This window comes from Somniosus microcephalus, chromosome 12 (genome assembly GCF_052327205.1).
Source record: "Somniosus microcephalus isolate GS21.2 chromosome 12, FLI_Smic_1.0, whole genome shotgun sequence".
In the NCBI taxonomy this organism is placed as follows: domain Eukaryota; kingdom Metazoa; phylum Chordata; class Chondrichthyes; order Squaliformes; family Somniosidae; genus Somniosus; species Somniosus microcephalus.
In genome coordinates, this window is record NC_140998.1 from 120,685,184 (window position 1) to 120,829,362 (window position 144,179).

General features: G+C 44.5%; 1 protein-coding gene across 3 annotated transcripts; it reads left to right on the top strand.

Moving 5' to 3' along the window:
• The first annotated feature begins 22,693 nt into the window (after positions 1–22,693).
• On the top strand, positions 22,694–109,302 carry arhgap11a (Rho GTPase activating protein 11A). Of its 3 annotated transcripts, XM_086003479.1 has the most exons (13): positions 22,694–22,856; positions 31,961–32,049; positions 33,756–33,852; positions 37,429–37,682; positions 52,195–52,358; positions 62,012–62,158; positions 65,264–65,338; positions 72,568–72,664; positions 87,032–87,129; positions 90,284–90,446; positions 99,959–100,064; positions 105,695–105,842; positions 106,375–109,302. In XM_086003479.1, exons 1-13 carry the CDS (start codon positions 22,731–22,733, stop codon positions 108,108–108,110), a joined length of 3,300 nt encoding a protein of 1,099 aa, XP_085859605.1. In that variant the 5' UTR covers positions 22,694–22,730; the 3' UTR covers positions 108,111–109,302. The 3 variants fall into 3 exon arrangements, with proteins under 3 accessions (XP_085859605.1, XP_085859607.1, XP_085859608.1); XM_086003482.1 differs by lacking the exon at positions 22,694–22,856 and having other exon boundaries at positions 31,960–32,049; positions 33,737–33,852; XM_086003481.1 differs by lacking the exons at positions 87,032–87,129; positions 90,284–90,446.
• The last annotated feature ends 34,877 nt before the right edge of the window (positions 109,303–144,179 follow it).

A 144,179-nucleotide genomic window follows, 5' to 3' on the forward strand; every position in this document is an offset into this window, starting at 1 on the left:
CTGCACTTTCTGCCGAGAAGAAGCGAGCTGCAAGGCGGATCGGACCCTCCTCCAGGTACGGCGGCAGCGTTGGACGAACCCCTGGGCAGCCGGGACTCCTACCTCCCTCTCCTGTTCAGGGAAGAGTGGCGGCTGGAAGCCATATTGACATTCGAAAGGGGAGAGGCCAGTGGAGGAGCTCTGAAGGGTATTGTGCACATACTCTGCCCAGACCAGACTTGCTCCAGGTGGAAGGATTGGAGGACACAAAGCTTCTTAGCACCCTCTCCAGATCTTGGTTAGTTCTCTCAGTCTAGCCGTTAGACTGTGGGTGGAACCCAGAGGAGAGACTGACGGAAGCGCCCAGGAGGGAACAAAACGCCTTCCAGAACCTGGATGAGAACTGGGGACCACGGTCAGAGATGACATCCAGGGGTAAGCCATGGAGGCGGAAGACATGCTGGACAACCAGCTGGGCAGTCTCTCTGACAGAGGGAAGCTTGACAAGAGGGACGAAGTGAGCAGCCTTGGAAAAGCAATCGACCACAACTAGGATGGTAGTGAATCCCTCAGATGGAGGTAGCCTGGTGATGAAATCCAGAGCAATATGAGACAAGGGACGGCTGGGAATGGGCAAGGGATGTAGGAGACCAAGCGGAGGTTGTTGGGATGTCTTGTTCTGGGCACAGACGGGACAAGCGGAGACAAAGGCCCGGGTGTCGGCTTCAATAGAGGGCCACCAGAACCTCCTCTTAAGGAACTCAAGAGTCCGACGGATCCCAGGATGACCAGTCAATTGAGAAGAGTGCCCCCATTGAAGGACCTGGGCGCGCACCTGACTGGGGACATAAAGGCTATTAGGAGGGCCTCCTCCAGGGTCAGCCTCCTGACGTTGGGCCCCTTGCACCACAGTCTCAATCTCCCATGCGACAGGAGCAACGATGCAGGAACTGGGGATGATAGGTTCCGGGGTCCGGTCCTTTTCCGAGGGGTCAAACTGGCGAGAAAGGGCATCCGGTTTGAGGTTCTTAGACCCTGGGCGGTAAGACAGGAGAAAGTTGAACCGGTTAAAGAAGAGAGCCCACCTGGCCTGCCGAGGGTTGAGGCGCTTGGCGTCCTGGATATATGTCAGATTTTTATGGTCGGTCCAGACGACAAAAGGATGCTCTGCTCCCTCCAACCAGTGTCTCCACTCCTCCAAGGCCAATTTAACTGCCAAGAGCTCCCTGTTGCCGACATTGTAGTTACTCTCTGCTGGCTTCAGGCAACAGGAAAAGAAGGCACAGGAATGTAGCTTTTGGTCCTTAGGGGAGCGCTGGGACAGGACAGCCCCGACTCCAATATCCGAGGCATCCACCTCTACGATAAAGGGCAGGGTGGGGTCCGGGTGTACCAGAATGGGAGCAGAGGTGAAACGTTGTTTGAGCTCCTGGAAGGCCCGTTCCGCTTCAGAAGACCAACTGAACCGTAAAGACGAGCCCTTGGTCAATGCGGAGACGGAGGCGGCAATGGAGCTGAAATTGCGGATGAAGCGTCTGTAAAAGTTGGCGAATCCCAGGAACCGCTGAACCTGCTTAACCGACATGGGACGCGGCCAGTTCAAGACGGCTTGAACCTTGCTAGGATCCATCTGGACGCTTCCACAGGAGATGACGAAGCCCAGGAAGGTGACCTTAGAGACGTGGAATTCACATTTCTCGGATTTGACAAAGAGACGGTTCTCCAAAAGCCTCTGCAGAACCTGTCTGACGTGTTGGACATGCTGCTGGGGGGACTTTGAGAAGATGAGAATGTCATCCAAATAAACAAACACGAACTGGTTCAGCAGGTCCCGGAGCACGTCATTGACCAGAGCTTGGAAGACAGCAGGAGCGTTAGTGAGACCAAAGGGCATGACGAGGTATTCCCAGTGACCGCTAGGGGTGATAAAGGCAGTCTTCCATTCATCCCCCTCCCTAATGCGGACCAGGTTGTACGCATTGTGGAGGTCAAGCTTGGAGAAGATGGTAGCTCCCTGCAGCTGCTCAAACGCTGAAGACATCAAAGGAAGAGGATAGCGGTTCTTAATGGTAATTTTGTTAAGCCCCCAATAGTCTATGCAAGGCCTGAGACCACCATCCTTCCTCTTTACAAAAAAGAAGCCAGCACCCGCTGGGGAGGTGGAAGGGCGAATGAAACCTGTAGTGAGGGCTTCCTTGATGTATTCCTCCATGGAAACATTCTCAGGGCCAGAGAGAGAGTAGAGCCGACCCCGAGGGGGGCTAGTGCCAGGCAGGAGATCAATGGCACAGTTGTAGGACCGGTGTGGGGGGAGTGTAGTGGACCGCCTCTTACTAAACACAGCATGGAGGTCCGAATATTCAGGGGGCACATGAGCAAGGTCCAGCTGATCCGCTGGCTCGGGAGAGGAAGGACGGGGCAGACTAGGGAAGACCTTTAGACAGTTGGCTAGACATGAAGGACCCCACTCCAGCACAGTCCCGGTAGTCCAGTCAATGTGAGGGTTGTGAAGAGAGAGCCACGGATGTCCAAGAACGAGAGGGAGCTCAGGTGAATCGATAAGGTGAAACTGCAGCAACTCTTGATGTCTCTCCCCTACTTGGACATGTAATACTCCGGTAATATGATGAATACGCCCAGAACCAAGGGGCCTGCCATCGAGGGCGGTGACTTGTAAAGACTTGTCAAGGCGGGAGAAAGGAATTTTCAGGCTGTGCACCAGGGTGGCATCGATAAAACAGCCAGCGGCCCCGGAGTCAATAAACGCCTGGAGGTTGTACTGTTGTCCCTCCCAAGAGAGACGAGCGGGAAGCAGGGTTTGGAAGACAGAAGGGGTAGGAGAAGGGATTTGATCTGTCCGTATTTTCCCAATCCTCCTGGCTTTTTCCTGAAGCTCAGGGCATGTGGCTCTGAGATGGCCAGACAGGCCACAGTAAAGACAACTTCCCCTCTCTCAATCTCCGCTGTCTCTCAAACTGGGAGAGCCGAGTTCTGCCGAGTTGCATAGGCTCCTCTTCGGCGCGAACAGGTGGACTCGGGGGTACTTGGAAACTCTTGGTCAGATTCGAAACACCGGAAGATCTCACCTCTGTGGAAGTAATGAATCTCCTCTCTCTACCATGCTCCCGGAGGCAGTTATCCACTCTGATGGCAAGGGAGATGAGCGTGTCAAGGTCCTCCGGAACCTCTCTGGACGCCAGTTCATCTTTGATAGATTCGGAGAGGCCATGAAGAAACATGGAGAGAAGGGCCTCGGTGTTCCAGCGGCTCTCCGCAGCGAGTGTGCGGAGCTCAATGGCGAAGTCGGCTACGCTGCAGTTGCCCTGGCGGAGATTCAAAAGTCTCTTAGCTGCCTCCCGTCCACTCACAGGATGGTCAAAGACTTTGCTCATCTCTTCGACGAAAAGGAGAATGTCCGAGCAGACGAAAGATTGCTGCTCCCAGATAGCGGTAGCCCAGGCGAGAGCTTTTCCCGAGAGTAGTGATATGATAAACGCTACCTTAGAGCGGGGTGATAGGAACATGGAGGGTTGGAGTTCAAAAACTAGGAAGCACTGGGTCAAGAAGCCGCGACACTTGCCCAGATGACCGTCATAGCGCTCTGGTGCGGGTAGGCGAGGCTCTCGGTGAGTCTGGAGATCGGCGACCGGTGGGGTAGCACCCAAAGGAACTGACTGAGGAACATCCTGAGCAGAAGCCACAGCGGCTGGGTGTTGAATCATCTGAGTCCACGTATCTACCTTGTCCGAAATGCTTTGGAGAAGTTGCTCAAGGCGGCCGAGGAAAGCACCTTGATGGGAGAGAATAGAACGAAGTTCCTCCATCACTGCTGGGTCCATACTGGCTCAGTCTTGCTGTCAGGGCGAGGCTGGTTCTGGACCCAAGTGCAGACAGACGAGGCGAGAAGCAGGTATGCAGTCTTAAATAAAAGTACTTTACTAGAATCACACAGGTAAACAGTTAAAAACATAGGCACTCAAGACAAGCTACCACTAGGCAACGGCTTGTCAAGACTGAGCACAGAGGGAAAAAACCACAGAACTTAAATACAAGCAAAAACAGGTGAAACCAATAAACCTGATAAAAGGCAGTTAAGTAAACTAGTAACAATTTAGCAAAGGGAAACAAACAAGTGAAGGTGCCATCTAGGGGTTACTGAGGGAACTAACCGGCACCCTCACAAGTAAAAGCACTAACTAAAATGAACTAAAAGTGTCTGTAATATATATAGTATAAAGAACACAAGGAGACACAACATGGTGGCAGCGGTATAAGCGAGTACAAAATTGTGCTATACGAACTACGAATAAGACGAAAAGTGATTTTATGAGCCGATTGTGAGTGCCGGTGTCTGCGGTGATTGAAAGTGAATCGTACGGGAAACTAAAATGACGGCTGCCGCTGCACTGACTGTGCAAATGCAACCCCTCATGAACTGGGAAGCCGACGATATAGTAGAAGCATTCCGCAAGTTCAAACAGAAATGTGAGCTTACATTCAAAAGCTTCCTGAAGGGTACTACCAACGAGGAAAAGGTTAGTTACATTCTGTTGTGGGCAGGAGAAAAAGGTCTAGATTTGTATAATAGCTGGAGTTTGACTGAAGAGGAAATGGAAAACCCTGCAACAATTTTTGATAAATTCAGCAACCATCTAGAGCCTAAATCCAATCACCTTATACACAGATACAAATTCCAGAGTCTAAGACAGGAACCCGGTGAAACAGCTGACAATTTCCTGACAAGGCTGAGAAATGAAGCCAGCAAGTGTAAATTTAAGGAAATGGAGGAAAGGCTTGTGGACCAGCTAATATGGGGGTCAGCACATGTAGAGGTACAAAAAGCCCTGATAGGAAAAGAAAAGCGCGGAATAACAGAGGCTATAGATACTGCGAGAGCTCATGAAGCCATGAAGCAGCAAATGAAAACGCTGATTTCTCAAACGGCTGACATGCGGACGGCTTCTGAGACGGACAGCAGAGTGGATGCAGTGAGAGAAAAGTACAACACACAAAGACATGCACATGATAACGGGGGAAACATGTGCAGAAATTGTGGAAGACCGCACGATTACACAGACAAGAGGAAATGTCCAGCATATGGAACAAGCTGCAATGCATGTGGCAAACTAAACCACTGGGAAAAGAGGTGTAGAACGAAGAAAGGAGGAGCATACATCAAAAACAAAGGCGGACAGCAGAACCAGAGAAAGAAACACAATATTCATGCCATGGATGAGCAGGATGATGATGATGATCACGACAATGCACTAAACATGGAAACCATAAAGATACAGCTTCACGAGATGTCCAGAGCGGAAAATACTCCGAGGAGAGAATTGCACACCATCATCCAAATCAAAAAAAAGGTCAAAGGTCGGCCCACAACCATCAACTTAAAGTTGAAGCTGGACACAGGGGCTCAGGGCAACATTCTCCCATTGAGACTGTACCAGCAGATCTTTCCCGAAAACCTGAGAGAAGATGGCTACCCGAAAAATGGTTGTTAAAGGCAAGTAATGTCACACTGACAGCATACGGGGGGAGTGAGATTAAACAACTCGGAATAACCTTTATCAAAGGGACACATAAAAGAAAGAACATCAACTGCATGTTCTATGTCACCGACACTGAGGGGCCAGCGATCCTGGGATTAAACAGCTGCGAGAAGTTGAGATTGATGTCAGTGCATCACGAGCTGACGGAAACGCCACTGAAGATAGACAGCAACACCCCACTGGAGAACCGCCCACAAATCAAGAGTAAAAAAGACTTGATAGACATGTAACCGGAATGTTTCGATGATACAGTGGGATGTTTCAGAGATTTCCAATACCACATCACCATCGATCCAGAGGTAAAACCCGTTATCCATGCTCCACGAAAAGTACCCATCGAGCTGAAGACAAAGCTTGAAAGAGAGCTAAAGGAGATGGAAGAAGAGGGAGTGATCGTAAAGGTCACTGAACCCACAGACTGGGTAAACTCAATTGTGGTACGAGAAAAGCCAAACGGGCGTCTCAGAATATGTTTGGACCCCAAAGATCTAAACCAGGCGATAAAGAGGGACCACTATCCCACCCCAACGCTAGAGGAGATTACGCCATCACTGGCAGGAGCCAAGGTTTTCTTAAAGCTAGATGCCAGAAATGGATATTGGAACGTGAAGTTGGATGAGGAATCAACAACACTGACAACATTCAACACACCATTTGGGCGTTACAAATTCCTGCGGCTACCATTCGGGCTAAAGGTCAGTCAAGATATCTTTCAACAGAAAATAGACGAGACATACAGAGGCTGTGAAGGAGCTATAGGAATAGCTGATGATATTCAGATCTATGGAGCAGATGAAAGAGACCATGACATGCACCTACATGAGGCCATGGAGAGTACCAGGAAGGCTGGCATCAAGTTAAATGCAGATAAGTGCATAGTTAAAGTCAAGGAATGCCAATTCTTCGGTATGATTTATACACCAGAGGGAGTCAAGCCAAATCCAGAGAAGATTGCGGCGATTGCTGAAATGAAACCACCCAAAGACAAGAAAGAGCTGAGGAGTTACCTCGGCTTGGTCCAATACATGAGTTCTTTCATCCCACACATGTCGGAACATACAACAAATCTCAGAGAGATATTGAAAGAAGACGCCGAATACCAGTGGTCTGAATCACACGAAAGGAATTTCAAACAACTTAAAGAACTGTTGTGCAAAGAAACAAGCCTGTCATATTATGACAGAAGAAAACCAGCCACTCTGCAAGTAGATGCTTCTACCAGAGGACTAGGGGCAGCTCTGGTGCAGGAAGGAAAGCCGATAGTTTTCGCATCAAAGGCCTTGACGTCAGCCGAGACGAGATACGCCAACATAGAAAGAGAACTATTAGCAGTAGTGTACGGATGCGAGAAATTCCATACATACCTATATGGCAGGCGATTTACAATAGAGAGTGACCATCGTCCACTAGAACAGATCTATAAGAAGAATCTGTGCAAAGCGCCTGCAAGACTACTTCTAAGGATCCAAAGCTATGACTTCATGCTTAAATATAAGCCAGGAAAGGAAATGGTGCTAGCAGATGCGTTGTCTCGATTGTCACCATATGAGAAACACGAGGTGGAGGGTCGAACAGTAAAAATCCACCACCTAGTGAATGTTACCCCTACAAAGCTCAGTCAAATCAGAGATGAGGCTAACAAAGATGAGGAGTTGCAACTACTCACACAACAAGTAATACAGGGGTGGCCGGAGAGAATCCAGCAGGTACAGGCAACGATTCGTCAATACCGGACAATTAAAGACGATATTGCAGAAGACGGTATTCTCCTTGCTGGATCGAGGATCATCGTGCCAAAGAAGATGCAGACACAACTTCTCCATCTCATACATGAAGGCCACATGGGAATGGAGAAATGCAAGCTGAGAGCCAGATCAGCTGTATACTGGATAGGCATGTACAAAAATATCGAACAGATGGTCTCTGCATGTGGTATATGCCAGAAATACAGAAATGCACAACAGAAAGAGATGATACCTAGTGAAATACCGTCAAGACCATGGCACACTGTTGGGGCAGATATCTTCATGTGCAATCAAGAATGGTATCTCATAGTGGCAGATTACTATTCCAAGTTTCCTTTTGTGAGAAGGATGAAAGACTTGAGAGCCACAACCACCACCAGGATTGCAAAGAGCTTGTTTGCTGAACAAGGAATCCCGGAAAAGGTAATCTGTGACAATGGAACCCAGTTCACATCGAGTGAATTCAGAGCTCTGGCAGAAAAGTATGGGTTCAAAATAGTAACCTCATCCCCACATTTCCCAAGGGGACACAGGTTCATCGAAAGACAGATCCAGACTGTCAAGAGAACTCTCATCAAAAGTAGTGAGATGGGGGAAGACCAAGACCTTGCCCTCCTATCACTCAGATCAACACCACTGAAAGCAGACATGAAATCACCTGCGGAATTGCTGAATGGGAGGAAGTTTAAGACTACACTACCAGCAAAAATACATCCTCCCCAGGACCAGGAGGACTTCAGACAAAAGCTGGCAGAAGCACAAATCGTAGGAAACAAACATTACGTCAAACATGCAAAGACGCTACCAGAATTGCTGAATGGACAATCAGTGCATGTGCAAGACCCGGTGTTGAAAACCTGGAATCCAGCCAAGGTCATTGGAAAAGCTGATACTCCAAGATCTTACTTCGTAACGACTGAACCTGGTAACCAATACAGACGGAACAGACTCCACATCAGACCTTCACCTTGTAGTGTCCGTGTGTAGATAAAGACACTGAAGACAGGAGTTGGTTCATAGGTATTTACTAAGCAAGTCTGGGGGGGGGGGGTTTCTAAAGGATATACACAATACACAGGCTTATATAGCCCAAGTGGCAATTACCGGCATTACGCACACCTGGGGCTCTTAAAGGCACATACACCATAATTGCTCTTAAAGGCACATACACCACAATTCCTCCCCTTCTAGCTAACTAGTACATCATATTTTAAGTAATTATTAATTACATGTTATATGCAAAATAATATACATTGCTGTATTAATTAATTATAAGTTAGTCTCTCAGGAGGCTTCCTGACTCGGTCCGGATAACGCCTCGGGGGTGTAGTAGTTTCTGGTGGTGTAGTAGGTTCTTCTGGCAAGGCTGATTCGGCTTGAAGGCCAGTGTCGGGTTCATCGGGCTCCAGTATCACCGGATCGGAGGTAGATATGGGTATCTCCACTTCATCGTTAGATGTATAGAGTGGTGGTGTAGGTTGTCCCTTTTCGGATGACTTGATGATTTGGTCAGCATGGCGCCTTATTATGCTGTCTCCGATGTCCACGGTATACATCAGTGGTCCTAATCGTGTGCAGATAGTTCCAGGCTGCCATTTCTCGGTACAGTAGTCCCGGGCCAAAACCGGTTGGCCTATCTGGAAGGCCCTAGTTGGCCTTTCATTCATGCCCTGAAACTGCCGGTTCTCCACGTCCCTTCGGATGTTGGGCTTGACCAAATCCAGCCGGCATCTTAGGTTTCTATTGTAGAACATCATGGCGGGAGTTTGGTTAGTAACCATATGCGTTGCATTCCTATATGCAAATAAGAAGTTATCCACCTTGTGCTGAGGTTTTATGTCTTCATTACCCATGGCCTTGATGGCCTTCTTGAAGGTCTGGACAAACCTTTCAGCCAATCCATTGGTGGCGGGATGGTATGGGGCGGACGTGTAGTGCTTTACCCCATTGTTCTTTAAGAACTTTCTGAATTCTTCGGACACAAATTGCGGTCCATTATCAGAACATATCTGCTCCGGCAGCCCATTCCTGGCAAATATGGTCCTTAATACTGTGATGGTTTTTTCCGTGGTGGTGGAGGACATCTTTATTACCTCCGGCCACTTGGAGTGTGCATCAACTGCGATTAAGAACATTGAGTCCATAAATGGACCAGCAAAGTCGATGTGCACCCTTTGCCAGGGAGATGAGGGCCACTCCCATGGATGTAGAGGGGCCTGTGGCGGAGCATTTTGGACCTTCTGGCATCCTAGGCAGCTCTTGGTCATGTCTTCGATGTCTCCATCGATACCTGGCCACCATACAAACGCCCTAGCTAGGTTCTTCATTTTCACTCCACCCAGATGCCCCTCGTGAAGCTCCTTTAGCACTTTATCCTGGAGTTTGGGTGGAATCACCACTCTGGATCCACACATCAAGGTTCCTCGGCACACTGACAGCTGTTCTCTTCTTTGCGAGAATGCTGGCAACAGTGGTTCGCCATGTGCTGGCCATCCCTTCACTGTTAAATCGTAGACCCGTGAGAGAGTAGGGTCATTTCTTGTCTCCCTTTCAATGGCAGAATTTGTCACCGGTAGACATTCCACTATGGTAGAGTGGAATATCTCTACTGGGTCTACTGTAGGTGCTTCTTCTATCGTTGGCAACGGTAGGCGTGATAAACCGTCAGCATTCCCATGCTGTTTTGACCCTTTGTATTCAATGTTGTATTGGTGTGCCCCTAGAAAAAGGGACCACCTCTGTAGTCTTTGTGCCGTCATAATGGGGACACCTTTTTTAGGGTTGAATATGGAGATGAGGGGTTGATGGTCAGTCAGCAAGGTAAATTTTTGTCCGTGTAGGTAATGGTTGAATTTCTTCACTCCCCATACCAGGCTGAGTGCTTCCCTGTCTATCTGGGCATAGTTACGCTCAGCTGAGTTCAATGAGCGTGACGCAAAAGCTATCAGCCGTTCCGAGCCATCAGGGAATCTATGGGAGAATACCGCTCCTATGCCGTAAGGGGATGCATCGCACGCCAGTCTGATTGGTAGTGATGGGTTGTAATGAGCTAAAATTTTCTTGGATGTGATTAAGTCTTTACATTTATGGAAGGCACGTTTACAGTCTTCGTTCCATTTCCAAATCACTCCTGTCTATAGAAGATCATTAAGAGGGTGTAGAATAGTTGATAAGTTCGGTAAAAATTTATGATACTAATTTATTAATCCCAGGAATGACCTTAATTGTGAAACATTTTCAGGTGCTGGGGCTTTTATAACTGCTTCAATTTTTTCAGGTGACTTATGCAACCCTTCCTTATTAATTATGTGGCCACAATATGATATCTGATTTTGGAAAAATTTGCACTTGGGGCGATTTGCTCGTAGGCCCCGTTCTTTCAGCCTAGTGAGCACCTGCTCCAAATTGGCAAGGTGCTCGTTGTCGTTTTCTCCTGTTATAAGGATGTCGTCTAGGTAGCATTGAGTCCCCGGAATCCCTTGCAGGACTTGCTCCATAGCTCTTTGCCAGATAGCTGGAGCTGATGCTATTCCAAAAACCAGTCAATTGTACTGGTACAGGCCTTTGTGTGTGTTTATTGTGAGATACTTTTTAGAGGTCTCCTCAACCTCCATCTGTAGATATGCCTGTGCCAAGTCAATTTTTGTGAAACGTTTCCCTCCGGATAGTGAGGCGAAAATATCTTCTATCCTCGGAAGAGGATACTGTACCGTGTGAAGGACCGGGTTTACAGTCACCTTAAAGTCCCCACAGATGCGAATTTTTTTCTGTTCCTCAGAGTTATTTTTCAATGTTTTTTTCATGACTGGAACGATGGGTGTTGCCCATTCGCTCCAATCTATTTTGGATAATACGCCTGCCTTTTCCAAATTCTTCAGCTCTGCCTCGACTGCCGGACGTATTGCGTATGGCACCGGTCTTGCCTTAAAAAATTTTGGAATTGCTGTATCTTCCACTTTTATTGAGGCGGTGATGCATTTCAAGGTTCCTAGTTTCTCTTGAAACACTTCTTTGGCGTTGGCCAAGATGTCTTTTAATCGTTCAGGTATGATGTCATCATTGTTTTTTTCCTTACTGGTCACCGTCAGTGCCTGAATGGAGTGCCAGTCTAAACGTATCTTCCTTATCCATTCACGTCCCAACAACGGTGGACCACCATCTTGTAGAATGTATAAATACAACTTTTGTATTTCTTTGCCGTTGTATACCACAGGCACCCTTATTTTTCCTTTGGGGTAGACTTTCTGCCCCGTATATGTTTTTAAGATAATGGATGTGTCTTTTAGAGGTATATGCGAAAATAGCCTCTCGTAATCTCGTCGATTTATTACGGTTAGAGCTGATCCTGTATCTAGCTCCATTTTAACTGGGGACCCTGCTATTGTGAGGGTAACCCAAATGGTTTGGTAATCCTCTTTGGCAAGTACACTATGTAATTTGAGACAGCTTAGTCTCTTGTTTCCGGAGTCGCTATCGCTATTCTGGTCTTCGGAGCTATTGTCCGTCATCATTTGTACCTTCCTGTACTTTTCTTTATTGAGTTTTTGTTTTCTGTCAGTGGATTTATTTTGTCCAGATTGGCATACCCATGCAATGTGTCCAATCTTATCACATTGCCTGCATGCTTTGCCCTTGAACCAGCAGTCCCTCTGGTTATGGGTGGATCTGCCGCAGCGATAACATCTTCCGAACTCCTGTGTCATTTTATGGGTGCCGAAGTCCTGTGTCTCTTGTTGTATCTCTGCAGCTCCTTTTGCTGCTGCTTCGTATGATACAGCCATACTGAAAGCTTTGTCCAATGTTAAATCTTTTTCAGAAAGCAGTCTTTTTTGTGTTCCTTCACTTAAGAGACCGCAAACAAATTTGTCTCGAAGATAATCCGATAGTCCTGCTCCGAATTGGCAGTACTTTGATAGCTTTCTTAATTCGGTTAGGTAATCAGCGTTACTTTCATTCTTGTGTTGATTTCTCTTGAAGAACTTGAATCGTTCCGCTATCAGCAGCGGTGTTGGGTTTAAATGCTCCTGCAGGGTATCAACAATTTCTTTAAAAGTCTTGTCCTTTGGTTTGGCTGGAGTGATTAAATTTCGTAACAGCCCGTATGTCTTCGCGCCCATTAAGTTCAGAAGTACTGAAGCTTTTTTTTCATCTGTTATTCCATTTGCAGTGCAATAAACCTCTACTCTTTCCACGTATGTGGTCCAATCTTCTATTTCGCCATCAAAAGCCTCAATATTACCAGATTTAGGCATTTCAGAAAAGATATGGCGCTTCCCGCGCTTTTTTTTTTCTTTCTCTCTGTAGCAACGATATGGCGCTTCCCGCGCTTTCCCGCCGCTGCTACCGATAACAACGCTGTTTTACTGTGGTTTCCGTTTATTCACTGTTGGTCTAAACGCTGACCTGCTTGCCGCGCCGGCCGTCTCTCGAGTGCACCCTCCCAGTCCGTTATTGCTTGCCTCCGATTTCGCTGCCTGTCTCAGCTGTAGAGCCCGCCGCTGGAGCTCCAGCCTGACGCCCAGGAAGGATTAGCGCAGTACCTGTCACCAGCTTGGCCAGCTGGTGAAACCACAGTTTCTCTTACTTCCTTGAGTCTTCTGGACGCTGGAGGAATCGATGTCCTTGAGGTGCTGCCGAATTGCAGGTAAGTCCGTTTCCACTTCGTCGCCACTGTAGTGTCCGTGTGTAGATAAAGACACTGAAGACAGGAGTTGGTTCATAGGTATTTACTAAGCAAGTCTGGGGGGGGGTTTCTAAAGGATATACACAATACACAGGCTTATATAGCCCAAGTGGCAATTACCGGCATTACGCACACCTGGGGCTCTTAAAGGCACAGACACCATAATTGCTCTTAAAGGCACATACACCACACACCTGAACTGGATAAGCAGCAGACAACATCAGCAACATTGACAACTCCAGCTACCACAAGCAGTACAACACCAGAAACAAGCGCTACAAATCAAACAACCACGAGCATGCACACTCCAACTCCAAAGGCGACAGCAACAACGAGAGCGGAACACACCAAAACACCGCAGAGAGGAATGGTCACCACCAAATCCACAAGATGGAGGGACAACATCCAACCACCTGAGCGATATCGCGAATAAAAAAAAACTCACGATTCTTTGTAGTTGATAATAATAGTTTAGATATATTTGTTAATTTAAATTGTTAAATTTCATGTTTTAGTTTTTTGAGAAAGAGGGATGTTACATTGTTATAGTATCACATCGTTAAATGGAACTACTTTGGTATGGAACTACTTTGGTATGGTGTAGTTATATTGCTATGTGGCACACTGTGCAGCGTTGGACATCTTGTATCACTCCGCACCATGCGGCAGCACTGTAACAAAGCAAAAATACAGCTAAGTAAAAGCACTAACTAAAATGAACTAAAGGTGTCTGTAATATATATATAAGTATATAAGAACACAAGGAGACACAACAGTGGTCTTGGAAGTTCCGCTACCTATCGTATCTTGGCTGAATGTGGGGGTTTTCCTCCCTGTTCAATTTTAACACCCAAAAAAGTTACAGTTTTTTTACGCAAGTGCAGTTTTATTCAGATTAATTTTAAATCCAGTCTCTTCTAAGAGGCTCAAGACTTCCTCCAAATCATCAAAATACTGAATCACATCGTCAGGTCGTGAACATGACCGTAATGCATCTGCCATACACTGGTGAAACAAAGTAGGCGAGTTGTGGAATCCCTGGGGTAACCCTACCCAAGTGTACTGTTTTCCCCTGAAGGTAAATGCAAATTCATACTGACTGTCTGGATGCACTGGAATGCTGCAGAATCCATTTGAAATGTCCAAGGTTGAATAGACGGTGACAGTGCCCCGTAACCTGGACATCACATCAGGGTGACTGGCTACTAACGGGCCGGCAGGCGGGGCATGCCTATCTAGTCGACAGCAATCGATAGTCACTCTCCACGAGCCAACAGGCTTCGTTACAGGGTGCATTGTTTCAGGAGACATATTCCCGTAGTATCCCCTGGCCTAATAGGGGCTTAATGACGTCCCCACTTGCTTGTTCCGCATCTTTTGCACATGGGTACTGCTTCTGGGGCGGAGGGTCCACACCGTCTACTACTACCACCATATTTGTCACTCTCCCACAATCATGCTTATGCTATGCCCATTTTTCTGCCCTCGCAGCGCATTCTTATGCAGAGCTAGACAGATAGCTAACAACTTGATATCTTCCCATAAAAATCACAAGGCTTGACTTTTCTTGTAAAGCTTTACTGAAAGATTCTTATTGTAAAACTGAAATACAGCACAGAAATGGAAGCACACATTAGTATACAAGCGCATAACTGATATGCATACACAAATTTAGGTACGCCTGAGCAACACAGTACATTTGGCATGTAAATTACCAAACACGTGGAAACACAGCTTACTGTGAATATACATTTAGCAAACTGGAAGGCATTCTCTTTAAATTAGCCCTGTACATAGGGCATCAAAATACAGCTACTAGTTAACCAGCTAGACAGAGAGCGAGCACTTCACGGCTAGCTGTGTAAGTTTGCTTACAGAGAAAAGTTACAAACTAAACATTTTCTGCAACATACAGTGTACACTAATCATCTATAACATTCTCAAGTACTTACAGACAAACAATATCCAAGACTCAGGCATGGGAACAATACAACTTCCCAGAGCATGTGCTGCTGTAGGTCTGTAGTTTACTTTACTGTACTTACTGTGCTTTACAGCACTTTACTGCACTTTTACTGCAGTTGCTAGGTACCAAATAGCCACTAAGTGACAGCACACAATGGGAATCGACCCAACTTACTCAAACCCCTGAATTAACTGGGAAACTAACATAAATTGCTACAGAGAGACAGCACACTCCCCGCTTGGTACAATTCCATTGTACCACTACAGATACAAAATAAACCTAAAGAAAACGTCCTTTGGCTGCAAACATACTCAGAATCCGTTCTCTAGGTTTCTTCAGAAAGGAGGACTACGATCTCTGAGACTGGCCTCAGAAGCACTTTGACAGTCCCCTCCTTGACAATCTTCACCTCCACCTTGCGGACCCTCTTGTCCCTGCTCGGCAGAGTTTTGACAACCAGTCCCACTGGCCATTCATTTCTGTGTGCTTGGCTGTCTTTCAGCAAGACAACATCTCTCACTTTGACATTTGGCTTGTCTTCTGTCCATTTCCTACGGCTCTGTAGGGTGGACAAATACTCTCCTCTCCATCTCTTCCAAAAAGTGTCTGCAAGACACTGGACTTGCTTCCACTGCTTCCTGTGCAGCTCAGCCATGTCAAAGTTTCCAGAGGGGACTGAAATAGCACTCATCTTTTGAGTCAGGAGCATCATTGGGGTGAGGACTGCAGGCATGTCTGGGTCGGTGGACACCGGCACCAGGGGTCTTGCATTCATGATCGCCATGACTTCAGCCATGAGAGTGCTTAAGACGTCGTGTGTGAGACGAGTAGGTCCCGTCCGAAGCAGCATAGCATCCAGAATACGCCTGGCAACACCGATGAGCCTCTCCCATGAACCACCCATGTGGGATGAATGCGGGGGGTTAAACACCCACGTGCATCCTTTCTTTTGGAGGTAGCTTCCTACCGCTGCATCGTCCGTGTGGATGTCCAACTCCTTACAGGCACCCACGAAGTTAGTCCCTCTGTCAGAGCGGAGAAGTTTGGCTGGACCACGAATTGAGAAAAACCTCCTCAGTGCATTGATAAAGCTGTCTGTTGACATGGATTCGATCAGCTCAATGTGCACAGCTCTGGTAGACATGCACGTAAAGAGCACCGCCCAGCGCTTGCTGCCTGCACTACCTCCTCTTGTGCGACGTGTCATGATGGTCCATGGCCCAAAGACGTCAAGGCCCACGCTGGTGAATGGAGGCTCTGGAGTGAGTCTGTCAGCGGGCAAGTCTGCCATCTTTTGGTCCTCTAACCTCCCTCATAGCTTGCGGCAGGTAACACACTTGTGGATAACGGAAGAAGCCAGGCGCTTGCTCCCGATTATCCAGTATCCGGCTGCTCGGATAGCTCCTTCTGTTATGTGTCGTCCTTGGTGAGCCACTTGCTCATGATAGTATCTCACGAGTAGTGTGGCAATGTGATGGGTGCGCGGGATGATCAGAGGGTGCTTTTCTTCTCTTGACAAGTCTGCGGATGATATGCGCCCTCCGACCCGGAGCAAACCATCTTCATCTGTAACTGGGTTGAGCTTTTTAAGTGGGCTTTGCTTGGGGAATGTCTGTCCCTCATCAAGACATTTGAATTCCTCCTTGAAGACATCATGCTGGACAGAGTGAATGATCACACCTTTGGCTTGTGAAAGCTCACTTGTGCTGGATACTTCTTTAGAACATTTCCATCCTTTGCGTTCTATGTTGTCCGAATTCCCCTTGAAGGATGCTGCTACATGAATGAGTCGGGCTGTGGTTCGGCAGAGTGTTCTCCAGCTTGAGAATCGCTCGAAGCGTTGTGAGCCCAACTGAGATTCTGAGGCTTTGGTGCCAAGGGTCGTAACTTCAGGCCGAATCTCAGTATCAGCTTCAGGCTCCACAAGGGTGAAGGGATTGGACTCAGGAGTCTCCTCTGTGTTGACATTAGACAGGAAAGAGGGGCCCGAGAACCAACTGCTTTGCTGTAGGTGTGCTGCTGGTATAGACCTGGTAGCATGGTCTGCAGGGTTCAGGTCTGTGGAGACATAGCACCACTGGTCAGGGTGAGTGGATCGTCTGATACGAGTCACCCGGTTGGAAACATACACATAAAACCTTCTTGTGGAGTTGTGGATGTAACCAAGTACAATCTTGCTGTCCGTGAAGAACTTGACGGCGCCCACATCGATGTCAATCTCGTCTCTGATCAACTCATACAGTTGAACAGCCAACACAGCTGCACAAAGCTCGAGACGTGGAATGGTGTGGGCAGGCCGAGGGGCCAACTTGGACTTCCCCATAACGAATCCCACATGGTATTTCCCATCGGTGTCAGCTGCTCTCAAATAGGCCACAGCTCCTATTGCTACTGTGGAAGCGTCTGAGAAGATGCACAGCTCTCTTCTCTGTGTTGAAGACAGCGAGCCTGGAATGTAGCACCTCTCTATGTGCAGGTCTTCGAGAGCCTTCAAGGACTCCTTCCATAGGTTCCATTTTGCTTCTTTTTCTGGGAGGAGTGGAGCATCCCACTCACTCTGATCCGATGAGAGTTCCCGTACTAATGCTTTTCCTTGCATTGTTATGGGAGCTACGAACCCCAAAGGATCGTACAAACTGTTGACTGTGGACAGGACGCCTCTCCGTGTGAATGGCCTTTCTTCACGGGACACCAGGAATGTGAAGCTGTCTGTTTCCAGGTTCCAGGAGAGCCCCAGGCTCCGTTGAAGGGGGAGAGGATCCACTCCAAGGTGCAAATCCTTCAGATCCTTGGCACGGTCCTCTGCAGGGAAGGCTTCCATCACCTGTCCACTGTTCGATGCTACCTTGTGTAGTCTCAGGTTGGACTCTGCCAACATCGCTCTGGTTCTTGTCAGGAGATCTATTGCTTCTTCAGGTGTGGTAACCGAGGTAAGACCATCGTCAACATAGAACTGTCTCTCAACAGCATCTTCTGCATGAACTCTATGTAATGGCCCTTCATTTCTAGCCTTTTCTCCAGTGTTCTCCTGAGTGAGCAGAGGCGCTTCATAGCTTGTTCCCTGTTACTCGGAAGACGGCGTCTGGGAGAGTGAAATGGTAAGGGTGCCACCCAGCTGTGTCCATCGTCCTGGTAAACCTCCTCATCCATGATGGTTAGGAAAGCTTTGTCGTCCATGGATAGTGCTGGCTTGTCATCATCCTTGGACCTTTCAAACACTGAGCATCCTAGGCTGTCTGTGCTCACAGTGAGGCCTGCTTCTTCCTCACAGGCAGAGGAGGTTGACCTATGATGCTGCGTCATGCCATCGTAGTCTTCCTTTACCTGGATCCTGTTTGGGCATGGGCTGGGAAAGGATGTGCGACCGTTGTGCAACACGTTTGCTTTATAGACGTTGACACCCGCTGGTTTGTGGACTGTTCCCAGGCAAACTCCACCCACGAGGACCCATCCCAGGTCAAGCCGCTGCGCATAAGGAGCATTGTGGGGTGATACACGCACCTTGTGCACCCTTAAGATGTCTCTTCCCAAGAGCAGGAGGATTGGAGCGTCCGGGTCCACAGCTGGAATCTTGTTGGCAACTGGCTGTAGGTGGGGCTGATGGCGTGCGACCTCTGGGGAGGGAATTTCCGTCCTATCGTCTGGCATCATGTCACACTCAATTAAGGTGGGGAGGGGAAGCTGTAGTTTCCCATCCATGGACTCGATCATGAAGTTCCCAACTCTCCTACCCATAGTCTCTGTTGTCCCTGCACAGGTTTTTAGCGTGTACGGAGTTGCGCTGGCCTTGACTTCAAAGAGATTGAAGAATTCTGTCTTCGCTAGAGACTTGTTACTTTGCTCATCAAGCACTGCATACATTTTGATTGCCTTCTCCTTTCTCCCTGCAGGATATGCTTTAACCAAGCAGATTTTGGAGCATGAGCATGGGCTGCTTGCATTTCCACAAACCTCTGTACACTTGGAGGTGACTGAAGAAGATGTGCTTTCGCTTTGCTCCCCGCTATCCTCTTTGTCAACCGCAGCACTCTCGGTGGTTGAAGGAGGAGGACCTGGATGCAGGGCTGCGATGTGTTTTTCACTGTTGCACTCGAAGCACTTGATTGTCGCCTTGCAGTCTTTTGCCATGTGCATAGTCGACCCACAACACCTGAAGCAGATGCGATTCTCTTTCAGGTATGATTTGCGCTCATCAATAGGCTTGTCTCTAAAGCTTCGACACTTTTTGAGTGGGTGGGGCTTCTTGTGTATTGGACACTGACGATCTGGGTCATCCACTTTATTCCCAGCAGAACTGGATTGGTTGACTGAGGGTTCAGCTGGAACATTTGTTTTGTGCACGCTCACAGAGGCTTTATTGCTGTACTTTGTGGGTTTCTCTGTTCTCGAAGGAGCGTAACTGCTGGAGGTGGAGAAAGTGAAACTTGGATCATTCCTCACCTTTGCCTGTTGTTGGACGAACCTGGAGAAGAGAGAGAAGGGGGGAAATGCCACTCCATTGTCCTCCTTGAACTTGGATCCCTTAGCTATCCATTTCTCTTGAAGGTTGTAGGGGAGCTTTTCCACTATTGGGTTTACCCCACGAGCTGTATCCAAATACGAGAGGCCGGTCAGGTAACCTTCTCCCTTGGCACACTCCAGTTCGAGGAGAATGTCGCCCAGTTCTCGGAGCTCGACATTATCTTTGTTGGTTAGCTTCGGAAAGTCCTCAATCTTCTTGAGCAGTGTGTGTTCAATGACTTCTGGTGTCCCATAACAGTCTTCGAGACGTTGCCAAACCAGGTTGAGGCCTGCTGTGGGATTGCGGACGTGCGCTGAGCGAATTCTCTTCGCCTGTTCTGACGACTCAGCTCCGAGCCACTTTGTCATCAAGTCTAGTTCTTCTCTGGCTGACAGATTCAGGTCCTTGGTGGTACTCAGGAAGGACGCTTTCCATGACCAATAATTTTCAGGACGGTCATCAAATTCTAGAAGGCCTGAACTTAACAATTCTCGGCGGATAAGGTACCTAGCGAGGTCTTGTGCACCTTGTGGCTCGGGTGAGGACTGCTTGGCTGGATTGGCCGAGTGCTGTGGAGGTCTCTGCAGGTAAGTCTTACTTGTTTCTTCTCCTTTAAGCTCAGTGTCTCCAAAAGCAGGCTGTTTGCTACTGTGGTGAGTAGCTGGTTCTGCGTCGAGATAGCTGGATGTTTCCTTGGAGAACAATTTGGAGTGTTGTTGGACATACTCACTTGTACGTTGCACTGGACTGAGGGGCTGTTCTAGAACATATGCTTCATGGCTGGGCTCCCCGCCTTCGTTCTCCTCACCTTCTTCATAAGCTGCGGCTTCAGCTTTAGCGGCAGCGGCAGCTCTCTGGCTTTGGAGAATGTGGAGACTGGCGTCGAGGTCAGCTCTCTGCTTCATCAGACTAGCTTCGTTTTCAGCAAAGGACAATTGAGCCTGGGGCAGCTTTTGCCTTGGCACGTGCTTTGGCGGCTGCAGAAGCTGTCGATGACGACGGTCTGCTGGACCGCCGAGATGATCTAGAGGATGCTTTAGAGGACTATGACTTGGCATCATTTGCTCGGAGAGGCTCATGCTTCTCGATTGGCTGGTCGACGTCCTCTATGGTATATTGTCTTCCTGAGCGTAGACTCATGGTAGCTGAGTGGTATCTTCTTGTGCTTGAGCCTGCTGTGCTGTTGTCTTTTTACTTTTCTGCCCTCGCAGCGCATTCCTATGCAGAGCTAGACAGATAGCTAACAACTTGATATCTTCCCATAAAAATCACAAGGCTTGACTTTTCTTGTAAAGCTTTACTGAAAGATTCTTATTGTAAAACTGAAATACAACACAGAAATGGAAGCACACATTAGTATACAAGTGCATAACTGATATGCATACACAAATTTAGGTACGCCTGAGCAACACAGTACATTTGGCATGTAAATTACCAAACACGTGGAAACACAGCTTACTGTGAATATACATTTAGCAAACTGGAAGGCATTCTCTTTAAATTAGCCCTGTACATAGGGCATCAAAATACAGCTACTAGTTAACCAGCTAGACAGAGAGCGAGCACTTCACGGCTAGCTGTGTAAGTTTGCTTACAGAGAAAAGTTACAAACTAAACATTTTCTGCAACATATAGTGTACACTAATCATCTATAACATTCTCAAGTACTTACAGACAAATAATATCCAAGACTCAGGCATGGGAACAATACAACTTCCCAGAGCATGTGCTGCTGTAGGTCTGTAGTTTACTTTACTGTACTTACTGTGCTTTACAGCACTTTACTGCACTTTTACTGCAGTTGCTAGGTACCAAATAGCCACTAGGTGGCAGCACACAATGGGAATCGACCCAACTTACTCAAACCCCTGAATTAACTGGAAAACTAACATAAATTGCTACAGAGAGACAGCACACCCATACTTTATGATGTTACCAAATTATGTCTGCCAAACACTGATCGGACGTCTGCAATAGTAGGTGAACATCATAAACCCCTATCCCTTTTACTGTATATACACTGAGTGTACATCATGTATTACAGTTGGCACATGCGTGTCATGGGGTGGATCGGGTCCCTGCCAAATCATATGGTTTGCAACATCAATAATCAATTTCCCTTTTGCGATCCCGTCTGACCCTAAAATTGACCCTTCATGTGTGGAGGCCATACACAATATTTCAAACTTAATGCTACCAATTTGTAATTGAAGGGAAACGGTCATCTCCGCTGAGAAGCCTCCTCCTCCTACTCCCAATAACCGCAGGCAACGCCCGCTAGAGGGGAAATCTTTATGGCGAGTGATGGAACAGGATGCCCCCATATCCACTAGAAAATTGTCTCGGCGACCTCTTACCAAGACTGAGACACAAGGTCTGCCCTCTTCATCATATTGAAGCTGACTCACGCAGCTACTGAGGCTTGTCCCCGTCAATCCTTTTTAAAAGGATTTGGGTTTGTGTTTTTACTCTGATTCTTCATGGTCTGAGAATTCCCCCAGTACAAACTCATCAGGCAATGTCACTCTTGGAGGTAAGACAGCCTGCAGCAGTCAACAAGCATCCTTGTATGTCAAGGTATAGCAATCGTACTTTAATAACTGAGTTGGGTCTCCTATTCCCTCATATTTAGGCAATTGGCCACTGAGTTGGCATGATTCTAAAAGGATCCTTCCTTCCTTATTGAATTTGGTCTATTTTCAATGTAGTCGTGCCTCCCTCAGAATGATTTGTCACTTCAGTTTTGGTTACCCGTCGCTCATGAAACGGCAACACAGTTCCACTTGTTTCAATAAGTTTACGATTTCTCACTTTTGTTTTTGATCGTGAAAAACTCGCTGCCAGCTGGACAGCGCGTCCCCACGGTCCATGCCGACCGTTGCCCCAAGGAGGAGGAGGAGCGCCAGCTCCCGCTCGAGCTCCTGGTGCGCGCGCAGCAGCTTCACTTCAGGCAGCGCGGTGGCCGCCCCTGCGCCTCAGGACCCCACATTTGAAAAGGCTTTGACCAATGCGAAGTGCGCGTTTGAGAAGCGCCGCCGTTTGAGTGGAGAGCAGGGAGGGTGTGCGAGGAGAGGGGCAGCGGGGTTAGGGGGTCAGGAGAGGGGAGCAACGGGGTTAGGGGGGTCAGGAGAGGGGAGCAACGGGGTTAGGGGGGTCAGGAGAGGGGAGCAACGGGGTTAGGGGGTCAGGAGAGGGGAGCAACGGGGTTAGGGGTCAGGAGAGGGGAGCGTTCGAGGAGAGGGGCCAGGAGAGGGGAGCGGGGGCGGGGGGCGACCTCGATTGATCGCAGCTCCACGCCGACATGAAGGCAGACAGGAACGTGCTGAGGCTGGCTGTGGTGCAGCAGCTCCGAGGTTACGGGATCAAACTGAAACACTGGAACAGAATCAACTGTACCAACCGGGCGCTGGGCCGGGACCACGGCCGGGTAAGAAAGAGCCAGAGTTCATTACAGTACAGTGTTTACATTGGGAGGGAGAGGGGTGAAGGGAAATTCACAGTCACACACAATGTTTACATTTGGCTGGGGGGGGTGAAGGAAAATTCAGTCACGCCATTGTTTACATTGGTCTTAGGGGGTGGATGAGAATTCAGTCACACAATGTTTACATGGGGGGGGGGGGGTGGTCAGTGAAATACAATGTTTAAATTGTCGGAGACAGGAGTTAAGAGTGTAATATAATATTTTATGGGTAGTTAGATTGAGTGAAATACAATATTTAAATTGTTGGGGGTGGCGTCAGAATGAAATTCAATGGACCGGAATTTGCCAGCGCATTTCACACCTAATATAGAGCTGTCTTTTTGTCTCCACTAGTCCTATCACCATCTCGTCTCGTTTTGAATACCTTTTAATGTCTCTTCACTTCTCTTTTGTTCTCTCCCAGCCTGGCCTTTTAATCTATTTCATTTCCTGTGCATTTCCAGTCTTGACAAAGGGTTTGACCCGAAACGCTGACTCTATTTTCTCTCCACGGATGTTGCCTGGCCTGCTGAGTTTTTCCAGCATTTTCTGTTGTTAGACCGGAATTTGCGATAGGTTATAATGGCGAACTAACTGTGTTCGTTGTTATTACCCTTGGAAACTGACCACAATGTCGGGATGAGTGCATGTACATCTAAACGCGGAAATCCTGAAGTTGCGGTCAGTCATTCACTGTTCCAATACTGGCTGCGCTGTGCCGCCCCCCAAACGAATTTTAATTTTGTTGAGTGTGAAATTTCTCCATTATGATAAATTACAATTTGTTCATGTTTATTTCAGGTTTACATTTTCCCCATGTGAGAGCCTCAATCTTTGTTTTGCTCTCTCTTAAAATGTCAGAATAAAAGCAGCAGCTTCACTTCCTGGTTCCCTGCCTGCGAATTCTGCATTGTGAGTGGCTGCTTTGATGGCTTGTTGATGTCACAGCAGAGTGCTCTAGGGCTTCCCTAATATATTGCACTGAAATCACTTGCGTGTTGAAAAAGGCAAACTTCTCGTCACAGAGATCGCGAGATCTTTGTGGGCAGCTTTCTTCAGGGGCAGCGGCGAACGCCTTTGCTTCGCTGCTGGCCGCAAATTCCAGGCCAATGTTTAAATCATACTGGGAGGATCAGTAAAATATAATGTTTAAATTGGCTGGGGGAAGACAAGTCAGTGAAATATTGGTTGTTGGGGCGTGAATTCATTAAATACAGTGTACCTATTGAATTGCGGGGCATCATTGGACTGGAGGTGTGCATTTAATAAATAGAATGTTTATATGGTTTCGAATAAGTTTTTTTTACAATGAGTTATAGTGTTTATATTGGACAGGGGTAAAGCAGAGAATTGTTTACCTTGGTTTGGAGTGAGCTCAGCACATAGGACTAAATGCTGTGTATTTGTAAGCCTTTTTTTCAGATATTTTCCGAATTGACTTAAGCAATTTAACTGGAGCTCCCAGCATTCACTGTTGTACAATGTCATGTACATCTGTTTTCTATACTTGTTCAATGTGTGGTTATTTATATATTCAGTTGGTCACCGGTTTGTCCAAGTAATTCAGATAAGCACCAACTGGATGATGTTCTAGGTTGTTTTACTTGACTTCACAACCTTAATGCCAACTCATATTGCTGGTATTTGGGGCACAGCATGAAGTAAATGAACGAATGAGAGACTGCCAGCCGCCCATGTTCAGTCACAGATTAGAAGTGTTCTTCATGATTCCCCCCCCCCCCCCAAAATTTATAGTGTTGTGATGCATATCTATAATGTGGCAGTATATGAATTCAAAAATGGGTTATAAAAGTCAATGCATACTTATTTCCCAAAATTTACAAGTGTGGCTAATGGGACAGAAAGAACATGAATATGAGTGTAACATATCAAAGTTTGCAGATGATACTAAGATGGGAGGGAAAGTAGTGAGTGAGGAGGACATAAAAAAACCTGCAAGGGGACATACAGGCTAAGTAAGTGGGCAGAGATTTGGCAGATGGAATACAATACTGGAAAGTGTGAGGTTATGCACTTTGGCAGGAAAAATCATAGAGCAAGTTATTATCTTAATGGCAAGAAACTGGAAAGTACTGAAGTACAAAGGGATCTGGGGGTCCTGGTGCACGAAACTCAAAAGGTTAGTATGCAGGTGCAGCAAGTGATTAAGAAGGCCAATGGAATGTTGGCTTTCATTGCTAGGGGGATAGAATATAAAAATAGGGAGGTATTGCTTCAGTTGTACAAGGTATTGGTGAGACCGCACCTGGAATACTGCATACAGTTCTGGTGTCCATACTTAAGAAAAGACATACTTGCTCTCGAGTCAGTACAAAGAAGGTTCACTCGGTTAATCCCGGGGATGAGGGGATGGACACATGAGGAGAGGTTGAGTAGATTGGGACTCTACTCATTGGAGTTCAGAAGAATGAGAGGCGATCTTATTGAAACATATAAGATTGTGAAGGGGTTGGATCGGGTGGATGCGGGGAGGATGTTCCCGATGATGGGTGAAACCAGAACTAGGGGGCATAGTCTTAGAATAGGGGCTGCTCTTTCAAAACTGAGATGAGGAGGAACTACTTCACTCAGAGGGTGGTAGGTCCATGGAATATGCTGCCCCAAAAAGCTGCAGAAGCTATATCATTACATAAATTTAAAACAGAAATAGACAGTTTCCTAGAAGTAAAGGGAATTAAGGGTTACGGGGAGTGGGCAGGAATTTGGACATGAGTCTAGGTTCGGATCGGACATGGCCCTGTGGGTAGCGGAGCGGGCCCAGGGCCCGTGTAGCCTGATCCTGCTCCTATTTTGTGTGTCTAATTCTGTTAGATTCAGGAGATGGTTCTGTGATAGTAGATTGGCGGTTAGGATCAGATCAGCCATGATCTTATTGAATGGCGGAGCAGGCTCGAGGGGCCGATTGGCCTACTCCTGCTCCGATTTCTTATGCATTAAATTATGTTCCAGAATAGCAATTTGGCAGATTGTTTACAATATAATTACAATTCTGCTAACCGTACCAAATTTAAGGAACCCAGTTTCTTCAGGTGGTACTGGTTCAACTTCGTGTGTCCATATTTTGGACAATATAATTCCATGATGTGTTTATGTCATAGCCCAGCATAAGCAAATGAGTTGTAAGACAATTATGTTGTATAAATTAATCCACATTATGATTATTTTTCCCATTTATAAAAAAAAAAAATGGAACTCATTCTTCTGTATCATCATCGAAGGTATATACAAAAATGCTCATTTTGTTGTCATCAGGGACCATTGAGCATCAGCCTTGGCTCAGTGGTAGCACTCTCACCTCTGAGTCAGGTTGTAGCTTCACATCCGACTCCAGGGACTTGAGCACATAATCTAGGCTGAGGGAGTGCTGCACTGTCAGAATTGCAGTCTTTCGGATGAGACGTTAAACCCCGTCTGCCTCTCAAATGGACGTAAAAGATCCCATGACATTATTTAGAAGAGGAGCAGGGGCATTCTCCCCAGTGTCCTGGCCACCATTTATCCTTCAGCCCCACTAAAACATTATCTGGCAGTTTCTCTCATTGCTGTTTTGGGACCTTGCAGCTGCGGTTCCTACATTACAACAGTGACTGTACTTCAAAAGTACTTCAGGCGCGTACTTGTAAAGCGCGTTGGGACGTTCTCAGACTGTGAAAGGTGCTTTCTTTCTTTCATGTTTACTTACTTAATAGTTTGCATTCACAATTTCACCCAAACTCTAAAATATGTTTGGTGTCCTCCTTGCAAAAAGAGGCATTTGTTGATCTGATGGGATAGGGCTTTGCTCGGTCGCATGAACCAAAAGAGTGCACTTTGGTCTATTTAAAATAGTACACCAAGCCAAAATAGTCTTGTGTATTTTTTTTAACATTCAAACTGTTTGATGTACCTTGTATTAATAAAACCTTTTTAGATGGGTTTAATTTCTACCACTCTGATCATAGATTTTATTACTACAGAATCATCAACACAGTGGAAATAGTGATTTATGATCAAGCTTGCATTGAGATTTTACACCGACTCTTGTATAACAAAAAAAAACACCAAAGCATGCACAGTCCATACAGTGATTTACCTTGCTGACTTGGTGGGAATCGGCTGTAGAAATAAGAACATAATAAGAACATAAGAAGTAGGAGCAGGAGTAGGCCATACGGCCCCTCGGGCCTGCTCCGCCATTCAATAGGATCATGGCTGATCCGAATCTAGACTCGCGTCCACGTCCCTGCCCTCTCCCCGTAACCCCTAATTCCCTTATCTGCTAGGAAACTGTCTATCTCCGTTTTAAATTTATTTAATGTTGCAGCTTCCACAGCTCTCTGGGGTAGCAAATTCCATAGATTTACTACCCTCTGAGTGAAGAAGTTTCTCCTCTCAGTTTTGAAAGGGCAGCCCCTTATTCTAAGATTATGCCCCCTAGTTCTAGTCTCACCCATCAGTGGAAACATCCTCACCGCATCCACCCGATCAAGCCCCCTCACAATCTTATATGTTTCGATAAGATCGCCTCCCATTCTTCTGAACTCCAATGAGTAGAGGCCCAACCTACTCAACCTTTCCTCATACGTCAACCCCCTCATCTCTGGAATCAACCGAGTGAACCTTCTCTGAACCGCCTCGAGAGCAAGTATATCTTTTCTTAAATATGGAAACCAAAACTGCACGCAGTATTCCAGGTGTGGCCTCACCAATACCCTGTATAACTGCAGCAAGACTTCCCTGTTTTTATACTCCATCCCCCTTGCAATAAAAGCCAAGATTCCATTGGCCTTCCTGATCACCTGCTGAACCTGCATACTAACTTTTTGTGTTTCATGCACCAGGACCCCCAGATCCCTTTGTACTGTAGCACTTTGCAGTTTCTCTCCATTTAGATAATAACTTGCTCTTTGATTTTTTCTGCCAAAGTGCATAACCTCACACTTTCCAATATTATATTCCATCTGCCAAATCTCTGCCCACTCACTTAGCCTGTCTATGTCCTTTTGCAGGTTTTTTATATCCTCCTCACTCACTGCTTTCCCTCCCATCTTTGTATCGTCGGCAAACTTGGATATGTTGCACTCGGTCCCTTCCTCCAAATCATTAATATAGATTGTAAAGAGTTGGGGTCCCAGCACTGACCCCTGCGGAACACCACTAGTTACTGATTGCCAGCCCGAGAACAAACCATTTATCCCAACTCTTTGTTTTCTGTTAGATAGCCAATCTTCCACCCATGCCAGTATATTACCCCCAATCCCGTGATTTTTTTAATCTTGATCAGTAATCTTTTGTGTGGAACCTTGTCAAATGCCTTTTGGAAGTCCAAATACACTACATCCACTGGTTCCCCTTTATCCACCCTGTATGTTACGTCCTCAAAGCACGGTGGCATAGTGGTTAGCACTGTTGCCTCACAGCGCCAGGGACCCGGGTTCGAATCTGGCCTCAGGTGACTGTCTGTGTGGAGTTTGCACATTCTCCCAGTGACCCTTAGTGTTAGGGGGATTAAATACGTGGGGTTACGGGGATAGGGTGGGATATGTGTTGGTGTAGGGGTTACAGGGATTGGGAGGGATATGTGTCGGTGCAGGCTCGATGGGCCAAAATGGCCTCTATCTGTACTGTGAGGTTTCTGTGATTTCTGTGAATTCAAGCAAATTTGTCAAACATGACTTCCCCTTCATAAAACCATGCTGACTCTGTCCTATTAAATTGTGGAGAACATTTTTTCTTTTTGAAAATATATTTTTACTATATACATGCAATCATGCTAATTTAAATTTTTAATCTTTTACTTTTTACAACAATGGTTGTTGCGGACACCCCAAGGCAGGGAAATAGAAACTGCTGTGTGGGAGTATGATAGCTGAGCATATTTCTGCCTCAGCCCTCTTTTATGGATCACCTGTTGCTTTTAGACCCCCCCCCCCCCTTCCAAAATCCACGCTGTATGTCCTTTACCAGGCTGTGTTTCTCTTGGGGTTTCCTTACCAGATCCTTTGATAGGTTTGATGTTTGTGCTGTATGTTGTGAGAATTGTTTTCCTTTCCACACTACTGAATTGAAATAGTGACAATATTTGGAGTGTGATGTTTGTTAGGTCCATATACTGTAGTTTTATAGTTGGATTGACATGTTGTGTTGTACTAGTAGTGTGCCCCTCATACTCGAGGATAGCTGTGCCAACAAAGAAGGAAGCATAAGTTCATAACTAAAATAAAAACAAAGTGCTGGAAATGCTCAGCAGGTCAGGCAGCATCTGTGGAGAGAGAAACAGAGTTAACGTTTCAGGCTATTCTGCCCTCGCAACGCGATCCTATGCAGAGCTAGACAGATAGCGAACAACTCGATATCTTCCAATAAAATCACAAGGCTTGACTTTTCTTGTAACGCTTTACTGAAAGATTCTTATTGTAAAACTGAAATACAACACAGAAATGGAAGGACACATTAGTATACAGACGCATAATTGATATGTATACACAAATTTAGGTACGTCTGGGCAACACAGTACATCTGGCAACGAATTACATTTAGCAAGCTGGAAGGCATTCTCTTTAAATTAGCCCTGTACATAGTGTATCAAATACGGCTGCTAGTTAACCAGCTAGACAGAAAAAGTTACAACTAAACATTTTCTACAACATACAGTGTACGCTAATCGTCTATAGCATTCTAAATACTCACAGACAAACAATTTCCAAGGCTGAGGCATGGGGACAATACAACCGAGGAGCACCGTGGCGCAGGTCTTGTTCCGGCGGCAGCTCCACGAGGAATGAACTTGCAGTGCCGTGGGGAGCGTGATGACCTCATCACGCTCGGGGTCGTGACGTCGTCGCGTTTGCCGGTAGTTGCGTCGCTGGCCGTTGGGGCCTAAGTCGGGAGCAGGAGCTGGGGGCCAGGCTGGGCCGGTGCTTGCCGCGGGAGCGGAAGATAGCGGTGCTCCCGGCGGCTGCTCGATGCGGCCGAAGACGCTGGGCCGGGCTGTGCCGGCGGCCTTCTGGCGAGCCGGGGCGGGGCGGCAGCCGCCTGACGCACGTCACGTTGTACGTGACGTGACGTCATCACGCTCGGGCGCGTCTTAAAGGGGCAATGGCCCTAAAGGGCGAGTTAAAGGGGCAACGGCCCTAACAGGTAAGTCATACATATATAAGTAGGTTATGTACATACAGTAAGGTTGGGTTAGAGGGAGAGACAGCACACAGGCCGATGACCTTTTGTCAGAACTGGAAAAAGTTAAGAGATGTAACAGATTTTAAGTAAGAGCAGAGGCAGGGAAAGCGGGGAGGGAAGGAAAGAACAAAAGGGAAGGTCTGTGATAGGGTGGATGCATAAGTTCATGGTAGATAAGTGTGTTGATGACTGATTTTGTGTTGTAATGATGATGTATTATAAAGCCTAATTGTTTAATACTGCTAATGTGCAGAAGTTGATCACTATTTGAAAGACAATTTAATATTTTGTGTGTCCCTGCGTCACTCCTTATTTCAGATTTCAAACATTCAGTTTTTCTTTTTAAATTTGTATATAAGGATGCTGTTTCTGTTTAAACATGGTTGTACCATTTTATAACATTGAATGGTTTCTGCTCTTGAATTGGCTTCTTGAGAATCTTGTATTCTATAAAACACTATAGGATTGGTGTAAAAACTTCATAATGTTAGAAGAAGTTGGAGTTGCACTTAAAATAGCAAAGGGTATCTTCAGTAGATGTGGCTTTTAGGAATTTGCCTTAAAAAGAAAATCAAAGTAATTCCTTGCAGGTCTCTGATTTGAAACCTACTTATTATTGGCAAACTTAGTTTTAAAAGCTAAAAAGGAATATGCAGGGAATAATGTTGAAGCTGAGGGAGGGGGTCCTTGTCAATAAGCCATAATCAATTTAAAAATAAACTACTTAAACTGAATATTTTGTACATGCAGAATAACCTCCTTAAGCTAGAGGACATTGAGTCCAATTGTGCACTGCAAATTCAGCACAGCTCGTGGAACAAACCTGGGACCTTAAAGCTGTCTATGGCTCAGTACCATACAATGCAGTCAAGTTGCAAAATGAGCCATCAGTCAAGCCATAGAGGCACAATTTATTTTGCTTGTGGTTAAGGATTTGGTGCCAGAGACATTGTACTGTAGTAAACTGGTGAAAATGCTTTGATTTTATGGCACTTGTTTAAATTGTTAATATTTGAAAATGAATGATCCATTTAAATCCATTTTGGAAGGCAGGCAGCCCTGTAACTGTACTCATGGTAGTATTTGGATTGACCTTGCTAAACTTTGAAAATGAATGGCCTAATTTCAGGAAGTGAAGTGGTACTGCAAATTCAATAACGTGATTATGACTAGCATGATCTGTATGTCCAAAAGTCAGTTAGTACCAATTTATTGCAGTTTTATCTTTTTATAGTAATAACTTGAAAGCCTGATAAATTTTTCAGTGCAGTGGGTGACACTTCAGTTTATTCTCATTTTTATAAGAGAAATGGTCCTGTGAAATTATTTTGCATCACTTACTCTTATCAATGCACATCTTGTTTTTAATTTAGTATGTAATATAAAACACAGTTGAGAGTAATGTGCTTTCCAAACGGCAGAAAGGTATTTGAATAGTTCAGTAGATTTTTTTTAATTGGTAATACGTCAAATGGTTTTACCATGAAAGAATGTTGGTTTGTTAGTGATCAAACTTCAATAGGAAAACTTGTTTTTGAACCTGCCTTCATTAACTTTTTAACCAGAATAAAATACAACTTTGGTAAAGATGTTTAAGTCTTCAAATCAAGCTATTGATAAGTCTACACCTACCTGTGGGGTTGCACTTTGTTTCTCTGTAAGGGACCTTTGCGCAAGTCCAGAAAGTTTAGACACAGGTCGGCAGAGCTAAGGTTTAGTCAAGTCTGTGTAGGGGATACTGCTGGAAATTAACCAGAAGTGTAATTTGATAGGCTGTATCTCTTAAAAATTGATGTGCTTCCACTTTCTTTGGGTTATTTTGCTAATATCAGTAATGTCTAATTTGATGCAAATTGTGCACTCATCCATTCTTTATGAATTGCTTTTAGGACAAGAAGATAATATACCATGCATTGTTTGGCACCCCTCTGCACGCTCTGCCACAATGTACTGTCCTTGAACATGCCACCATTCCTCAGTAAGTAGAAAAAGAGGTTTAATAGATTTTTCAAATGGTTGAAAGGCCGAGAATATGAAATGTTTACTTGTTTGTGATCTTGTGCTTTATATTTTTAAAATGTTTGAAAACCAAAATACAGGAAACTTTGGTTTATCCGGAGGTTAACTGTCCGGAATGCTCGAGCCACCGGCAAAAATCAGGAGCCGTTTTGTTAGTTTTTTTTCCTTTTCGTTGCTTTTTTTTTCCACCAGTCAGGCTCTGCAAGGTCTCGCTGAAGCTGTTGCTAAGCTACAGAGACGCTTGCAAGGTACGGCCGACTGTTTAGAAGCTGTTGCTAAGCAACAGGGTTTGTTGCCAGATACGGAGCTCAAAATCTCCATATGTTTCAACATTAGCGCTGGTTTGTCCGGCAGTTTTGATGGGATGGCAACAGCTCGGTGCCGGATAGCACAAAGTTTCCTGTAGATCACTGCTCGTGAGTATTTTAGAACAAAGCTAATTCTATTTTCCACAGATGCTGCCCGACCTGCTGAGTATTTCCAGCAATTTCTGTTTTTATTTCAGATTTCCAGCATCTGCAGTATTTTGCTTTTCTATTTTCCTATGTTTTATACCTTGTTCTATCTTAATTTAAAGTTATTTAATTCAAATTACCTGATAATTAAAAAAAAAAAAAAAAAATTTTACTCATTTCTTAATTTGTTATTTACATCACTTTGATAATTCAAATCTTTTTAGTGCAAAAATGACTGAATTATCAGTAATAGACTGGACATTAACATGATTATTTCTGTTTACAGAATATATTGTTTTTGGAGAAACGGAAGTGGCCAAATGAGAGTTAAGCTGGTACTTTTTGCCACAGCACAAATTACTGCCCTTCATTTGGGAAATACAGAAAAGGGATAGCTGATTGTAAATAGAGTGGTTAATTATGTTATAGACTGGCTGTATGATTTCTATCATAGATTTGTATAGCACAGTAGAGGCCATTTTCTTGGCTTTACAAAGTATTAGAACTGTTTGTTTAAATGCAGTTTTGTTTGGTTACTAAGATAGAATACTTTTGGACAGATCTAGTAGGTAACTATTTACTTTATTCCAATGGACTTTGTTTCAGAATGTCACGTTGGGTGCTTTGGTCAGTTGGTCTGTTTGAATGGTGTTCAGATAAACTGTGCATAGCATGACGCCAGAATTCAAGTCTGGAACTTTCCCTAGTTTATTTGATTACTTGTTTTATTGTAGCCTCTTTATGAAATGGGAGCATTTCAGTGAAAATTGTTCTGTTGTGGCATTTTCACCCTGTTGAAGCTCATTTAAATACACAGGAAACTCTCTTTTTACCAGCACCTAAATAACCAGAAATCTCTCTTAACTGGCAAAATTCAGGAGTAGGTTCAGGTAAGTTTTACTTCATATTAGTGGCTGTGTAACCGGGGATTCTGCACCTGTTGTCATGCAACAGAGATGCCTGGATCTGTGGCCGTGTACGGGGCTCTTGTACCTTAGTAAGTATACCTCTCTGTAATCCGGACTTTTTGATCAATCGGCAGCACGCCGGTCCCGTCGGTGCTGAATAAAGAAGAGTTTTCTGTATTGTATTTGTGTTAGCTAAAAAAATTTATAACTTGAAAATATAATTCTACGTTATTAAAGAGATATCAAATGTAGCGACTAATAATTATGGTTTTGTAATCAACAGTCCTGATCTGACTTTCCAGGTTTCTAGTTGATGTCTGTGACTATTTAGAAAAGCACATTCACACAGAGGGACTCTTCAGAAAATCAGGATCTGTGATTCGCCTTAAAGCTTTAAAGGTAATGAATATTAAAATTAAAAATCTGCTTAATGTCAAATGTTAACTTTGCACCTGAATTATATTGAGATAGGGATAGCTCCATATTTCTCAGCCCTTCATAGGCACAGGAGTGGCCATTTTCATCTACATTTTTGTGGAATCTAGACATTCCAAATACCTCCATAGTGCACAGTACAGTGACTTACTCAGCAGGCTATCCAAAGAATCAATAGACCTGGGACCAGTCTAGTTAGGAATGCTGGAGGTAGTACAGATTTTAACCTCATTTATTGATTTTTATATACAGGAAACTTTGTGCTATCCGGGACCGAGCTGTTGCCATTCCATCAAAACTGCCGGACAAACCAGCGTTAATGTTGAAGCATTTCAGCTCCGTATCTGGCAACAAACACTCTTGCTTAGCAACAGCTTCTAAACAGTTGGCCATACCTTGGAAGCGTCTCTGTCGCTCAGCAACAGCTTCAGAGAGACTTTACAGAGCCTGACTGTTGGGGGGAAAAAAAAAGCCACGAGAAGAAAAAAACCTGCCACGAGAAGAAAAAAACCTAACAAAATGTTTTCAAATCTCTCCATGGCCCCTCCTCCTTATCTCTGTAATCTCCTCCAGCCCCACAACCCTCCGAGATCTACCATTCTGGCCTCTTGCACATCCCCAATTTACTTTGCTTCACCATTGGCGGCCGTGCTTCAGCTGCCTAAGCTCTGGAATTCCCACCCTAACCCTTTCCGCCTCTCTATCTATCTTTCCTCCTTTCAGACGCTCCTTAAAACCTACCTCTGACCAAACTGTTGGTCACCTATCTGAATATTTCCTTATGTGGCTTGGTGTCAAATTTTGTTTGATGAAGCGCCTTGGGATGTTTTACTACATTAAAGGCGCTGCATAGATGCAAGTTGTTGGAAAATACATTTTTGAGTTTTGAAGTGCATGTACAGTGTTTCTATTTCTAGAACACTAATTTTTCCTCACGTGTTCACAATATACAAATGAATGCTGTGTATTCTTTCAGCCAATTTGGGAGGATAAGAAATGGCTCTCTTGTGGTGCCGCAATATGTCTAAATTTTGTTAAAATTGAGATTCCATTCTCAATTAAATTTAATCCCAATGTTATTTAATGCAAGTCTCTCAGAGAAGTATCGGCAGGAGTTAACTTTGGCCAGTAATACCATCTGCCAATGCAGTGAACTTGTTGAATGAGAAGGTTCCTCTCCAAGGCTACCAAATGGATAGAAGCATAGAAGATAGGAGCAGGAGTAGGCCATTCGGCCCCTCGAGCCTGCTCCGCCATTCAATGCGATCATGGCTGATCATCCAAATTCAGTACCCTGTCCCTGCTTTCTCCCCATACCCCTTGATCCCTTTAGCCTTAAGAAATATATCCAACTCCTTCTTGAATATATTTAATGAATTGGCCTCTACTGCTTCTGTGGTAGAGAATTCCACAGGTTCACCACTCTGGGTGAAGAAATTCCTCCTCATTTCTGTCCTAAATGGCTTACCCCTTATCCTTAGACTGTGACCCCTGGTTCTGGACTCCCCTGCCATCGGGAGCATCCTTCCTGCATCTAGTCTGTCCAGTCCTGACAGAATTTTATAAGTTTCAATGAGATCCCCTCTCATTCTTCTAAACTCCAGCGAGTATAAGCCCAATCAACCCAATCTCTCATACGTCATTCCTGCCATCCCAGGTATCAGCCTGGTGAATCTTCGCTGCACTCCTTCCATGGCAAGAACATCCTACCTCCGATAAGGTGACCAAAACTGCACACAATACTCAAGATGTGGTCTCGCCAAGGCCCTGTACAGCTGCAACAAGACATCCTTGTTCCTGTACTCAAACCCTCTCGCTACGAAGGCCAACATACCATTTGCCTTCTTAACCGCCTGCTGCACCTGCATGCTTACCTTCAGTGACTGATGCACAAGGACACCCAGGTCTCATTGCACTTCCCCTTCTCCCAATCTATTGCCATTCAGATAATAATCTGCCTTCCTGTTTTGCCACCAAAGTGGATAACCTCGCATTTATCCACATTATATTGCATTTGCCATGCTTCTGCCCAATCACCCAACCTGTCCAAATCATCCTGGAGTTTCTCGGCATCCTCCTCACAGCACACACACCCACCCAGCTTTGTGTCATCTGCAAATTTGGAGATATTACATCTAGTTCCCTTGTCTAGATCATTAATATATATTGTGAATAGCTGGGGTCCAAGGACCGATCCCTGCGGTACCCCACTAGTCACTGCCTGCCACTTGGAAAAGGACCCGTTTATTCCAACTCTTTGCTTTCTGTCTGCCAACCAGTTCTTGAAATAAATCTCAGCTAAGTAAGAAACTTCAGCGGATATAGTAGAACATGTACAGGTTGCTAAAGCAGTCTCTCTCCTGAGAGTAGTAGACAAAGCCAGCCAAGAGGATGTTTAGAAAGCATTAGATCGCATTATCGGCTGGCATAGGTAAGGAAATTGATCTGTAGACTTTTATTGTTACCTTCCCTAGTTGCTCTGAAGCAGAAAGTTCGAAATAACACAAAATACTGAAGAGACAGCAGGTCAGTCAGGATTTGCAAAGAGAAATACAGGTTATTAAATTTTGGGTAAAGGGTTACACAGCTGAAATGCCATGACCTATCTTTTTACAGATGTTTACTTACCCTGCTGTATATTTGCAGCTATTTCTGGTTTTTATTCAGACTTCTAACATTGAGTTTTTTTATTTTTATTTTACAGGGAAAGTTAGTTTATTCTTGTACTATGGCCAATACATGAGCTAATATATGGACCAACTGTATACTAAGTGGGATTGGGAAATAGATCATCATTCCCCCCCCCCCCCCCTTCCAGTTTTCAGTATAATTGATATATGGAAGTTAAAAGAAATATTAAGTTGCCAATTATAAATGTGATCTTCATCCCTTATATTTAATTCTGCATCATTCCTTCTTACTTTCTTAGTTAACTTTTATGAACCTGTGCAACTTGTCATTTTTTTCCTGGGTTCAGATTTCCTTGTTACATTCTCAAAGAATTGAAATCTCTTGATTAAGTGCTTGAAGGTGGTTCCAATGTTATACAAATCTTTTAAAGGAACAGCATGCTCCAATGTATTCACTCATTGAATGCCATGTAAATTAATTTGTATGTTAATAGACTATTTAAAATGAATAAGACCATACCTTGATAGGTAATCTAACATATTTTGTCACTTTCAAAATTCAGAATGTTATATTGATACTCTGCTGTCTTGGTAGTGAAAAAAATGGTGCTTTTGTGAAATATATAAGGTATGCACTTAGTTTTCTTGCTGAATGTTTTCTTTTATGTTCAGGTAAGGGGGAAATTGGCATTTAAAAAAAAATGTTAATTAATTGTTTAAAATCCCTTACAGTAACTAGTGTGGTTGTTCTTGGAAAAAAATATTTTGATATATAACACATAGAAATTGGTTTTTTCTGTGTGCGTGGGGGGGGGGGTGGTCGTGTCATTCACATCCAGTTGCTCTCCTCCCTCCCTGCAGTGTAATAGTACATGTGTGCAATGTTGTCATTGTTTGTTTGTCTATCCAGGCTAAAGTGGACCAAGGTGAAAAATGTATTACTATGGCGCCCCCTTGTGATGTGGCAGGGCTGGTGAAACAGTTTTTTAGGGAGCTACCTGAGCCTGTGCTTCCGGTGGAGTTGCATGAAGCCTTCTTCAGGGCACAACAACTACAAAATGATGAGAGGATTTCTGCTACAATTCTTCTATCCTGTTTACTACCTGAGAAAACTGCAGATACGCTGTGCTATTTCCTGCATTTTCTTAAAAATGTGTCTCTCAGGTGTGTATTATAGAAGTACTGTTTAGTATATTGGATAAGTGGAATACCTGACATTTAGTTGTCAATGTATATAGTATAAAATATTAAGATACATTTAGTGTGCATTTGTTCACAGCAAAAAAGTGTTTGTGTGTTTTGCCTATCATTTCTAACTTGACTCCATCATATTTTAAAGATGTATCTGTTAATGCTGGATCAGTTACCACGTCATTATTTAATTATTCTTGTGTACTGGAGAATGGAATTCTAATTTTGGACACACTTATGTCAAAAAAACATGGACCAGATGTAGATTCAAGATCACTCTACAAAAGTATAATGTTTTTCTTAGGGCCATATTGTGATGTGATGGCTTACCTGCAGCCACACACTCCAATCCATTGGTGGATATTCATTCTTTTTATTTTCACTGTCTTCCTCCTCTAAACTGAGAGCTAGAACCATAGAATCTTACAGCACAGAAGCAGGGTGTTTGACCCTCAAGTCAGTGGTGCTTGGCTCCATGTGAGCCACCAAGTCCAATCCCATCTCCTGCTTGCTCTCCATATATGGGTATTATGTAATGAGAGAGGATTAATTAGCAATCTTGTTGTATGAGGCCCCTTGGGTCAGAGCGATCATAATATGATAGAATTCTTCATTAGGATGGAGAGTGAAGTAGTTGACTCCGAGACTAGGGTCCTGAATTTAAATAAAGGAAACTACGATGGTACGAGGCGCGAATTGGGTAGGATTGATTGGGGAAGGTCACTCAAAGGGTTGACGGTGGATAGGCAATGGCAAACATTCAAAGACCGCATGGATGAACTACAGAAGTTGTTCATCCCAGTTTGGGAGAAGAATAAAACAAAAAGGATTCAACAAAGGAGGACAAAGGGATTAATTAAGAAGGGGAAAATAGAATATGAAAGTAAGCTTGCAGGGAACATAAAAACTGACTAAGAGCTTTTATAGATAGGTGAAGAGAAAAAGATTAGTGAAATCAAGTGTAGGTCCCTTGCAGTCAGAAGCAGGGGAAGTTATAATGGGGAACAAAGAAATGGCAGACTAATTAAATGCATATTTTGGTTCTGTGTTCACAAAGGAGGACAAAAATAACCTCCCAGAGATGTTGGAGAACATAGGGTCTGATGAGAGGGAGGAACTGAAAGAAATCAGTATTTGTAGGGAAATGGTGTTAGGGAAATTGACGGGATTGAAGGCCGATAAATCCCCAGGGCCTGTTAATCTACATCCTAGGGTACTTAAGGAGGTGGCACTAGAAATAGTAGATGCATTGCTGATCATCATCCAAAATTTGCTGGAATCTGGAACTATACCCATGGATTGGAGGGTAGCTAATGTTACCCCACTATTCAAAAAGGGTGGTAGAGAGAAAGCAGGGAATTACAGACCGGTAAGCCTGACATCGGTAGTGTGGAAAATGCTAGAGTCCATTATAAAGGATATAATAGCTGAGCACTTGGAAAACAGTGACAGGATCGGACAAAGTCAACATAGATTTACAAAAGGTAAATCGTGCTTGATTAATCTGGAATTTTTTGAGGATGTAACTGGGAAAATAGATAAGGGAGAACCAGTAGATGTGGTGTATTTGGACTTTCAAAAGGCTTTCGATAAGGTCCCGCATAAGAGATTAGCGTGTAAAGTTAAGGCACATGGGATTGGGGGCAAGGTATTGACTTGGATAGAGAACTGGTTGGCGGACAGAAAGCCGAGAGTAGGAATTAACGGGTCTTTTTCCGAGTGGCAGGCAGTGACTAGTGGGGTACCGCAGGGATCGGTCCTTGGACCCCAGCTATTCACAATATACATTGATGATCTAGATAAGGGAACTAGATGTAATATCTTCAAGTTTGCAGACGACACAAAGCTGGGTGGGCGTGTGCTGCGAAGAGGATACCGAGAAACTCCAGTATGATTTGGACAGGTTGGGTGATTGGGCAGAAGCGTGGCAGATGCAATATAACGTGGATAAATGCGAGGTTATCCACTTTGGTGTCAAAAACAGAAAGGCAGACTATTATCTGAATGGCAATAGATTGGGAGAAGGGGAAGTGCAACGAGACCTGGGTGTCCTTGTGCACCAGTCGCTGAAGGTAAGCATGCAGGTGCAGCAGGCGGTGAAGAAGGCAAATGGTATGTTGGCCTTCATAGCGAAAGGGTTTGAGTACAGGAGCAAGGATGTCCTTGCTGCAGTTGTACAGGGCCTTGATGAGACCACACCTTGAGTACTGTGTGCAGTTTTGGTCGCCTTATCTGAGGAAGGATGTTCTTGCCATGGAAGGAGTTCAGCGAAGATTCACAAGGCTGAATCCTGGGATGGCAGGAATGACGTATGAGGAGAGATTGGGTCGACTGGGCTTATACTCGCTGGAGTTTAGAAGAATGAGAGGGGATCTCATCGAAACTTATAAAATTCTGACAGGTCTGGACAAACTAGATGCAGGTAGAATGTTCCCGATGGTCGGAGAGTCCAGAACCAGGGGTCATAGTCTAAGGATAAGGGGTAAGCCATTTAGGACAGAGATGAGGAAGAATTTCTTCACCCAGAGAGTGGTGAACCTGTGGAATTCTCTACCACAGAAGGCGGTTGAGGCCAAGTCTTTAAATATATTCAAGAAGGAGTTAGACATATTTCTTAGAGCTAAAGGTATCAAGGGATATGGGGAGAAGGCAGGTACAGGGTACTGAGTTTGGATGATCAGCCATGATCACATCGAATGGCGGAGCAGGCTCGAGGGGCCGAATGGCCTACTCCTGCTCCTATCTTCTATGTTTCTATGTAATATTCTTTTCCAAGCAGCTCTAATTCTCTTTAAATTTATGCTTCAATAGTTTGTGACAGAGAATTTGCTATTCTAACTACCCTCTATATAAAGAATTTTTTTCTAGCTTCCCCATTAATTCTTTATGATCTTTAATTTGTGCTTCATTATTTTTCCCAAAAACAATGTATTGTTACTTACCTTATCATATCCATTTATAATCTTGGAGGCCTCTATCAGGGAACTCTGTAACCTTCTCGGCTCTTGTGAAAGTAGACCTAATTTCTCAAGTGTCTTTTTATAACTATCCCCTCTGTCTCGCTAACAGACTAGTGAAAGCTGCGTAGCAATTTTTTCCTTCCTTTCTATAATGTGGTGACAAAAACTTGAATGCTTGTTTGGAGGGCTGAGACAAATTTAATATTTCTAAATGTCTACCTTAAATGTCTGAAATAATCAGTAGACTGAGATGAAAGTCCTGTTTTTCTCTGCAACCAGTAAAGGTCCAAAATGAAATTTATTTGGGTAGACTCAGTCCGGTTCCTAGAAAATTAAATCCACAGCACAAAGATTTTGTACAGATTAGTAATTTTACTGACTATAACCTCCTTTTAAAAGATGATTGGTGTTGGAAATACAGATGTTTGACTGATACAGTAGGGGGGCTTTTCTGAAGTTGAGAGAGAGTAGAGTGTGCTTTATGGTGCATCAGGGTCGATACAGTGTCTTACCTAATGAGTACTTGATGTTAGCACTGAGCATCAAGATGTTCTTATTCCCCAATCTACTTGAAGTAGGGTGAAATTTGGTCTCCTTATACAATAGCTGTGGTCTGTGTGTTCTGTGAATAACAGGACACTGGAGTTTTATTCTTATGGTCTATTAATAGATAAAGCTATAACTTGTATCTCCCTACCTGCTCCATACTTATTTCTGACTTTTTCCAATAAATTTTGTGTTTCCTATCTAAGTCCCTATCCTGCACCTCTGTTGAGAACTTTACTAATGATAGATCCGTTTCATGCTCTGAAAGAGGCAGTGATAGATGCCAAGTATGAGTACTGATGCTTTAACTTAATATGCATAAACGTCCATCCTGAAAAGAATGCCCATTACTATGTCAGTCATCCTTACAAGTAATAATAACAATACAGTAGTTTGTGCCAATTTGTAGCCATTGTATATTTCCTAGAGCCTCAAATTGCCTGCAAACTGTTATGTTTGTATGAATAAATTATGAAAAAGGACAGGAAAGACCAGCTGGTCCATCGAGTCTGTCCCATCCCAGCATGGTGGAACTTACTAAAACCTTCCCCCCTCCCTACAGTCACGCAACATGACCACTGCTGTGTGTTCCTTTCTCGGTCCCTACAGTGTACAGTCTACCTGCTCCAAAATCTGACTTTAGTCCTCAGTAAACACAGAGCATAATTAATCACCTAGCTCTGTTCATATCTAAATATCTGAACTTCTCCTACCTAGTATTAGTTCTGCTGATTCAATGTGTAGGACATTAATCTTTATGCCCTCCTTACTTACTTCATTTTCGCTGCCCCTCATTGTCGCGGTTTCTTCCTGCTTTAAATCTATGATAATGCTGTTCATTCAGATAACTCATTTAGTACTGTTTGATGCGCTATCAATTACTCATAAAAGACTGAGAGTTAAGAGAGTAACTAAAGGCTTTTATTAACAAAAGAATGAAGGTCTGCCTCGAGTGGTCGACCGGTCCAGAATACAAAGGGGCTGGGGAGCAGTCACCTTTATACTAGGACTTGTGGGAGGAGTCGGCCGAGGCATGTCCAGGCATGTACACAGTGGAATACAAACAGTGGTTTACCACATTCACCCCTTGTTTAAAATTGAGTCCGGCGGGGTGAAGTGTATTAAAAGTTAGTGTATTGGAGTCTCTCCGGAGGTCTTGTCTGCCGCTGTGATCGGCGTGGCGACGGCAGGGGTAGTGGAGCTTCTGGCGTCGGGTCCCGCGTAGGCTGTGGCACAGGCGTGTCGTCCTCGTAGATGTCGAGCGGGTCGCTGGGCCCAGGTCTGCCGGGGCTGGATATCGGATCGTGGGGGGCGGGGGTGGTAGTGAGTAGTGGGTTACTGCGGCCCCCGAGGGTGCAAGGTCTCTTATGGAGACTGTGTCCTCCCGCCCGTCTGGGTATGCAATGTAAGCATACTGGGGGTTGGTGTGGAGGAGGTCGACCCTCTCGACCAGGGGGTCCGTTTTATGGGTCCTCACGTGCCTTCTCAGTAGGACCGGCCCTGGGGACGTCAGCCATGGCGGTAGCGATGTCCCCGATGTGGACTTCCTTGGGAAGACAAACATTTTCTCATGAGGGGTGGCGTTAGTGGCAGTGCAGAGCAGTGACCGAATAGAGTGGAGCGCATCGGGGAGCACATCCTGCCAGCGGGAGGTTGGAAGGCCCCTAGACTTTAAGGCTAGCAGGGCGGCCTTCCAAACTGACGCATTTTCTCTTTCCACCTGTCCGTTCCCCCGGGGGTTGTAACTGGTGGTCCTGCTTGTGGCAATACCCCTAGTTAGGTACTGACGGAGTTCGTCACTCATAAACGATGAGCCCCGGTCGCTATGGATATAGCTGGGGAAACCGAACAGGGTGAAGAGGTCGTTCAGACATTTAATGACCGTGACACTGGTCATGTCCGGGCAGGGGATGGCGAACGGGAAACGGGAGTACTCATCAATAATATTGAGGAAGTACACATTGCGGTCGGAGGAGGGGAGAGGCCCTTTAAAATCAACGCTAAGGGGCGAGTGGCTTTTATCAGGTGGGCCCTGTCTGGTCTATAAAAGTGCGGTTTGCACTCAGCGCAGACTTGGCAGTTCCTGGTCATGGTCCTGACCTCCTCAATAGAGTAAGGCAGGTTGCGGGCCTTGATGAAGTGGAAGAACCTGGTGACCCCCGGGTGGCAGAGGTCATTGTGGAGGGCCCGCAGTCTATCGATCTGCGCGCTGGCACAGGTGCCACGCGATAGCGCATCCAGGGGTTCATTGAGCTTCCCGGGCCGGTACAAGATCTCGTAATTGTAGGTGGAAAGTTCGATTCTCCACCTCAAGATCTTGTCATTTTTGATTTTGCCCCTCTGCTTGTTGTTAAACATGAAAGCAACTGAACGTTGGTCAGTGAGCAGGGTAAATCGTTTTCCGGCCAGGTAGTGCCTCCAATGACGCACAGCCTCCACAATCGCCTGGGCCTCCTTCTCAACAGCGGAGTGTCTGGTCTCCGGGCCTTGGAGGGTTCGTGAAAAGAAGGCCACAGGTCTCCCCGCCTGATTGAGGGTAGCGGCCAGGGCAAAGTCGGACGTGTCGCTTTCCACCTGGAAGGGGATGGATTCGTCCACTGCGTGCATGGTGGCTTTGGCAATGTCTTCCTTGATACGGTGGAAGGCTAAGCGGGCCTCTGCCGTCAAGGGAAAAGAGGTGGACTTGATCAGCGGATGGGCCTTGTCCGCATAGTAGGGGACCCACTGGGCATAATAGGAGAAAAACCCTAGGCACCTCTTCAGGGCCTTGGGGCAGTGGGAGTTCCATAAGGGGACGCATCCGGTCGGGGTCGGGGCCGATGACTCCGTGTTCCACAACACAGCCAAGGATGGCGAGGCGGTTTGTGCGGAATATGCACTTCTCCTTGTTACATGTCAGGTTCAGGAGTTGGGCGGTGCGGAGGAATTTTTCGAGGTTTGCGTCATGGTCCTGCAAGTCACGGCCGCAGATGGTCACATTGTCCAGATATGGGAAAGTGGCCTGCAACGCATTTTGATCTACCATCCGGTCCATCTCCCTTTGGAAGACGGAGACCCCGTTGGTGACGCCAAAGGGAACCCTAAGGAAGTGATAGAGGCGGCCGTTTACCTCAAAGGCAGTATACTGGCGATCCTCAGGGCGGATAGGGAGCTGGTGGTACGCTGATTTCAGGTCAATGGTCGAGAAGACGCGGTACTGCGCGATCTGGTTGACCATATCAGCTATGCGGGGGAGTGGGTAGGCGTCCAGCAGGGTGTAGCGATTTATTGTCTGGCTGTAGTCGATGACCAGGCGCTGCTTCTCGCCGGTCTTAACGACCACAACCTGGGCTCGCCAGGGGCTGGTGCTGCCCTCAATAATCCCTTCCTTCAGGAGCCGCTCCACTTCGGTTTTAATGAAAACCCTGTCCCCGGCACTGTATCGCCTGCTCTTTGTGGCGATGGGCTTACAGTCGGGGGTGAGGTTAGCAAACAGTGGGGGGGGGGGGGTGACTGAGTGTGGAGAGGTTGCACCTGGTGCGCGGCGGGCAATTTGGGAGCTGCTGGCTGCGGACTGTGAGTGGGGGTAGGGGTCCACCGTACGCCATCGTAACACTTTTAAGGTGGCACTGAAAATCTAACCCCAGCAGGACGGCAGCGCAGAGGTCGGGCAGGACCAGAAGTTTAAAATGATCGTACACGGTCCCGTCTACTACGAGTGTCACTACGCAGTAGCCGCCGATGTCCGCCGACTGGGACTCGGAGGCCATAGAAATCCGCTGGTGCGCAGGCAGGACTGGGAGAGAGCAACGCCGCACCGTGTCGGGGTGGATGAAGCTCTCCGTGCTCCCAGAGTCAAAAAGGCAGATTGTATCGTGGCCATTTACCTTAATGTCCATTGTGGAACTGGCCAGCTGGTGCGGTCTCGCTTGGTCCAGTGTAACGGATGCCAGCGTAGGGGTCGGTGTGTCGCTGCGGGTATCAGATGAGGCGGTGTTGGGGGCCTGCTGCGTTCCGGCTGTCGTCCAAGATGGCGGCGTCCATGATCCCCATGTGGCTGGAGGCATCCAAAATGGCTGCTGTACCGGTGGTTCGCACATGGCCGGGGGAGGCCCAAGATGGCGGCCCGCATGGCCCACACGCGGCGCTGCTGGGGTTCGGGGTGGCTTTGGCCCTGCAGACGTTAGCATAGTGTCCCTTCTTCCCGCAGCCCGAGCAGATCGCGTTTTTTGCCGGGCAGCGCGCTCTGGGGTGTTTTGCCTGGCCACAGAAGTAGCATTTCTGGCCTTGGGGCACTGCTGTCTGGCCTTGGGACACTGCTGCGGTAGTTGGGCCGTTGCTGGGGTGTGGCTGGGGTGGCACGCCGATATGAGGCGGTCCTACCGTGTCCCAGGCTGTCATTCCCCGCGGCGTCCACGGTGCAGAGGAGTAGGCATCCATGCCCCGGTAGGCTGCATCCAATGATAGTGCGAGTTCAGAGGCCTTGTTGAGGTCGAGGTCACTCTGCTCCAACAGTCGCTGTTGGGTGTAATTGGATCTGTGGCCCGCTACAAAAGCGTCCCGGATAAGTTCCTCTGTGTACACGGCGGCCTTTACATCCTTACAACCACAGGCCCGGCCAAGCACAGACAGTGCCTGAAGGTATTCCACGGTCGATTCCCCAGGTTGTTGTTTACGACTCCCCAGAAGGTGCCTGGCGTACACTTCGTTCACTGGGCGCGTGTACTGGTCCTTGAGGAGCTTGATAGCGTCCGCGTACGAGGTCGTGTCTTGGATGACCGAGTACACTCGGTGGTTCACTTTGGAGGTCAGGGCATCCAGTTTGTCCTCGTCCGATTTGATTGCTGCGGAGGCGGTCAGGAATTTTTCGAAACACTTAAGCCAGTGAGTAAACTTGGTGGATGAGTCTGCCTCCCGATGATCTAAGTCCAGGCATGCTGGTGTGAGGATCTTCTCCATTATAAAAATTTTGTTAATAAAATTGATGCGCTATCAATTACTCATAAAAGACTGAGAGTTAAGAGAGTAACTAAAGGCTATTATTAACAAAAGAATGAAGGTCTGCCTCGAGTGGTCGACCGGTCCAGAATACAAAGGGGCTGGGGAGCAGTCACCTTTATACTAGGACTTGTGGGAGGAGTCAGCCGAGGCATGTCCAGGCATGTACACAGTGGAATACAAACTGGTTTACCACACTGTTAAAATGCATTAATGCAGTATGGAATCATTTTGTTATAATATGTACGTCATCTTCCCTTATTTCCTCATAATCTAATTGCTCTCCAAGTAATGCTATTTAATTGTTTTATAGCTATATCATTACACTTTGAATATGCAAATAGCACTTTCCCTTTCCTGTGTTTTTGAAAGTGCACATATCTGAAAATGATACATTTCCAAGAGAGCTAGAAAAACAAAGCTCCAGAGCCAAATGTGACAGTAAAAAATTTCAGTACAGAAATAGGGCAGAGAAGAGAAAAGAAAAGAGCTATAAAAGATGCAAATGGGTTCAAAACTGAGGGTGAGCACAATGTAGTTAATATCCTGAGTAATTACTTCCTCTAAGTATTCAAAGAGAAGATATAAACAACATGGATTCCCCAAATGCATAAATGGGAGGGTATACTGTGAGGAGGATGTCGTGAAACTCCAGTACGATTTGGACAGGTTGGGTGATTGGGCAGAAACATGGCAAATGCACTATAATGTGGATAAATGTGAGGTTATCCACTTTGGTGGCAAAAACAGGAAGGCAGATTATTATTTGAATGACAATAGATTGGGAGAAGAAGTGCAAATAGACCTGGGTGTTCTTGTGCACCAGTTGCTGAAGGTAAGCATGCAGGTGCAGCAGGCGGTTAAGGCGGCAAATGGTATGTTGGCCTTCGTAGCAAGAGGGTTCGAGTACAGGAACAAGGATGTTTTGCTGCAGTTTTACAGGGCCTTGGTGAGACCACATCTTGAGTATTGTCTGCAGTTTTGGTCGCCTTATCTGAGGAAGGATGTTCTTGCCATGGAAGGAGCGCAGCGAAGATTCACCAGGCTGATACCTGGGATGGCAGGAATGACGTATGAGGAGAGATTGTGTCGATTGGGCTTATATTCACTGGAGTTTAGAAGATTGAGAGGGGATCTCATCGAAACCTATAAAATTCTGTCAGGCCTGGACAGACTAGATGCAGGAAGGATGTTCCCAATGGCCGGGGAGTCCAGAACCAGGGGTCATAGTCTAAGGATAAGGGGTAAGCCATTTAGGACTGAGATGAGGAGGAATTTCTTCACCCAGAGAGTGGTGAACCTGTGGAATTCTCTGCCACAGAGGGCGGTGGAGGCCAGTTCATTAAATATATTCGAGAAGGAGTTGGATATATTTCTTAAGGCTAAAGGGATATGGGGAGAAGGCAGGGACAGGTACTGAATTTGGATGATCAGCCATGATCTCATTGAATGGCGGAGCAGGCTCGAGGGGCCGAATGGCCTACTCCTGCTCCTATCTTCTATATGTATCAAGCACAATCAATAACTTTGATTATAAATCAGATGAATCTTAGACTAAAAGAGCTCAAAACAATAAATGTCAGAGTTAGATGGTATTTATCCCAGAGTACTAAGAGACTACTGAGATTTGTGAGGTGTCTATGATCATAATGGTGGAATCACTGGACACTGGGGTGATGCTAGTAGATTGGAAATAAGGCTCATATTCAAAAAAGGTGGCAAAATAGTCACTGTCAACTACAGACTCATTAGTTTCGCTGCTATACCATGTAAAATAATAGAATCGGCCACCAGGAGCAAACATATCTCTACAATAATAATCAATCTAACAGCAATTAGCATCAATCCAGAAGGGGAAAATCCTGCATCACCATCAATTTTGGCTTTCTGAGGAAGTGTTAACCCAAGTGAACTAGGGAAAGCCCAATGATATGGTATACTTAGGCTCCCAAAAGGCATTTGACAATATGCCACATGAAAAGCTTTTACAAATTTGTGTCTACTGTAGATATCCCCTTGAGTTAATTAGCATCAGTCACTCCCGTAAGCAGTTTGAGCACTTTTTTTATGGTAATTTACTCATGCTACCCTATATCTACTTGTACAGTACCATAACCCAGAGATGGAACAATAGCATCCCCTTGTGATCTGGACTGGATAAGGGCCTAGAGATTCATCTGGGGTGGTGGTGCAAAATGGGCGGTATCTGATCGGCTGCCCGTTATACACTGCGCTTGCTATTCAGTTCCATTGACTGCAGTGAAACTGATTATCATGCGCTGCGCAAAACGGGCGGCCGATCCGATACCGCCCGATTTGCACCACTGCCCAAGACGAATTTCTAGCCCAATGTCTTTTGCACGAATGCTGTTAAAATCGCTCTGAAAGCGAGTTGCTACTAGGTGAGGCAAGGCTTAATACTAATCGTTAACTGCTTTATTTCATAGTAAGGTAAACATGGGGGCCAGCAGTTATGATCAGGTTCACTTAGTTCAATCAGTACAACTTACCTTGTGTAATGAGACAAAAGAAATAACATGTCATGCTCCCCACCCCACTATATCAGTGAAGTTGTGTTACTTGACTCAAGGAACAGCTCTCTTAACTATTCTTCCAGCATTTCTGACTTTCGGACCCTGCCTCAGTGAAGACTGTTGCAGCTTTTTCTTTTTTAAAAAGCTGACTGCTCGTGTGGGTGCTCGTTCGTGCCTCCTTCATGTTCCCACAGGAAGTTGGGGCTTGGTTCTTAACTCCTCTTTGTCTGGGGTTGGGGAGAAGAGCAGATAATGAAACCCTCTCTCTGAAGCAGAATTCAACAGAAAGGGACATGTCATTCCCTTCCCCACAGTGTTGAGAACCCCTGAAGAGATAATGATTTCCCTATTGTTTCTGATTGGTGTAATTACACAAGACGCTGTCTGGTTTAATACATATTTGGCAATTACCTGCAGCCTGTGACCTTTCTTTAGAAACCTGTGTTGGCACCACTAATGTTTCTAATTTGCATCAATAACTTGCAGCTGGATTTTAACTGTCCGACACGCTGGCAGTGGGGGAGTCCTGTAGCACTTGGGGAACACAGAAGTTTCAGCAGTGCGTTTGTCAGTGGCTTTTTAATGCAGCCACTGTATTAGCATCGGACTTCCGGGTTTCACGAGCGGGCGTGATAACGGCACGTATGAGTCTATTTCAGCTGAACTATTTAAAGGGACTCTGCGAAGCTGAAAGTTGAAGGATTGTCCAGGTGGGGGAACAGAGGAAGCAACTGCATTAATGGAGTCCCAACATGGCAAGGCTGCACGTCGCTTAAATGATGCCTCCCTAGAGCTGATGCTGCGTTCTGTAAGGGCCCGCAGGGAGATTCTCTTCCCAAGCGGATTCCAGCACATCACTCATGCGTACTTACTTTGCAGGTGCGCTCATTCCTATCTGTCCAGGCGCCTAAAGTACATATTCAGCATTCCGATTGCTTGCTCGATGACTGTTCTCATGGTCGTGTGGCTTTGATTGTATCTCGCCTGGGCTTCATTGTTTGGCCTCCTAACCGGTGACATCAGCAACATCTTCAGGGGGTAGCCCTTGTCTCCAAGGAGCCAGCCGCTCGCTCTGCTTCGAGGTCCAATGAGCTCTGGGAGGGTGGACTGGCGCAGGATAAAAGCATCATGGCAGCTGCCTGGGATTCTTGCACACATCTGCATGATCTTTTTGTTGCATACGAGTTGAACATTGATGGAGTGGATGCCCTTACGGTCTGTTTTTATGTCTCTCGCTGGTTTACTCTCATTCTATTTTCCCTTGCTTTATCAATTTCTTGGTCCTCCTTTGCTGAATTCTAAAATTCTCCCAAACCTCAAGCTTACTACTCTTTGGCAACATTATAAGCCTCTTCCTTTGATCTAATACTATCTAACTTCTCGTTGGCCATGGATGGACCACTTTTCCTGTGGGGTTTTTGTGCCTTAAAGGAATGTATATTTGTTGTAAATTATGTATTAATTCTTTAAATGCTAGCCATTGCTTGTCTACCGTCATACCTTTTTAATGTAGTTTCCCAATCTACCGTAGCCAACTTGCCCCTCATATCTACGTAGTTTACTTTATTTAGATTTAAGACCCTAGTTTCAGATTTAACTAAATCACATTTGAACGTAGAATATTATATCATCATATTATGGTCACTCTTTCCTGAAGGCCTCTAGTGCAAGGTTATTAATTAACTCTTTCTCATTGCACAATGCTAGATCTAAAATAGCCTGTTCCCTATTTGGTTTCTCAACATACTGATCTAGAAAACTATCTTGTATACATTCCATGAATTCGTCCTCCACACTATTATTGCAAATTTGGTTTGCCCAGTCTATATGTAGATTAAAGTCCCCCATGATTACTGTATTACCCTTGTTACATGTGCATCTAATTTCCTGATTTATACTCTGCCCTACATTCTGACTACTGTTTGGGGGCCTATAAACAACTCCCACCAATGTTTTCTGCCCCTTGCTGTTTCTTTGCTCCACCCAAACTGATTCTACTTCTTGATTTTCAGAGCTAAGACCCTGGGGAGGCGGGACTGCCAGGAAAATGGCAGAATTTGGGGGCGGGTGCCAAACCCGTCCACAACCCGCCTCTATGCCATCTTCCCAGGAGGCGGGTAGCCGTCCCGCACCGGGTCCCGTCTCCTTGGAGGCGGGAAGGGATTAAAGCCTATTAACGGGCATAAAATAGGATTATCCCCTTTTTGCTCCAAAACCCGCCGGCGAAGCGAGTACTTGGTTTGGTTTTGTGGGGGGGGGGGGGGTGCAAAAGTGTGGTGTGAAGGTAAGTGATGGGTGCAAGAGTGTAGAAGTGAGTATCTGAGGTAAGTGCAGAGTGTTTTTAAAAGTGTACTTACCTTTGTTTCTTCCTGCAGATTTCAGTTGGTTTGTATGCGGAGCGTCTCGCACCTCCGTGTTGCAAATGAGATGGCCGTTGCATTCTCTGATGCAACAAACATCTCATTTCTGTAAAAGAAAGAAGGTTGATGAGGTCTTGAGATCAAAGATTGTCACTGTTTGACAGCTTCACAGAACTGTCGAACGATGACAATTCATCTGTCAAAAATTTTTGACAGATGAAATGTCATACGTTGAGATGCTCTGCCACTGGCTTTCCCTTAATTAACCTGCCTGGGCGGGCTTAACAAGGTCAATCGTGGGAAAATAGCGTGGTTTGGCCACAAATCGATGGATGCGTGACATTGACCCGACAAGCAGCAGTCCCTCCTCCAACGTGCGCCCCCAGTCACACAATCCGCACCCCCTTTTTATCTACTGTCTTTTATCCCATCCTTTATTATCAGGGCTACCCCTCCTCCTTTTCCATTTTGCCTATCTCTTCTAAAAGTTAAGTATCCTGGAATATTTAGTTCACAACCTTGGTCACTTTGCAACCACATCTCCATAATGGCTATTAGATCAAACCTATTAATTTCTATCTGAGCTATTAATTCTTCTATTTTGTTTCGAATGCTTCACGCATTCAGATATAGTGCCTTTAGCTTTGACTTTTTTTCTTAATTTTCCCTTATGTCACCGTAGTCACTGATGCTCTATTACCTTTGTTACTCTCTCGGTCCCTTCTTGATCCACTCTGCTTATTTTTACCCAAAACTCTTGCTGTGCTCTAGAGCCTTGACATTTCTCTTGCAGTCAGTTGACATCCACAACTCGCAACATTAATTTCTACTTAGCTCAGGGCCATGTACTTTTTAAGGTGGGAAGGCAAATTTGAAAATACATCACCCTGGGCAGATTTTCTATATCTTGTACTGAGCAGTTATACAGCACTCTTAAGAGATTGGTATGAATTTGGCCCCACAATCAGGAAATCGAGCCATGTAGAGTTATTTAAAGGCATGCACAAAACACTATGTAAAATGGAAAGGTGGAGAAGAAGTAGAGATGTGAAGATGATTCCAAAAATTGTTTCAAGTCAGTGTGGTGAACTTTTTTTTTTCCATTTAGGTCAGAAGATAACAAAATGGATGCCAGTAACCTTGCTGTGGTGTTTGCACCCAATTTGTTCCATTCAGGAGATGGAAGTGAAAAAATAACTGCATTGACAGAGAAACGGCTCCACCTTCAAGCTGCAACTGTACACACACTAATTGACAATTTTGACCACATTGGTATGTATCGTGTGGGTGTTTATTTTTGCGTTTCTTCACTTTTTTTCTTTCTATGGGAAATCTGCTACCATTGCCATTCTGAGTTGGCTGCTTGGAGGGTGGTGTCTGCTGCTTCCCCATAGTAGCATAGGTGAGGTCAGAGACTCAGCAGAGTGGCTGGCATCATACTACTCCATGACACAATGTTCCGATTTATTGTTATGCTCAAGACAATTGTATGTGCAACTGTAAATGATACCTGTTTCACACTGCACATCCATTTTGGTCTGGGGGTCACACCTTTTAAAATCTTTCTTGATGGCTATGGAAATAAATGCTTTTTTTATATAGCCTGTCAATGCTGGGCTTATTGAGTGTAATCTGATCATATCGTAGACTTGACTGCTCAAATTTTTACACCTCTTTTCAGCAACAACGAAAAATAACATGCGCTAATGATTTATCTTGTTGATGACTTTAAACCACAATCACACCATTACTTGTCTTCATAACCTTTCTTGTAACTCTGGTTTTTAAGAGGGGTCCTGTTGCAGTGTGATCTGACCAGCATTCAATTATGTATAATCTATTGGGTTGTATTTTGTATAAGTGGCAAGTTTTTTTTCAACTTGGAGGTATTTGTTAAAATCCATATTTCATCAACTGTTGGCTTTTTGTGAGCCAATCAGGCAACTAAAAGCATCCCTTTGCTGATGAGCTTGGCATGATGGAAGTACCACATGACAATAAATAAACTGCAGACTACTAAGTGATTCATTGGAGCTATGTAATGCTTTTTTATATTGAAGAATTTTCTCATGTTAAGTTTTTTAAACTAATAATATTACCAGCGTGAAGTCTGCGATCTTTACCATATAGATCATATTCCATTATAAATTTAGAAAGTCCTTTATTTCCCATTAAACAATTTTTTTTTGTTGTAAACTTCTTCCAGTCCCACAGTTCTGGATCAAAATGCCAGGTATTTCTAAGCACGCAAGAAAGAAATTTTGGGGCTGTACCAACCTTTTAGACATCTGGCTGAGCTATTGGCAGACTTTAAACACCTCTCTACGACAATACACACTATTTTTGGAGAGCAGTAATGCAGAGTGCAGCTTGTTAAAAATACAATTTGCAGTTACTTACCACAAACCTTTAAAATCCTGCTGTCAACTGTTCTCTGAATCCCATTGGACAGCAGCTGTGTCAAATTAATCACATAAAGCAGAGGAACAGTTTTTAATAAAATTGGGTTCAGATATCCATTTTAGTTCCCCACCAGATCAGTAGGTAAATAGCTCTGCCCAGTGTGCTACTAAGCCATTAACACCAGGAGTGTTGAATCGCTGGTCTGTGTTGATGTAATTGATCTCAGTTGTGGAGTTGTTTGTACAATTGATCTCTTATGTCTTGTTCTGGTTAGGGAGGGGAAGAATTAGCTAGATTTCCCCTATTGATTGCTCTCTGCTGGGAAGTGCATGTATGCAAAGATCAAATGAGGGCAGAATGAAACTTGACTGCTTTTCTTTCCTCCCACTCCTGTATCCTGATGGTCAAATAATCTTCAACGTCTAGGCTCACGTGATAAATGACCAGCTAGATTATTCACTAGAGGGATTAAAAAAAAAATCTTGGTTATTTCTATTTTTCCTAAATGCTGTTGATGTACCCAAAATAACTTGCATCAAATTGTTTTAGTTGCATGTTTCTTGAGGAAAAAATTACAACTGAGTTTGCTTGACCAAAAATCACTTCAGCCAACAGGTTTTTTGACACAATCGAATTGTTTTTTTTTTGTTTCTACCTCAAATGTTCCCTGGCTCCGTCTAGATTTTCCACTGTCTCTTTTGTGTATGCACCTGTCCTTTTCTAAGTTACTTCTTCAGCATTAGTTTAACCCACTCAGGAGCTTATATTTCCATGACTGCATTTTAAATTCCCTCTTTGGCATTACAAAATTTCTTCAATGTGTTTTAAATCCATTTAAAAAGAGAGAACATAACATCCATAAAAAGATGAATGTTTAATATTGAAACTTATTCCTCTAGTACATTAGCTTGCCCATTATGGTATTGAATTGTATTTTGAATCCCAGTATTTTGGCTATATTACCTTGCTTGGTAGATTATTCTAAACATTCATCGCTCTGTGTAAAGAAGCATTTCTAAATCTGTTAGTTTACTCTCTTCCATTTATGTCCTCTGCTCTACTTTCTTAGTGCACTTTGAGGTAATAACATGGGTTTACCTTCTCCATTTAACATTTTATATACTGTGTACTCAAGTTATTGTGCATGAGTTAATAAATGGTGCAATTAAGTATATCTGTTGAGGTCTAACCCTAGGTCCACTAATTGATAATGGTCCAGATTTTGCTGGATGCTGTGTTAGACTTGTTCGTGCAGGTTTAGGTTTTAAAAAAAAATTGCCCACACAATTGCTGGAAGCTCAAGCTGATAACGGTGCAGCCAGGACAACAGGGCATCTGGGACCTGAGTGAACAACGAGACAGATAGTATATCTTAACCAATGAGATTTAAGGATTGAGAAATAAACCGAGGAAGGGCTGAGAAGGAGGGTGACTTAGAGTGGGTGAATTCAATGTCAAATCAGGTACAGAAAGAGAAATAGAGAGGGAAAGAAAGATAGGATAGAGAGAGAGAGAGAGAGAAAAGAGACAAAGGAAAAAAAAATTAAAATGACTTTTTAAAATCTAAAACATTTTACAATCCAAAGAAATGAGACTCCACACTTGTAATTGTTTACTTTCTGGGAAAGAGAGCTTGATTGATCATCATTAACAATTATCACATCATTAAATGGGTAAGTGTGCTGTTAATTACTATAGTTAACTTTCTGTGGCAAGACTAATGGGTAAATGCATCAACTTCATGAAAATCATGGGGTGGTTATGGGTGAGATGGCGTTTTTGTAAAGCTAATGGTGGAGCTGTGCAGGTCGTCCATCAACGTGTGGCGATTCACAATTCACTGGACATCTCTTCATCGTCATGAGTTGCTGGCCGATTTGCGCATTAATAACGGTGTGTGTCGTTCACATGTCATTATTTCTTCAGCAAAACTGGCCCATTGTAGTCATGGAAAACCCAGAGAAGTAATAGGTGAGTAATGACAAAGGTGTTAATTTTAAGTCCATTTGACAGGAGTAGCTGATAGAAGCTAATAAATGTAATTTTAGTTTCAAGTTTTAGGATTGAATGAGAATGGTGAGTACTATGGGATTCATTAGTGATGTAAGGATTTTAACTAACGTAAAGACACCAGCAGGAATTTTGACCTGGAGTATTGGTTTGAGTCATGTCTTTCTAGGTAAATGGGAGAACTTTAACCCACACAGTCTGCTCTTCTGTTGAAACTAGGTTAATAGTGGGAGGCCTGCTGTTGCTAAAGGCAAAACAACATGTCACAAAATAAAGGCTAGGATCAATGAATTAAAAAAAAATTCACATGTCTAAATTGACCATATTACAAATGTGGATATAAGGCTCAAACTTTAAGTAGAGTTGTTTTTAGCATTAAATTGAATGCTGAATTCTAGTAGAAGAGGGTGTAAGTTTATAGAATAAAGATTATGGAGGTAAGTTTTTTTGCATTGGACAGTAGGAGCAAACCCTTCACCTTTTTGAGCCGTATAACTGACTTTTAGTGAGCACTACAAGTGGATGTCAAAACACACATTAAATGCAACATGATTTTGATATTTGAACACTGCATCTAAATTCTATTGTACTTTCTATGCTGTAAATTTAAACCTTAATCTTTCCTCACCCCTTTATATTTGAAGTGGAGGTGATAATGGTCTGTACCATCAATGTTTTTGAAGTTGGAAAATATAGCAATCTTTCTATCATGGGGCTCCTATTCGTCTTGCCAGTTGAGGTGATAAAACAACTGGTGACTTGACTCTGCGTGCAAATTATATAAATAAATGAACAGGGTTTAACTCAAAGTTGTGAAAAACTGTAAGAGTTTCATTCACTTTTTTATTTTAATGAGAAAGCTATGTCATCTTTGACATTACAATCAATCTCAGCTTAAATCTTCACAATTTCAGCACCAATCATGAGCACATTGACCAGAATTTTCCAAAAGGTTCTGAAGTTATTTCTTTAACATTTAAGTCCTTGAAAAATCAGCCTAATAAATTTCTAAAGTTACTTAACCGGGACTGTGACGCTAGCACCACAGCAAGTGGAAAATTTCCTATTTTAAAAAAAACTTACTTGATTGGTTTTTAAATTCTAGCAAAATACGACCACCTTTTCCAGAAGCTGTGTTGAGTGTTTCAAAGACTCTTTCTCGATCCAGGCGATCATAAAGAGCATCTCTTATAATCCCTTCAATCATCTTACTAACATCAGACTAATGGATCTATTGTTCCCTGGATCTGACTTGTCACCCTTTTTGAAAATCAGACCTACATGAGCAATCTTCAAATCCAAGGGCAGTCCCAGATTCTAATGAGCTGCTAAAGATATGGGAAAGGGGCTTACAAAGCACATGTTTTGTCTCTTTAATCACCCTCAGGTGGAAGTCATCTGGACCAACAGCGCGATCTATTTTATCGTGCAACCTATAACTGGTAATTGAGCAGCATCCACAGGAGTGAAGACTGATGTGACGCAATCATTTAATACTACTGCCATACCTTGGGAGTCAATTTGAATCTCTCCTAAAGGTGTTTTTCAATGGCCCTATACAGTCTTTAATGGTCCTCTGGCTCCTTATGTAGCTAAAAAAGATTTTCCCATTGCTACCACAATTGTCTACTATCTTCTCCATTAATCTATTGGCTGCTCTGAAAGCTGCTTTTGTTTCCCTTAATTGTGCAGAAGAATATTTGTGTGTATTCTCTTGTGAACTGTATTCCTTTAATTTGCAAAAGTATTTTTACTTAACTAAATATGTGCAAGGACAAAATAGACTTATCAATTTTGCTTTTGTTTTTCCATGTGCCCTTTTTTAAGCCATGAGACATGCATAGCTTCTTTTTCCTTTTTAGAATGGTTTTAAAGTGTGGTAAATAAGGTTGGTGAACTACAGGTGCAAATAGCCACATGGGAATATAATGTCATGGTGAAAATGGAGACCTGGCTCAAAAAAGGGCAGGATTGGGTTTTAAATATTCCTGGATATAAGGTGTTCAGGAAAGATATGGAAGGAAAGAAAGAAGTTGGGGTGGCAGTATTGGTTAAGGAGAATGTTGCAGTGCTGGAGAGAGTGTCTTCTAGTAGTCAAGGACAGAATATATTTGGTTAGAATTAATAAATAATAGAGGTGCCATTACACTACTAGGTGTATTCTATAGGCTACCAACTAGTGGGAAAGATATAGAGGAGCACAGTTGCAAGGAAATTACAGAGAGGTGCAAGAACTATAGAGTAGTAATAATGGGGGACTTCAATTATCCTAATATAGAGATGGGGAAGAATTACTGAAGTATGTTCAGGAGAACTTTATTGATCAGTATGTTTCTGGCCCAATGAGGAAGGAGGCATTGCTGGATCTGGTTCTGGGGAATGAGGTAGATGAAGTGTCAGTAGGGAAACATTTAGGGAACAGTGATCATAGTATCATAAGGTTTAGACTAGCTATGGAAAAGGACAAAGAGCAATCTAGAGTAAACATACTTAATTGGAGGAAGGCAAATTTCAGTAGGTTGAGAACAGGTCTGGCCCAGGCAAATTGGAATCAAAGATTGGCAGGCAAAACGAACTGAACAATGGGCTGCCTTTAAAGAGGAGATGGTTCGGGTACAGTCGAGGTACATTCCCACGAGGGGGAAAGGTAGGGCAACTAAAGCCAGAGTTTCCTGGATATTGAAAGAGATAGAGAGTAAAAGGAAGCAGAAAAAGAGCGCATATGACAGATGTCAGGTTGAGAATACAAGTGACAATCGGGCTGAATATAGAAAGTTCAGAAGTGAAGTGAAAAAGAAAATAGGGGCAAAGAGAGAGTATGAGAATAGATTGGCAGTTAACCTAAAATGAAATTTATAAGTCTTCTATAGGCATATCATCTATCTATCTATCTATCTATCTATCTATCTATATATAAAGCGGTACTTCTGTCATTCTGTCTGTCTATCTGTCATTTCCTGTGCGTCTTACGGGTATGCACTCGAAAGTTACAGGGCGTACCTACGCGCGCGTTACCTCCAAAGAAAGCTTACGCTTCAGAGACGGTTTTAAGCGTATTTACTTTTCGGTCAGACGAAAATTGTTCGCGCCTTATGCAAAAAACCTTCAAAATTAAACTCATTATCTGCTAGCATTGATTGACTGACATCAAGGTTCCACCAATCCTGTTCCGTCACGATTGACCAATCCTACAGTACGGTCCCCTGATGGTTGGCCAATCGGTGTGTGTGTGGGCGGGACTATTCGTTTTCATCTCGGGGAGCTGCCAGCCATTGTTTGACTACCAGCTTCCAGCTCAAATGACTTCACCTTCCAGCTAAAACGACTTTCAAAGTTAGCTTCTCTTTTAAAAATAACATAAGATTTACCAAAAACGTTTTATAAGTACTTTCACTTTCATTTTTCAACCTTTTGCCTCCCACTCGATTTAAAATGTTGCCCAGCACCAGATTCACAAAGGGACACAGACAGGGCCCCAAAGCCATAAGTAGTTTCACTTTCATTTTTCAACCTTTTAAAAGGTAGACATACAGGGACACACACAGGGCCCTAAAGCCTCCCACTCGATTTAAAATGTTGCCCAGCACCAGATTCACAAAGGGACACAGACAGCGCCCCAAAGCCTGGCACTCGATTTAAACCGCCTGCCCCAAAACAGCCCCGGCAACGCCGGGCTCCCCAGCTAGTAAATAATAAACGGGCCGTAAGAGGAGGGGTGGGGCCGATTAGGGACCAAAAAGGAGACATGGAGGCAGAGGGCATAGCTGAGTTACTATGAGTACTTTGCATCTGTCTTCACCAAAGAAGAAGATGCTGCCGAAATCATAGTGAAAGAGGAGGTAGTGGAGATACTGGATGAGATAAGAATCGATAGAGGAGGTACTAGAAATGCTGTCTGAACTTAAAGTTGATAAGTCGCCAGGACCGGATGGGCTGCATCCTAGGATGCTGAGGGGGGTTAAGGAGGAAATCACAAAGGTACTCGCCGTAATCTTCCAATCCTCCTTAGATACGGGGGTGGTGCCAAAGGACTTGAGAATTGCAAATGTTACACCCTTGTTTTAAAAAAAAAAAAAGGGTGTAAGGATAAACCCAACAACTACAGGCCAGTCAGTTTAACCTCGGTAGTGGGGAAGCTTTTGGAAACTATTATCGGGGACAAAGATAAGTCACTTGGACACGTGTGGTTTAATTAAGGAAAGCCAGCATGGATTTGTTAAAGGCAAATCGTGTTTAACTAACTTGATTTGAGTTTTTTGATGAGGTAACAGAGGGTTGATGAGGGCAATGCGGTTGACGTGTGTATGGACTTCCAAAAGGCGTTTGATAAAGTGCCACATAATAGGCTTGCCAGAAAAGTTGAAGTCTATGGAATAGAAGGCATGGGTATGAAATTGGCTAAGTGACAGGAAACAGACTAGCGGTGAATGGTTGTTCTTCGGACTGGAGGAAGGTATACAATGGTGTTCACCAGGGTTTGGTACTAGGACCACTGCTTTTCTTGATATATATTAATGACTTGGACTTTTGTACCCAGGGCACAATTTCAAAGTGTGCAGATGAACAAAACTTGGGAAGTATAGTGAACAGTGAGAAGGATAGTGATAGACTTCAAGAAGACATAGACAGGCTGGTGAAATGGGCGGACATGTGGCAGATGAAATTTAACGCAGAAAAGTGTGAAGTGATACATTTTTGGTAGGAAGAACGAGGAAAGGTAATGTCAACTAAAGGGTACAATCCTAAAGGGGGTTCATGAACCGAGAGACCTTGGGGATATATGTGCACAAATCATTGAATGTGGCAGGGCAGGTTGAGAAAGCGGTTAAAAAAGCATACGGGATCCTGGGCTTCATAAATAGAGGCATAGAGTACAAAAGCAAGGAAGTTGGGAGGAATCTTTATAAAACACTGGTTTGGCCTCAACTGGAGTATTGTGTTCAATTCTGGGCACACACTTTAGAAGGATATGAAGGCCTTAAGAGAGGGTGCAGAGGAGATTTATGAGAATGATTCCAGGGATGAGGGACTTCAGTTATGTGGAGAGACTGGAGAAGCTGGGGTTGTTCTCCAGAGCAGAGAAGGTTGAGAGGAGATTTGATAGAGGTGTTTAAAATCATGAGGGGTCTGGACAGAGTAGATAGAGATAAATTGTTTCCATTGGCAGAAGGGTCAAGAACCAGAGAACACAGATTCAAGGTAATTGGCAAAAGAACCAAAGGCAACATGAGGAAAAACTTTTTTACGCAGAGTGGTTAGGATCTGGAAGGCACTGCCTGAAAGGCTGGTGGAGGCAGACTCAATCGTGGCTTTCAAAAGGGAATTGGATAAGTTATTTAAAGAAGGAAATTTGCAGGGCTACGGGGAAAGGGCAGGGGAGTGGGACTAGCTGAAGTGCTCTTGCAGAGAGGTGGCGCAGGCTCGACTGGTCAAATGGCCGTCTGTGCTGTAACCATTCTATGATCCTTGTAGAAACAAAATCTTTTAAATGGGAAGTACTTTCAACTTTTTTTTGTCCCCTGCCCCACTTCAAAGGGTGTTGTTTTCAGCCATTTAGAGCTTTAGAAATGTTATTATTGTGTTATCAACTCATCAGATCAACTGCTGGATTGTGCCTCTCTCAGGTGAACCCGACTGTTCACAACCCATTTGACTCCAAGCTGAGTTTCTGACCCCATGTCCTCGCCATCATAAGCACCTATTTCCACCTCCATAACATTGACCACCTCTGCCCCGCCTCAACCCATTTTCTGCCGTAACTCTCGTACATGTCATTGTCACCTCCAGACTTCTTGCATTTCTCCAACATTAGCCACTTGTGCATCTCAAAATCCCTTCACCCCCCCCTATTGGTCATCTAAGCTCTGGAATTCCCTTCCTGCACCTCTCCACCTCCCTCTCCTCCTTTACGACCCTCCTTAAAACCCACCTCTTTGACCAAGCTTTTAGTCACCTTTCCTAATGGCTTCTTTAGCTCAGTAATGATTTCTGTCCGCTTACGCTTCTGTGAACCGTCTTGGGACATTTTTCTACATTTTAAGGTTCTATGTAAATACATGTTGGAAGTTGATATTAAAATTTGCACTTGTGTAGCTCATAAATCCTTGAAATATCTCAAAGTGCTTCACAGAATGAATTTGTTTTGAAATGCAGTGACCTTTTGCATGCAAATGTAGCAGCTTTTCTGTGTCCGAAACATCTCACAATGTAGCTTTAAACATGCTAGTCTAATTGAGACCACTGCTCCCTTTAAGCTGCGCCACAGCGCTCCAGGGAACCTGCGCAGCTGTCTTTTCAATGCAAAAACTGTGCATGGGCGGTATTTTGAATGGGCCACACGGCCCCTTAAAAATTACAGGGAACATTGATTGGGACTACATCTTGTATGATTTTTTTCCTTCCGCTTATGTTGATATTAAACACTAATGTAGGCAACATCTATAATGTGTTTTTTGTACTGGCTAATACTTCAGGTTTAAGTAGGTCATTAATAATCATTCCCATCTATTCAGGTCATGTTCCAGAGTTTGTCTTGGAAAAGATTCCAGCAATGCTTGGTGTTTGTGTAGAATCTAGCACACCTTCGTTAGAAAATTTGGAAGATGGAGATGGTTCAACAATGGAGGGATGTAAGAGACGAAGGCGACGGAGTGTTGGAGGTTAGTAGAATTATATTTCTGTAGTTTTTTTTTAAAGTTTTTTTTTGTAAGTTTGTAATTAGACTGTTCAGCTTACGTTGTCTATACTATGACTAGTGAACAAATAACGTTTCTTTACGTTTATGCTCCACTTTGCTTTATCATCAAGATCTTTCTGATGCAAATACAGTTTCACACCTGGCTATGACTAAAACAAAGGAGTCCCTTGCATTGTCTGTTACAGACCACTCACTAATTTGTAACTTCAGATTCTTAGCTGCTCATCTCAATTTGATTACCAAAAAACTGGGAAGATATTTTGAATCATGGAATCATACAATACAGAAGGAGGCCATTTGGCCCATTGTGCCTGTGCTGGCTCTCTGAAAGAGCCACCAATTAGTTTCACTCCTGCTCTTTCCCCATTGCCCTGCAAAGTTTTCCTTTTTAAGTAGAGACCCAATTCGCTTTTGAAATGTACTATAGCAAAATACTGCAGATGCTGGAAATCCAAAATAACAACAGAAAATGCTGGAAAAACTCAGCAGGTCAGGCAACATTCCAGATCATAACTCGCTTAATAAAACCAATTCTCATCTCCCCACCCACCCCCTGGCTTTTTGCCAATTATTTTAAATCTGTGTCCTCAATGGTTAACAATGTTTGATTATTATTGAACTTTGTTCGTTAACAAAAATAATTTTGCTAACCACGCTCACCATTGTGGAGTAAATCAGACAGCAACTTCTGACATGCACTTTTAAATGCAGAAATCCAAAAGTTACTGTCAGAGATACCCCACTCCTCCACAGGATGCGCTGTAGCAGTCCTTGCTGATAGACTTGGCATTGAAAGATATGCAATGGCATGAACTTTGGGTACTTGCCCACTAGTTCCCCATGAAAGACACCATAAAAAGTTAGGGCTGGTGCATTCAGAAGTAAATGAATTTTTAACGGCATGATAATTGATTGTGGCGGGATGTGAGAAGCAGGTAAACTGGATCCAGTAGGTAAGTGGAAAGGCGCTTGCTTCCTGGATCCAGCAGTCCTTGACTCCTTTTAGCTGCCAGGTTTCCCAAGGCCTGGAAAACCCTGCCGGCCAGGGTTAAATTTAAAGTGAGACACGCAGCCTCGTTATAATATTTTAAGTGACCAACCCGCCTCCTGCAAGCGAGTTGGTTGCCCTTTCCGCCTCTGTTAAAACTGGAAGAAGGCAGGTTAGGGTCAGGTTTCAGATTTTTAACATTTTTACATCCCACCCGACCCAAACCCACCCGTTTTTGGGGGTTAAAATCCCCCCCCCCCCGTGTGTCTCGGTAAGGATTCTTTAATTTGATTGGTTGAAGAGCCTCGCTGTTTCTTGACTTGCTCAGCGATGCCCTTTAGAGGGCGCCACGCTGGATCAGACGCCCTAGTGTAGATAATGAAACCTGTTTTTAAAAATTTGAATCACCTCATTTTGATTGTGGTGCTATTAAATGAATACGGAGAAGGTGTTTGAGTTGAATGGGAGTACTTTCATGGAGGTACAGAGATGACTGGATCCTGTGCCTGCCTTGTACAAATGGCTGCAGATGTTCTCTCTGACTTTCCACTAAGCACCTCGGAGTGTGAGTCGGCCTTGCAAGGGGCTCTTGGCTAAAGCACTAGGTGAAGACCTTGCTTTATCAGTTGGTGACTAATAAGGCAACATTGGACTGGGATGTCTAGAACATCAAGAGGCTGGCCCATTGTAAACTGTCTCATGTAGACCCTTCCACCATACTGAAAGCAGATGTCTGTCATGTGGCTATTGAGAAAACTTTTGAGACTTGTGATAACAGCTACTAGAAGGCACTGGGTTTGAATGCAAAATCCCTTATATTAAGGGTCATTACCGACCATGATTTGGCTTGGGGAGTGGCACCTGCTCTTCCTCGTATCTAATTGGTGGTACCTCTAATGGATAGGGTATGGTGTGCACCTATGCTTAATGTAGTCAGAAAAGTGGTGGGCATGCAATCTCACATTTTATAGTGAGTTAAACTGCTCACCATGCCACCCCTGTTGAGTTCCTGATACCTGCAGTCTGTCTAAGGAAGGCTGAAATCCGTACTTGTAAATTGTCCAGTGATCAACTAGTCACTATTCTCTTTTTGGCAGAGGACACAAGTTGGAATCAAATTGGCTCCAAAATGATGATGGAAAATTAGAACCAAGCACTTCCTCTGCGGCAGGTTCTTCACCTGATACCTGAGCTGGCAGGTTTGCAGTACTTTCCGGCAATGCCCACCAGCCAAACAGTCTGTCCTGTTAGTTGTACACTTCCAAGTCCAATTCTCAGTGGAATTGGTTATGGGGATGCTGGAGCTTTACAAAAAGTAGACATCGTTGAGGGAATGGGAAATCGCTAGGGAGAAAAATATTGACCATGTATATAAGTAGAGTTCAGTGGCCTCATAATCAATTTAGTGCTAGATTATGGGAAGATTTGTGCATTGAACCCATGTCCACTAAGCATTAAATTGAAATAACAACAGAAAATGCTGGAAAAACTCAGCAGGCCAGGCAACATCCGTGGAGAGAGAAATAGAGTCAACGTTTCAGGTCGAAACCCTTCGCCAGCATTAAATTGAGACTGCCCGCACTAATTTTGCGTACGATGTTTGTAGTCATCAGACAGTGAACTTTTATCCCACAAATCTAGTCTGAATTTGAGCCAAGGTGAAAAACCAGTGGCTAACCCAGTTCCCTCAACACTGTGCACTCTTGGCAAATGTGTCCATTTCAATCTAGTGTATATTGGATAAATATTGAATTTGTAAATACAAATATAGGTATCTTTGTAAAATGTTTACTACTTATCTTTAAAATCCTGGAATAAAGTTGAGAAGTACTATTTAGGATTAAAACTGAATAAACTCTTATTAATTTCCCACTTCTCAAAGTACTTTGACCCCATAACTTTAGAAAATATTGCATACATTTTAAATTTTTGGATATGCACTTAGATATTTTTATTGACTTCTGTGAATTGTTTTAATTTGAGGGCAGGGAGCGCAAAAATGGGCAGAGTGGCCTGGAGTTCAAATATTATTGAAAGATTGATGTGGATTTTAACTTTATTTTATATCTTGCATTTCAGATATAGTTAGTGGAGCACTAAGTAAACTTAAAGCAAATCGAACACCTTCTGCTACTCCTCAGCCTGACACATCTGGTATGTAGAACAAGAAATGTAAATTGTTCATGTTAGTAGCCTATTTATACAAAAACTGAAGCAGATATATAGAAATATTGCAATGGGTCTTTTGTATTTTCAGGCCTACCAAACTATTATAAATTAGTAACTTCTGTTCTAACCAAGCCTAGGATCATGCATATCCTATGAGTTCCTCCCTGGTCCACCAAAATGATGAGTGGATATTGGTGATCCTAATTATTGAAATTGGACTTTGTTCCCATGCTGTGAGAATAGCATGTTGTGGAGTAAAATATTCCATTACACTTTTTGAAAGAGGAGCAGGGAGAATGTATGAATATTTCTTTAATATTTCAATGCAAACAAAAAAAATACATGTATCAAGGCTAAGAACACTTTTTTTTTTAGAATTTTGTTTCATTCATGGGATGTGGGCATCACTAGTAAGGCTATCATTTATTGCCCATCCCTAATTGCCCTTGAGAAGGTGGTGGTAAGCCGCCGCCTTAAATCACTACAGTGCTGTTAGGCAGGGAGTTCCAAGATTTTAACCCAGTGACAATGAAGGAACGGCGATATATTTCCAAGTCAGGATGGTATGTGACTTGATGGGGAACTTGGAGTTGCTGGTGTTCCCTTACACTTGTTGTCCATGTCCCTCTAGGTGGAAGAGGTCACGGGTTTGAGAGGTGCCATTGAAGAAGACTGTTGGGGGAACTGGGTTAGCCACTTGAAATGTTTTGTGTTCTCCCTTCCCCCAACTCTATCTAAGGTTGTCGTATGACATAAAGCATAGAAGGAGAAAAGGCAATGAAGCCCATCAACCCTGTTCGTTCAAAAACCACGTACAATTTGCTCTGTTATGGACTGTATCTAATCTCCTGAGGAAAGATTGTTCCCTATTTTCTCCCAAGGTAAATCAAGTATAACTCCACAGTATCCAACCTTAATTCCTATATTATGCATCCTCGTATCTGAAAATGCTCCTTGTAATTTCTGTAAAGAAATCCAGCCTGGCTGCTGCAAACTTCTTATGTTAGAAGTTATAACATTTAGTTCCTTTTAAGGTTTCTTACTTACTGGATTAGAAGTTAAATTGTTCATGTTCAATCAGAGAAATTTCAACTCCAATTTAAAAATCTATTTATCAATTCAATTACAAATTTTGATTATGGAACTCTAGATTACAGTGAGTCTTTGGTGCCAGTTGCATATCAGTGATATTTAGGAAATGAAAAGTTGAAGGGACCCCCACACCAAAAGCCACCATCTGCATTATTTTCAAGCATTTTGTATAAAACACTATTTTCTAAATATCTACAAGGTACAGACGTCACAATTACACAAAGTATTGTTTTCTTGGGATACTAAACATAGATCCTTCCTCCCCCTACACTCAGTCTTGTCCCCAGAAAAGGGTTACTTTGCAAATAATGAACCATGTGAAAGGTAGCTAATTAACGCAGGCTATTTTAGATTTAGTTCATTGTGTTCTTAGTGTGGCGTTTATGTATCTGCCAAAGCCACCCACTACTCCCCAGGATTATCCTGGAGATCCAAGATAACTCCCAGCTTGTTTAGTACATTACCAACTGTCTCTCTTCAACCTCTCTTCTCCCGCCCCTCTCCACCCTCACCTCCAACAACAGGGTATGGTAGCGTAGTGGCTATGATACTGGACTACTAATCCAGATTATGTTAGTTCAGACCCCACTATTTCCATTTGAGTATTTGAATCAGTTTTTTTTTAAATCTGGAAATTAAAAAAAAAAAAAAAAGCAGGTATCAGTAAAAGTGACCATGATGCTGTCAGATTGTCATACAAATCCCAACAGGCTCATTAATGTCCTTTTGAAGAAGTTAATCTGCTGTCATTATCCAGTCTGATCTAAATATGACTCCAGTCCCACGCCAATGTGGTTGCTTCTTAACTGCCCTCTGAAGTAGTCTAGCCAACCACTCAATTGTATTAAACAGCTACCAAGAATTCTGGTTCAAGAAGAAGGCCCACCACCTTCTCAGGGCAACTAGGGTGATCAGCCTTGCCAGCAAAGTCCACATTTCGAGAGTGAATAAATTTTAAAACGTGTGAAGAGCTCATTGACTGACTTATTTGTCATCTGTTTAGCTGCCTCTGCTGTTTCCTGCCTATTTCTCCCATATGCCCTCTCCAAGCTCATCTTGTCCATGAGATCCACCTCCTGCTCCCTTGACCCCATGCCCACTAAACTGTTGACCATCAATCTTCCCTGGCTCATCCTCAGGCTGGCTGAGTGATTCTCTTGGCTTCAGGTACTGGACCCCCTCCCTTTCAAAACTGATGTCATCACCCCATTCTCAAGCCCACCCAGTCTTTACAATCTACTGCCCCATCTCCATGCTCCTTTTCCTCTCAAGACCTTAAACATACTGGGCCTGAATTTGCAGTTGGAGGCTTCCCACGGGCGAATGCCTCCAAACCACAAAAAAACCGGAGCGGAGAACAGTTTAAAAAGAGCGAGAGCTGGAGCAGAGAGCAGTTTAAAAAGAGCGAGAGCCGCAGCGGAGAGCAGTTTAAAAAGAGCGAGAGCCGCAGCGGAGAGCAGTTTAAAAAGAGCGAGAGCCGCAGCGGAGAGCAGTTTAAAAAGAGCGAGAGCTGGAGTGGAGAACAGTTTACTGGGACTGGAGAGAGCTGTTCTGTTGGGACGGACTTCACTTTGCCAGTGCTGGCAAATCGAATAACTAGGGCTGTAGAGAGGGCTTTAAACTAATTAATGGGGGGAGGCGTCGGACCGTGGAGCCGGTGACGGTGAGGTGGAGGCCGCAGTGACCGGAGGATGTGTTCGGCGAGTCGGGTGGAGGTGGCGCAGCGCATCGAGCAGCAGCAGCAGCCACGACGACTCGCAATCCGACTGGGAGGAGGGGAGCCAGGAATGGTGGCCAGAGGGTGAGCGGGAGAAGCAGGCCACCACATGTGGAGCCGAGCCGGCAACAGTGAGGAGGAGGCCGCGGTGACGAGGAGTACGGCGCGGCTGAGGAACATCGTGCTCCCACTGCCACTGGATGCCAAAGAATTGACTTCTGAACACGGCGCTGTAAGAATAGCTGACGTGTCCCTACGGGGAGTAAGCATTCCATTGTACTAGTTACATATGGCAAATAAAATTGAATTGAATTGAAAAGTACGAACCTACCTGATGGTCCCGGAGGTTCGAACACTTGCGCTCCTGAGCCTCTACGGGTACACATGCATAAAGGCCCACGTATCTCGGGCGCATACGGTTCGCAAGCGCCCCTGGGATCACATGGGCCAGGCCAACCAATCAAAAAGGGGAACCCCGTTACGTACGGAATCCCCATAAGCATGAATAGGAATCCCCTAAAAAAACACACATACACACCAGTTAAATAATGTTCAAAATTAATTAAAATACAATTAAATTAAACATTTAAAACAAAAATGTAATTTTTTGAAAAATAAGTTTAAATGTTTTAAAGGGGCTAAAGATAACCTAAACTAATTTTAAAGGATTTTATGTTTAAATAATTAAAGAATTATTTTTAAATTTATTTAAACTCTTACGCTGGTAAAAGAAGGCCTACGCCTGCTTTTACCAGGCGTAAGAGTTTCACGGGCATTCGCTGGGCAGTAGTTGGGAAAATAAGTCAACTCTCCATCAGCGATGTCCATTTCCCAGGGTGGATCTGTCAAGCTCACAAATAATAATGTAGGATAAGATGTAGCTGAGAAAAGATGAATTATGAGAGTAAACTGGCAAGAAACATTAAAACAGATAGGGCTTCTACAGGTATATAAAAAGGAAGAGGGTAGCTAAAGTAAATGTTGGTCCCTTAGAGGATGAGGCTGGGGAATTAATAATGGGGAATGGGGAAATGGCAGAGACTGAACAATTATTTTGTATCTGTCTTCACTGTAGAAGACACTAACAACATCCCAATAATGGATAATCAAGGGGCCACAGGGAGGGGGGAACTAAAGACAATCACTATCACTATGGAAATAGTACTTGGTAAAATAATGGGACTAAAAGATGACAAGTCCCCTGGACCAGATGGCCTGCATCCCAGGGTCTTAAAAGAAGTGGCTGCAGAGATAGTGGATGCATTGGTTGCAATATACCAAAATTCCCTGGACTCTGGAGAGGTCCCAGCGGATTGAAAAACCGCAAATGCATTACCCCTATATAAGAAAGGAGGGAGACAGAAAGCAGGAAATTATAGACCAGTTAGCCTGACATCTGTCGTTGGGAAAATGCTGGAGTCCTTCATTAAGGAAGCAGTAGCAGGGCATTTGGAAAATCATAATGCAGTCAAGCAGAGTCAGCATGGTTTTATGAAAGGGAAATCATGTTTAACAAAGTTGCTGGAGTTCTTTGAGGAGGTAATGAGCAAGGTGGACAAAGGTGAACCAGTGGATGTGATGTATTTGGATTTCCAGAAGGCGTTCGATAAGGTGCCACATAAAAGGTTACTGCATAAGATAAGAGCTCACGGAATTAGGGGTAATATATTAGCATGGATAGAGAATTGGGTAACTAACAGAAAGCAAAGAGTCTGGATAATTGGGTCATTTTCCGGTTGGCAAACAGTAACTAGTGGGGTGCCACAGGGATCGGTGCTGAGGCCTCAACTATTTACAATCTACATGAATAACTTGGATGAAGGGACCGAGTGTAATGTAGCCAAGTTTGCGGATGATACAAAGATGGGTGGGAAAGCAAGTTGTGCAGAGGACTCAAAGAACCTGCAAAGGGATATAGACAGGCTAAGTGAGTGGGCAAACATTTGGCAGATGGAGTATAATGTGGGAAAGTGCAAGATTATACACTTTGGCAGGAAAAGTAAAAAAGCAAATTGTTATTTTAAATGGAGAGAGATTATAAAATCCTACAGTTCTGAGGGACCTGGGGGTCATAGTGGATGAAACACAAAAGGTTAGCATGTAGGTACAGCAAGTAATCAAAAAGGCAAATGGAATGTTGGTCTTTATTTCAAAGGGGTTAGAGTATAAAAGCAGGGAAGTCCTGCTACAACTGCACAAGGTATTGGTGAGAGCACACCTTGAGTACTGTGTACAGTTTTGGTCTCCTTATTTAAGGAAGGATATACTTGCATTGGAGGCAGTTCAGAGACGATTCACTAGGTTAATTCCAGAGATGAGGGGTTTGACATAGGAGGAAAGGTTGAGCAGGCTGGGCCTATACTCATTGGAATTTAGAAGAATGAGAGGTGATCTTATTGAAACATATAAGATACTGAGGGGGCTCAACAAGGTAGATGCAGAGAGGATGTTTCTCCTCGTGGGGAAATCTAGAACGCGGGGGCACAGTTTTAGAATAAAGGGTCACCCTTTTAGAACTGAGGTGAGGAGGAATTTCTTCTCTCGGGGTTGTAAATCTGTGGAATTCTCTGCCCCGAGAGCTGTGGAGGCGGGGTCATTAAATACATTTAAGGTGGAGATAGACAAATTTTTGCAAGATAAGGGAGTGAAGGGTTATGGGGAGCAGGTGGGGAAGTGGCTTTGAGCCCAAGATCAGCCATGATCTTATTGAATGGCGGAGCAGGCTCGAGGGGCCAAGTGGCCTATTCCTGCTCCTATTATGTTCTTAAAAAATTTAATATTTTTCAAAGACTACATTTATATAGCGCCTTTCATGACCTCCGCACGTCCCATAGTGCTTTACAACCAATGAAGTACTTTTGAAGTGTAGTTACTGTTGTAATGTAGGAAACGTGCCAGTCAATCTGTGCACATTAAGCACCCACAAACAGCAATTAAATAAATGACCAGATAACTCTCATGTGTGGGTTGAGGGATAAATCTTGACCCAGACACCGGGAGAATGCCCCTGCTCTTCTTCAAATAATGCCGTGGGACCTTTTACATCCATCTGAGAGGGTATGCCAAATGCACTGTTAGGTAGGTTGTTCCCATGGGGCAAAAGATGACTTAATACTTTAATTAGTGTCTTCTGTTCCAGCTATGTCCCTGACCGCTATCTGGATTAAATATGGCTAGCCTACAATTGGAGGTCTGGAACAAACATCCTTGGTGGCTGGAAGCTTGTGAATGGCTGACTGCCTAAATGTAATCATAAAAAATGTCTTTTTTTATTGTGATCTATTATCAAAGGACTTTGAAGCCAAATCTTGGGTCATGTAATAGCAGTCAATCTAAGGTAGTTGGGGTTTTGAGGCCAATAAGAGACTTTGTGATAGTGGATAGCCATGTAAGGAGTAAGCAGCTGTGTTCGAGGAGTTGTTTTTATGTCGAGGGTTAGCGTAGGAGAAGTGTCTTTATTGTTTTTGACAGTTTGAGGAGAATAGTGAAGTTTGTAATTACTGTAAATGTATTGTTTATACTGAATACTGTTCTTCTACCACTTAAATGTTCAATAAACCTGTCTTGTGGTTTATAGCCTAAGCCATGGCCTGATGGTGTTTATACTTCTGCGTACTAAAGTTAAGGATATCACGTGGCAGCAGTATTGTATCCAGTAAGCCGAAGTACAGTGACTGGGCTTCTCTGTTTGACTTTTGGGTCACTCTAAAATCGCATACATATTGAGCAGTTAAAGGTCCACTGGTTTGAAGGGAATATGAGTTCAGCTTATGGGAGGGGTCAGTGACCCAGAACCCAAGGAAAATACCTATTGGAAAAAACCCAAAAGTATTACAGATGGTGTATCTGAAATATTAAATAGGAAGGGAAGTCTGGGTGTGGTACTTTTTTTATTCAATATGCTTTGTCCCTCCTCTTTCCAACTTTTTTTTATGCCTAACTTTTACTGAATGGAAACCAATTAGGTTTGGTAGCGTCCTCACTGCTGGGGCAACTTGTAAAATCAATGATGAGTAGAGTCCCAGAGCAGCTGGGGTTGGGGAAAATCCAAAGTTGCAGGCCTGTGTTACATTAAATGGAGCCTTCTGGATGCCTTCCTATCATAGTGTTCTAGAATTGAAGGGATACCTAACTTGGCCCATCTCTGTCTCTGTTCAAGACAAGATCTGACCAAATATTTTAATAAATATTTTTTCATTGTAAAATGGGAATGCGCTTTGGATAAACTACTCCCTACTAGATTTTCCATAACTTTTAAATATATGGGACGACATATCAAACTTTTCCTTTTGTGAGATATATAACCTAGGAAAAGAGATAGAATACAGCTGTAAAACTTTTAAGTATTTAATGTTTGTGAGTATCAAACAAGTAGCAATATCCTTATTTTTTTCAACTTTATTAGGAACATCTTCAGGAACTCCAATAATTATGACTCCGACATGGAAACGGAAGATACTAGTAGATTCTTCACAAAGCATTGGATTTTCAAACAAAAAACGGTACATTTTTCTATTGACTATTCTTGCTGACCTCAGATGGGGAGATTCTGAATCAAGGTATTTTCATACTATATGAAGTAAGATTTGGAAACTGGTCAAAATAGTAATTTCTTGTTAAAATCCATACATATTGGGAGCTGTAGGAATGAATACTTTGGTTTTTATAATTTAGAACCATTGACTTGTACTACTATAGTGTGTTTCAAAAATGTTGAAGTATTGCCTAACTTAAGAGTTCAGATAATAGATAATTAAGATTCAAATGCCAAAAAAGTGGATCCTGTTGTCAAAGGTTACCATGGTCCATTGTGATTTCAGATCATATGAGTACCTATTTACCTCAGCTTTAAATTGAGCAGAGCTCAACTCAGAAGCTCGTGCACTTAACATGTGTTTCAGAAAACAAAACGTGGCTCCTGCTAAATCACTTTTGAACTGATCAAAGCATAGAGCTCAAATATTACAAACTACTACGATTTGTTGCCAAGGTATGTACCCCAGTACAATTATTTAGGAAATAACTGGCATCTTTTAGTGCACTTTAAATGTAGACCTTTTCACAAGAGCTGAGCTCCGGCAATCATATCAACAGAAGCTTAGAAGTACAACAGTAAATGTTACCAGTATAGATTTTGGATAAATATATAATTTATTTGCCAAGAACATTTGGAAAAGGATTTCTGTTGACTGCAGATATGAAGATCTGAAAGTTGGCAGTTTCATGGAGCAATTCAGTTTGAACAAAAATAATTGATATGCATCAAAAACAGATTTTTACACAAGTGGTCAGCATTGTAAAATATGCTGTTGTCTCCAATTTGTGGAAATTTTTATGCTTCTGTCCGGAATTCTATAGAATGGCTTGACGTGAAGTAGTTCATTGTGGCAGAGCCACCAAGGGGACTCTGATCTTATGTACATAATTATCTTTAACTAATTGTTAGCTACAGAATGAATCTATCTCTGTTCGTATTATTGCATGTACTGTTTATTAGTATTAAACATCGTTTGTTTAATAGACTGACTCGCTCTCAGTCCTTTAGTTACGAATCTAGCCGTTCTTACAGTGGTGACTCCGAATTTTCGTGGACAATTTTCGCGAAAGAAGCGTAACGAAACATGGAAGCACACGCCGTGGCTTTGAAGCTCCCACAGTTTTGGGAACAACATGCTGCCTCCTGGTTCGTCCAAGCAGAAGCACAATTCGAACTCCGTGACATCGCCGCGGATCAGACCCGCTACCTCCACGTGGTCTCCGCACTCGACGGCCGCACGGATCATCAGCCTGCTCGAAAAACCCCCAGAGGCCAGCAAGTATGATGCTCTTAAAGCGCGGTTAATACAGGTCTTCGGACTCATGAAGGCAGAGCGGGCCCGCCGGCTGCTCGCTATGCCCGGCCTGGGCGATTCCAAGCCATCTGAGTTAATGAGCCAGATGCTCACGCTCCTGGGCTCCGAACCCCAATGCTTCCTTTTTCGGGAGTTATTCCGGAGTCAACTCCCTGAACAGGTTCAAGCCGCTCTCGCTAGATCGGACACCGCGGATTGCGCAGCACTGGCTGCAGAGGCAGACACGGTTTATGCGGTCACGCAGCAATACTGCTCCGCCACGAGACAGCCCTCCTCCGCGGACGCCGCCCCGACGTCTCCATCCCCCGGCTTGTGTTTTTACCACGCCCATTTCGGCGCGAAAGCCTGAAGCTGCCGCCCTCCTTGCAGTTTCGCGCCTAAAAAGAAAAAACAGCAACTCCGGCAGCAGCCCCAGAAAAGGAGGATCGAGTTTAAGGTACGGATGGCGATTGGGAATTCCGGGCAGCTCCTCTACATTACTGTGGTGATTATTCTTGTTTTATAAGAAGCATTGTAATTGGTTGCCTGTTTTCCTGCCTTGAGATATATGCTGTAAACTTATTGGTTAGTTGATTCCATGTGACCTGTGGTGGCCATCTTAAATTCAGTTTTCTACAATTTGGTTGAGACTGGGTGCTCAACGTGTACTTGCTGGTTTTTTAAGGTTAATAAAGCCTAGCTTTTGAAAGGCAATCTACTCTTTATTTCAATGTATTAACCTTTTGCTATAATGGAACGATATCTTCGACCGGAACGATTTAATGCTGACCCTAATTCTGCAGGAGTGGATGATCAATGGAAACATTGGTATCGTACATTTAAAAACTTTTTGGGTGTGTTGGATCAGCAATCTCTAAATAAGTTGGATATACTAATCAACTACATTGCTCCGGATGTGTATAAGTATATTTTGGACTGTGAAACTTATGAATTGGCTATTGCTACGTTGGAAAACATTTTTGTTAAACCCAAAAATGAGGTATTTGCACGTCACCTTTTATCTGCCCGTAGGCAGCAGGCGGGAGAATCCTTGGATGCTTATTTACAAGCACTCCGGCGCCTTGGTGCTAACTGTAATTATAAGTCCGTGTCTGCAGAAGAACATAGGGAAGAGTCGGTACGGGATGCATTTATTAATGGATTACTGTCTAGATCAATTCGTCAGCGGTTATTAGAAAATAAGATCTTGGATCTTAAGAGTGCTTTTGAGCAAGCCTCTACATTGGATTTGGCTCAGAGAAGTTCGGATTCTTATGCTCTTTTTGATCGGCCTGCGACCGTGGTTTCGGCAGTTCCGGATGAAAGGGAGTTACGTGGATTTAATAGGAGTGGTTTACCAGATTCCGAAACAGTTTTTACTTCGGCAGCTGTTGCCTCTAGGATTCAGAAGTGTTATTTTTGCGGGAACGCCCGGCACCCCCGTCTGAAATGCCCTGCCCGGGAGGCTGTGTGTAGTAAATGCGGCAAGGGAGGTCATTACGCACGTGTTTGCAAATCGGTTGCCTCCTCTGCGACCAGTCAGCCTCTAGATAGGGCGTTTATTGCATCAGTTTCTGCCGCCTTTTCCCATGGCCTAAACAAAGCTATAGTTATGGCCCAAGTTAATGGGTTAGAAGTGAAGGCCCTTATAGATACGGGCAGTACTGAGCGCTTTATAAGTCTTCAGTTTGTGAGGGAGAAGCGTTTGAAAATTTCGCCTGTTTCCTATCAGGTGTGTATGGCTCAGACGACTCTCACCTCACAAGTAGCTGGTTGTTGCCTTGTGAAATTAATTCTCCTAGGTAATACGTATACTGATATACGCCTATCCGTTCTGCCTAATCTCTGTGCGGACATTTTGATTGGTCAATTACATGAGTCCCTCAGTCTTTCTTTCGGAGGAACCAAGCCACCTTTGTCTATTAGTGGATTAACTTCTTTATTCATTTCTCCATTATCACTTTTTTCCAATTTGATGCCGGACTGTAAGCCAATTGCTACCAAGTCAAGAAGGTATAGCAGTCAGGATAAAGAATTTATTAATTCTGAAGTTCAACGTCTTTTATCGGAAGGAATCATTGAACCTAGTTTTTCGCCCTGGCGGGCACAGGTAGTTGTCACCACTAATGAGAGACATAAGAAGCGAATGGTGATAGACTACTCTCAAACTATTAACAGGTATACTCAATTAGATGCATATCCCCTGCCTAAGATTGATGAGCTTATCAATAAAGTATCTCAATATAAGGTTTTTAGCACTATTGACCTAAAGAGTGCTTATCATCAGATTCCTATCGCTAAGAGGGACAAACCATATACGGCCTTTGAAGCTGGCGGAAAGCTGTACCAGTTTTGCCGAGTACCATTCGGTGTTACTAACGGTGTCGCCTGTTTTCAACGGGCAATGGATGCTTTTATAAGTGATAACTCTCTCTCTGACAACTTCACATATTTAGATGACATCACGGTGTGTGACAAATCAAGGGTGGAGCACGATTTTAATCTAGAAAGATTCCTTCAAGTTGCGGAAAAAGTTGGCTTAACTTTCAATAAAGAGAAGTGTATCTTTTCGACCACCGAGGTAAATTTACTGGGGTATATTATCTCGGGAAACAAGATTAAACCAGATCCAGAACGGCTGCGACCACTGATTTGAGTTACCTTGCCCTACTAATTCTAAGGCCTTGCAACGAGTTGTTGGACTGTTTTCTTATTATTCTAATTGGATTGCAAACTTCTCGCAGAAGATCCGGCCCCTTATTCGGGTTACGACATACCCTCTATCATGGGAGGCCAGGACGTGTTTTGATAATCTTAAAAAGGATATCCTTGGAGCAGTTGTGCATTCTATTGATGAGCAGGTTCCCTTTGTGATTGAGACGGACGCTTCCGATTTTGCAATTGGGGTTACCCTGAACCAAAATGGAAGACCTGTGGCCTTTTTCTCACGTACTCTGAGCAATAGTGAGCAGAGACATTCATCAATAGAGAAAGAGGCGTACGCAATAGTAGAAGCACTGCGTAAATGGAGACATTATTTATCTGGGCGACATTTTACGTTAGTAACTGACCAAAAATCTGTGTCCTTCATGTTTGATGTCAAACATTTTGGAAAGATTAAGAATGATAAAATAATGAGGTGGAGGATCGAGTTGGCATGCTACCATTTCGATATAGTCTATCGTCCGGGGAAGGATAATGTTGCCGCTGATGCGCTGTCGAGGGCTTATTGTTCTGTGCTTCACGGAGATACGCTTATTAATCTTCATAATGCTTTGTGCCATCCTGGTGTTACGAGGATGATACACTTCGTACGCAGTAAGAATTTGCCCTTTTCAGTTGAAGACGTTAAGCGGATGACTTTGTCATGCTCTGTCTGCGCCCGGTGTAAACCGAATTTCTTTAAGCCTCAACGAGCTCATCTTATAAAGGCTACTTCTCCCTTTGAACGCCTGAGTGTTGATTTTAAGGGGCCTCTTCCTTCAACGACTCAGAATCGATATATATTTACTGTTGTGGATGAGTTTTCAAGGTTCCCTTTTGCTTTTCCTTGTGCAGATGTATCAGCTGCTACAGTTATTAAATGTCTGACTCAACTTTTTGTCATCTTTGGGATGCCTGCGTATATCCATTCGGATCAGGGAAGTTCTTTTATGTCTTCCCAGTTGAAGGAATACCTCCAGAGTCGGGGAATTTCTACTAGCAGAACTACCCCGTATAATCCCCAGGGTAATGGACAGTGCGAACGATACAATGGGGTGATCTGGAAGGCAGTTATGTTGGCTTTGACATCCCGGAACCTTAAGAATACACAGTGGGAAATGGTATTGCCTGATGCCCTGCATTCCATTAGATCATTGCTTTCAACGGCTACTAATGTGACCCCCCATGAAAGGCTCTTCAACTATCCGCGGAGATCCACTACGGGATATTCGGTACCTTCATGGCTTACTATGCAGGGACCTGTGCTGCTCCGACGCCATGTTAGACTGTCAAAGTATGATCCTTTAGTGGAGGAGGTGGAGCTATTGGAGGCAAATTCCCAATATGCTCACATTCGATTCCAAGATGGGAAAGAAAGTACGGTTTCAGTTAAAGACTTGGCTCCTTGTGGTGGCCAGCCCTCTCCTGAGGACATTAACAATAGCCATAATTCAGATAATGTTGATGTCGTCACAGATACTACGAACATTTCCAATCCTATTGCAGACACTTACAATTCTCTTAGTCTGCCCCCGATGGATGTTCATGACCCTCCCAGTCTACCTTCTAATGGGACTTCCAATCCGGAAACCGTTGATAATCGGGATATTGATAGCCTCCCTGCAGAAGATATTTCTGTGTCTCCTGGTGTGGGAGGGCAAGGAACTCCACCAAGGCTAAGAAGGTCGACACGAACAAGATATCCGGTCGACCGATTTAAAAATGGACTTTTAAAATAATTAATAATTTAATAGTAAAATTTTAAAATTGTTGAAGGCATTATACATGTATTGCTCTAGTCATAAATAACTAATTGTAAACTGTAAAGGCTACCTAGGTTGAAGTATATTTTAAAAGGAGAGGTGAATGTGGTGATTATTCTTGTTTTATAAGAAGCATTGTAATTGGTTGCCTGTTTTCCTGCCTTGAGATATATGCTGTAAACTTACTGGTTAGTTGATTCCATGTGACCTGTGGTGGCCATCTTAAATTCAGTTTTCTACAGTTTGGTTGAGACTGGGTGCTCAACATTTACTTGCTGGTTTTTTAAGATTAATAAAGCCTAGCTTTTGAAAGGCAATCTACTCTTTATTTCAATTACCGATTCCCTTTCGGGCCGGCGCTTTTTATGCGACACCGGGGCACAGTGCAGCATCCTTCCCGCCTCAGCACTTGACATCCAGTCTGGGAGGCACGGTCCTGGCCTCGAGGCGGCTAATGGCGGGGCCATTCGTACCTTTGGCAAACGGCAGGTCCGGGTGTGCTTCGACGAACAACGGTTTCTGTGGGAATTTATCACAGCCAAAGTTTCACAAGCCATCCTCGGCGCGGATTTCTTATGCGCCAACAGCCTCTTGGTAGACGTCCGAAACTGTCGACTGGTCAACGCGACTACCTTCCATTCCATTCTGTGCTTCCGCAGTTCCGCACCAGCCCATACTGTCTCCTGCGTGTTACCCTCGCCAGACGAATTCACCCACCTACTAAGTGAATTCCCGGAGCTGACCAAGCCCACTTTCTCCGCCTCGGCAGCTAAGCATGGTGTCCAACACCACATTACTACGACCGGCTCCCCAGTGTACGCACGAGCTCGGCGACTGGAACCTGGTAAGCTCGCGGCAGCAAAGGCCGAGTTTGCCATGATGGAGCGGCTGGGGATTATTCGCTGGTCGAATAGTCCCTGGTCCTCACCCCTACATATCGTTCCAAAGCCCGGCGGCGGATGGCGGCCATGTGTGGACTACCGTCGACTGAATGATGCAACGACGCCCAATTGGTACCCGATCCCGCACATTCAAGACTTTTCCGCCCATTTGGTGGGAAACTCAATCTTCTCCAAGGTCGACCTCGTCCGGGGCTACCATCAGGTCCCCGTACACCAGCAGGACATCCAAAAAACTGCGGTTATTACTCCCTTTGGACTGTTCGAGTTCCTCAGAATGCCTTTTGGGCTCAAGAACGCCGCGCAGGCCTTTCAACGACTCATGGACTCGGTCCTGCGGGATCTTCAGTTTTTATTTGTCTATCTGGACGATATCCTGATAGCCAGCTCCACCAAAGCGGAGCACGTCGACCATCTCCGCACCTTTTTTCGGCGCCTCAGCCAGCATTGCCTCATAATCAACCCGGCCAAATGCCAGTTCGGCCTACATCAGATTGACTTCTTGGGCCACCGCATTACCCAGGAGGGTGCAATCCCGCTGCAGTCAAAGGCCAAAGCAATTTCGGCATTCCTGAAGCCACAGTCCACCAAAGCCCTCCAAGAATTCCTGGGCATGGTGAACTTCTATCACCGCTTTGTGCCGAAGGCAGCATAACTCATGCAGCCCCTCTACGAGGCCCTCAAAGGCAAGATGGGAAAGGATGCAATAACCTGGACGGCGGCAATGGACGACGCTTTTGACAACACAAAAACCGCTCTAGCCAGTGCAACTATGTTGGTGCACCCTCTGCCAGGAGCCACCATCGCCTTCGCCACGGATGCTTCCGACTATGCCATAGGCACCGTGCAAGCACAGTGGGTCAACAGGTCGTGGCAGCCACTGGCGTTCTTCAGCCGCCAACTCCGGCGCAACGAACGCAAATATAGTACTTTCGACCGTGAGTTGCTGGCACTGTTCCTGGCCATTCGCCATTTTCGTTTCCTGTTGGAGGGACGTCCCTTCACCGCATTTGTAGATCACAAACCACTGACTTTTGCAATGGCCAAGACCGCCGAACCGTGGTCGGCCCGACAGCAGAGACAGCTAACTTACATTTCGGAATTCACGACCGACCTCCAGCATGTAGCTGGCAAGGACAATTTGGTAGCCGATTGCCTTTCTCGCGTGCCTGTACGGGCAGTCCAGTTAGGCATCGATTATGCCCTCATGGCCAGCGACCAAGCATCGGACCCTGAAACGCAGTCGTATCGCGCTGATACCTCTAGCCTCCAACTGGCCGATGTGCAATTCCACGCTGCAGGCACCTCGTTGCTCTGCGATGTCTCCATGGGGGACCCTCGCCCGATCGTTCCAGCTGCCTGGCGCCGCCAAGTCTTCGCTGCCATCCATGGGCTTTTGCACCCGGGTGTGAAAGCATCCCAAAAATTACTGTCGGCTAAATTCGTCTGGAGATGAATGCGTAAGGATATCCGCGACTGGGCTAACACCTGCGTCGTCTGTCAGAAGTCTACGGTGCAGGGCCCCATTGGCCATGTTCGCTGTACCAGAACGGTGCTTCGACCACGTCAACGTGGATCTCGTCGGACCGCTGCCACCGTCCCAGGGTTTCACACACATTCTAACCATGGTCGATCGTACTACCAGATGGCCCGAGGCAGTACCTTTGGCGTCTACTACGTCTGCCGATGTAGCCAGAGCGTTCCTCTCCTCGTGGGTCGCACGTTCCGGCGGATATTTCTTCAGACCGCTCCATGTGGGAATTCAGGGACACTGCCCCTGGTGACTACGTGTGCAGGAAATGCATCCATCTGCAGCTACTAGCAGACCGCATTGAGGAGCTGGAGCTGCGGGTGGATGGGTTGTGGAGCATTCACGATGCTGAGAAGTTCGTGGATAGCACGTTTAGTGAGTTGGTCACACCGCAGGGAAGGGCTGCACAGGAAGAAAGGAAAGGGGTGACCATCAGGCGGAGCAATAGAAGTAGGCAGGTAGTGCAGAAAACCCCTGTGACCATTCCCCTCTCAAACAAGTATACCGCTTTGGATACTGTTGAGGGGGATGACTCACCAGGGGAAGGCAGCAGCAGCCAGCTTCCTGGCACTGGGGGTGCTCCTGCTGCCCAGGAAGGGAGGGAAAAGAGTGGGAGAGCAATAGTGGTAGGGGATTCTATAGTAAGGGGAACAGATAGGCGTTTCTGTGGCCGTAGACGTGAATCCAGGATGGTTTGTTGCCTCCCTGGTGCCAGGGTCAAGGATGTCACTGAGCGGCTGCAGGGCATTCTGGAGGGGGAGGGTGAACAGCCAGAGGTCGTGGTCCACATTGGTACCAACGACATAGGTAAAAAGAGGGATGAGGTCTTGCAGCAAGAATTTAGGGAGCTAGGGGCAAGATTAAGGAGCAGGACCTCAAAGGTTGTAATCTCTGGATTACTCCCGGTGCCACGTGCTAGTGAGTATAGGAATGGGAGGATAGAACAGATGAATGCGTGGCTAAAGGGATGGTGCAGGAGGGAGGGCTTTAGTTTCCTGGATCACTGGGTCTGCTTCTGGGACAGGTGGGACTTGTACAAGTCGGACGGTTTACACCTGAACCAGAGGGGAACCAATATCCTTGCGGGGAGGTTTGCTAGCACTGCTGGGGGGGGTTTAAACTAACTCGGCAGGGGGATGGGATACAGAGTGGAGCTATAGTAGGGGGTGATGTACAGCCAAATACGGAGAAAAGAACAAGTCAGCAGGGAAGGCAGAGCAAAGATGTGAAGGCAAAAGGGAATATGTCAGGGCTGGAAGGCATTTATTGTAATGCAAGGAGTCTTGCAAATAAGGTGGATGAACTGAAGTTGTTGTTGAACACATGGGAGTACGATATTGTTGCTATCACGGAGACATGGTTGAGGGAGGGTCAGGACTGGCAGCTGAATATTCCGGGATATAGAATCTTCAGGCGAGACAGAGGGGGGTGTAAAAGGGGAGGGGGTGTTCCAATATTAATTAAGGAGTCTATTACTGCTGTAAGGAGGGATGATATATTAGCGGGTTCCTCTAATGAGGCCATATGGGTAGAACTTAAAAACAAAAAGGGGTCAAGCACTTTGCTGGGAGTGTACTATAGGCCCCCAAACAGTCAGGGGGAGATAGAGGAACAGATATGTAGGCAGATCTCAGAAAAGTGTGAAAATAATAGTGGGGGATTTCAACTTCCCCAATATAAATTGGGATAGTCAGAGTGTGAAAGGCTTAGAGGGTGCAGAATTCTTAAAGTGCATTCAGGAGAGCTTTTTGAGCCAACATGTAGAAAGTCCTACAAGAGAGGGGGCAGTACTGGACCTAATTCTAGGGAATGTAGCCGGGCGGGTGGTGGAAGTGTCTGTAGGAGAGCATTTTGGCGATAGTGACCATAATTCGGTGAGATTTAAGGTGGTCATGGAAAAAGACAGCCCGGAAATAAGGGTTCTAAATTGGGGGAAGGCCGATTTTAATAAGATAAGACAGGATCTGGCCAAAGTGGACTGGGAGCAGCTACTTATAGGAAAATCCACATCAAAACAGTGGGAGGCTTTCAGAAGGGAAATAGAGAGAGTACAACACCAACATATTCCTGTAAAGGTCAAGGGTGGGACCAACAAGCAAAGGGAACCTTGGATGACAAGGGATATACAAAAATGCATTAGGAAAAAAAGGGGGGCTTTTGGCAGTTACAAAAGACAAAAGACGGAGGAAGCCCTGGAGGAGTATAAAAGGTGCAGGGGCATACTTAAAAAGGAAATTAGGAGGGCGAGGAGGGGCCATGAAGTAACACTGGCGAGCAAAATAAAGGAAAATCCTAAGATGTTTTATAAGTATATTAAGGGCAAGAGGATAACCAGGGAAAGGGTAGGGCCCATTAGGGACCAAAGTGGCAAGCTGTGTGTAGAGCCAGATGAAGTAGGTGGGGTTTTAAATGAATTTTTTGCCTCTGTGTTCACTATGGAGAAAGACGATGTAGACATAGAAGTCAGGCAAGGGGACTGTGACATACTTGAACATATTAGCATCGAGAGGGAGGAGGTACTAGCGGTTTTAGCAGGCCAAAAAGTGGATAAATCCCCAGGCCCGGACGAGATGTATCCCAGGCTGTTGTGTGAGGCAAAGGAGGAGATTGCAGGGGCTCTGACACAAATTTTCAGAACCTCTCTGACCACAGGGGATGTACCAGAGGACTGGAGAACAGCTAACGTAGTACCATTATTCAAGAAGGGTAGCTGGGATAAACCAGGGAATTACAGGCCAGTGAGCCTAACATCTGTGGTAGGGAAATTATTGGAAAAATTCTGAGGGACAAAATTAGTCTCCACTTGGAGAGGCAAGGATTAATCGGGGATAGTCAGCATAGCTTTGTCAAGGGTAAATCATGTCTGACCAATCTGATTGAATTTTTCGAGGGGGTGACTAGGTGTGTGGATGAGAGAAATGCTGTGGATGTGGTTTACATGGACTTCAGTAAAGCTTTTGACAAAGTCCCGCATAGGAGACTGGTCAAGAAGGTAAGAGCCCATGGGATCCAGGGGGCCTTGGCGCGTTGGATCCTAAACTGGCTTGAGTGGCAGGAGGCAGAGGGTGATGGTCGAAGGTTGCTTTTGTGACTGGAAGCCTGTGTCCAGTGGGGTACCTCAGGGATCGGTGCTGGGTCCCTTGCTGTTTGTGATCTACATTAATGATTTGGATGAGAATGTAAAGGGTATGATCAGTAAGTTCGCGGATGACACGAAAATTGGTGGGGTGGTAAATTGCGAGGAGGAAAGCCTCAGGCTACAGGACGATATTAACGGGTTGGTCAGATGGGCGGAAAAGTGGCAAATGGAATTTAACCCGGAAAAGTGCGAGGTGATGCATTTTGGACGGACAAATAAGGCAAGGGAATACACAATGAGTGGTAGGACCCTAGGAAGTACAGAGGGACCTTGGTGTACATGTACATAGATCCCTGAAGGCAGCGGAACAGGTAGATAAGGTGGTTAAAAAGGCATATGGGATACTTGCCTTCATTAGCAGAGGCATAGAATATAAGAGCAGGGAGGTTATGATGGAGCTGTACAAAACGCTGGTGAGGCCACAGCTGGAGTACTGTGTGCAGTTCTGGTCGCCTCACTATAGGAAGGATGTGATTGCTTTGGAGAGGGTGCAGAGAAGACTCACCAGGATGTTACCTGGGATGGAGCGCCTCAGCTATGAAGAGAGGCTGGACAGGCTGGGGTTGTTTTCCTTGGAGCAAAGGAGGCTGAGGGGGGACCTGATTGAGGTGTACAAAATGATGTGGGGCATAGATAGGGTAGATAAAGAGGAACTTTTCCCCTTAGTAGGGGGGTCAATAACAAGGGGGCATAGATTCAGGGTAAGGGGCAGGAGATTTAGGGGGGATTTGAGGAGGAACTTTTTCACCCAGAGGGTGGTTGGAATCTGGAACTCACTGCCTGAAAGGGTGGTAGAGGCAGGAACCCTCACAACATTCAAGAAGCATTTGGATGGGCACTTGAAATGCCATTGCATACAAGGCTATGGACCAAATGCTGGAAAATGGGATTAGACTGGACAGGGATTGATGGACGGCGCAGACACGATGGGCCGAAGGGCCTCTTTCTGCGCTGTAAAACTCTATGACTCTATGACTCCACAATTCTCGTCCGAGCTCTGGAACGCTGTGGCCCAGGGTCTTGGCACCAAACTCCACCGCACTACGGCCTATCACCCACAGGCAAACGGTTTGTGCAAACGTTTCCACCGATCATTAAAGGCATCGCTGAGAGCCAGCCTCTAAGGCGCCGGCTGGGTGGATAAGCTTCCATGGGTCATGTTGGGGCTGCGCACGGCACCCAAAGAGGACCTGCAATTGTCTGCCGCAGAGCTCGTGTACGGTCAGCCGCTCCGCGTACCGGGAGATTTCCTGCCGCTTCCCACCGCGCCATGGTCTGCGGCCGACCAACTCAGCAACCACCGGGAAATGGCCAAGGCTTTCGCGCCCATTCCGACTTCGCATCACGGCCTGCCATCTTCACACGTTCCAGCGGAGCTAAAAAATGCTGAATTCGTATTCATTCGGCATGGTGCCCATAGGGATCCGCTCAAGGCTCCCTACACAGGACCTTTCCGCGTAATAGAGCCCGGCGACAAGAGTTTCTCGGTTGACATCGGTGGTAAACCAGACCACATCTCCATTGATCGTCTCAAACTGGCGCATCTGGACATCGACCGGCCAGTAGAGACTGCACAGCCGCCACGCCGTGGCCGCCCTCCGGCTGCATCCGCACCAGTCCGAAAGCTCCCATCCGCCAGCCCGCCCGCTGTTCAACAACGTTCACTCCGAGAATACAGGAGTCATTCTGACAGGCTTGTCAGACCTCCTAGTCGATTGACTTTTACTGTTAAAGACAATTCTGGGGGGCGCATGTGGCAGAGCCACCAAGGGGACTCTGATCTTATGTACATAATTATCTTTAACTAATTGTTAGCTACAGAATGAATCTATCTCTGTTCATATTATCGCATGTACATAGCGCGGTCCCTTTAAGACTGAGACCCAACGCGATGACGTCATCACATTGATCACGTGATCCTCCAGCGGCGGGAAAACGTGATGTCCGACCAGGGAGTGGCTCTAGTCAGTCCTCGTGGAGCTAGCAACCAGTACAGAACTGTTATCCAGCTTTCCATTGTTTTAGTGTTAAACTCTGTTTATTAGTATTAAACATCGTTTGTTTAATAGACTGACTCGATCTCAGTCCTTTAGTTAGGAATCTAGCCGTTCCTGCATCATAACATTTGAAGTCTATGCTTTGATCAGTATGCATTTATTTAAAATCAGCCTACTTTTCGATTTTAATCAGAATACACATACTGCTTTCTGAAAAAGGGTGAAAAGGGTTTCTCAGTTGAAGAATCTCTGCTCAATTTGAAGCCAAGTTAAATAGGATACTTAGACTTGATCTGAAATGAAGCAATCTTGGAATGCTTTTATTCGACACTTTTGCAATCGTCTTCACTTTTTTTTTTGCCTACATAACAACTTCAGTCTGAAAGTAATCCATTGGCTGTAAATCGGTTTGGCAATCCCTACGATACGATTAAGGTGCTATCTAAATGAAATTCTTTCTTGCGTTAGAAAAGTGTAGTTTTATTTCTTTTGAAATTTTTTTTACTTTATCCTTATCTTATTAAAATAAGTATCTTGAGCATGTGAATTTTGACAGAAAAGTATTTGAATGCAATACTAATGCATTGGTTTGACCGTTTCAAAATCTTGTGAAATCTGTCAGGTAATATTGTATCTTGCATCATGAAAGTAGCCCTGCACACTGTCAAATTACAACTATTAAAGATTGATTGATACTACTAAGTTAGTAAATCTGTAGCAGAGTTGTGCACATCTGATTCCTCCTCCCCGCCCCCCCCCCCCCCCTTAAATAAAATAAAGAATTTGCTGAACTTTTGAGAATTGGAGCTTATGAAAGCCTACATTCTTCATGTCTGTCGGATATGGAAACCAATTTTGCAAATAACATGATATGCATTGCACTGGCAGTTTTATTATTTGTTAGTTGGCAGTTTAGGTCACTAGTGGAATATTTAGTTTTGCTCTTTAGAAATTGAAGAGACATTTTGAAATGCACAGAAATTGAAAAATGGATTAATCTTCACAGGCGATCTCTCAGACACAATATAGCTTTGGAATTGTTACCCAGTGGTTTTCTCAGCCAGAATTCTACACCATCATCAGATGGGGTCAAGAAGGATGATGGTATGAATAGAGCCTTCAACTCTCCTTTATAGAAAGTATGCTTCGGCACTTCGCACCTGTTGTAAAGCCTTGCTTTTCATTAAAAGAGAAAGTAAATGTAGGGGAGAATACTGCAATATGAACAACTAATAGTGTGTGTTATTCAAACCACTGATTTGTAGGATTCTGGCCTCTTGTGCATCCTCAGTTTGCTTCGCCCCACCATTGGTGACCGTGCCTTCAGCTGCCTTAACCCAAAGCTCTGCAATTCCCTCCCTAAACCTCCCCGCCTCTCTGTCCTTTCTCTTCCTTTTAAGACGCACCTTAACACCTACCTCTTTGACCAAGCTTTTGTCCTAATATCTCCTTACGTGGCTCGGTGTCAAATTTTGTCTGATAACGTTCCTTTGAAGCGCCTTGGAACGTTTTACTACGTTAAAGCTATATAAATGCAAGTTCTTAATTTGTTCAACTTCTATCTACAAATAGAAATGTCCCTGACACCTTTAGGGAAAGTCACTTGTAACACTATCTTAAAAAAGCATTCAAGTGTTTACTGATCTGATTCAACTTTGTTGCATTGTGGCCTTATAATTGGAGACAAACTATCAATTTTTCCTAGCTCTTTCTCTTTTCTTCCCCCCCCCCCCCCCCCCCCCGCCCCATTATAGACCACAGGTGTGCCTTGTTTTCTGCTCCGTGTAAAGTTTCAATGCTATTGCTACTCTGAGAAAATGCACCTTATGCCCTACGGACTGAAGAAATTTTAGAACTGCAAAGATTTGAGTTGTGGTGTTTTTGTTTTTAGTAAAAGTCTATAAACCAGCTTGGCTTGCATTTTCGTGATTTATTTCCACAATGCAGACTTTAATTTAAAATTTGGTGAAATTTCCACTCTTCCTAAGACCTACTATTTCAGTTCTCGAATACCAAAACCTTTCTCTGGCAAAAGGTAATCCAGATAAAGAAAGCAACCAATAGTGCCAATGTCTAACCTGTCCCTCTCATCAAAAATAAAGACAGTAGCTCTTCTATCCCAGAGGAGACTTGTCCATGCTCTGAACATTCGAGAAATTCTAGCAGAGTCCCAGAAAGAAATCTGCCATCCAACGCATCAGGGTGTGCTCCCCAACCGCAGGAGATAACTGCAGAGACTGGCAAAGATGGTTATGCTCTCTGCTTCATTCCTAAGCTGGGGTAAAATTTTCTCGGATCAGGGCCTTTTTAAGCCACTGGGTTAATGTGATGATCTGCAGGAACTGTTGTATGTAGAGACTACCATAGAGGTTGCATTATGTCACAAAACTCTGGAGACTGCAAAGTAACAGGAATAAAATTCAGATGTATGGGAGAATGTGGACCCATTGCAGGGTCCTGAATTTCTTCAGTATGAAGGAAAACATCTGCTGCAAATCATCCATGCTGTCGACCTCACGGTTGCATGCTTATTTATTGAAAATAATGAGATTTGGGGAGACTGGAAATTGTATTAAATTTTAAATATCACCAACAGGATAGAAAACTTTGTTTTGGTGTTTACAAACTTGACCTGGATTTTTTTTTTTATGGGGAAAGGAGTACTTTACATTGAAAGTAAACCTTACAAGTTTAACCAACATCTACAGTAATGCAGTGTTTAATATATGTGGAAAATTGTCATGTAGTGAAGAAACTGTTTATTGTTTTTGAAAATGTAATTAGTACATTTTGACTACTCCTTCTCCTGGCAAACCTATAAATGGGGAATTATAAACTACCCCACACCTGCTTTAAATGAACATCTGACTTCCCATGACTAGACCTTGGATTACTTTTGAAGAAAAATTTATTGAAAGCTACATTGGTGAGCACCTACATATTTTCTTCCCATCTCCACTGCAAAAAGATGGTGAAGATGGGAAGGGGAGGGAAAATCTTGGTTGTACTGTTAATAATTAAAGTTGATATTTGTACAAGCAGAAGATCTTGGCTAGTACAGGAAACTCTTTTTTATCCGGCACCAATGGGACCCGCATGGTGCCGGTTTATAAAAAAGTCCGGATTACAGAGAGGTATAGTTAAAAGGTGCAGAGCTCCGTACACCGCAACAGATCCAAGCGTCCCTGTTGCTTAGCAACAGGTGCAGGAACCCAACCACAGATCCAGGAACAGGCCGCCAATATGAAGTAAAACTTACCTGAACCTACTCCTGAATTTTGCCGGTTAACAGAGATTTCCGGTTATTCCGGTAAATCGAGAGTTTCCTGTACAATATTGAAACAAGCTTATAGATGTATTTAAGCTTTGTATTCTTTGACTAGAGGTAATGGATAAATTGTTGAATTTCTATTATCACAGTTAAACCTGTACTCATGTGATTATGTGCCACTGTAGTTGTTTTAGATTCAGATACCACTTCTCAAAAAACAAAATTGCCTGTTAGACAGAATTACCTAGAAATTGCAACACAGAACAGGCCATTTGGTCAAACCAATCCGTGTTGGTCTTTACCCTCCACATGAGCAGTAGTCCTAATCCCATGTGATTACCCTATTCCCATATCCCTTTATTCCCTTTTCCTTCAACTACCTATCTTGCCTATTCTTAAAAGTTGACATGGTCTCTGCTTCAATCACTAACTACAATAGTACATTCCACAGCCTCCCAACCCTCTTAAATAAGTTTTTCTTGCTCTGTCCTAAATCTCTTAGTTAATCTTATCTCTATATCCCCTTTTTCTAGGCCCCTCAATCACAGGGAAACGATGCAGTTCTATCTACTAAACACATCTATCAAATCACCCTGTGATCTCTGTTTTATTGAAAGCAGCCCCAAATTTTCATGTCTGTCTTTGTATTGTTATTTCCTCATACCAGACAACATCCTAGTGAATCTGTGCTGTATCTTCTCTATCACCTCAACTGTTCTATAGTGTGGAGTTCAAAGCTACACACACTACTCCAAATGTATATTTACCATGGTTTAAAGAGATTCACCGTTACGTGGCGATTTTTATAATCTGTATCTCTAGACACGATACCTAGTACTCTGTAAGCTTTTGTAATGGTCTTGTCTACTTGAGGTGCTGCTTTTTAAGACCACCAAATCCTTCTGTCATAATGGGCTTAATAATGCTTATGAAGTGATTATAGATATGGTTTGGATGAATTTGTGATAACAATGTTTTTTTGCTTAGTTTGTTATAAGGCACAATGTACTTTTGCTGAAGGTAGTCCTCAAGTGTCACTGGAGTCGTTGCAGGGTCCTCTGTCCCTCTCTGCTGGAAGTGTTACATTTCAGTCAACTGCATCAGCAACTCGGCGGAAAAGTAAAAGACTAGAAAACAAAAGAGTAGAGAGGTACTTGTCAAATACTTGTATTTGCCTCATTAAGTTAATATTCCTGAGGTTTAGTAAATCTATTAATAGCTTTATTTTGTACATATTTGACTTAAGGAATGAGTAACCACCAATGTGACTTTATTTTTCAAAGTTTGTAATTTAGAAAGCTCAAAAGAACCAGATCAATGCATAACTGATTTACTCCTAAAACACATGTACCAAGAAGTACATTTGATTTAAAATTGCAGGGGAAATAAACGAATAGATCAAAAATTCTGTAGCTTTCTGTTGGTTATATGCTTTCACAGTCAGTAGGTACATATACGCACATCTATATATATAAATCGGCCGATCTGTCTATCTGTCTGTCATTCTGTCTGTCTGTCATTCTGTCTGTCATCGCATGTGCATCTGTCGGGCTATGCGCTCGACAGTTACAGGGCGTACCTACGCGTGCGTTACGTCGAAAGAAAGCTTACCTTTCCAAAACGGTTTTAAGCGTATTTACATCTCGGCCGGGCTAAAATCGCGCCCGCGGTATCCGAAAAACCTTAACATTCCGCTCATTAGCATCTCATTATCCACTCATTAGCGACAGAGTGACCTCGGTCGACCAATCGTACGGCGGCTTGCTGCCGCGTGCGGCCGGGCCAATCGGTGCGTGTGTGGGCGGGCCTTATCGTTCTGAACCGAGGTGAGTCGCCGCCATCTTGATTCCAAACTTTTCCTTTCTTTTTCCCGCTTTCTGCGTCTTTAAAAAAAAACGTTGCTTTTAAAACACATTGTTTTTTTAAAAAATGATTTAGAAACGAATTAACTTATCTAATCTCATTAATTTTCCTACCTTTCCCCGTTTTTCCAGGTAGGCCTCGAAGCCTCGGCTTCTCCTCCGCACCCACGCCCGAGCTAGGCACCTCCCGGCCCCACTCGAAGGCTGGAGGGGCGGGCATCAGCCCAGCGCCGCTACCTTACTAAAGGGTGCGCGCGCAGCAGGAGCTGAGATGCGGCGTCTCTCTCTGGCTCGGCCGGGGGGCGGGGCTTGCTGAGCGTCAAGGGTTACGCTGGCAACCGGGCCCGCCGGCCATCTCGCACAGCCGCAATCGGCGGTCTTCACCTCTGTTGGGGGGGGGGGGGGGGCCGCGACCCTCCCGCCCTCCCCCCCCCCCCCCCCCCCGCCCTCCCTTTCCCCCCTCCCTTCTCCCCTCCTCCCCCCTCTCTCCCCCCCGCCCCACCCTCCCTTCCCCCCACCCGCGCTCACTCTCTTTTCCCCCCCCCCCCCCCCCCAGTCGCTCTCTCTCTCTTCCCCCCCAGTCGCTCTCTCTCTCTCTTCCAACAACAACATGCCCTCGAAAAAGCCTCGGCACCGCCGGGCACTTCAGCTATTGATTATATAATAGCCCGTATTTTCCGATCTCAGGCCTCCCGCAGGCAGAGGCCTGCGATCTGGAAAAATCTGCGCCCTTACCCGAGGGCTCCCGGGACGCGCACACTTCTGCTCCTGGGCCTCACCAAACTTGAAATGTGCAGGGCCCACGTATCCCAGAGGCGCATGTAGTTCGCAGCGTTCCTGGGATCACATGCTCCATGGGGAGCCAATCAAAGAAGGGAATCTCCCTTCATACATTTGACAGGAAGACCTGTCAAATATATGAATGGAGATCAATGAAAAAAATAGTAAAACCTTAAATATTTTTTTTTTAAATAACATTTTTAAAATGACTTGAAATTACAATAAATTAAGTATTTTAAACAAATTAAATTTTTTGAAAAAAAATAAAAAAAATTTATGGGGCTAAAAATAAACTTTTTTTGTATTTTAAAATGATAAATCAGTGGAAATTTAAAAAAAAAAAAAAAAAAAAAAAAAATTTCAACTCATCCTGGTAAAAGCAGGCCTTACGCCTTTTACCAGGCGTAAGAATTGTAAGGGTTTTCTGCGGGCGGAGGGTCTCCAAAAAGCGGAACTATCTGCCCACAGAGGCCCTTCTCCAGGGCAGCCGGAGGATTTGTTAAGACCATTCTTGACAGGTCGGAAATGCCGGTTTGCTGTGCATGCCTGAAACCGGCATTTCCGATGTCCCTACGGGTGGGTATGCGCTGCATACCCACCCGTAGGGACCAGAATACCTGGGCCAATGTTGTTGCTAGAATTTTAGTAAGCCATATTGGTAGGTATGAAATTACCCAATCGGTCACTCCCAGTGCAGAGTTACACTTGCAGGAGGCACTGCTTGAGAAATTGCATGCCTGCCGTCCTGATTTTCTATCCACTAATTTAAGATGGTGGGCTCTGGACCCACGATTCTCCAAGTGTTCACTTAAACTTCAAAAAATAGGTAGCAATATAATTATAGTTTTTCTCCTTCCTTTTGGTCATGTCTAACACCAAAGTGAAGATCAATTTCAGGTGATAACTTGCACGAGTAATGTAATTGCACAATGTTAAAATTACAAGTGATATTTTTCTCTAGTTTATTGATACCAATATACTAAAACCAGCCTATTGACGACACTGTATGTATCTATCTATATCTGTTAATATGTAAAATTACTGTCAACCTTTCCTATTATAAATTCTTATGTCCACAATTGCAATGGGCATTTTTTTCATTTTTACAAGGTTACATTTTTATTTTTAGGTTTTAAATTTGTTGTTTGGTCTGCTCCAGTCTCCATACCCACTTCCAGGTATTCTGCACTGTATGCATTTTCCAGTGTGCCAAACTGTTGTCTTTCCCTTAACCTCCAACCTCACTTCCAGGCCTCCCATGCAGCAGCGCTACTTTTCTCCTGGCCTTCTGTCCTGTACCTGCCTCCTATCACTCTCTTGCTCCCCGTGCTGCCGACACTTGTAAAAGTAAGCTTTTGCTTTGTCAGTGACGACAGCAAGCTCAAGGTAAATTAAATGGGAACGGATTTGGAGCAGGTGAGGATGCACTTGAAGCTAACCTCTCCTGCAGTCTCTGTCTGTCTGTATGTGTGTTTGTCTGTCTATGACTGTCACTCAAAAAATGTAGCATGTGGTTTTTCATATTTATAAATTACCTGTGGGGAAGCTGTTGAAGTGGTAAAATCTTGTATCACCCTTCAGTGCAGTAACTTTAGTTTTGTCATTTATTCACCACTAAGATTGCGATCATCTGTGCAGTTGCCTCCACTCATCCTTCCTCCTGGCTTCCCACCCACTCAATCTATGAACTTCCATGTCTTTGCAGTATCTTACTTTGCTCTTTCCAAGTTTGTCTGGTCCATTAGACCCACCTCCTGCTTCTTTTGATCCCCTTCCCACACAACTCCTGATTGTCCCACACTAGCTGACATTTAGGCCGTGAAATTCAGCTCCATAGCGTCCAATTTTCTTTGGCGCTACGGGTGCCATTTTCGGTCCAAAATGGCGTCCATGCCGCGCGCACATTTCTGGTGTGGACCGAGCCGGATGCCATTTTGGTGAGGCTGGGAGCATGCACCGGAAGTATACAGTGTGTGCAGATCGTGAAGTCAGTCAGCGTGTAACACTGATTTGATGCCAGCGCTGCCATTTTTTCCCTCAACACTCTAGCTAACGCCATTTCTTAAACACGTACAGCTGAACATGCATTCAGCAGCAGGAAGGCTCTCCACCAGTGCTATTTAAAGGGATCATTTACTGTTTTCAGGTTAGTTGCTGATTGATTGCTGCTGGCTCTTGGTGAGTTTGTAGAGGTGTTTGGTGGTTTGTTATCTTATTTGAAGTTACTGAAGTCTTCAGGGAGTGATGTGGCAGGTTACTTTAGGGCTTCTGCTCAGACCAGTTGCTCCCAGACATGGGTGCAGTAGTTTGTATCCATGCAGCAGGACGGGGAGAATGAGCAGAGGCGACACAGAGGAGGACAAGCTGCTCGAAGAGGGAAGTGTAGGGGGAGAAGGGCTCTCAACAGGAGGCCATATCCATCCACTGTCTTCGGGGAGCAATTCTCCTACCTCAACCTCAGCGAGGAACAGTCTATGCGATGTCTCCGCTTCACTAAGGAGGCGCTCATTGAAATCTGCCACCTGTTGTAGGCAGAACTGCAGCCTCGGAGCAAGGCAAGGACGGCATTGCTAGTGGCTGTGAGGGTGAGCGTGGCCATGAATTTTTATGCGTCGGGCTACTTCCAGGCTGGAGCAGGCGATATTTCCAACGTCTCCCAGTTTGCCGTGCACTGTTCCATAAGGAAGGTCACAGGTGAATACATTTCATTCTCTCTTGCCAGAGAAAAGCAGGTGGAGCGAGCACGTGGCTTCGCCGGGCTTCCCCATGGTGCAGGATGCCATTGACTGCACACACGTCGCTTTGCAGGCCCCGCGCCTCAATTCAGAGATTTACCGCAACTGGAAGGGATTCCACTTCCTCAATGTCCAGCTGGTGTGCGACCATACTCAGCGTATCATGCAGGTCAATGCTCAGCATCCTGACAGCAGTCATGATGCCTTCATTCAGCGGCAGTCCGCTATACTATCAGCATTTGAGCCACCACGACAAACCAGAGGGAGGCTACTGGGAGACAACGGTTATCTGCTGACCACCTGGCTCATGACTCTGCTGCGCAACTCAAGCACACGTGGCCAGCATGCATATAACGAAAGTCATGCTGCCACATGGAATGTAATTGAGCAGACCATTGGGGTGCTTAAATGACGCTTCTGCTGCCTGGAATGCTTTGGAGGAGCCCTGCCAGACTCGTCGTGGACTGCTGCATGCTGCACAACCATGCCATCATGAGGGCACAGTCATTGCCACCACGTATATGCTGAAGAGTTACGGAGGAGGAAGGGAAGAGGCAATCAAAACAGCCCCTTTCTGCCCAGGCTGTCCATGATTGACTCATCCGACTGCGGTACCAGTGAATGCAACCCCAATTCCCCATTCGCCAACAGTCCTATACCTTACCTTCGCGCTGTTACTGACCATCACAACGTCCTCTTGGCCACAATGCTACAATAAAAGCCAGTACAAAACAAACATTCCAAATCAAATTTAGAAATCAAACCATCCAATGTTGCATACCAAAGTCGACTAATCACCCTTTGCATTCCCTTAGTGTCTGTCTTCCATGTGTTTTTGCTTATCTAGTGCTCCTATGCAGTGCTACACCAGTGGCTGCAGCATGGCTGGTGGAAGGCTGCTGACATTCAGTGGGGGAGACTGCAGATGCACTTGGAGGACAACCTCCAGCAGCTCTGGGCCAGAAGGCCCGACTTCAGACTGCACCATCTCGGCATGGATGGCAGCATGTCCTGGCTGACAGGCTAAAGCAAGGGCGTTGGCAGAGTGGCAGTGGTGGGAGGACGAATGATGTAATCGTGAGCGAGGACAGCAGGTTTGTGCTCCACTGAGCCACTGCCACTCACCCGGGGCGACGCCTCAGCAGTCCTAGTAATCTGTTGGAGGACAGATTGCTGGACTGCTGTGATGCCCTATGAACACTGGTATCCACAGCCATGATGGCAGCAGTCCCAGCATGCGTGACAGCAAGCTGAGCTTGCATGACAGAAGTCTGAACTTCCACTGCAGCACCCAGATGCTGGGTGCCTTCTGTTTGTGCTGCAGTGGACGCTGAGGTATCTGCCATCAGACACTGCAGCATGGTTGGGTCCACAGTGCGCTAATGAAGTTGCCGATCACTTCCATGCCAGAAAGGATGGGCTCCAAGTTCCATGCAAAGCCCTGTGCAAGGTTGGTGCCAGACTCCTCCATGCTCCTTGACATTGCATGCAGTCTTTCTGACAGGCCTGCCAATGCACCAAGCATTTCATTGTGCATAGCCATTAGCCGTCTTCTGTATGCTGCCCCATCAAAGTTCTCATCTGTGTCCTCCGGGGAGCTGGCACCTGTGCTACTCTTTCCCCCTGCCCTGGCTGCAGGCCACTCCTGCCCGGTGTGTCTCCACGTGCAGATCCTGCGTTTAAGCTATCCTCTGCAGTACGCAGAGTGTCAGTATCTGTGCTGGTGGCTGCGAGTGTGAAATCGAGCGACGGTGTTGTCTTCAGCATCGCTGCCCTATTCCTCTTCCAGTTCTTGTTCCTCCACCACTGCCTGGCCAGGTTGCAATTCTTGCCTATCTGAAAGGAGAAAGGCACAAGGATAGGGTTGCAGGGGGGTGGGGTGGTGTAAGAAAGAAGTGCATGCTTATACCATCTACAGCTTGTAAATCAGAAGAGATTGTGGAATGAGGGGGATGTGGGAAGGAGGATTAGGTATGAGGATACTGTCACCTTCCATTGTTTCAGCCCTGCCTCTGGCCACGGGCTCAGCGATGGCCGCTCCAATAATCTCCAGCACCACCTCCTCCATGGGGGTTAGGTCATGCAGGCTTGTCTGTCTCAGTGTGGGTAGCCCCTGATGCCTCTTGTTATGAGCCACCTTGTCCTGCAGAAGAGAGGGAAATGCGTCAGTAAGTGTGGTGCAATGTGTTTGGGTGATGTGTCTGTCATGGTTGAATAGGTGGCAGTGTGTGCAAGCTGTGAGATGTGGGTGAGAGGCTTGCAGCAGTGCTAAGAGGGTGAGGCGAAGCTATGAACGTGAAGTATGCATCATGATTGATAGAGATTGTTGGTAGGTGAGTGAAGTAGGGTGGTGAATTGAGCAGTGCCTGAGCCGAGTGGTTCAGTTGTAAGGATATGGCATTTTAAGATGAATTCACTGACCTTAACAACTCGTGTGAGGTCATTAAACGTCTTGCAGCACTGCATCCAGGTCCTCAGGGCTACACTGCCGACATTGACTGCGATGGATATCTGCTCCCAGTGCCTTCTCACAGTTTGTCTGCAGGGCCTCCTGGCCCCTTGTGGAAAGAGGACCTCTCTCCTTCTGTCCACCTCCTGCACCAAGGCGTCCAGTGCTGCGTCGGAAAATCTTGGAGCCTGCTCTCTCCCGTTGTGCCATTCGTACGTATTCTTCCTGCTCAGAATGTCTTCCCCACCCCTTTCCAACTCTTGCTCGAGACAGAATGTACCTCCCCTATAAGTGGTGCAGGCTGGCTTTAAGTAGTGCAGGCTAGCTTTAATTAGTGCCAGGCTCGCACGAACCTGGGCCCCCTGCTGAGGCCTGCAGCCACTCAACAGCATGTTCAGCGCTGGGCTGCACACTACTATCATTTAAATTAGCAGATAGCACGAAGTTTACATGCTGTCTACATCGGACTCAACGGGTGTGGGCTTATCGCGATATCCGCGCCAGTTTTTGGGGGCCAGCGAATTTAGCCCCCTTCGTATTTCTTACTCCTCCGATGTGATCCTTAACCCTCCAGAAATTTACTGTTATTAGCCCCTCCTCAAAAAACTCACCCTTAACCCTTTTATCCTCTTAACCCTTTTATCCTCATCAACACCTGCCTTATTACCAACATCCCTTTTCAATTGGGTTATTGAACATATTGTCACCTTCCAGCTCCATGCCCATCTCTTGTAACTCCATGTTCAAATCTGCCCTGTCCAGTCCGTCTTCTGTCCTCATAGCAACCAAAATGCCACTAACCAAAGTAAAAACGACATCTTCTATGACAGTGACCATGGTGCTTTCACGCCTTGGCCTCTCCACAACTTTTGACACTTTTCAACACACCCTACTCCTTCAAAACCTCTAACATCTAGCATCATGGGAGTGCCATCGCATGATTCCATTCCTACATATGCAAACATAGCAAGTGCATCTCCAGAAATCACTTCCCTTTCCAGCACAGTCACCTCTGGTATCCCATAGTATCTATATTTGGCTCCCTACTATTCCTCATCTTCACACAGCTTCTCGGTGACATAATCTGCAGATGCAGTGTTAATTTCCACATGTGTACTGATGGACCGGGCTCTACCTTTCCTCCATCTCCTTTGACAACTAGACCGTTTCTGTGCTGTCAGACTGTCCAACATCCAGTCTTGGATGAGTCATGACTCCAGTCTCCCACTGGTGAAGTTGGAGGAAGTTATCACCTTTGGCCCCTGCCTCAAACTCTTCTATCACCACTGATTCCATCCTCTTCCCTGGCTACTGTCTCAGACTGAACTAGGCTATTCACAACCTTGATGTCCTGTTTGAACCTGAGCCAAGTTTCAGCAGCCCTTCCCTCCCACACCGTAACCAGTCCATCACAAACACTGCTTACTTCCACGCCTCACGTTGTCCGCCTTCACTCCTACCGCCGCTGTTTCATTGCTGAGACACGCACGCTTTTATCACCTTCGCACTTGCCCACTACAGGGTCTCCTTTCTGGCTGCCCATCCTTCACACTCCATATGCTCCAACTTATCCAAAGCTCTGTGGCATGTATCCCCTCCTACATTAAGTTCCATTTGCCCATAGGCTTTGTCCTCATGACCTACATTGGCTCCCCATCCCCCAATACATCTTAAGATACAGCTTAAAGAAATAAGATCCTCTTCCTTTTCCTTAAATCCATCCATGCCCTCACCCTACCCTATCTCTGCAATCCTCTCCAGTCCTTTATTTTCTTTACCTGCATGCCCCTTCCTTGGATACTCTATTCCTCTGACTCCAGACTTTTATGCTGCTGTGCTTTTGCCCCATCATTAGTGACAGAGCCTTCAAGTTACCTGGGACCTACTCTCTGGAATTCCAACCTAAAACTCTCCACCTCTCTTGCTTTTTAAAACCTCTTCAAAACCCATCTCTTTGACCAAGCTTATGATCACCTCTCCTATTCTCTCCTTTGCCAGTTCGGTGTCTATTTTCCTTATGCCTATCTGAAGTTCCTTGGGACTTTTTTAACATGAAAGGCAAGTTGTTGTGCAATTATTAATAGATCCCTTGCATTTATTCAAAAATAATCTAATGTTCTGATTTTTATAAATGGTTGTGGATGCTTTTACTGTTGTTTTGTATTGTAATTGTAGTACGGAAATTGCCTTGGGTCTGTTAATTATTTAACTAGTGAAAACTAAGACTGCGTTTTGTTTTGATACTGCTATACTTGGGCCCTTGCAAGATTATCTCCAGTACAGTTAGATCTTTTTGAGATGGCAGTTATTTTTTTTTTACCTATGTCACGCTTAGCAGGGTCTGTAAATGTGTTGCACATTAGTATCTGCACCTTAAAGGATTTTGTTTTACCTTATTGGGTGTATTCAAAGATTGCTTTTCCCTAATGAAATCTTTAGCCGACGAGCAAGTACTTTAGCCATACAAACTAAGAAGTTTCCAAATTTCAGCCAGTCGGTAATGGGGCCACTCCAATTGCACTCGGTTGCAGAGAGGGGATAGATATCATCCAGGGTTTCCGGTTCTAATTGCAATCCAGCAAATCCTGCTAGAAGTGTGCATGTGTGGATATCGTGTAAAGACATGGTCAAACTTGGCTGTGATGCTCCCCGTAAGTAAATTGCAAGGTACTAACTCCAGAAAGTGGTTAGCACCTTTTGTGAGGAGGGGAAAAAGTTGTCAAGGAAAGGAAAAAAACGCTGTTGCTAATTAGGTGAAAGACTAGAATAATTATTTCCCAACATTCATCAAAATTCCATAAATATTTGAAACATTTAGAATGTATTTGTCTTGTAGGGTGGAGACTGGAAAAGCTGGTTGTTTTTCTCCCAAGCTTAATCGAAAAGAAATGGTCCGCAAGTCCTTGCGTTTAAGGTTTAGCCTTGGAAAAAGCAGAGACCCAGTAAGTTGATGTTGTATTAACCATTTAAAATTTGTAACCTATTTGTATGTATATATGCCTGCTCAATTCACATGCTCAATGTACAGGAAACTTTGTGTTATCCGGAGGCTAAATGTCCGGCAAGCTCGAGCCACCGGCAAAAATCGGGAGCTATTTTGTTAGGTTTTTTTTCTTCTCGTGGCTTTTTTTTCAACAGTCAGGCTCTGCAAAGTCTCTGTAGCTTAGCAACAGCTTCAGAGAGACGCTTCCAAGGTACGGGCCGACTGTTTAGAAGCTGTTCCTAAGCAACAGTGTTTGTTGTCAGATACGGAGATGAAAAGCTCCGTATGCTTCAACATTAATGCTGGTGTGTCCGGCAGTTTTGAGGGAACGGCAACAGCTCGGTCCCGTCGGTGCCGGATAGCGCAAAGTTTCCTGTACCATCAGGAGTAAGCATAAGAACGTAAGAACATAAGAAATAGGAGCAGGAGTAGGCCATTTGGCTCTTCGAGCCTGCTCCACCATTCAGTAAGATCATGGCTGATCTTCTACCTCATCTCCACTTTCCTGCACTATCCCCATATCCCTTGATTCCCTTAATATCCTAAAATCTATCAATCTCTGACTTGAATATACTCAACGACTGAGCCTCCACAGCCCTCTGGGGTAGAGAATTCCAAAGAGTCACCACCCTCTGAGTGAAGAAATTTCTCATCATCTCAGTCCTAAATGGCCGACCCCTTATTCTGAGATTGTGACCCCTGGTTCTAGACTCCCCAGCCAGGGGAAACATCCTCCCTGCATCTACCCTGTCGAGCCCTGTAAGAATTTTGTATGTTTCAATGAGATCACCTCTTATTCTTCTAAACGCTAGAGAATATAGGCCTAGTCTACTCAATCTCTCCTCATGGGACAATCCCCCCCATCCCAGGAACCAGTCTGGTGAACCTTTGTTGCACTCCCTCTATGGCAAGTATATCCTTCCTTGGGTAAGGAGACCAAAACTGTACACAATACTCCAGGTGTGGTCTCACCAGGGCCCTATATAATTGCAGTAAGACGTCTTTACTCTTATGCTCAAATCCTCTTGTATTAAAGGCCAACATACCATTTGCTTTCCTAATTGCTTGCTGTACCTGCATGTTAAATTTCAGTGATTCGTGTACAAGGACACCCAGGTCCCTCTGAACACCTTCTGAAAATCCAAATATACCACTTCCACTGGTTTTCCCATATCTATTCTGCTAGTTACACCTCAAAGAACTCTAACAGATTTATTAAACGTGATTTCCCTTTCATAAATCCGTGTTGACTCTGCCCAATCCTATTATTATTTTCCAAGGGCCCTGTTACCACATCCTTAATAATAGATTCTAGCATTTTTCCTACTACTGATGCCAGACTAACTGGTCTGTAGTTCCCCGTTTTCTCTCCTTCCTTTCTTAAATAGTGGGATTACATTTGCTACCTTCCAATCCACGAGAACCGTTCTGGAATCTATGAAATTTTGGAAAATGACAACCAATGCATCCACCGCCTCTTTTAAAATCCTAGGATGTAGGCCATCAGGTCATGGGGATTTATCGGCTTTCAGCCCCATTAATTTCTCCAATACTTTTTTACTAATACCAATTTCTTTCAGTTCCTCATTCTTGCTAGACCTTTGATTCTCCACTATTTCTGGGAAGTTTTTGCGTCTTATTCCGTGAAGACAGATACAAAGTATTTGTTTAATTTCTCTGCCATTTCCTTATTCCCCATTATAATTTCTCCTGTCTTGGCCAGTAAGGGACCCACATTTACTTTTGCTAATCTCTTCCTTTTTACATACCTATAGAAGCTTTTACAGTCTGTTTTTATGTATCTCACTAGTTTACTCTCATTCTATTTTCCCTTTCTTTATCAATTTCTTGGTCCTCCTTTGCTGAATTCTGAAATCCTCCCAATCCTCAGGCGTACTACTCTTTTTGGCAGTGTTCTAAGCCTCTTCCTTTGATCTAATACTATCTTTAACTTCTCTTGTTAGCCATGGTTGTGGGGTTTCTGTGCCTTAAAGGAATGTATATTTGTTGTAAATTATGTATTCTTTAAATGCTAGCCATTGCTCATCCACTGTCATACCTTTTTAATGTAGTTTCCCAATCTACCTTAGCCAACTCGACCCTCATATCTACGTAATTTGCTTTTCGTTTTAAGTCCCCAGTTTCAGATTTACCTAAATCACTTTCAAACCCAACATAAAATATTATGGTCACTCTTCCCTAAAGGCACCTTTACTACAAGGTTATTAACTAACTCTCGTTGCACAATACTAGATCTAAAATAGCCTGTTCCCTAGTTGGTTCCTCAGTGTGCTGATCTAGAAAACTATCTTGCATACATTCCGTGAATTCGTCCTCCACACTATTACTGCAAATTTGGTTTGCCAAGTCTATGTGTATTAAAGTCCCCCATAATGACTGTATTACCCTTGTTACATGCGCCTCTAATTTCCTGATTTATAGTCTGCCCTAAATTACAACTACTGTTTGGGGGCCTATAAACAACTCCCACCAATGTTTTCTGCCCCTTGCTGTTTCTTGGCTCCACCCAAATTGATTCTACATCTTGATTTTCAGGGCTAAGATCTTTTTTCTCTCCTGTCTTTATCCCATCCTTTATTATCAGGGCTACCCCGCCTCCTTTTCCATTTTGTCTATCCCTTCTAAAAGTTATGTATCCTGGAATATTTAGTTCCCAACCGTGGCCACTTTGCAACCACGTCTCCGTTATGGCTATTAGATCAAACACGAAACATTGGTAACAAACATAAAATTCTGACAATGGTACGCCTTGAACTTTTGATGTCAGGTATTTCCCACATGACCCACCATTCCATGCTGTATTTTTCAGTTTGTTTTTAGTTTGCTGTCCATATCCAGCTTCAAGCTTCAGTTGTTTTTTCCCCCCAGTATTTTATGCCTGTTCTTGGCATCCACTGTATTGGCCCATTATTATTTTCTGCCAAATTTGTCTCCATTTCATCCAGATGTTTTGGTTAGAGTGCTTAGCATTAACTTCAAAAGGACCACATTCTTGGGCAACCCAATGGAACTAGCTCCTTGCAGTCTCTCCCTACCCCTGCTCTGTCTTCCCTCTTCTCCCCACTCTGTGCGTTGAGTATACACCCGAGACTTTTATCTGTCCTTGTCGTGTTGTCATAGGCGAATGAGTTTTTAGCAGTCTTATTGCTGAACCATATGGAAAATAACTGGTGTAGTCAAACAAGTTAAAGATGGCTGCCTTGGGAAGGCAGCGTTACTTGGATCCTACTTAAAAAATCTTTTTTATAAAGCAGACACCATAACCTACATGAGGCTGGAGTGCATATGCTTCTAATAATAGCTTAGGTTACCGTTGCCATTATTTGAAGACTGCGCCTGTTATACTGTTGAAAAAACGCATTGTTGAATGTTGTCTTGGGTTAAATGAGAAGCTTGATTGGAACCTGTTCTGTTATTGATGCCAAAAAGCTCTTTTCCCTATCCATCATAAAGTAAAAATTAAAATCAGCCCAAGTTTAAGAAGTAATATGCTGCTAATTTATAGTGTCGCTTGTTGCTAATCAGGTGGTTCATTATGCTAAATTGCTAAGCTATCCCACTTTGCTAAGATAATATGATAGAGCCCTTTTTGATTTTATTTCCCTTGCTAATCACCCCATCTTCAATGTGGGGCATATGTTTGTGATCAGCCAGCAAAAAGTCTAATTTGTATTCCCCTTGCTTCCAAATGTTCTTGGTGTAATGCTTTGCTTTAATATTGAGATCTGTATTCCTGACTGAAAACAGATTGCTCAGTTGAAATGGGTATGTCTGGAACTCTTGATCTGGTTGGAAAGGTGAAGATTATTGGTGATGTGCAGCAACTTTTTGATAGGGAAGTACATTACAGTAGATGGTTGACCTTTCCTTGTATGGTGCTAAAAGACTAATCGATCCCAGAATTTAATTTCTGAGGGAAATGCTTTTACAAGACTGTTTTTGTAATATTGTTTCTTTTGTGAAACTTTTTTGGTTTGGGGAAAATGTGTTTTATGACATAGTAAATGCATGCCTTTTACCCTAACTCCGCTGTCTGCACAATAAGGGGGGCGGGCACATAATTTAGATACAACTAGAAGTAAACTGAAAACATGCTGCTATAATTGTGCTTGTGTTATTAAAACCAGTTTAAAAAAATAAATTAAAAAAAACCTGTAGACTGGGCAGTGGAATGGAGTTGCTGGTGTTTAAAGATGAACAACTTGGTTAGTGTGAAGATGTCAGAATAATTGAGCAGAAGTAACTGGAGGTTTTGAAGAGTCTTAAATTTCCAGATTATTATTAATATGCAAAACAAACTTGCTATCAGAATGCTAATGGTCCTTGCATCTTTTATATTTTTTAAGTGCTATTTATATTTGCCATAGTTCCTTTTAATAAGCCACTTGGTTATATTGATGCTGAAGTCCAAGGTTGGCACATTTCTAGATATACAGATTACAAGGCTATAATTTTTAGAAAATACGAAGGATTGAAGTACCAAGGGATCAGATAATTTATACATATAGTCCCGGATTTTGTGATCAGCGGTGAAGGAACAGTACTCGCCGTTCACCTCGCTGGCAGCTGCCCACAAAGTTTTTGTGGGTTTTTTTGTGGCGATTTGCTCTAATCCGGTGTCTGATCCAGCGCAGCGCCTTCTACAGGGGATCTGTGGCATCTGTGAGCAGGGCAAGAAACATCGCAGAAACAATCAGATTGAAGAATCCACACTGAGACATGCAGAATCTAAAGCAGGAAGTATAAATTAGATGTAAATCATGTACAGAAAGTGGAATAAAGACTGGGAAAGACAGATGGGATTAAGAGAGAGATAAAAGAGACGGACAGAAAAAGTTCTCAAATTATTTTAATTTTTTTTTCAATCTCTAACACTAATTAACTTTGAAGGAATGAGACTCTGCTTGTAAAATTAAATTTTCAGGGCTAGAGAGGTTGTCTGACAGTAATTATCAATTATCACACCATTAAAAATTCACTTACTCCTGAATGTACCAGCCAATGTTCCCGTTAAGCTGCGCAGCAGTCTGGAGGTCCTGCGTAGGCCGCTTTACAGTTGAAATAACTGCGCATGCGCGAGAAATTGAATGGACCGCGCAGCCTTTTGGAGGGGCCGCGACCCCCAAATATTAGCGGCAACATTGGCACTAACCCTTACATTTTATGCCATCTTTAGTGGGGAACTAGTGGGCAAGTACCCAAAATTCACGCTATTGCATGTCTTTCAATGCCGAGTCTATCGGGGATGACTGTTGCAGCACACCCTGTGGAGGAGCGTGGTATCTCTGACAGCCACTTCCGGATTGCTGCGTTTAAATGCGCATGTGCGGACGCCAGAAATTGCTGTCCGATTTGCTCCATAATAACGGTGAACGTAAAATCAGGGCCAAAGTGTCCTTCTAAATTTCACAAAATTTGCTTTGTATCCCAGTATAATCCATTACTGTTTTTATGTAAATTACAAACCAGTTATGCTGGTGCACAAGTCAGTAGTTTTAACCTTGGGTTATATACAATGCATTGTTTCAAATTAAATCTTTATTATTCACATTTTTTGCTTTTTCACAGAATACGTTATCCTCTGGAGGCCCAGTTCCAAATGGATCAGAAAACATTGGCTGGCGACTTGCAAATCAGCGAGACGTTCACAACTACAATTGGTTCTCAGCGGACGATCTCCCATTTACCCCAGTTGTAAGGCACAAAGATGCAAAAGGTGAAGGTTAATAAAGTTGACCATTTATTTTCATCATGCACCCTCCACACACCTAGCATGATAGGTTCTAGGAAAGTCATGTGCTGAGTACACGAATGAAAATATCATGAGATTGCAGATAGGTAGTGCTTCAAGTAGCCTCCTTATTGTATAAGGCCCCAGATCTGCATTTTTGCAGTTTTATTTATCCGTAGTTGAAAGTTTGTTGCTCCTTGAGTTTTGTTGCCAAAAGAATTACAAAATCTTCAGCCTTTCTACAGGAGTGAGATAATAGAGCATTTCTCATTCTCTTCATTCTATGGTAACTGAAGGATAATGAAGAAATGTCGATTAATGCTGAAAACTCTGGCCAGTATCAACTGTGGAATGTTGAATACTGCAATGAGTGGTACTGTTGCTAAGAACACCTGTTCTTTCATCTTTGGGATGAATTCAAGTTCAGCCCAGACTGATTAGATGGAGGTCTCTTCCACAAGACTCCTATGTGAAATGAGTTTGGGTTTTATATTCACTCTTTTTTGTTTCCTTTCAGGTTCGAAGTGCATAAGTAAATCAGAAGAAAATCTTCTCAGCCCCATGTGCAATAAAGGCACACATCGAATGTCTTGGAATGGTGCCAGTCCTACAGAGTCCCAAATAATTTGTGGCCATGTGGATATGGGAACCCCAGTAGAGTGTTACCTAAATTCCAGAAATTATCAATCAGAACCTGCACTAGTCATTGGAAAACCACCCACCATACCAGGGGATTTGTGGAGCCAGAGTGTAGCTCAGAAAAATGATAGCAGAAAGAACAGAGATTCTTTAAGTGAGGATGCAAACATTGTGACTGGAGAAACGGTGTTGAAAATTAAAAAGGCATTTTCCGAATCAGGAAGTGACCTGTGCTCATTGATTGGAGACCATAGATCTTCCACTGTGACTGATTTGTGTAAAAGTGACTTGCTTTTTCAGCAGACTCAAAATGTGGCTGCCCCTCAGAAACTTGATAGACCATTTGAAGATCCATCAGATCAAACATGGTCATGCTCTGAATTGCCATCCCAACAAGTTACTGAAATAAAGCTTCAAAATGCCAAAATAGATCCCTGCTCAGCAGACATGAGCAAAACACTTGGCGTGAGCAATAATCTAAATTGCATTAGTAATTTGGATCAGCAAGATATAAATGGAGTTGCAGTTCTACAAGACAAAAACATGTCTTTTCTACCTTTAGTTGAGGATCATAGTAATTTAAACAAAAAGCAAAGGCCCTTTAAGTGTGTTGCAGTATTTTCATTCACAGGACAGCCATCTCCTGATCAGGTGTCATCAAATTATAAACAATTAAAAGAGCAAGATGAAAATAGTATTCCTGTAGAGAATTTAACTCTGCCAGTTTCTACAGACACAGATGGTGGTCATCAGCCCTTTGAATTGCATCAATCTGTACTCTTGCCTAATGAATTGGAACCTACTTTAAATAAGAGAGATGACAACTCATTGTCTACAGATGGAACTCCAGCTTTGGAATTCCCTTCAAAGATGCCTACTTTGGATGTTCCTTTGAGGGAGATTTCGACAGAAGTTGTGAAGGAGACTGAATGTGGCCGCCACTTCAGAGTGGTTGAACATATTCAGCGGTTTAATAGTCTTTCATTAAATGATCAGACTCCAAAATACAGAACTGTCCAATCACCTTTAAAGTTCAAGCGTACCCCAGTTCGTCAGTCTATTAAAAGGATGAATTCATTATTGTATGGCAGTGACAAATCAATAGCAAATAGGACCAGATCATGTAAAATTGCAGTTGACTCTCCAATGGTTAAGTTAGCATGTCATGGAAGTGCTCTGTCATTTAATCCAAATTCCATTGCATTCACACAAAATGCAAGTACAAACCAAAGTAAACACAGAAACAATGTGCAACAAAATAATATATCTGTTGAAGGATTTTGCAAAACCAAGCCAGCAACACACACACAATGTTCTGCTGCCTTTAAACAAGAGACTTTAGTCAGCCAGCAGACTAATTCCTTTGATCAGAATATCAGTCAGTTAGTTTTTGAGGATTTGACTAATGGGAAAATGTCAAGAATCCATCCAGTTGATTGTGTGCTGCCAAAGCATGGTACAATTATTGAGAAAATGTCTCGTGTAACTCCAGAAAAATCCTTTTGTAATTCCATGCTGCATAAAGTTTCAGAAAAGGAAAAAAATCGTTACAAAGGTTCACCAAAGTGCCCTATATCATCAGCAAAACTCACAACTAAAGCCATAGACTTATAAATGTGTGGGAAAAGCTTATTCTGTTATCATTCTGCATTGCTGCTGTTTGATGCTTCTAATTGCACAAGTTGAGCTCCTAAAGTTAGCTTCAACATTGACTTTCAGGTTATAATTACATGGAATGCTGGAATTTGATAGAAATTTAAATTAAGTAGCTTTTTTCCAATGTATAATACTGAACAATTTTTGTACTTGGGTATTTTCTACTAGTATGTATTTCAATGTGTTATGCTGTAGGTATACTATAAAGCGGAGTTCTTGCCCTTTACTTTGAGTGCTATTAGTCAACTAATAATTTTGTGTTGGTAGCTTTCTTAGAACTATAACTTGTTTTAAAAATGCTTTTTTAAAATTTACTACTGAGTAAATCTCCATAAGTCTTTATTAACATTTAACTTAGCGGTATGATGGGGAATTGAAATTCCTTTTGAAACTTCAATTTAAAGATTTTAAAGTAATGAATCATTGTAAAAATTCAACTGCTTCTCAATAGTGTCCAAAATTGTACTAACCCATGTATATCAGATTGACTGGCTAGACTCTTTTTTTGTCATGTTGGTTCTATTTAAAAAGATTTCTCACTGTACATTGAAATCTCTTATTCTTCCAGAAATCCTGGTAAGCACCTTTTAGTTTATTGTACTGTAATTTTTAATACAGTATATTGTACTGTAGTTTATATTCATTTAAATGAACAGGACTATTTCAAGTTGTACTCTATAAATTAAGATTACTGTACTTTATTATGAAATACACATGTAAGTTGTCTGAGTGTCTCAACTTTTTACTACCAATCCTATTGAGTTTGACTTAATACTGTAATTATTCCAATGAGATCATTGTCAATTGATTTAAGAGCATAAATGTAAACAGTAAGAAACTATTCACACATACTCTGAATTTATGTTTTGAGTATATGTTTACAGCATTCGACTTGAGCGGAGCAGAATTTGAAATTAAAAAAAAGTATTCTCTTCTATTTGCAGTGCATTTGTTTTAAAAATATTGTACTTGACTTAAACACAGCTCTGCAGTATAGTCAAAAGACCAGATGAGGTGATGTTGGAACTGGTGTATAAACCTTGGTGAATAAGCAATCCATTCCCAATTTGTGGTGTTACTTGTTCCTAATCTAGTATTGTACTGAGTTTACACATTACCCAATATTAAGATACTTTTTTTTTAAATACCAGTGCGTTCTTCCAGAGTCCTGCGTAACATTCTTTCTTCAACCATCACTACCAAAAATTGATTAACTGGTCATTTGTTCCATTGCTGTTCATACAAATTAGCTTCGTATTTGCCTACATAGCAGCAGTAACTGCACATTAAGAGTTAATTTATTCTATGTGAACCATTTGGGACATTCTGACAGATATGAAAGTGCTAAATAAATGCAATTTCTTTCTTTCAGTGGAGATCATGAAATTTGTTTTGCGAACTAATATATATTCTAACCTGCTAGTAGCTTCTGGAGTGGATCTATTAGGGTATGTGTAACTGCTATTTCTGTTTTCTACCCACACTCTGAATTTATAGATTTATGAAATATTACCTCCAAACCCTGTAATTTCCATTTAACATTCAACTAGATATTCACACTGGACATAGTTACAGAACCTGCCTTTCAGCTAATGGTTTTCTATAAACTAAAAGTGTAAAACTAATTTCGATCAGGTAGCTCTATGAACTATGCAGGCTTTGTTTATTGATGCTCCCTATTTCATATAACATAAGGACTAGTTAATTCTCCATTGAGTCTATGTCAATTTCAAATAATTATTGCAAAAGTGAGACCACTTGGCCCATATAACTCATCCCTCCATTGAAACCCATGGCCCCTCTCCCTATCACTGCTTCTTGAATGGCTCAGGAGGTTTTGCCTCCACCAACCTATCCAGATTATCATTCTAGGTATTCTTTGTGTGAAGAAATTCTGTCTCACATCAGACCATCTACTTAAGAAGCTATTTCCCCTTGTCCTGCAGTTATGATTTAGCGTGAACGGTGCTCAAGATTAATCATTTCTACTTTCTTCTTCTTTTCCTCTAAAGCATCCTTTCCAGAATGTAGAGTCTAAGATTTTCTTAATTTTCCTCAATTCAGTCCTCTTCTTGCTTAACAGCATATATCTGTTAGAATAGAGGATTGCAAAAGGGCCTTTATCTCTTTGGATAGCACCAAAAATATAAATAATGTTACAATCGATTCTTGCATCCAAGCATTCATTTATGTACACTAATTTGTAGAGGATTAGTCTATTATAAGCAGTTAGTATGATACCCATGGCAACATCAAAGGCATGCATAATCTATTGAAAGTCCATAATTGTGACTTCTAGTTCTGGCTGTGGACCAATTCTAATGTTTGCAGAAGGTCTCTGAAGGTCAGAGCTAGAAAACGGAATCAGCTTCTACAGGGCTAAATGGCCTGCTGATGGCCAGCAAAAGTAACAGCCAGCAACAGCATTTATATTTGCCTGCCAGTGGCACTGCTGCCTCAGGAGGATATAAGATCTTAATGATCTCTGGAGTTCTTGGACAAGACACCAATAGGCAGCAGCCAGTATGTTTGAGCAATAGATCAAGATTTATTAAGCTTACAGCGTAATACACTTAATATCAGGCGATAGTTTTAACGAGTAGCTTGCAGCCCTTGGTCTCTGGAACCTCTCGGACACAGATGACGTTGTCTTAAGTCTGCTCCTTTGTTCTTGCAGTACGTCTGTGTAAAGTTGTTGAGTATCGAGGTTTTGACCCTTTTCTTATCAACAGTTTGTTTGGCCAGTGTTCATATATGGTCTTAAACAAAATCACCTTTTATACAGGAAACTTTGGTTTATCCGGAGGTTAACTGTCCGGAATGCTCGAGCCACCAGCAAAAATCAGGAGCCGTTTCGTTAGGTTTTTTTTCTTTTCGTTGCTTTTTTTCACCAGTCAGGCTCTGCAAGGTCTCGCTGAAGCTGTTGCTAAGCTACAGAGACGCTTGCAAGGTACGGCCGACTGTTTAGAAGCTGCAGGGTTTGTTGCCAGATACGGAGCTCAAAATCTCTATGTTTCAACATTAGCGCTGGTTTGTCCGGCAGTTTTGATGGGACGGCAACAGCTCGGTCCCGTCGGTGCCGGATAGCACAAAGTTTCCTGTAATTGGTTCTAATGGTCAAAATGCCATTGTCACTCAGACTAAGGTAGCATCATCCTTTCCAGTATTTTTCCATCAACTTTGCCATGTTCAGTGTTATCTTGTTTATAGTTTTTCACCCCATTGGAATTTACTTTATATCTTTCATTTCTAGCTTCCCTGGTGCAAGGCCTTTATACCAAGGGCCCATATCAGCACTGTTTCACTAGTCTTGAGGTATCCAAACTATCTCACTTTAATCTACCAGATAAATACCTTATCTCCATGATCTCTCTCATTTTATGTCCTTATACTAATTATTTTTTAAATATCATTGCAATTAGTTTTGGTAAGTGAATTCTAATTTCTACTTGGCATTTTTTTTTAGCAATTTAACTTTCACTCGCAGTCTAAGGCTGTTTGTTATCAAAACTTAGTCAAAACTGTCCTTCGCAGCTGCATTTTGAACAAGTCTTCACTTTTTAGTTACCCAGGAGTAATTATGGGTAATATTGTTTGGTCAATGGCTACACTTGAATTTATATGTATATGATTCTCGTCTACTAAATATCAGCCTTTCGTGCAGTAGCATCGGAATACCGTCTCTTGAGGTGGTTCTCTGCTATTATTAAGGCAGTAGAGCTACTCCTTTACATTACGGTGCAAACAATGAAGGTTGGGGCTGCATTGGCAGCAGTACTATTAAAAGGATTAAAGCACCTAAATATAAAGTACCTAAATATAAAGTATTTGATTGGAGAATCAGCTAATTAAAATAATGAATTTTGAGAACCAAGATTACATGGAGAATGTGCATAATCAGACGTGTGCTAAAAAGAGATGGGATACAAATGAAGGAAATTCCAGAAATTGTTTGCAAATGCATACAGCTGGAAGAGTTTAAAATTGTTGAATTACAAAACTGAATTTGAGTGAAAGGTTTGTAAGAGAACCGGAAGGTGCTTGAGGTTGTAACACACATCCTTAGAGGGCAATGTTGTGGAGACCTTAAACAGGTGCACAGTACTAAAGTTTTGGGTGGATGAGGAGAAGGTAAGAAAGACAAATGAGGTAGTGGTAACAAAGGTGAAATGATGCAGGCAATAGAAAGCCAGGATGTAACTAGATTTTTTTAATTTTATTGCATTTATGATATAGTTCACATCTCATATTGGTGCACTTTATGAATTACTTTGAAGTGCAATTGCTATTCTGTAGATCTGAACTAGGCCTGTCAAAGGGGACTGAAATGTGAGATGCAGAAAGTGAGTTGTGTAGAGATGAGAATGGTAATATAATTATGTATCACATTCAAGGTCTCTAAGTGATACAAGGCTAATGAAGAGGGGAGTTGAATTAATGATATTACATATGGAGACAAATTATATAATGGACAGGTCTGAGGAATTAAAGAAATATAAATATAAGGCAGAGTTCAAGGATGGCAGTTCCCTTGAGCAGGGGAGAACTGACTCTAAAAATAAAGAACTTGCATTTTATATAGCAACTTGTAACATCCTCAGGCTAGCCTAAAGTGCTTTATAGATAATTAGGAAGACTTACTGGTTGAAGGATATTCTACAGGAAGGGTGGTTCCACATAACCAGATGAGCTATGCTGTTTCCACAAAACATTGGCCCGGATATTCCGATCCCTACGGGTGGGTATGAGCTGTGTACCCACCCGTAGGGACATCGGAAATGCTGGTTTCAGGCATGCACTGCGCATGCGCTGAAAACTGGCATTTCCGATCTGTTAATGGTCTTGACAGATCCTCTGGCTGCCCTGGAGAAGGGCCTCTGCGGGCGGATAGTTCCGCTTTTTGGAGACCCTCTGCCTGCAGAAAACCCTTACAATTCTTACGCCTGGTAAAAGCAGTTTATGAAGAAACAGAAACTTTGTAGTGTGCATGATCAGTGGAGGGTTTGGAATGGCCTTTTCTGAAAAGGCTGAAACTCCAATGCAGTTCTGAGGGAGTGCTGCACTGCCGGAGGTGCTGTCTTTCTAATGAGATGTTAAACCAAGGCCGTGGGCATAAAAGATCCCATGGCACTATTTTAAAGAAGAGCAGGGAAGTACTCCCCAGCACCCTGGCCAACATTTACATCTCAAGCAACATCATGATAACATGATCTGGTCATTTATAACATTGCTGTTTGTGGGATCTTGCTGTGCGCAAATTGGCTGTTGTGTTTCATAAGAATTAGGAGTAGGCCATACGACCCCTCGAGCCTACCCCGCCATTCAATAAGATCATGGCTGATCTTCGACCTCAACTCCACTTTCCCACCCAATCCCCATATCCTTTAATTCCCCTCGAGTCCAAAAATCTGTCAGCCTTTATTATACTCAATGACTCAGCATCCACAGCCCTTTGAGGTAGAGAATTCCAAAGATTCTCAACCCTCTGTGAATAAATTCCTCCTCCATCTCAGACTTAAAACGCTGACCCCTTATCCTGAGACTGCCCCTAGTTCTAGACTCTCCAGCTAGGGGAAACAATTTCTCCGCATCTATCCTGTCAATCCCCCTCAGAATCTTATACATTTCAATGAGATCACCTCTTATTCTTCTAAACTCGAGAGTATAAACTCAATCTCTCCTCAGAGAACAACCCTCTCATCCCAGGAATCAATATGGTGAACCTTCATTGCAACGCCTCTAAGGCAAGTATATCCTTCAATAAGGAGACCAAAACTGCACAGTACTCCAGGTGTGATCTCGCCAAAGCCCTGTACAATTGTAGCAAGACTTCCTTACTCTTGTACTTCAAACCCCTTGCAATAAAGGCCAACATGCCATTTGCCTTTCTAATTGCTTGCTGTACCTGCATGCTAACTTGTACTACACCTAAATCTCTCTCAACACCAACATTAAATAGTTTCTCATTTAAAAAATATTCTGTTTTCCTATTCTTCCTACCAAAGTAAATAACCTCACATTTCCCCACATTGTACTCCATCTGCCACCTTATTGCTCACTCACTTAACCTGTCCATATCCCTTTGCAGGCTCTGTGTCCACCTCGCAGCTTATTTTCCCACCTAGCTTTGTATCGTCAGCAAACCTGGATACATTGTACTCGGTCCCTTCATCGAAGTCATTAATATAGATTGTAAATAGCTGAGGCCCAAGTACTGATCCTTACAGCACCCCACTAGTTACAGTCTGCCAACCTGAAAGTGACCCGTTTATCCCTACTCTCTGTTTTCTGTCTGTTAACCAATCCTCTATCCATGCTAATGCATTACCCCCAACCCCATGAGCCCTTTGCGTAACAACCTTTTATGTGGTACCTTATCAAATGCCTTTTGGAAGTCCAAATATACTACATCCATTACTTCCCCTTTATTTACCCTGCTAGTTACATCTTCAAAAAATGAATAAATTTGTCAAACACGATTTCCCTTTCATAATATCTTGTTGATTCTGCCTAATCATATGATTTTTTCAGTGCCCTGTTACCATTCCCTTAATAATGGATTCCAGCATTTTCCTGATGGCTGATGTCCGGCTAACTGGCCTGCAGTTCCATGTTTTTTCTCTCCCTCTTTTCTTGAATAGCAGTGTTATATAATAATAATAATCAACTTTATTGTCATTGTTAGTGCACAAGTGCAGTACAACGAAATGTAGGCTTGCGGCTCCAGAGTGTACATTTAGATTAAGACATTTAAACATTCAACATTCATTTGGCTTGTAATACATTAACATAAACATAATAAAGTGCATTGGCAGATGTGCAGGCTTTAGAGTTTTTGTGGAGTTCAGTAGGATGACAGCCCTGGGAAAGAAGCTGTTCCTAAATCTGGTCGTTCGGGTGCGAATGCATCTGTAGTGTCTCCCAGATGGCAGGGGGGCGAACAGACTGTGGCTGGGGTGGGTAGGGTCTTTGATGATGGTCAGTGACCTCCGTAAACAGCGTTTCTGGTATATGTGCTCTATGGTCAGTAGCCGGGTGCCGGTAATGCGTTGGGCAGTTTTGACTACCCGCTGCAGGGCTTTCCGGTCATAGGAGCTACAGCTGCCATACCACACTGATACAGTTCATCAGGATGCTCTATTGTGCAGTGGTAAAAGTTAGAGAGGATCAGGGGTGACAGGTTACATCCCTTCAGCCTCCTTAGGAAATATAGGCGCTGCTGGGCCTTCTTCACCAGAGAGGAGGTATTGAGGGACCAGGAGAGGTCTTCTGTGATGTGGACTCCGAGGAACTTAAAGCTGTCCACCCTTTCCACCACAGCCCCATGGATGTGGATGGGGGTGTGACTTCCGCCTTTAGACTTCCTGAAGTCCACAATGATTTCCTACCTTCCAATCTGCTGGGACTGTTCTAGAAGCTAGGGAATTTTTGAAGATCACAACCAATGCATCCACTATCTCTCTGCAGCCACCTCTTTTAGAACCCGAGGATGTAGGCCATCGGGTCCAGGGGATTTGTCGGCTTTTAGTCCCATTAGTTTCTCCAGTACTTTTTCCCTACTGATATTAATTACTTTTAAGTTCCTCACTCTCATTAGCCCCTTGGTTCCCCACTATTTTTGGTATGCTTTTTGTGTCTTCTACTGTGAAGACAGATATGAAGGCCGCGATTTTGCCAGCGCTCCGAGGGCAGGTTTGGGGGCGGGTCAGCTGTTAGACGGCGGGTTGTCAACCCGCCTCCATGTAAGTTTCCAAAGTGTTAGGTCTGCAATTTCAGAACAGACCCGACACCAAGCGGCAGGGGAGGCATTTAAGATACTTAAGTGCTTGTTAACTGCTATTTTGTCAGCCTTTTTCTATTTCCCCACATTTTCAACGTGTTTCACATCGTTCAGAGATCACGTCAGGTAAGTATGTTCACTGTCAAATGTCGGAGGTTGCTGATTTCAGGATTTGGAAGACACATTTGATCTGTATTGAGGCTGTAAGTGTGTGTTGTAAACTCTGTGCACTGTCACCTCCTTGGAATAACCTCTCCACATTGACTAACTGCTTATAACATTTCATCCTCAACTGCCATATATAACTGCAGAATGGAAACGCTTTATACTCTCTCATCCTCGTCCTCAGAATCTGCAGAGGATCAGCCACAGCAGCAGCAGAACCAGGCACACCAGCAGCACCAACCTTCTCAACCATCTGATGCTGCACAGGGCAGAGGCCGTCAGCGCAGGGCTGCACTGCGCTGCAGGAGATACCCCAACACAGAGTTTACAGGCAGAGGATGAGCTTCCTCAACATGATTGAGCAGCAGTGCCAAAGGAGGCTGAGACTTTCGCGAGAGGTAGTTGCAGACATTTGCGCAATGCTGCACCAACACCTGCAGCCCAGAGGAGCAGGTGCACATGCCTTACCAGTGGCTGTCAAAGTCACCACCGCCCTCAACTTCTTTGCGTTAGGGTCCTTCCAGGGATCATTAGCTGCATCTCCCAGTCGGCTGCCCACAGATGCATCCTAGGCCCAACCATCTTCAGCCGTTTCGTCAATGACCTTCCCTCCAACATAAGGTCAGAAATGGGGTTGTTTGCTGATGACTGCAGTGTTCAGCGCCATTCACAACTCCTCAGATAATGAAGCAGTCCATGCCAGCATGCAACAAACCTGGATGACATTCAGGCTTGGGCTGATAAGTGGCAGGTAACAACATTCTTGCCACAGAAGTGCCAGGCAATGACTATCTCCAACAAGCAAGAGTCTAACCACCGCCCCATGACATTCAACTACATTACCATCGCTGAATCCTCCACCATCAACATCCTGGGGGTCACCATTGACCAGGAACTTAACTGAACCAACCACATAAATACTGTGGCAACAAGAGCAGGTCACAGGCTAGGTATTCTGTGGCGAGTGTCTCACCTGACTCCCCAAAGCCTTTCCACCATCTACAAGGCACAAGTAAGGAGTGTGATGGAATACTCTCCACTTGCCTGGATGAGTGCTGCTCCAACAACACTCAAGAAGCTCAACATCATCCAGGACAAAGCAGCCCACTTGATTGGCACCCCATCCACCACCTTAAACATTCACTCCCTCCACCACCGGCATACCGTGGCTGCAGTGTGTACCATCTACATGATGCACTGCAGCAACTCGCCAAGGCTTCTTCAGCAGCACCTCCCAAACCCACGACTTCTTCCACCTAGAAGGACCAGGGCAGCAGGCACATGGGAACACCACCACCTCCAAGTTCCCCATCATCCTGATTTGGAAATATATCGCCGATCCTTCATTGTCGCTGGGTCAAAATCCTGGAACTCCCTACCTAACAGCACTGTTGGAGTACCTTCACCACACGGACTGCAGCGGCTCAAAAAGGTGGCTCACCACCACCTTCTCGAGCAATTGGGGATGGGCAATAAATGCTGGCTTTTCTAGCGACGCTGACATCCCATAAATAATTTTTTTTAAAGCTGGAGAGCACCTTGCTGCACATCAGTGGGGACATGAGGACCCGTGTCTGTACTGACATTCCTCATAACAAGGACGTCCATGAACCTCTGGCCTCTCTCCTTGATAGATGACTATCTATTTAGAAGTGTTACCATGTCCCCCTGAGTCTGGCGATTTATGTCCTCCATGGAGGTTGCCATCCTTTCCATGGCGGTACCTACAATTACCAAGTTCTTCTCCAGCTGCGAGGAGATGCCCTTAACCCTGGCACTGGGCAGGCAACACAGCCTTCAGGACTCCCAGTCGGCACTGCAAAGAACAGTATCTAGCCCCTGACTATACTGTCCCCTACCACTACTACATTCCTTTTTACTCCCCCGCCCCCCCCCCCCACCACTTGAATGGTCTCCCGTACCACGGTGCCCATCCTCCCTGCAGTCCTTGTTCTTATATATATATATATATATATATATATATATATATATACACATGGGCAGTACAGTTCTTACCAGCAGCCATGTTGTGCAGTTGTGTCTATATATGCTGTGTCCTAAGATATCACAGAATTGGTGATGAGGATGGGATTGCAGATTCCCTAGCTGAAATTTTTGTTGGAGGATAATCCTGCCAACTGACGGAGGGACTGTTAGATGTTCTTTGTTTTGCAGAAAAAACTTAAAAATCAGAGGTAATTTCGAGCACACGTGGTTGAACTATCGATGTTGCCAGAGTCCAGATGGCTGTGCCGAGGGGAATAATAGTGCGCTTGGGTGAGTTTGATTGCGAACGAGAGACTTTCGATGCATATGTGGAACGGCTAGAAATGTTTTTCACCGCGAATAGTATCATCGAAGTCCCCGATGTTATAAACCGTAACCGGGCAGTTTTACCAAGGAAACGGGCTTTTTTTTGACTGAAGCAGGCCTCAAGGTGTATGAAACCCTGAAAGATGTGCTTGTTCCCACCAAGCTCAAGGACACGCCACTGAAGGAGACAAGTTAGAACAGCACTACAGTCCTGAGCCCCTGGAAATCGCTGAATGTTATTGTTTTGGAACACGCGATCAATTAAATGATGAGGGTATCAGTTAGTACATTGTAGCTTTAAAAAAGCTATCGTTACTGTAATTTCGGAAACTTTCAGAACCGAGCTTTGCGTGACCGCTTTGTTTGTGGGTTGAAAAATGAATGTATCAGAAGTAAATTGTTGACGACCCCTAACTTGACTTTTGACTTGGCTTGTCAGACAGCTATGTCAATGGTTATGGTCGACTGATACTGCCGAGAGTTTTGCACCATTCCAATTGTCAGACAATCGAGGTGAATCGGCTGCAGGCTAAAAGTAAAAGGCAGTTGGGCCTCAAGATCTCCACAACTGGCCATGGTAACAGTTCATTGAAGTCATGCTATCGCTGCCTGGGTCAACACATTGCTCAAAGTTGTCCATATGTGAAGGTAGAGTGTTTCAACTGCAAGAAAACTGGGCATCGTGTGAAGGCATGCCGACAGAAGAGTAAACTGAGTGGCAATGCTAGCAGTAGAAATCACCAGACACTACATACCGTTACAGAGCAACAGCAGGACGAGGCGTTTCTGGAGATTCACATCAGGAGCACGAAGGTATCTCACAGCGATTCGTGAGGTATCATCATCCAAGTAGATGTCGCAGGAATCAGGATACCCACAGAAATCGACACTGGTGCACCCGTTGGCATAGTACCGGAATTGCTATATTGCGACAAGTTGCTTGATTATCGGCTAGAGAAATCGAAGGTAGAGCAGCTGCAAGGCTACTCAGGAGAGCAAATCCCTGTAGTAGGAAGTGTCACCATACCAGTGAAATACAAGGATCAGTGTCAGAGCTTGCCTATCATAGTTGTGGCAGGAGACAAGCCTGCCTTGATGGGTAGAAATTGGCTGGGACCACTGAAGCTGGATTGGAATGAGATTTTTCATGTGGAAGCAAAATTTGCATTGAAAAATGATGTCATCAAGCAGTATCTGAAGGTGTTCAGCGAAACAGGCAGTCCGATCCAAAACTTCAAGGCGAGTGTCCGAGTGCAGAAGGACGCAAGACCAGTTTACTGCAAGTCACGTCCCATACCATACGCACTTGAGAAAGTTGAGCGAGAGCTCAAAAGACTAGAAACAGAACATTATCTCGACGGTAGATCTGAATAATTGGGCTACACCATTGTTGTTGTACCTAAGTCAGATGGTAAGGTTGTGTGGTGATTATAAGGTAACCGTAAACCAGGTTCGAGAGTGTAATCTATCCAATACGTTGCCAAGTGTGGAAGATTTTTCACAACGCTGACAGGTGGCCAAATCTTTTTGAAGTTAGATCTAAAAAACACCTACCTACAACTTGAGTTAGATGAAGAGTCCAAGTCATGCTTGACTATAAATACTCACCGAGGCCTATATCGGTTCCATAGGCTACCATTTGGAGTGTCTTCTGGCCCCGACATATTCCAGGGGGTGATGAACCAAATTTTGCAAGGGATTGAAGGGGTAGTGTGTTATTTGGATGACATACTCATTTCAGCCCCAAACAGGCAAATCCATGATGAGGTGTTGAATGAAGTGCTCAAATGGCTAGAGAAGCACGGAGTACGAGTGACAGCCCACAAGTGTGAGTTGTTTCAAAACTCAGTGGAGCACTTGGGGCACAGAGTAGACAAAGATGGTTTACATCCGACCAAGGGAAAGCTGGATGCAATCAGAAATGCACCCACTCCCAAGAATGTCTCTGTAACTCGATCATTTTTGGGTCTTTTGAATTATTATGGAAAGTTCCTCCCAAACTTGGTTACATTGTTACATCCACTGAATGAGCTGTTGAGAAAACGGATCCCTTGGAAGTAGTCAAAAGAATGTGACACAGCATTCAAAGAGTGTATAAGCCAGTTAGTAGAGAGCACCATGTTCGTTCACTATGATGTATCTAAGGAGATCAAGTTAGCATGTGACGCCTCTCCGTACGGAGTTGGGGCAGTGATCTCTCATGTACTAGATAGTAGGGAGGAGTTGAAAGCTGGGATGATTTAAATTATTCTGATGAGTCAGATAGTCTTGTTACAAGTAGAGTACCAGTAGCAAATCCTACTTCAGATGTACCAGAAATAAGTCCAAGCTAAAGTCAGAATTTAAGTCCGAGCCCGAGTCAGGCAGACACAGTCTGAAAGTGTAGAGAGTCCAAATGTAGATCAAGGTCAGTCCTTGGAGAAAAATTCTCCTCAGGCTCAGCCTAGAATGAGTCAAAGTCCTACAACAAGATCTGAAAGTTCTGTTCCAAGAAAGAAGGTATCCTCTTCGAAACAGAAAACCAGGGTAAAGTTTAATTTGTAAAGATGGAAAATAAGTTCATGTCTTTGGCTTGTGTTACAGAATTCTATAGTAGAATTTGGAAACATAAAATGGGTTCTATTTGAGAAATGTATACCGAGAGTTGTGCATACCATGCAAGTCATGTACAATGATTCTTCAATAAGGAGGGAGAAGTGAAATAGCACCACCAGGTGACTGCTGATATCTATTATATAATAAAAGGATCCGTCCGTCTGTTTGTCTGTCTGTCTGTCCGCTATACGCTCAAAAGTTATAGAGCGTACCTACACATGTTGTATCAAAAGAAAGCTTATGATTAGGGGAGTCTCATAGGTGTATTTACTTTTATTTACTTTTTGGTCAGACAAAAATTGTTCAGACAGTATACAAAAAAGTACAAAAATCCGCTCATTAGCGGTTGACCAATCCTACCACTCATTAGCGTTGAGTGACGTGATGGTTGACCAATCCTATGGGGTGGGCGGGGCCTAATCCTTCAAACTGCCGTTAGTGCGAGAGCTGAGCGGTGGCCATTAAACACCTGCCGGGCCTCAAGCTAAAAAAAATGGTAATGGAGGTGAGGAAATTGTTGATTCATTAGTATTGACACGTTAACCACTGGAGGCAATGCTAGAAACGACGCAGATGGGGATTAAATGATATGAAATATAAATATCTAGCAAAAAAAAAGTTGGTTTTAATAGAAAAAAAAATCCATTTGCAAAGGAGTGCATGATACACTAAGTTCGCGTTTAACATTTTATGAGGCATTTTAAGATAACGGATCCCCAGCTGAACTCTGTAGGTAAGCTCTTTTTCCGTTTGCGGCAGCACGCCGGGGACTCAGGCTCACCCGTCCCGCTGGGCCCGATTCCAAACCAGCGGCCTGCAATCGCCGCCATCTTGGTAAAAGCTGGCGGAGAGGAGCCATCATCGCCATCTTGGTAAAGGCTGGCGGGACGGAGCCGAGCGGAAGCTGGCATCACCCGGGGCGACGGCGTCGGCCGGAAGGGACGTCACGCACACACTGAACAGGCACAGGGTGCGCGCGCAGCAGGTGACACACCCCGTCACCAAGAATGAGACCAGCCCAAGGCAGTGCCGTACAAGAGGGCGCCTGACCAAGCACACCAAGTTTGTCAGAGATCTGATCCGTGAGGTATATGGTTTTGCCCCCTATGAAAGGTGTGCAATGGAATTGCTGAAGGTCTCTAAAGACAAGCGTGCACTCAAATTCATCAAAAAGCAAGTTGGTACCCACATCCGTGCCAAGAGGAAGAGAGAAGAACTCCGCAATGTGCTGGCAGCAATGAGAGAGGCAGCTGCAAAGAAAGATTAATCTGTACAAATTTGCTACCATTAAAGTTATTTCAAAGTTAAAAATTAAAAAAAAAAAAAAAAAAAAAAAATTAGACATGGGAGAGTAACAGCTAATAATCCAGTGTGCAAATAGAGGGGAATGCAATTGATCAAACAGACGGATGGATATTTTAATATATTAAATATATTATAGATAAAAATTATTTCTACTTTTCATAACAACATGCCCTCAAAAAATCCTCAGCCCCGCCGGGCACTCCAGCTAGTATATAATAAAGCACATGGGCAGTACAGTTCTTACCGGAAGCCATGTTGTGCAGTTGTGTATATATATGCTGTGTCCCAAGATATCACATTACCTCTTGGACAAGATCAAGGATTGAGTCTTCTCCATCACTACATCCTGGTTTCCTATGATACATCAGTGACTATACTTCATTGGCTGTAAATTGCTGTGGGACATCCTGAGGTTGTAAAAGGCACTATATAAATTGCATTTATATTCTTTCTCATTTTTAAGGTCAATTATATGAACTATCATTCTTATGATGAAGATTCCTCACATGGCTGGTTTAAGATTTTCCTTCTGCACTTAAGAATTGATAGAGTTGTCCTGCTCATTATGTGTATATAATTACCTACTTGTTGTTTTGTAAATAGTCATAAAATTCCCAAATGAATTATAAAGGCTTAGGATCCCATGTGGATTATTTACCATTGTGTTATGCCTTTAAGACCTGGCTCACTTGGTGGCACTCTTTCCTCCGAGTCAAGGTTGTGGGTTCAAGTTCCACCCCAGAGACTTGAGTACAAAATCTAAGCTGACACTTAGTGCAGTAGCTCTCCCTCAGTACTGCACTTATCTGAGGTGCTGTCTTTCAGATGAGTCATTAAATCGTCTGCCCTCTGGTGAACGTAAAAGATCCCATGATACTATTCAACGAAGAGCAGGGGAATTCTCCCCAGTGTCCTGGCCAATATTTATACCTCAACCAACATCACTAAAAAAAACGTTTATCTGGTCATTATACATTGCTGTTTGTGGGACCTTGCTGTGTGCAAATTGGCTGCCATTTTTCTTGCATTACAATAGTAACTACACTTCCAAAGTACTTCATTGGCTGTAAAGCACTTTGAGATGTCCTGAGGTTGTGAAAGGCACTATATAAATGCATGTTCTTTTCTTTAATGGTCACAAAAATTGAAATTGGCTAGTTGGGAGCCTGGGTACTGCAAAATGAAAGACAAGTTCACTTCATTCAGCCTCAAAAGTAGTAGTATTGTGTTTTTCGTGATTTAATTACTGGCCTATACATTGCACATGGTGAACCATTAAATGCTGGTGCTGACTATCCCCAAAGTGAGTACTCCACGTTTATAGCGGAGGTTGTTACCGATGTAGTTTATTCAGTATTTTTTTTTGCGGGGGGGGTGGGGGTGGGAGGGGGGAGAAGAGTGTTAGGCAGTAGTGCAGGAGAAGGAAAGGGTTATTCAAGTCTGCTTTTGTTCCAAGAATACTTGAATTCTAAAACATGTGTTTGCTATTTTGTTCATTTTAAAAAAAAATGTGGTGCCAGCTGAGCTGTCCAAATTTTTTGCAGGTATGCTTCTGAGACGGTCCAATTTTGAGCACTTCTACCTATAAAATTTTTCACAAAGTAGAGCTTATATATTTCCCCAAAATTGTCATAACAATTAGCACCAAATGAGATTTTTATGATTGCATAATATAGCTTAGATGTTCAGATGGCATTTATTGCCAAGTAATTTTTGATGTATTTCTTTCTATTCTTTAGACATCCTGATGAAATCAATGGCAATGATATGTTATTCTTTAGGTTATGCCTTTGGTTATGGCATTGGGTTTATCCATTGCATCTATCAAACATATGGGTATTTTAGAAAGTTTCTCGATCTTTGCTTCATCTCTCCCTCTTCCCCAATCCTAGTACCAAAGATGTGGACTTCTGTGAATGCCATATTGGTAGATACAGCTCTTCTCTTATTTTATTTGGTGCATGTCTAGTGATGTTCTCTCATCAGCACTGAGAAGGAAGAGTTCATCCACCAGTTTTCTAGTCTCTAAAATTCACTTAGAGATCAGCAGCCAAGACAGAATTAAGATCTCAACACTGCTAAAACTGAGATACTTCTCCAAGGACTACCTTTGTATACAACACATGAAGACTCCAAGGTAGGTAACTCTTGCATACCCTTCGTATTAACAGGTTTTTCAAAAATCTGGTTGATCCTTGACCATCAACAGAATTTTCAGCTGAAGATAGTTATTCCTTTTCTTGCCCATGAACCTTTGGTAGTCATGTCTTTGTATTTTAGTCTGTTTCCATCTATCATACATTAGATGGGTGGCAAGTATTTACTCCAGATCTTCTGCATATAGGAGTTTTGGCAGTCCTGGAGTTTTGAAGAGTATGCAAAGGTGCCAGGTCTATAAAGGCACAGTGCCTTGTTGAATGTGTATTTGTACTGTGAAGGTATATTCAGCAGAAAGCTAGCCTGTACCAGGATAGTTCAAAAAGGCCACTTGTGTGAAATGAAAGCTTTCAAATAATTGAACTTGTAGACAGTGAACAGATATTTGCCAAACATTTGCTCATACGTGTTTCCTCCTAAGTGAAGATTGAATTGAAGAGGGAAAGAACCGCGATTGGATTTAAAAAAGGGAATCCAAGAAAATGTCATCCTGAACCTCCACCCCATTAGATTTATTTTTGTAAAAAAACAATCTTTATTCAATTTGTGGTTTATACACACTTCATAGTTACATTCCTCACACAGGTCTCTAGAAAGTGCACAAGTAAAACTCATAAATACTTGGGTGACATTTTTTCCATTCGTCCTCCAGCTCCTAAATGGGAGGAATTCACTGCATGGGAGCTGCTAGATATGAGATCAAGTTTTGTTTCCCAGTATTACAGCATATTGTTAAACAGTTTTGTGCTTCCACTAAACCATGATCGATGGTCTGCCAGTTCTGACAACATTTTCAGGAGACATCAAAGAAATTGCCTTCAGAGACACCATGATATTTATGAATAAGAAAGCAATTCTATAGCTCCTTTCATGACCTCATGGTGTCCCACAGTGCTTCACAGCCAATTAAATACTTTTTAAAGTGTAGTCGCTGTTGTAATGTAGGGAAATGTGGCTGCTAAATTGCATACTGCAAACAGCAATGCGATAATGACCAGGTAATCTATTTTTTAGTGATGTTGGTTGATGGATAAATATTAGCCAGAACTCCCCTGCTATTTGAATAGCGCCATGGGATCTTTTATCCTGACATGGAGATCTATCCAATGAAAAACAATCCATGGAGGGCTCTATTACATTCTGAATTCTGATCATCCTCAAAGCATCTGACTGCTTTCAGTGAGCAAATGTACATTAACATTAAGCACTTTGAAGAAAGCATTAAATACCAAACACTTGGGACAAAATTGGGCTCGGTAGCTCCAGGTTTTTTGGGCACTGAGGTCCCGTAAGATTCCAAATGATATCCAAGGCATGCGCGTACACTTCTGATGCGAAGTGCGCTGGATGCCATATTGGTAAAGGAATTAGCACACTTAACGTCCGCTAGAAGCATGCAGAGCAGTAGATCATGACGCAAATCAGCGTGCAATGCTGATTTGATGCCAGTGCTGCCATTTTGGAGTTCCACGCTCCAGCCTATGCCCTCTCTTAACCTCCCACAGCTGAACATGTGTTCAACGGCATGAATGACACCCCCCACCAGTACTATTTAAAGGGATCATAAGCTACTTTCCGGTTGGGTGCTGGATTATTTCTTCTGGCTGTTGCTGCAATCCTATGCATTTTGGGTGCTTTTCCATGCTTGTTAAAAGTTTCAATAGTCTGCAGGGAGTGGTCAGGCTGGTGGTGAAGTACTTTCTTGGTAACTTAAAGGCCTGGGCAAAAACCAGTTGCTTCCAGGCATGGGTGGCTTAGTAGGCATTCCACTTGGTATTGAGCATGTCTAGGAGAATGAGCAGAAGCCACACAGAGCAGGACAAGCTGCTAGAAGGAAGAGGAGAAGGGCTCTCAGCAGGAGGTCCTATCCACCCAGGATGTTCAGGGACCAATTCTCCCACCTGAACTTCAGAGATGACCAATTTTTGAGACATCTGCACTTCACTAAGGAGGATGAATGCATGGCTGGAGAGATGGTGCAGGAGGGAGGGCTTTAGATTCCTGAGGCATTGGGACCGTTTCTGAGGAAGGTTGGACCTGTAAAAATCAGACGGGTTACACCTCAACAGAGCCGGGACCAATATTCTCACGGGGAGGTTTGCTAGTGCTGTTGGGGAGGGTTTAAACTAGCTTGGCAGGGGGATGGGCACCAGCATATAGGAGTAGAAAGGTGGAATAAGGTGCATAAAAGAGTGAGTGTGTTGGATAGTACTAGAGAAGAAAGTAGTGCTGGAGGTGGAAGTAGTACCATATTAGAGAGGAGCAGATGAAGAAAGACTATGAAAAATTCAAAAATGGGTTTAGAATGCATGTACATAAATGCACAAAGTGTGGTGAATAAGGTTGGTGAGCTACAAGCACAATTAGCCATGTGGCAATATGATGTGGCAATAACGGAAACGTGGCTTAAAAGCGGTGAGGACGAGACACTTAATATTCAAGGGTACAAGGTGTTCAGAAAAGATAGGGAAGGAAAAAAGGGAGGTGGGGTGGCAGTGCTGATTAAGGAAGACATTGTAGTGTTGGAAAGGGAGGATGTTCTTGAGGGGACAAAGACAGAATCCATTTGGTTAGAGTTGAGGAGCAAAAAGGGTATGATCACCCTATTGGGGATATTCTATAGGCCTCCAAATAGTGAGAGGGAGGTAGAGGAGCAAATCTGCAGGGAAATCGCAGAGATATGCAAGAGCTATCGAGTGGTGATATTGGAGGACTTTAATTACCCAAGTATCGATTGGGATAATGCTAGGCTAAAGGGAAAGGAGGGGGGAGGAATTTCTGAAATGTGTTCAGGAAAATTTCCTTGACCAGTATGTTCTTGGCAGAGCAGACTCGAAGGGCCAAATGGCCTACTCCTGCTCCTATTTCTTATATGCAGTGTATCATGCAGGTCAATGCCCGGTATCCTGGCAGCATTCATTCTGCGGCAGTCCTCTGTGCCACCTGTATTTCAACCATCACAAAGGGTGGCTACTTGGCGACAAGGGCTATCCACTGATGACATGGCTCATGACTCCAGTTCTCAACCCATGCACACGTGAACAACAGGCATACAACGAGAGCCATACTGCCACAAGAAATCTGATAGACAGACCATTGGTGTCCTGAAGCAACGATTCTGCTGCCTGGACCAATCTGGTGGAGCCCTGCAGTACTTGGCTGAGTGGGTCTCAAGATTTGTCATGGTATGCTGCCTGCTGCACAACCTTGCCATCATGAGGGAACAGCCCTTACCACCACCTATCAGTGAGAAGCTGAGGAGCAGGAAGAGGAGGAAGCAGAAGAGGAGGAAGAAGAAATTAGGCTGGAAACTAGAGAGTCCCTTTTTGCCTGGGCTGCACAAGAACAACTAATTCAAGAGTGATACCAGTAACCTCAACCCCAATTCCCCATTCACCAACAGTCCCACACTCCTTACTTCTGTCACTGACCATCACATCGTCCTCTTGCCCACAATGCAAAAATAAAAGCCAACACAAAATACACATTCCAATCCAAATTTATAAATTAAATCAGGCCATATTGCATACAAAAATGAACGAATCACCCTTGTGCATTCCCTTAGTGTCTGTCTTCCGTGTGGCTATGCCTGTCCTAGTGCTCCTACGATGTGCTACCCCAGTAGCTGCAGCATAGCTGGTGGAAGGCTGCTGACTTTCAATGGAGGAGTCTACAGATGGCCTTGGAGGATAATCTCGAGCAGCTCTGGACCTAGAAGATCCGGCTTCAGACTGCACCATCTCGGCATGAACTGCAGCAGTCTGGGCTGGCTGGCAGACAGGCACCAGCAAGGGCACTGGCGGAGAGGGAGAGGGTGTGAGTGCAAATGCTGTCGTCCTATGAGAAGACAGCAGGTTTGTGCTCCATGGAACCACTGCCACTCTCCCAGAGCGGCATCTCAGCAGTCCTAGTTATTTGCTGAACTGCTGTGACACCCTGGAAACCCCTTTGAACAGTGGTATCCAGACCCATGATGGCAGCAGTCTGAGCTTACACTGCAGCACTCAAACATTGGGTGGCTGCTGCTTGTGTTGCATGGATGCTGAGACATCGACCATCAGACGCTACATCATGGTGGGTTCCACAAGTGTGTGTTGATGGAGTTGGTCACCCATTCTATGTTGGAAAGGATGGGCTCCAAGCTCTGCGCAAAGCCCTGTGCCAATTTGGTGCTGGACTCTTCCATGCTCCTTGATATTGTATGCAGGCTTTCTGGCAGGCTTCCCAATGTACCAAGCATATCCATCAGCCTTTTTCTGTAGCCTAGCCCATCAAAGTCCTCGTCTGAGTCCTCTATGGCAGAACTAGTGTGCAACCTCACCCTCCGATGAGCAGGCACTTGTGCTTTCCTTTCCGCCTGCCCTGGCTACAGCACACTTGTGCCCTGTGTCTCGCCATGTGGAGATCCTGCCTCTATGCTATCTATGTCAGTATCTGAGCTGGTGGCTGTGGGTGTGAAATCGAGTGATGAGGGAGGAACTGAATGAAATCAGTATTTGTAGGGAAAAGGTGTTGGGGAAATTGGGACTGAAGGCCGATAAATCCCCAGGGCCTGATAATCTACATCCTAGGGTACTTAAGGAAGTGGCCCTAGAAATAGTAGATGCATTGCTGGTCGTCTTCCAAAATTCTATAGACTCTGGAACAGTTCCCATGGATTGGAGGGTAGCTAATGTAACCCCACTATTCAAAAAAGGTGGTAGAGAGAAAATGGGGAATTACAGACCGGTAAGCCTGACATCAGTAGTGGGGAAAATGCTAGAGTCCATTATAAAAGATGTAATAGCAGAGCACTTGGAAAACAGTGACCGGATCGGACAAAGTCAACATGGATTTACAAAAGGTAAAGTGCTTGACTAATCTACTGGAATATTTTGATGATGTAACTGGTAGAATAGATAAGGGAGAACCAGTGGATGTGGTGTATTTGGACTTTCAGAAGGATTTCGATATGGTCCCGCATAAGAGATTAGCGTGCAAAGTTAAAGCACATGGGATTGGGGGTAAGGTACTGACTTGGATAGAGAACTGGTTGGCAGACAGGAAGAAAAGAGTTGGAATAAACGAGTCTTTTTCCGAGTGGCAGGCAGTGACTAGTGGGGTACCGCAGGGATCGGTGCTAGGACCCCAGCTATTCACTATATATATTAATGATCTAGACAAGGGAACTAGATGTAATATCTCCAAGTTTGCAGACGAAACAAAGCTGGGTGGGCGTGTGTGCTGTGAGGAGGATGCTGAGAAACTCCAGGATGATTTGGACAGGTTGGGTGATTGGGCAGATGCAGTATAATGTGGATAAATGCAAGGTTATCCACTTTGGTGGCAAAAACAGGAAGGCAGATTATTATCTGAACGGCAATAGATTGGGAGAAGGGGAAGTGCAACGAGACCTGGGTGTCCTTGTGCACCAGTCGCTGAAGGTAAGCATGCAGGTGCAGCAGGCGGTTAAGGCGGCAAATGGTATGTTGGCCTTCATAGCGAGAGGATTCGAGTACAGGAGCAAGGATATCTTGCTGCAGTTGTACAGGGCCTTGGTGAGATCACACCTTGAGTATTGTGTGCAGTTTTGGTCACCTTATGAGGAAGGATGTTCTTGCCATGGAGGGAGTACAGCGAAGATTCACCAGACTGATACCTGGGATGGCAGGAATGACGTATGAAGAGAGATTGGGTGGATTAGGCTTATATTCGCTAGAGTTTAGAAGAATGAGAGGGGATCTCATTGAAACTTATAAAATTCTAACAGGACTAGACAGACTAGATGCAGGAAGGGTGTACCTGATGGTGGGGGAATCCAGAACCAGGGGTCACAGTCTAAAGATAAGGGGTAAGCCATTTAGGACAAAGATGAGGAGGAATGTCTTCACCCAGAGAGTGGTGAACCTGTGGAATTCTCTACCACAGAAGGCAGTTGAGGCCAATTCGTTAAATATATTCAAGGAGTTAAATATATTTCTTAAGGCTAAAGGGATCAAGGGATATGGGGAGAAAGCAGGGATAGGGTACTGAATTTGGATGATCAGCCATGATCTCATTAAATGGCAGAGCAGGCTCGAGGGGCCGAATGGCCTACTCCTGCTCCTATCTTCTATGTTTCTATGTCCCTTCATCTTCACTGTCTTCCTGCTCTTCCACCACTGCCTGTGCAGGTTGCAGTTCTTGGGTATTTGAAATGAAAAAGGCACAAGGGTTGTCTTGTGGTGAAGGGAGAGGAGAAAGTAAGAAGTGCATGCTTACGCCATCTGCAGCTTTTGAGTCCGAGGAGATTGAGGGATGAAGGAGGATTAAGTATGAGAATACCGTCCTATTCAATGGCTTCAGCTCCACTGGCGGCCATGGCATCAGCAATAGCCTTTCCCACACTGGAACATACAGGCACACCTCTCCCCCTCCGGTTAATTCCTTCTACCTCCAGTTGTGAGCCACCTTCTCCTGCAAGCGAGGGGGAAATGTGTCAGTGTCATACAATCTGGTTGGGTGATGTGGCTGTCATGATTGAATAGCTGGCAGTGTGTGCAAGCTGTGAGATATGGGTGTGAGGCTTGCAACAGTCCTAAGTGTGCAAGGGCGAGTTGAAACATATGAATGTTAGGTATGAGTCCTGATTGATAGAGATTGTTGGTAGGTGAGTGATGGGGGTGTGGTGAATTGCACAATGTATGAGGCTAGTGATGCAGTTGGTAGGATTTGGCATTTGAAGATGCATCCACTGACCTTGACCACTTGTGTGAGGTCATTAAACTTCTTTCGGCAATCCATCCAGGTCCTTGGGGCTGCACTCTTGGCATTACCCTCTGCAGCTATCTGTTCCAACTACCTTCTTATCATGAGTCTGGAGGGCCTACTACTCTGCTGAGGATACAGGACATCTCTCCTCCTTTCCACCTCATCCACCAAGACCGCCAGTGCAGCGGCCGAAAACCTGGGTTCCCGTTGTCTCCCATGGTCAGTCATTCTTCTCTCTTTCCCAGGTAAGATTCAATTGCAGAACAACTCCCAGCATCTGCTGCAGCCACAATGCACCTCCCTTTTAAGAGGTGCAGGATAGCTTTTAAGTAGTGTAAGTTAGTAATGATATTGGGCCCCCTGCTGACGCGTGCAGCCAATGAACAGCATAGGGAGTGTTGGATGCATGTAGAAATCATGCTAATGAGCAGGCAGCACAAAGTTGGCATGCTGCCTGCATTCCACTCAACGGACATGGGTTAATCGCACATCGTGATCTCTGCATCCGTTTTCGGGGGCTAACCAATTTATAGCCCTCAGTCTCCATGCTGATGCACTGTGCTGGTACCTAAGGAAGAATTAGACTGCATCATTCCAAGACATACGTTCATATTAGGCCCTAACACCATAATCAACTTAGAAATTCCAAATGCTTTGATGCCAGTTGTAGGGCTCCAGGATATAACCACATTCTTTTATGGTTAATGTCTGAATTTCAACAAGGTCAAAGAAATTGCTATCAGGGCTCAGTCTACAACTTCAATGTAGGTGGGGACCTTTACATTGCACTCATGCCCTTTATGGGTAATTTGAATAACAAAACACCTCGGATAGTTCATAAATCAATGAGAAGTTTTGATCACTGACAGCCTGTCATAAACCAGTCAAGGTATATATGCTCAAACTAAAAAACTTTTGTAGCTTCATAGAGATGGATTTCGATATTTGTAGGGAGGGAGCGGGGGCGCATGTTTGTGGGTGGGGGGGTAACTGGAAATGTCGGAACGCGGAAGTCCTGCTGAATTTAACTGTTAAGTCTGTGTGTCCCAGTTATGCTTATTATAAATCACTGGACACAGACCACAAGAATAACTTTAACAGGTCTTTACTATTCAGAGGTCAGGGCTCAACTGCCCAGCAAATCCCTACACAACGTTTATATACCGGTGTGGTCACCACCGGTATTACAGTATACAGCAGCCAAGAGAAAGTAGTACATCTCTTAAGGTAGTTCTCTTAAGGTGGAACAGGTTACATACACCACAATCCTCCCTTTTTAGCTTAACAGTTATATCCCCATTTAACATAACATATAGATATATATATATATATACAACTTCATGCAAAACAGTTCAAAGATTCAGTCTCTGAGGAGGCCTCCTGATTCGAGTTGGATAATGCCTTTCAGGGGTCTCTGATTCTTGTTGCTGGGGTGACTCATCTAGTTGATCTCTTATGGATTGGACATCATCCTCAGGTACATTCACTTCTGAGGTAGATGCTTCAGGTTCACTAACTTCTTCCACGGTTGTCTCTGCTGTAACCCTGGGTTCGACCCTTGTTCTCGATTCTACCAGTTGGTCAGCATGACGCCGTATTACATTTTCACCAATATCTACTGTGTACATCAGGGGTCCTTGTCTGGCCCGAATTGTTCCAGATTGCCATTTCTCGTTTTTATAGTCCCGGGCTAACACTGGTTGTCCTATTTTGAAACTCCGAGTGGTCTTGTTATTTATATGCTGGAACTGTTTGTTTTCAACTTCCCTCCGCACATTTGGTTTTAACAAGTCCAACCTGGACCGCAACCTCCTGTTATAGAACATCATGGCAGGACTTTGGTTTGTCACTGCATGAGTGGCATTTCGATATGCCAGTAGGAATTTGTCCACCTTGTGTTGTAGTGGAATCTGATCTTCGCTCATGGCCTTTATTGCTTTTTTGAACGTTTGTACAAATCTCTCGGCCAACCCGTTTGTAGCCGGATGATATGGGGCAGAGGTATAATGTTTCACCCCATTCTTCATGAATTTCTGGAATGCTTCTGACACGAACTGCGGTCCGTTGTCTGAACATATTTGTTCTGGCAATCCATTTCTTGCAAATATCGTTCTTAGCACCGCAATCGTCTTTTCCGAGGTAGTGGTAGTCATCTTAATCACTTCTGGCCATTTAGAATGTGCGTCCACCGCAATTAAAAACATGGAGTCCATGAATGGACCAGCAAAGTCAATATGTACACGTTGCCATGGGGTTGAAGGCCATTCCCATGGATGCAGCGGTGCAATCGGAGGTGCATTTTGCACTTTTTGGCACCCTGAGCAGCTTTTCGTCAGCTCCTCTATCTGTTGGTCGATACCCGGCCACCACACATAAGCCCTAGCAAGGCTTTTCATCTTGACTCCCCCCAGATGACCTTCATGCAGTTCCTTTAGAACTCTCTCTCTTAACTTAGGAGGAATAATCACCCTTGTTCCATACATCAATGTTCCTTGACAGACGGACAGCTGTTCTCGTCTTGCTGAGAATGCCGGTAACAGTGGATCACCATGTGCTGGCCATCCCTTCACTGTCACTTCGTAGACCCGGGACAGTGTCGGGTCGTTCCTGGTTTCTCTTTCAATACTTGCATTGGTGACTGGTAAACATTCGATGATGGTTGAGTGAAATAACTCAACAGGGTCAACCGTCGGTGCCTCCTCCTCTGTAGGTAGTGGCAGGCACGACAGCCCATCAGCATTACCATGCTGCTTTGTACCTTTGAATTCGATCTGATATTGATGTGCCCCTAGGAAAAGGGACCATCTCTGGAGTCTCTGTGCTGTCATCACCGAAACACCCTTCTTAGGGTTAAAAATGGATACCAACGGCTGGTGGTCTGTCAGAAGTGTAAACTTTTGGCCCTGCAGGTAATGATTAAACTTCTTTACTCCCCACACAAGGCTGAGAGCCTCCCTATCTATCTGAGCATAGTTGCGCTCAGCGGAGGTCAATGATCTGGATGCGAACGCAACTGGCCTCTCCAGGCCATTTGGCAACTTGTGTGAGAGTACTGCCCCAATACCATATGGAGAAGCATCACAAGCCAAACGAATAGGCAGCGTTGGGTTGAAGTGAGCCAACACTTCCTCTGAGGTGATCAATGCCTTGCTTTTGCGAAAGGCCCTCTTACAGTCCTCGCTCCACTTCCATGGTACTCCCTTCTGCAAAAGAGCGTTCAGCGGGTGCAGCACCGTGGATAAATTTGGCAGAAACTTATGGTAATAATCAACCCTAGGAACGACCTCAACTGGGATACATTATCCGGAGCGGGAGCCTTCACCACAGCTTCGATCTTGTCAGGAGACTTATGAAGCCCCTCCTGGTCAATGACATGACCACAGTACGAGATCCGCTTCTGAAAGAACTCACATTTCTGGCGATTAACTCGAAGTCCATATTCTTTCAATCTGGTGAGCACCAGTTCCAAATTTGCAAGGTGTTCCTCGTCATCATCTCCTGTAATCAGAATATCGTCCAGATAACATTGTGTGCCTGGAATTCCCTGTAATACCTGCTCCATGGCCCTCTGCCAAATTGCTGGAGCCGATGCCACTCCAAAAACCAGTCTATTATACCGGTACAAGCCTCTATGCGTGTTGATCGTGAGATACTGGCGTGACTCTTCCTCAACTTCCATCTGTAAGTACGCCTGCGCCAGGTCTATCTTGGTGAAGTGTTTCCCGCCAGACAACGAAGCGAAGATATCCTCAATCCGCGGAAGCGGATACTGCACCGTGTGAAGCACTGGATTAACAGTGATCTTGAAATCTCCACAGATGCGAACCTTCCCCGGTTCCCCCGGCTTGTTACTCGATGAACGCTTCATGACGGGGACAATGGGCATGGCCCACTCACTCCAGTCTACCTTAGACAGTACTCCTGAATGTTCTAGCCCTTCCAGCTCAACTTCCACAGCAGGTCGTATCGCATAAGGTACCGGTCTGGCTTTGAAAAATTTTGGGTTTGCATGTTCTTCAACCTTGATGTTTGCCGTAATTCCTCTGTGTTCCCAGTCCCTGTTGGAACACCTCTTTAGCATCGTCCAATATTCTGGACAATCGTTTAGGTTTGACATCTCTTTTACCGGAATCTACCGTTAGTGCTTTTAAGGAATGCCAGTCCATATTTATTTTCCTAATCCACTCCCGTCCCAGTAGTGGTGGACCTCCCTCAGGTAGCACATATAAGTCCATTCCTCGGCTTTCTTTGCCCTTGTGGACCACCTTTACCTCGATCTTCCCGATGGGGTATACTCTTTGCCCCGTGTATGTTTTCAGTACAATCTCCGTATCCCGTAGGGGAATATGTGGGAATAACCTTTTGTAATCTTGCTTATTCATGACCGTCAATGCCGATCCAGTGTCCAATTCCATCTTCACTTGGACTCCTGCTATCTGAAGTGTGACCCAGATTGTTTGGAGGTCTGCTTCATTACCAACATTGTGTACTCTTAGACTACCCAGTTCATTACTGCTGGAGTCTGAATTTGACTTCTGTTCGTTCGAACTGTTCTCTGTCACCTTGTGTACCTTTCTGTACTTTTCCTGCGGTGACTTTTTGTTGCTGGCCTTCTTTCCTGACCGGCATACTTTAGCTATGTGACCAAGCCTGCCACATTTTCTGCATTCCTGATTTTTGAACCAGCACTGGTTCTGATCGTGCGTTGTCTTTCCACAACGATAACATTTTACTGTACCCAAGACCATTTGATTGGTGCTGAGTTCCGGTGACCGTAGCTGCATTTCCGCAGTGCCTCTCGCTGCGGCTTCGTGCGATGCTGCAATAGTGACAGCTTTATCAAGCGTAAGATCATTCTCCTCAAGCAGTCGCTTTTGTGTTCCTTCTTTTAACAATCCACACACAAATTTATCTCTCAGCACATCTGCTAGTCCTGTTCCAAACTGACAGTACTTTGATAGCTTACGCAGTTCAATTAAAAATTCAGCGTTGCTTTCGTCTTTCAGCTGCATTCTTCTGTAAAATTTAAATCGTTCCGCTATCATCAGCGGTGTGGGGTTTAAATGATTTTTCAGGACAGTAACAATATTCGCAAAAGTCTGATCCGCCGGTTTATCTGGTGATAGAAGGTGCTTCAATAGCCCGTATGTCTTCGCACCCATTGAGCTTAATAAGGTTAGTGCTTTCTCATCATCTGGTACTTTATTTGCTTTACAATAAACTTCCATGCGTTCTACATACGTGGTCCAATCTTCGATATCGCTATCAAAGGTATTAATGTTCCCATGTTTAGGCATCCTTGCAAGTTTTTTTAATTTTTCTTTTTCTCAAAATGGCGGCTTCCCGCGCTTGTCTTCTTCCCCCACCTACTAAAATGGCGGCTTCCCACGCTTGGCATTCTTTCCCGCGCTCGTCTTCTTCCCCCGCCGACTACAATGGCGGATTCCCGCGTTTGCCTTCGTCCCCCGCTGGCTGCAATGGCGATTGCCGTGCTGCTGCCGTTCTCAATTCCCCGACTCTGCTTTTACTCCCCCGCGGTTCCCGTGGGCATTCACGCTTCCCCTGCTGTTGCGCCTCTCAGCCCCGCATGCAGCCCGGTCCTTTACACCGGCTGCGTTTGAGTTCTCCGCGGCTCTCGTGCCTTAAGCTGCCCCAGTCGCTGCGCCTCTCGGCCTCGATTGCAGCCCGGCCCTTTTCACCGGCCGTGGTCGAGTTCGCCGCCCTTTTTCCTCCGTTTTCCCTCCCCCACTCCACAGTCAACGCGGCCGACTTTCTGCTCGTGTCGCTGATCAGCTTACCCACCACCGTGGTAGAAGGGATGATCACTGCCTGTCGCTGATGGAGGGCTTCGTGGTCAGAATTTTTCTTTTTAACCCGGGTTCTCGATGCCTCCCGTGCGACGGTGCTCAGCAGGATGATGAGGGCGGATGCCTCTTCTCGACGCCCGTTCTGAGGACGAAGCTGCCTTGGATGTAAAACTGCCGCAGGGTAAGATCGGACTTGTCGCCACTGTTAAGTCTGTGTGTCCCAGTTATGCTTATTATAAATCACTGGACACAGACCACAAGAATAACTTTAACAAGTCTTTACTATTCGGAGGTCAGGGCTGAGCTGCCCAGCAAATCCCTACACAACGTTTATATACCGGTGTGGTCACCACCGGTATTACAGTATACAGCAGCCAAGAGAAAGTAGTACATCTCTTAAGGTAGTTCTCTTAAGGTGGAACAGGTTACATACACCATCATCATTTTCTTACTCTATTTCCCGCCTGGCAGCCAGCCAGATTGCGAGAAGTGCGCAATTAACCCACATCCGTTGAGTGGAATGCAGGCAGCACACCAACTTCGTGCTGCCTGCTCAGTCGCATGATTTCTGTGTGCAGCCAACGCTCCCTGCGCTGTTCATTGACTACACGCATCAGCAGGGGGCCCAATATTGTTACTAACTAGCACTACCTAAAGCTAGCCACTTCAAAAAGATCGAGGCATGGGGGGGGGGGAGGGGGTGGTCTGAGTGTGGCAGCGAGGAGGGAAGGAAAGATTGAGGCTTGTTGGGTTGGGGGCGGGGTCCGAGTGCAGCAGCGAAGAGGGAGGGAGGGAAAGATCGGGGCATGGTGGTGGAGTGGCGGGAGATCCGAGTGCAGCAGCGAGGAGGGAGGGAAAGATCGGGGCATGGTGGTGGAGTGGCGGGAGATCCGAGTGCAGCAGCGAGGAGGGAGGGAGGGAAAGATTGGGGCATGGTGGTGGAGTGGCGGGAGATCCGAGTGCAGCAGCGAGGAGGGAGGGAAAGATCGGGGCATGGTCAAGAGTGGTCTGCGGATCACAGGAGGGTCGGTAGATGACGGGCGGGGGGGGGGGGCGATCACGGCAGAAGATTTGCTTCAAGGGCCGGGGGAAGCACTCCTGCTCCTTCTGGCCCACAAGCAGTGCTGGAAAAGCTCTTACCTACTGGATCAGGCTGCTCCCACCTCCTTATAGCTGCTGGGTCTCCTAAGCCCTGGGAAACCTGTCCGAACAGCGTTAAATTTAAATGGCTGCTAAAATCGGAGGACCGGAGCCTCATTAACACATTATAAGCACAGACCCGCCTCTCCAGAGCAGGTTACTCAGATGCCCCCAAACCCGCTGCGGTTAAACTGGAAGTCGGCGGGTTGGGGGTCATGTAACACATAACCAATATAAGGCCCCCACCCCCCACACAATCCTCTCCTGCCCGTCGAGGGTGGGGGACGGGGGTTAAAATTCTCCCCATGGTTTCACCAATTATCTGGTGAGGTTCTATCCTTTATTCCATTTTACAAAAGTTATTTCACTCAGGCTTCATCTATCTGCATCAACATATCCTGCTGAATGCTAAAAATGGAAATGGCTACAATAGGAGGTGCTCTTGGGACTGGGGTGGCCACCACTTCACAGGAATGGCGTCCTAAGGTGGATTTGCTGTAGACTATACCACTTGCTTTACTGAAGGGGCAGCCTGGGCCTTTATTTTTACTGGCCTCCTATCTGAGACACAGCACCATCAGCTGTGTCCACCACAGCCATGTTCCTACTTCTGGGCATTATTTCACTATGGCTGCTGATAAGCATGATGTAGTGTATGTACTTTGAAGAAGGAACTATATTCTGCAGCCCCTGTATACTGCAGTACCAGTAGTGACCACCCCGGTATATAAGCCTGTGTAGTAACTTTGTATAGTAGTTCCAGTTTTGTCTCCATTCAGTAAACACCTGTTATAACCAACTCCTGCAGTCCGTGTCTCAATTACACACGGACGTTACACTGGCGACGAACAGATCTGAACTTACCTACAGTTCTGCACCACCTCACGGGGATCCATCCCTGAAGCAAAGTTGTTAGAGGTCGAGGCCAGAAAGAAGAAACCCAAAAAGAAAAAAAAAACAAACGGAAGAAACGGGCGTCGACCGTGGGCAACCGCCCTCTGATTCATCGAATTCGAAGATTTGCAGGAGGGGCTGTCGAGAGCTGGGCTTGGTTATCCAGTCTATGGTGTTCCAGCTAATCGGGCTGGTGGCAGGTAGTACACTGATCTTTCCTGGGCTGCGGCGGGCTAGAGCTTGATCGGGTGGCTTTTCAACGGGGCCGAGCAGCGTTGTCGGGAAGAGGAGAGAGAGGGTGGAGCACACGGCGCGGCCGGTGCTACGAAGCCAGGCAGCGTACAGACCAGAGAAGAGGGAGGAAAGTGTCCCATAGGGTCTGCTCTGACGACGGGAACAGTAATTAAAATAAAAGAAATTAGAAGCGCAGAAAGCCGCGAGGAGCTGCAGTTTGCCACGGGGACCGCGGAGAGCGGTGTTGGCAGCAGCGCGGGGGGGGAAAGTGCGTGAAGACCATAGGGCATCGCCATCAAGGCATAAAAACGCCAGCAACAGCGCTAGCAGTGGAAAAAGACAAAGCGCGGGAGGCGCCATCTTAATCCAGCGGGGAAGAAGGCAAAGCGCGGGAGGCGCCATCTTAGATCTCCAAGATGCTGAAGACTGGCAATATCACTGCCTTCGATAATGCAATAGAAGACTGGACCACGTATGTGGAAAGAGTCGAAGTATATTGCAAGGCAAATGAAGTAGCCAATGAGAAAATGGCATCGGTACTACTAAACTTAATGGGCGCAAGAATGTATGGCCTATTGTGGAACCTGATCACTCCAGTCAAACCGATGGCGAAGAGTTTTAACGAAATTGTTGATATCCTACAGGAACACCTAAATCCTACACCGCTGCTGATAGCAGAAAGATTTAAATTCCACAAGAGAAATCAGCATAAAGATGAGAGCAATGCTGATTACCTTACGGAACTACGCAAGCTATCAAAGCACTGCCAGTTCGGAGCAGGACTGGCAGATACCCTACGGGACAAATTTGTCTCTGGACTCCTGAGTGAAGGAACCCAGAAGCAGTTACTCTGAGAAAGAGCTGACGCTAGATAAGGCTTTCAGCATGGCAGTATCGTACGAAGCAGCAGCAAGGGGAGCTGCGGAAATACAGCAAAAGCCACAGGAATACGGCACCCATGAAATGACACGGGGATTTGAAAAATGTTATCGCTGCGGCAGAACAACCCATGACTAGAAGGACTGCTGGTCCAAGGACAAAACATGCAGGCAATGCGGAAAGATGGGACACATTGCACGAGTTTGCAGGTCCGGGAAGAAGACTAACGACAACAAAAAGACTACTAAGGAAAAGTACAGGAAAGTACAAAAGATGACAGACAATAGTTCCGAAGACCAGAAGAGCGATAGTGAATCCGGGAACAAGAGACTAAGCTGTCTCAAACTACACAACGTAATCAGAAAAGAGGATCACCGAACCATTTGGGTCACCCTCACGATAGCAGGGTCCCAAGTCAAAATGGAATTGGATACAGGATCAGCCCTGACCGTCATGAATCGACGAGACTACGAGCGGCTATTCTCACACATACCCTTGAAAGACACATCCATTGTCTTGAAGACATATACGGGGCAGAAAGTATACCCCAGAGGGAAAATAAGGGTGCCTGTCGAATACAACGGCAAGGAAATACAGAAATTGTATCTGTACATACTGCAAGATGGTGGACCACCGTTATTGGGACGTGAATGCATCAGAAAGATAAGTTTAGACTGGCACTCCATTCAGGCACTGACGGTGGCTGGTAAAAAGGATGACGACGTCACACCTGGACGATTGTCAAAAATCTTGGCTAACGCTAAAGAGGTATTTCAACAAGAACTGGGAACTCTTAAAGGCGTAACCGCCTCGATAAAAATAGAAGAGAATGCAATTCCCAAGTTTTTCAAAGCAAGATCAGTACCGTATGCAATTCGCCCAGCCGTCGAGGCAGAGCTGGAGAATCTGGAGAATGCAGGCGTGCTAACTAAGGTAGACCTGGAGCGAGTGGGCGACACCCATTGTTCCTGTCAAGAAGAAAACGTTAAACAATAAGTCTGAGGAGCCAAGGAAGGTTCGCATCTGTGGGGACTTCAAGGTGACAGTGAACCCAGTCCTTCACACGGTACAGTATCCTCTTCCGAGGATAGAAGATATTTTCGCCTCACTATCTGGAGGGAAACGTTTTACAAAAATTGACCTAGCGCAAGCATATTTGCAGATGGAGGTTGAAGAATCCTCTAGGAAATATCTCGCGATAAACACTCAAAGGTCTTTACCAGTATAATCGACTGGTATTCGGAGTTGCATCAGCTCCGGCTATATAGCAAAGAGCGATGGAACAAGTCCTGCAAGGGATTCCGGGGACTCGGTGTTACTTGGACGACATCCTAGTGACGGGTGAAAATGACAGTGAACACCTTGCCAACCTAGAGCAGGTGCTCGCTAGACTAAGAGAACATGGGCTACGAGCCAATCGCCCCAAGTGCGAGTTTTTTAAGAAACAAATATCGTACTGTGGCCACGTGATTGATGAAGAGGGGTTGCATAAGTTCCCTGACAAAATTGAAGCGGTAGTTAAGGCTCCAGCGCCTGAAAATGTGTTGCAACTGAGGTCATTCCTCGGATTGGTGAATTACTACCATAAGTTTTTGCCGAATTTGTCTACAATTCTGCACCCACTGAACGCCCTGCTACAAATTGGAGTAGCATGGAAATGGAGCGATGAATGTAAGCGGGCCTTTCAGAAGTGTAAAGGCCTGATCACTTCAAGAGAAGTATTGGCTCACTACAACCCATCACTACCAATAAGACTGGCGTGTGATGCATCTCCCTATGGCGTTGGAGCGGTACGGTCACACAAATCCCTTGATGGTTCAGAGAGGCCGATAGCTTTTGCGTCACGCTCGTTAACTGCAGCCGAGTGTAACTACGCCCAGATTGAGAGAGAGGCCCTCAGCCTGGTGTGGGGGGTGAAGAAGTTCAATCACTACCTGCACGGACAGAAATTTACTCTACTAACTGATCATCAACCTCTTGTCTCCATTTTCAACCCTAAGAAGGGCGTCCCGATAATGACAGCACAACGGCTACAGAGGTGGTCCCTTTTCCTAGGGGCACACCAATATGACATCGAGTACAAAGGAACTAAACAGCATGGGAATGCTGATGGATTGTCGCGCCTACCGTTGCCGACGGTGGAAGAAGCACCTGCAGTGGATCCTGTGGAGATATTCCACTCGACCATAGTCGAATGTCTACCTGTGACGAATGCAAACATAGAAAAAGAAACACGAAATGACCCGACACTCTCCAGGGTCTATGATTTAACGGTGAAGGGATGGCCAGCACATGGCGAACCACTGTTGCCAGCATTCTCGCCAAGAAGAGAACAGCTGTCAGTGTGCCGAGGAACCTTGATGTGTGGATCCAGAGTAGTAATTCCACCCAAATTGAAGGATAGAGTGCTCAATGAGCTGCTTGAGGGTCATCCGGGAGGGGTAAAAATGAAGAACTTAGCCAGAGCGTTTGTGTGGTGGCCGGGAATCGATAGAGAAATCGAAGAGATGACCAAGAGCTGTCCAGGATGCCAGAAGGTCCAAAACGCCCCACCACAAGCCCCTCTACATCCATGGGAGTGGCCCTCATCTCCATGGCAAAGGGTACACATTGATTTTGCTGGTCCATTTATGGACTCGATGTTTTTAATTGCGGTGGATGCACATTCAAAGTGGCCAGAGGTAATAAAAATGTCCTCAACCACCACAGAAAAAACCATCACAGTCTTACGAACCATATTTGCCAGAAATTGGCTGCCTGAACAGATTTGCTCCGACAATGGACCACAGTTTGTGTCTGAAGAGTTCCGGAGGTTCTTAAAGAACAATGGTGTTAAGCATTACACATCCGCCCCATATCATCCAGCCACCAATGGATTGGCTGAGAGGATCGTTCAAACATTCAAGAAGGCTATCAAGGCAATGTGTAATGAAGACATACCCCTACAACACAAGGTGGATAACTTCTTGTTTGCCTACCGGAATGCGACACATGCGGTTACCAACCAAACTTCAGCCATGATGTTCTTCAATCGAAGACTAAGATGCCGCTTGGATTTGGTTAAGCCAAACATCAGAAGAGATGTGGAGAACAGGCAGTTTCAGAATATGAATGAAAGGCCAACCAGGAGTTTTAAGATAGGTCAACCAGTTTTGGCCCGGGACTACCGCACAGAGAAATGGCAGCCAGGCACGATCTGCACGCGGCAAGGACCTCTAATGTATACCGTGGACGTTGGAGAGAGCATTGTAAGACGCCATGCTGACCAGATTCTAGAGTCACTGGAAAACGTCAACTCCACACCACGATCCGATACACCTGGTGATGAAACCGAAGTACCAATTGCATCTACCTCAGAATCGGTGATATTGGAAGCAGACGAACCAAACAACGACGTTGATCCCGAATCAACTTTGCCAGAAGAACCTGATACCCCAAAGAGGCGTTATCCGGACAGAATCAGGAAGCCTCCTCAAAGACTGAATTTATAATTGCTTAACTTCAGCTAATGTATATAGCAACTGTAATTGTAAATATGTTATTTAATTATTAATCGAATGTTATGTACTGTTTAGCTAAAAGGGGAGGAGTTGTAGTGTATGTACTTTGAAGAAGGAACTATATTCTGCAGCCCCTGTATACTGCAGTACCAGTAGTGACCACCCCGGTATATAAGCCTGTGTAGTAACTTTGTATAGTAGTTCCAATTTTGTCTCCATTCAGTAAACACCTGTTATAACCAACTCCTGCAGTCCGTGTCTCAATTACACACAGACGTTACACATGACAGGAGATCTAATGGCACCAATGTGAACAGTAAAAGCCGAGGTGTAAGTCAAGTTGCCCTCTAGACATCATGTTCCTCCTCCTCTGCCACTATCAGTTGTTTCTGCTATAATAAAAACAGAAAATGCTAGAAATACTCAACAGGTCAGGCAGCATCTGTGGAGAGAGAAACAGAGTTAACGATTCAGGTCGGTGACCCTTCATCAGAACTGTCGAAGTTGTTTCTGCTCACTTGTGTTGTGT

Bases quoted from the DNA above. Each gene is read 5' to 3' on its own strand.
- arhgap11a (XM_086003479.1), top strand. From the start codon at position 22,731: ATGAAGGCAGACAGGAACGTGCTGAGGCTGGCTGTGGTGCAGCAGCTC. The intron at 37,683-52,194 runs GTGTGTATTATA...TTTTCCATTTAG, and splicing joins CTTAAAAATGTGTCTCTCAG to GTCAGAAGATAACAAAATGG. The intron at 100,065-105,694 runs GTAAGTTGATGT...GCTTTTTCACAG, and splicing joins TTGGAAAAAGCAGAGACCCA to AATACGTTATCCTCTGGAGG.